Here is a 144,179-nt window from a genome sequence, read left to right as displayed (position 1 = left end):
GTGCCTGCTGCGGGCACCGGTGACTCATCAGCACCCACTTTCACCAGGCAACAGTCATTCATGCGCAGCTTTGTGTCAGAGCGCCGTACACCACTGCTGCGTGAAGACCAAATTGAAGCCGTTGTCGGATGGATGGCAGCTAATGCATCAACTTCAATTAGTGCCACATCCTCTCAGACACAGAGCACTGGAGAGCAGCCATCTGTCTCTTCACCACCTGCCAAATTGCCCAGGCAGACAGAGAGCCCAGGACAGGAGCCGTCTCTACTTCTGTTCTCTGAATCTCTTGGCTTGGAAACAGGGGGCCAGCCAAGCAGCATTGGAGAAATGGAAGAAGAGGCAGGGTGCAGTGATGCCCAACAGCTTTTTCTCTCTTCCTCTGAAGAGGCGGGTGGGCCAGTGGCTCCGGTCACCACATCGCAGGCCGCATCAGCTGATGATGACACTCAGGTGCCACTTACTGGTGCGTGCTCTGCTGCTGAGACTACCCAGGAGGAGCAGTTGGGGGCAGAGGGTAGTGTAGATGATGAGGTCCTTGACCCATCTTGGCGTGAGGGACAGGAAGGTGGTGGGAGCAGCTCTGAGGAAGAGATTCCCCGTACGGCCCAAAGAGGGAGAGGGAGGGGGAAGACTGCGGATCCTGCAGCCTCCGCTTTGGCACCCGTTAGGACCATGTCTCTTCCAAAAGCCAAAAAGGGCGCTCCCAAGACTTGCAGTGCCTGGTCCTTTTTTGACACAGTTGCAGATGACATTTGCTATGTCAGATGCAAGGTGTGTCATCAAAAAGTCAAAAGAGGTCGAAATGTCAGCAACCTCAATACCTCCAACATGTGGAAACATGTGCGCAACAGGCACCCGGCGGAGTTAGAAAAACACACTGAAGAGCTAGGCCAACCAACAGCGGCAGCTACCACCTCTTCAGCTCGTGTTGCCTCTTCCTCTAGCTCACACGCAGCTGGTTCGGCTTCCTCCCAGGATCGCCGTGGAAGAACCTCTGGCCCTGTTGTCCAGAGACCCGCTGTAATTCCACCCGCAGCACCACTTTCCCAGTCATCCACACACTCCCAGCCCAGTCTACAGCCATCGGTAGTACAGGCATGGGAGAAAAGGCGGCCTTTCTTGTCAAACCACCCACGAGCACAGGCTCTGACTGCAGGCATTGCCAAACTTCTGTCACTGGAAATGCTGTCATTCAGGCTGGTGGAGACTGACAGCTTCCGTGACTTGATGTCATTGGCAGTCCCACAGTACAATGTGCCCAGCCGCTTTTACTTCAGCAGGCAAGCCGTCCCTGCCCTGCACAAGCATGTGGAGGGACACATAAAACACGCGCTACTGAACGCCGTCAGTAGCAAGGTCCACCTCACCACCGATGCGTGGACCAGTCAACATGGACAGGGGCGATACCTTTCCCTCACTGCCCATTGGGTTAATGTCGTTGAGCCGGGTACAGACCGTGCGAGTGGCGCAGGACGTGTCCTGCCCACTCCAAGGATTGCAGGAATCCATTCTGTACGCATTGACTCCTCCTCTTACACCAGTTCCTCAGAATCATCGCTGCAGGAGCCGTCACAGTCCACCTCCACATGGACCCGTGATGAACGTGTACCTGTTACGACCGACATGAGCACAGCCGTGGCCAAACGTCAACAGGCCGTCTTGAAATTAATTTTTTGGGGGAATCGTAGCCACACAGCGCAGGAGCTCTGGAATGCCATCAAGCAGGAGAGCGATGTGTGGTTTGTGCCAGCGAATCTCCAGCCAGGCATGGTAGTGTGTGATAATGGCCGAAATCTGGTGGCAGCTCTGGGCCTCGGCAACCTCACTCACATCCCATGTCTGGCACATGTGCTCAATTTGGTCGTGCAGAGCTTTTTGAGGGACTATCCGGATCTTGATGCACTGCTGCACAAGGTCCGCCTAGAGTGTGCTCACTTGCGGCGTTCCAGCACGGCAAAAGCGCGCATTGCGGCTCTGCAGCGCCGACACCGCATGCCGGAACATCGCATCAGATGTGACCTACCTACCAGGTGGAATTCCACGTTACATATGTTGGAGCGGTTGTGTGAGCAGCAGCAAGCTGTAATGGAGTACCAGCTGCTTCAGGCGCAAAGAAGTCGCACTCAGCGCCGTACAGACTTCACAACCACAGAGTGGGCCACTATGAATGACGTCTGCCAGGTTTTGCGTCCCTTTGATTATTCCACGCGGATGGCGAGTGCAGATGATGCACTAGTCAGCATGACTGTCCCCCTTATCTGCCTGCTTGAAAAATCACTGCAAGCGCTAAGGGATGATGTTGTGGAAGAGGTGGAGGATGAGGATTCACCATTTCCATCATCTTCTGGACAGTCAGCGCCACGTGGTTCCTCACAAACGCGTAGGCAGGGGACAGTTTGTGAGGAGGATGAGGAGGAGTCAATGGAGGAGGAAGACATCCGTCCAGAGGAGGGAGTTACCGAATTGTCCAGTACTCAGTGTGTACAGCGAGGGTGGGGTGATGACGAGCGGGCAGAGATCACGCCTCCAGCAGGGGACAGCGTTTCTTGGGCAGTTGGCAGTCTGCAGCACATGGTGGATTACATGCTGCAGTGCCTGAGAAACGACCGCCGCATCGCCCACATTCTCAACATGTCTGATTATTGGGTGTTCACCCTCCTCGATCCTCGCTACCGGGACAACGTAGAAAGCCTCATCACACCGTTGAACCGGGAGCGAAAAATGCGGGAGTACCAAGACACACTGGTCAATTCCATCATCTTCTCCATTCCAACTGAGAGAAGTGCTGCTAGTGCATTCCAAAGCAGCTCAGTGCGTCCAGGCAGTGGTGGAGGCTCTGCACAAAGAGGGAGCAGAAGCAGTGCCTCTGCCCAAGGCAAGACCAGTATGGCCCAACTGTGGCACAGTTTTCTGTGCCCCCCACAAAAGTCTACACCATCACAGACGGCTCCAGTCAGCAGGAGGCAACGGTTCCGTCAGATGGTGACAGACTACATGTCTTGCCCTCTTGCTGTACTCCCAGACGGCTCTTCCCCTTTCAAGTTTTGGGTCTCAAAGCTGGATACATGGCCAGAGCTAAGCCAGTATGCATTGGAGGTGCTGTCTTGCCCTGCGGCCAGTGTATTATCGGAACGTGTCTTTAGTGCTGCAGGTGGTGTACTAACTGACCGTCGCATGCGACTATCCTCCGATAACGTTGACCGGCTTACTTTCCTGAAAATGAACAAGGCCTGGATCTCGCAGGAATTTGCCACTCCTCCTCCTGATTAAATAATTAGGTCACTGTATACGTTATCCAGGTCTCCTGTTGTGTTCATCTTTCTACCACCCGAACTTAAATTCCTGGGCTCCAACACCGCCAGTTGAGGCTCAGAAGTGCCGTCTGCACAGTCAAAACATACGACCCAGTGTTATTGGGTTTCAGTAACGTCAGCTGATCCCCAGCTGTGTAGCCGGCAATGTGTCATGCGACCGCCACGCTGACACAACAACTGAAATGTAAGGGAATCTGTCCCCCCCCCCAAGGCGTTTGTTACTGAAAGAGCCTCCTTGTGCAGCAGTAATGCTGCACAAGGAAAAGGTAGCTATTTTGGTTTAGCTCCTTGCACACGCAGAACTTAACAATTATAAAATGTGTCCACTGATACCGTAAAACCGTCCCGGAGGTGGGACTTTCCTTCGTAATATGACGCAGCACAGCCGTCATTCCTCCCCCCCCGGCGCCGCGCCCCGGCTCCTCAGCGTTGTTTGATTCCGTCCCGGAGCCTGCGCTGTTATGTTATCCCGTGGCCAGGCACACTTAGCGCTGCCCGTCTTCTGGCATCATTTGGTGTCAGGATGGCTGCGCCTGTGCGGCCGCGCTGGCCGAGGGCCCGCCTCGCAGTGTCTTCTGATTTAATCCCACTGGGGGCCTGGGATCCATGGACATGCGCAGTGCATATCTGAACCTCCACCTCTCACTCATCTCCCTACGGCTTCTTCAGACTGTTCGGTGTCAGCTGGTCCCTAATAGCATGCCACGGCCGTGACACCGCACAGTCTTAAGAAGCCGTAGGGAGGGGAGTGAGAGGCGAGGATATGCACTGCGCATGGCCATGGATCCCAGGCCCCCAGTGGGATAAAATCAGAAGACACTGCGAGGCAGGCTCTCGGCCAGCGCGGCCGCACAGGCGCAGCCAGCCTGACACCAAATGATGTCAGAAGATGGGCAGCGCTAAGTGTGCCTGGCCAAGGGATAACATAACAGCGCAGGCTCTGGGACGGAATCAAACAACGCTGAGGAGCCGGGGCGCGGCGCCCGGGGGGGAGGAATGACGGCTGTGCTGCGTCATATTACGAAGGAAAGTCCTACCTCCGGGACGGTTTCACGGTTTCAGGGGACACATTTTATAAGTGTTTAGTTCTGTGTTTGCAAGGAGCATGATGAAAAGAGCCACCTTTTCCTTTTGCATCTTTTGTGCTGCACAAGCTGGCTCTTTCAGCTACAAACGCCTTGGGGGGGGGGTTAAAGGTTCCCTTTCGACTTTCTCAGGCTTCGGCCTACATTGTGTTCCTCTGCTTTTCCACCTGTCCCTGGGCTCCAACACCGCTAGTTGCCGTCCAGAAGTGCTGTCCGCACAGTCCCAACAGTCACTCCTCTGTTATTGGGGTTCAGTAACGTCAGCTGTTCCCCTGCTGTGTGTGTGGCAATCCCTCCTACCTCCTCCACCTCCTCCACCTGTCCCTGGGCTCCAACACCGCTAGTTGCCGTCCAGAAGTGCTGTCCGCACAGTCCCGACAGTCCCTCCTCTGTTATTGGGGTTCAGTAACGTCAGCTGTTCCCCTGCTGTGTGTGTGGCAATCCCTCCTACCTCCTCCAACTCCTCCTCCTCCACCTGTCCCTGGGCTCCAACACCGCTAGTTGTTGCCTGGTAGTGCTGTACGCACAGTCCCGACAGTCCCTCCTCTGTTATTGGGGTTCAGTAACGTCAGCTGTTCCCCTGCTGTGTGTGTGGCAATCCCTCCTACCTCCTCCACCTCCTCCTCCTCCACCTGTCCCTGGGCTCCAACACCGCTAGTTGCCGTCCAGAAGTGCTGTCCGCACAGTCCCGACAGTCCCTCCTCTGTTATTGGGGTTCAGTAACGTCAGCTGTTCCCCTGCTGTGTGTGTGGCAATCCCTCCTAACTCCTCCACCTCCTCCTCCTCCACCTGTCCCTGGGCTCCAACACCGCTAGTTGCCGTCCAGAAGTGCTGTCCGCACAGTCCCGACAGTCGCTCCTCTGTTATTGGGGTTCAGTAACGTCAGCTGTTCCCCTGCTGTGTGTGTGGCAATCCCTCCTACCTCCTCCACCTCCTCCTCCTCCACCTGTCCCTGGGCTCCAACACCGCTAGTTGCCGTCCAGAAGTGCTGTCCGCACAGTCCCGACAGTCGCTCCTCTGTTATTGGGGTTCAGTAACGTCAGCTGTTCCCCTGCTGTGTGTGTGGCAATCCCTCCTACCTCCTCCACCTCCTCCTCCTCCACCTGTCCCTGGGCTCCAACACCGCTAGTTGCCGTCCAGAAGTGCTGTCCGCACAGTCCCGACAGTCGCTCCTCTGTTATTGGGGTTCAGTAACGTCATCTGTTCCCCTGCTGTGTGTGTGGCAATCCCTCCTACCTCCTCCACCTCCTCCTCCTCCACCTGTCCCTGGGCTCCAACACCGCTAGTTGTTGCCTGGTAGTGCTGTCCGCACAGTCCCGACAGTCCCTCCTCTGTTATTGGGGTTCAGTAACGTCAGCTGTTCCCCTGCTGTGTGTGTGGCAATCCCTCCTACCTCCTCCACCTCCTCCTCCTCCACCTGTCCCTGGGCTCCAACACCGCTAGTTGTTGCCTGGTAGTGCTGTCCGCACAGTCCCGACAGTCCCTCCTCTGTTATTGGGGTTCAGTAACGTCAGCTGTTCCCCTGCTGTGTGTGTGGCAATCCCTCCTACCTCCTCCACCTCCTCCTCCTCCACCTGTCCCTGGGCTCCAACACCGCTAGTTGCCGTCCAGAAGTGCTGTCCGCACAGTCCCGACAGTCCCTCCTCTGTTATTGGGGTTCAGTAACGTCAGCTGTTCCCCTGCTGTGTGTGTGGCAATCCCTCCTACCTCCTCCACCTCCTCCTCCTCCACCTGTCCCTGGGCTCCAACACCGCTAGTTGCCGTCCAGAAGTGCTGTCCGCACAGTCCCGACAGTCGCTCCTCTGTTATTGGGGTTCAGTAACGTCAGCTGTTCCCCTGCTGTGTGTGTGGCAATCCCTCCTACCTCCTCCACCTCCTCCTCCTCCACCTGTCCCTGGGCTCCAACACCGCTAGTTGTTGCCTGGTAGTGCTGTCCGCACAGTCCCGACAGTCCCTCCTCTGTTATTGGGGTTCAGTAATGTCAGCTGTTCCCCTGCTGTGTGTGTGGCAATCCCTCCTACCTCCTCCACCTCCTCCACCTCCTCCTCCTCCACCTGTCCCTGGGCTCCAACACCGCTAGTTGCCGTCCAGAAGTGCTGTCCGCACAGTCCCGACAGTCGCTCCTCTGTTATTGGGGTTCAGTAATGTCAGCTGTTCCCCTGCTGTGTGTGTGGCAATCCCTCCTACCTCCTCCACCTCCTCCTCCTCCACCTGTCCCTGGGCTCCAACACCGCTAGTTGCCGTCCAGAAGTGCTGTCCGCACAGTCCCGACAGTCCCTCCTCTGTTATTGGGGTTCAGTAACGTCAGCTGTTCCCCTGCTGTGTGTGTGGCAATCCCTCCTACCTCCTCCACCTCCTCCTCCTCCACCTGTCCCTGGGCTCCAACACCGCTAGTTGCCGTCCAGAAGTGCTGTCCGCACAGTCCCGACAGTCGCTCCTCTGTTATTGGGGTTCAGTAACGTCAGCTGTTCCCCTGCTGTGTGTGTGGCAATCCCTCCTACCTCCTCCACCTCCTCCTCCTCCACCTGTCCCTGGGCTCCAACACCGCTAGTTGCCGTCCAGAAGTGCTGTCCGCACAGTCCCGACAGTCCCTCCTCTGTTATTGGGGTTCAGTAACGTCAGCTGTTCCCCTGCTGTGTGTGTGGCAATCCCTCCTACCTCCTCCACCTCCTCCTCCTCCACCTGTCCCTGGGCTCCAACACCGCTAGTTGTTGCCTGGTAGTGCTGTCCGCACAGTCCCGACAGTCCCTCCTCTGTTATTGGGGTTCAGTAACGTCAGCTGTTCCCCTGCTGTGTGTGTGGCAATCCCTCCTACCTCCTCCACCTCCTCCTCCTCCACCTGTCCCTGGGCTCCAACACCGCTAGTTGTTGCCTGGTAGTGCTGTACGCACAGATCCAAACACCTCGCCAATGTGTTAGTGGGGTTCAGTAACGTCAGCTGTTCCCCTGCTGTGTATACGGCAACGTGTACTGCGACCGCCACGCAGGCACAACAAGTTAAATTTAAGGGAACCTGTCCCCCCCCCCCAGGCGTTTGTTACTGAAGGAGCCACCTTGTGCAGCAGTAATGATGCCAAGGGAAAAAATGCCTCTTTTCGTGGTGCTCCTTGCACATGCTGAACCTAACACTTATGAAAAGTGTCCCCTCCTACCGTGATACCGTCCGGTCGGTGGAACTTTCCTTTGTGATGTGACGCAGCACAGCCGTCATTCTTACCCCCTTGGCGCCGTGCGCCGCCTCCTCAGCGTTGTTTGAATCAGTCCCCCCTGAGGGGGGGTTAAAGGTTACCTTTGAAATCGGTTCAAGTAGGCTTCGGCCTACACTCTGCTCCCCCTGCAGAGCCCGGGCTCCAACACCGCCAGTTGGGGCCCGGTACTGCTAGCTGCACAGAGCCAAACACCAGCCAATGTGTCAGTGGGGTTCAGCACCGCCAGCTGTTCCCCTGCTGTGCAGCCGGCAACGTGTCCTGCGACCGCCACGCAGGCACAACAGACCCAAAGCTGCCGCCACTGCAGGCTTCGGCCTACACTCCCCTCCCCCTTGCTCCTCCTCCTGCTCCTCCTCCTGCTGACCCCGGGCTCTAACACTGCCAGTTGGGGCCCGGTACTGCTAGCTGCACAGAGAAAAACACCAGCCAATGTGTCAGTGGGGTCCAGCACCGCCAGCTGTTCCCCTGCTGTGTAGCCGGCAACGTGTCCTGCAAAAGCCACGCAGACACAAGAACTGAAATTGAAGGGAACCTGTCCCCCCTCCCCCAGGCGTTTGTACGTTTTACAGCCACCTCGTACAGCGGTAATGCTGCATGTGTGCAAGGTGGCTCATAAACGTATTCTCCTCGCACATGTGGAACTGAAAACACGTCTAAAATGTGTCCTCTGTGTGACCATTTAACCGTCCCGGTGGTGTGACTTTCCTTTGTAATGACACGCTGCAACCCCCTTGGTAGCGCTGCCCGTCTTCTGGCATCATTCTTTGGCTGCCTGCGCCTCTGCGGCCGCCCTGACCCACACAACGCCCCTCGGTGTCTTATTTATTGGGACTGCGAGGGTGTGATTGATGGGCATGAGCAGTGCATATCTTCGCCTGTTGTCACTCATCTCCTTCCGCCTTCTTCAGACTGTGCGGCTTCATGGCCGCGGCATGCGATAAGGGATCAGCTGACGCCGCACAGTCTGAAGCGGGTGTAAGGACCCGAGTGCGAGAGGCGAACATATGTGCTGCGCCAGGCCATGAATCCCAGCCCCGCAGTGTTTTAACAATGTTAAGACACTGCGGGGCTGGGATTCATGGTCATCGCGAACCGCACCGGCCGACATTAAATGAGGTCAGAAGATGGGCAGCGCTAACAGCGCTAGGCCGGGGGATAACACGACAGCGCAGACTCCTGTACAGCAAATAACAACGCTCAGGAGGCTGCACCCAGCACCAAGGTGGGATTCTTGACATCTGTGCTGCGTCTCATTACAAAGGGAACTCGCGCCTCCAACACAGTTTGACTGTATAAAGGGCTAAATGTTATACGTGTTTCATTCAGCGTGTGCAAGGAGCAAAATTAAAAGAGCAACCTTTGACTTGTGCAGCACTACTGCTGCATAAGCTGTGGCTCTTCTACTTTGTAACCCCTGAGGGGGGGTTAAAGGTTACCTTTGAAATCGGTTCAAGTAGGCTTCGGCCTACACTCTGCTCCCCCTGCAGAGCCCGGGCTCCAACACCGCCAGTTGGGGCCCGGTACTGCTAGCTGCACAGAGCCAAACACCAGCCAATGTGTCAGTGGGGTTCAGCACCGCCAGCTGTTCCCCTGCTGTGCAGCCGGCAACGTGTCCTGCGACCGCCACGCAGGCACAACAGACCCAAAGCTGCCGCCAGTGCAGGCTTCGGCCTACACTCCCCTCCCCCTTGCTCCTCCTCCTGCTCCTCCTCCTGCTGACCCCGGGCTCTAACACCGCCAGTTGGGGCCCGGTACTGCTAGCTGCACAGAGAAAAACACCAGCCAATGTGTCAGTGGGGTCCAGCACCGCCAGCTGTTCCCCTGCTGTGTAGCCGGCAACGTGTCCTGCAAAAGCCACGCAGACACAAGAACTGAAATTGAAGGGAACCTGTCCCCCCTCCCCCAGGCGTTTGTACGTTTTACAGCCACCTCGTACAGCGGTAATGCTGCATGTGTGCAAGGTGGCTCATAAACGTATTCTCCTCGCACATGTGGAACTGAAAACACGTCTAAAATGTGTCCTCTGTGTGACCATTTAACCGTCCCGGTGGTGTGACTTTCCTTTGTAATGACACGCTGCAACCCCCTTGGTAGCGCTGCCCGTCTTCTGGCATCATTCTTTGGCTGCCTGCTGTTGTGAAATTGGATTTTGGGCTCCCCCGGTGGCCACTGGTGGAATTGAACTGGTGTGCATCATCCTCTCTGTTCACCTGTTTCCATCAGGATGTGGGAGTCGCTATTTAGCCTTGCTCCTCTGTCACTTCCATGCCGGTCAACATTGTAATCAGAAGCCTTTCTGTGCATGTTCCTGCTGCTAGACAACTCCCAGCTAAGTTGGACTTAGTCCTTGTTTGTTTTTGCATTTTGTTCCAGTTCACAGCTGTAGTTTCGTTTCTGTGTCTGGAAAGCTCTTGTGATCTGAAATTGCCACTCTGATGTTATGAGTTAATACTAGAGTCTTAAAGTAATTTCAGGATGGTATTTTGATAGGGTTTTCAGCTGACCATGAAAGTGCCCTTTCTGTCTTCCTGCTATCTAGTAAGCCGACCTCAATTTTGCTAAACCTATTTTCATACTACGTTTGTCATTTCATCTAAAATCACCGCCAATATTTGTGGGGGCCTCTGTCTGCCTTTCGGGGAAATTTCTCTAGAGGTGAGCCAGGACTATATTTTCCTCTGCCAGGATTAGTTAGTCCTCCGGCCGGCGCTGGGCGTCTAGGGATAAAACGCAGGCTACGCTACCCGGCTACTGTTAGTTGTGCGGCAGGTTTAGTTCATGGTCAGTTTAGTTTCCATCCTTCCAAGAGCTAGTTCGTATGTTTTCTGGGCTATGTTCTCTTGCCATTGAGAACCATAACAGTTTGACCGGCCTAAAAGGGTTAAATTAATTGACAGAGAAAGGAGAGAAAAGAGTCTGCTGAAGATTTTTTTTTTTTTTTTTTTTCTCAGTTCTGAGTGTGCTTGTAATTGAATCTCTTGCAAGTCTGCCTATATTGCAGCCTTTCTCTCTCTCTCTCCTTCTAATCCTGGAATGGCTCTGTGTTCACCTGTTTAAAATGGATATTCAGAGTTTAGCTGCAGGTTTGAATAATCTCACCACGAAAGTTCAAAACTTACAAGATTTTGTTGTTCATGTTCCTATATCTGAACCTAGAATTCCTTTGCCTGAATTTTTTTCGGGGAATAGATCTTGCTTTCAAAATTTCAAAAATAATTGCAAGTTGTTTTTGTCCCTGAAATCTCGCTCTGCTGGAGATCCTGCTCAGCAGGTCAGGATTGTGATTTCTTTGCTCCGGGGCGACCCTCAGGATTGGGCTTTTGCGTTGGCTCCAGGGGATCCTGCGTTGCTCAATGTGGATGCGTTTTTTCTGGCCTTGGGGTTGCTTTATGAGGAACCTCAGTTAGAACTTCAGGCGGAAAAGGCCTTGATGTCCCTATCTCAGGGGCAAGACGAAGCTGAAATATACTGCCAGAAATTCCGTAAATGGGCTGTGCTTACTCAGTGGAATGAGTGCGCCCTGGCGGCGAATTTCAGAGAGGGTCTCTCTGATGCCATTAAGGATGTTATGGTGGGGTTCCCTGTGCCTGCGGGTCTGAATGAGTCCATGACAATGGCTATCCAGATCGATAGGCGTCTGCGGGAGCGCAAACCTGTGCACCATTTGGCGGTGTCTACTGAGAAGACGCCAGAGAATATGCAATGTGATAGAGTTCTGTCCAGAAGTGAACGGCAGAATTTTAGACGAAAAAATGGGTTGTGCTTCTATTGCGGTGATTCAACTCATGTTATATCAGCATGCTCTAAGCGTACTAAGAAGCTTGATAAGTCTGTTTCAATTGGCACTTTACAGTCTAAGTTTATTCTATCTGTGACCCTGATTTGTTCTTTATCATCTATTACCGCGGATGCCTATGTCGACTCTGGTGCCGCTTTGAGTCTTATGGATTGGTCCTTTGCCAAACGCTGTGGGTATGATTTGGAGCCTCTTGAAACTCCTATACCCCTGAAGGGGATTGACTCCACCCCATTGGCTAGCAATAAACCACAATACTGGACACAAGTAACTATGCGGATTAATCCGGATCACCAGGAGATTATTCGCTTTCTGGTGCTGTATAACCTACATGATGTGTTGGTGCTTGGATTGCCATGGCTGCAATCTCATAACCCAGTCCTTGACTGGAAAGCTATGTCTGTGTTAAGCTGGGGATGTAAGGGGACGCATGGGGACGTACCTGTGGTTTCTATTTTATCATCTATTCCCTCTGAGATTCCTGAATTCTTGACTGAATATCGTGACGTTTTTGAAGAACCTAAGCTTGGTTCATTACCTCCGCACCGGGAGTGCGATTGTGCCATAGATTTGATTCCGGGTAGTAAATACCCTAAGGGTCGTTTATTTAATCTGTCTGTGCCTGAACATGCTGCTATGCGAGAATATATAAAGGAGTCCTTGGAAAAGGGACATATTCGTCCTTCGTCATCTCCCTTAGGAGCCGGTTTTTTCTTTGTGGCTAAGAAAGATGGCTCTTTGAGGCCGTGCATTGATTATCGGCTTTTGAATAAAATCACGGTTAAATATCAATATCCGTTGCCACTGCTGACTGATTTGTTTGCTCGCATAAAGGGGGCCAAGTGGTTCTCTAAGATAGATCTTCGTGGGGCGTATAATTTGGTGCGAATTAAGCAGGGGGATGAGTGGAAAACCGCATTTAATACGCCCGAGGGCCACTTTGAGTATTTGGTGATGCCTTTTGGTCTTTCAAATGCCCCTTCAGTCTTTCAGTCCTTTATGCATGACATTTTCCGTGATTATTTGGATAAATTTATGATTGTGTATCTGGATGATATTTTGATTTTTTCGGATGACTGGGACTCTCATGTCCAGCAGGTCAGGAGGGTTTTTCAGGTTTTGCGGTCTAATTCCTTGTGTGTGAAGGGTTCTAAGTGCGTTTTTGGGGTTCAAAGGATTTCCTTTTTGGGATATATTTTTTCCCCCTCTTCCATCGAGATGGATCCTGTCAAGGTTCAGGCTATTTGTGATTGGACGCAACCCTCTTCTCTTAAGAGTCTTCAGAAATTTTTGGGCTTTGCTAACTTTTATCGTCGATTTATTGCTGGTTTTTCTGATGTTGTTAAACCATTGACTGATTTGACTAAGAAGGGTGCTGATGTTGTTGATTGGTCCCCTGCTGCTGTGGAGGCCTTTCGGGAGCTTAAGCGCCGCTTTTCTTCCGCCCCTGTGTTGCGTCAGCCTGATGTTGCTCTTCCTTTTCAGGTTGAGGTCGACGCTTCTGAAATCGGAGCTGGGGCGGTTTTGTCGCAGAGAAGTTCCGATTGCTCCGTGATGAGAACTTGTGCTTTTTTCTCGCGTAAATTTTCACCCGCCGAGCGGAATTATGATGTTGGGAATCGGGAGCTTTTGGCCATGAAGTGGGCTTTTGAGGAGTGGCGTCATTGGCTTGAGGGGGCTAGACATCAGGTGGTGGTATTGACTGACCACAAAAATCTAATTTATCTTGAGTCCGCCAGACGCCTGAATCCTAGACAGGCGCGCTGGTCGTTGTTTTTCTCTCGGTTTAATTTTGTGGTGTCCTACCTGCCGGGTTCTAAGAATGTTAAGGCGGATGCCCTTTCTAGGAGTTTTGAGCCTGACTCCCCTGGTAATTCTGAACCTACAGGTATCCTTAAGGATGGAGTGATATTGTCTGCCGTTTCTCCAGACCTGCGGCGGGCCTTGCAGGAGTTTCAGGCGGATAGACCTGATCGTTGCCCACCTGGTAGACTGTTTGTTCCTGATGATTGGACCAGTAAAGTCATTTCTGAGGTTCATTCTTCTGCGTTGGCAGGTCATCCTGGAATCTTTGGTACCAGGGATTTGGTGGCAAGGTCCTTCTGGTGGCCTTCCCTGTCTCGAGATGTGCGAGGCTTCGTGCAGTCTTGTGACGTTTGTGCTCGGGCCAAGCCTTGTTGTTCTCGGGCTAGTGGATTGTTGTTGCCCTTGCCTATCCCGAAGAGGCCCTGGACGCACATCTCGATGGATTTTATTTCGGATCTTCCTGTTTCTCAGAAGATGTCTGTCATTTGGGTGGTGTGTGATCGTTTCTCTAAGATGGTCCATTTTGTTCCCCTGCCTAAGTTGCCTTCTTCTTCCGAGTTGGTTCCTCTGTTTTTTCAAAATGTGGTCCGTTTGCATGGTATTCCGGAGAATATCGTTTCTGACAGAGGTACCCAATTCGTGTCTAGATTTTGGCGAGCATTCTGTGCTAGGATGGGCATAGATTTGTCTTTTTCATCTGCTTTCCATCCTCAGACTAATGGCCAGACCGAGCGGACGAATCAGACCTTGGAGACATATTTGAGGTGTTTTGTGTCTGCAGATCAGGATGATTGGGTTGCTTTTTTGCCTTTAGCAGAGTTTGCCCTCAATAATCGGGCCAGTTCTGCCACCTTGGTGTCTCCCTTTTTCTGTAATTCGGGGTTTCATCCTCGATTTTCTTCTGGTCAGGTGGAATCTTCGGATTGTCCTGGAGTGGATGCTGTGGTGGAGAGGTTGCATCAGATTTGGGGGCAGGTGGTGGACAATTTGAAGTTGTCCCAGGAGAAGACTCAGCTTTTTGCCAACCGCCGGCGTCGGGTTGGTCCTCGGCTTTGTGTTGGGGACTTGGTGTGGTTGTCTTCTCGTTTTGTCCCTATGAGGGTTTCTTCTCCCAAGTTTAAGCCTCGGTTCATCGGCCCGTACAAGATATTGGAGATTCTTAACCCTGTGTCCTTCCGTTTGGACCTCCCTGCATCTTTTTCTATTCATAATGTTTTTCATCGGTCATTATTGCGCAGGTATGAGGTACCGGTTGTGCCTTCCGTTGAGCCTCCTGCTCCGGTGTTGGTTGAGGGCGAGTTGGAGTACGTTGTGGAAAAAATCTTGGACTCCCGTGTTTCCAGACGGAAACTCCAGTATCTGGTCAAATGGAAGGGATACGGTCAGGAGGATAATTCTTGGGTGACTGCCTCTGATGTTCATGCCTCCGATTTGGTCCGTGCCTTTCATAGGGCTCATCCTGATCGCCCTGGTGGTTCTGGTGAGGGTTCGGTGCCCCCTCCTTGAGGGGGGGGTACTGTTGTGAAATTGGATTTTGGGCTCCCCCGGTGGCCACTGGTGGAATTGAACTGGTGTGCATCATCCTCTCTGTTCACCTGTTTCCATCAGGATGTGGGAGTCGCTATTTAGCCTTGCTCCTCTGTCACTTCCATGCCGGTCAACATTGTAATCAGAAGCCTTTCTGTGCATGTTCCTGCTGCTAGACAACTCCCAGCTAAGTTGGACTTAGTCCTTGTTTGTTTTTGCATTTTGTTCCAGTTCACAGCTGTAGTTTCGTTTCTGTGTCTGGAAAGCTCTTGTGATCTGAAATTGCCACTCTGATGTTATGAGTTAATACTAGAGTCTTAAAGTAATTTCAGGATGGTATTTTGATAGGGTTTTCAGCTGACCATGAAAGTGCCCTTTCTGTCTTCCTGCTATCTAGTAAGCCGACCTCAATTTTGCTAAACCTATTTTCATACTACGTTTGTCATTTCATCTAAAATCACCGCCAATATTTGTGGGGGCCTCTGTCTGCCTTTCGGGGAAATTTCTCTAGAGGTGAGCCAGGACTATATTTTCCTCTGCCAGGATTAGTTAGTCCTCCGGCCGGCGCTGGGCGTCTAGGGATAAAACGCAGGCTACGCTACCCGGCTACTGTTAGTTGTGCGGCAGGTTTAGTTCATGGTCAGTTTAGTTTCCATCCTTCCAAGAGCTAGTTCGTATGTTTGCTGGGCTATGTTCTCTTGCCATTGAGAACCATAACAGCCTGCGCCTCTGCGGCCGCCCTGACCCACACAACGCCCCTCGGTGTCTTATTTATTGGGACTGCGAGGGTGTGATTGATGGGCATGAGCAGTGCATATCTTCGCCTGTTGTCACTCATCTCCTTCCGCCTTCTTCAGACTGTGCGGCTTCATGGCCGCGGCATGCGATAAGGGATCAGCTGACGCCGCACAGTCTGAAGCGGGTGTAAGGACCCGAGTGCGAGAGGCGAACATATGTGCTGCGCCAGGCCATGAATCCCAGCCCCGCAGTGTTTTAACAATGTTAAGACACTGCGGGGCTGGGATTCATGGTCATCGCGAACCGCACCGGCCGACATTAAATGAGGTCAGAAGATGGGCAGCGCTAACAGCGCTAGGCCGGGGGATAACACGACAGCGCAGACTCCTGTACAGCAAATAACAACGCTCAGGAGGCTGCACCCAGCACCAAGGTGGGATTCTTGACATCTGTGCTGCGTCTCATTACAAAGGGAACTCGCGCCTCCAACACAGTTTGACTGTATAAAGGGCTAAATGTTATACGTGTTTCATTCAGCGTGTGCAAGGAGCAAAATTAAAAGAGCAACCTTTGACTTGTGCAGCACTACTGCTGCATAAGCTGTGGCTCTTCTACTTTGTAACCCCTGAGGGGGGGTTAAAGGTTACCTTTGAAATCGGTTCAAGTAGGCTTCGGCCTACACTCTGCTCCCCCTGCAGAGCCCGGGCTCCAACACCGCCAGTTGGGGCCCGGTACTGCTAGCTGCACAGAGCCAAACACCAGCCAATGTGTCAGTGGGGTTCAGCTCCGCCAGCTGTTCCCCTGCTGTGCAGCCGGCAACGTGTCCTGCAACCGCCACGCAGGCACAACAGACCCAAAGCTGCCGCCAGTGCAGGCTTCGGCCTACACTCCCCTCCCCCTTGCTCCTCCTCCTGCTCCTCCTCCTGCTGACCCCGGGCTCTAACACCGCCAGTTGGGGCCCGGTACTGCTAGCTGCACAGAGAAAAACACCAGCCAATGTGTCAGTGGGGTTCAGCACCGCCAGCTGTTCCCCTGCTGTGCAGCCGGCATCGTGTCCTGCAAAAGCCACGCAGACACTTGCTCTTGTACCTTCTGCTCCCCATCCTGGTTCCAGTACCGTCAGCTGGTTCTGGGCAGAGCCTTTGGCTTAGGTGCCTCCCTCTGGGTATCCGAGTTCCACCAACGTCAGGTGGTCCTTGGTAGTGCTTTCAGGCACGGGTACCTCCTGCTTAGTAACCGGGTTCCAGTAACGTCAGCTGGTCCTCGGTAGTTCCATTGGCTCTTGGACCTTCGGCTACCCATCCGGGTTCCAGCACCGTCAGCTGGTTCTCGGCAGTGTCTTTTGCTCTTGTACCTTCTGCTCCCCATCCTGGTTCCAGTACCGTCAGCTGGTTCCGGGCAGAGCCTTTGGCTTAGGTGCCTCCCTCTGGGTATCCGAGTTCCACCAATGTCAGGTGGTCCTTGGTAGTGCTTTCAGGCACGGGTACCTCCTGCTTAGTAACCGGGTTCCAGTAACGTCAGCTGGTCCTCGGTAGTTCCATTGGCTCTTGGACCTTCGGGTAGCCATCCGAGTTCCAGTTCCATCAGCTGGTTCTCGGCATTTTCTCAGCCTTCTTGTACCTTCTGCTACATTTCCAAGTTCAAGAGACTAAACACGATGACCCGGAAGACCACCCCTAAGATGACGACGACACCAGAGACGACAACCACCGTGATGACGACGACCCTGGAGACGATGACCCTGAAGACCACCCCGATGACGACGACCCAGGAGACGACGACCCTGGAGACGACGACGACCTGGAAGACCGAGAAGCAGAAGAACAAGAGGCTGCAGAACAAAGAGCAGAAGAACATTAAGCATAACACTAAATATCAGAGCAAAAAATATTATCTAAATTATAAGCAGAAGAAGACTAAGCAGTGTATGGGGGTGAGTCCGTTCCTCCTCGTGGTGCCCCTGGATAAAGCCTGATGCTGCAGGCCAAACTGAACGCGGACAAATGTAACTCTTTTGTGATAGGCAGAACGGAAGGTGTAATCTTCAAACTTTTATAGATAACAACTACGGGAATGCCTGTCACAAATAAGAATATGATGAAGAAGTAGAAAATGATGAAGATAATAGTAAAATAAAAAGAATATGAACAATGTAACCAAAAAAAATAATAGGTAGAAGATGAAGAAGAAGATGAATAAGGTGAAGATAGTTGATGTCAAAGAAGCTGATGATGAGGATAATGAAGAAGAAAGTGTGGGAGAAGTAAAAAAGAAGGTGAAGGGCGTGGAAGTAGTGAAACATCAATATCTGACAAAATAAAAAAAAAATTAACATAGTCAAAATCTTTCTACCGCCGAACGTCATAAAAAAAAACAAAATCCTGCTATTCTATTACATTGGGCTAAACCTCTGTGCCTTTAATGTCTCCGCCACGTCCCCCAATACATCCTACATTATTCTTAGTTGTTTTCCTTCATGTAGAATTAACCTACAAGGAAAGAAAGGGTTTATTTTAATTCCGATATTTTCGTCCCATTGACTTGCATTGGGATCGGGTATCGGTATCGGATTAGATCCGATATTTTGACGGTATCGGCCGATACTTTCCGATACCGATACTTTCCGATATCGGAAAGTATCGCTCAACACTACTCAGCACTAATTACTAAGGCTAGTTTCACATTTGCAGTAGAATCCGCAGCGTTTAATCTGCAACATGAAACGCACGATAAACCGCATGCAAACGCGGGCAAACGCAGTGTTTTTTAGACGCATAAGGTAACGCATGCGGTAAAAAAAATGCAACGTTTACACGTTTTTCCATGTGTGTGTAGCATGCATTTCCTTTTTCTGTGCGCATGGTGGAAAATTTAACAGGAGAAAAATCTAGATAAACAGACACTGCTAATGGGACTACAGTGGGCGTGTATTATGGGATATCTTTATATAGACCCTTGTACTGCTGAAATCTTCACAGTTTTCTACTGTATCCTGTGTCATGATGGATCTTTGCATGGAAAGCTTTTATTTCAACCTGGAGTTAAGTATCAAGCTGTTTCTTGCCTATGCATTTGCTTGGGAGCAACAAAGAAATTGAGAAAGACAGAGAAGGACATGGCTTCGGCATTTTTGGAGACACCCCATTATTGAACTCCGGGAGAGTCGCGGAGCCTATCACATGCTATATGGTGAGCTTAATGCCAACCTGGACAAATTCCTGGAATATACCAGGATGTCTCAAGAGAATTTTCAGGATTTGCTTGGTCTTGTCCAAGGAGCCATCCGGAGACAGGACACCCAGCTCCGTAGAGCGATTCCTGCAGAGGAACGTCTCCTGGTCACACTAAGGTACGTAATAATTCTAAACAAATGCCTGTCATAATTATTATTGGTCTGCCATGTATTATTTGTATTTTCCTTTATGTGTTTAGCTAAACACCACCATAAATAGAATTGTTCGTAATTGTTTCTTTTTTTCTTTCAGATTCCTGGCTACCGGAGAGAGCTTATCATCGCTCCACTTTCAGTACTGGCTTGGAATTTCAACCTTGTCTGGAATAGTTGCGGACACCTGCCAGGCTTTGTGGAATGTTCTCTAGGATGAATTTATCCCCCTACCCACCACGGACAAGTGGATGCAAATTGCCAACAAATTCTGGAGTGTGTGTAATTTCCCCAACTGTATGGGTGCGGTGGATGGAAAGCATATACGGATTACCAAACCTGCCAGATCTGGATCTGATTACTTTAACAACAAGAAATATTTTTCTGTACTGCTGATGTTAATAGCAGATGCGGACTGTTGCTTTATCGTCGTGGACATTGGAGCTTTTGCCCGTGGCAATGACTCCCAGACTTTCAAGAACTCGGATATGGACCGATGTTTGTATGGCAAAAATTTTAATTTTCCCCTGGCACGACCTCTCCCCAACACTCAAGGCCCATTGATGCCACTTTTTATGGTTGGGGATGAGGCCTTTCAGATGTGTGAAAACCTACGAAGCCATATTCCAGTCGGGACTTGAACCACACTAAAAGGATTTATAACTAGAGACTGACGAGGGTCCGAAGAACAGTTGAGTGTACCTTTGGGATTCTTGTCTCAAAATTGCGCATTCTTTGGACAGCCATTAATTTAAAAATGGAGACAGTCGATGAGGTTGTCAAAGCCTGTGTGGTTCTCCACAATTACATAATGGCTGAGGAGTGACCCAACATTGAACTGTATGAACCAGTTGCAAACCCATTGACGGATTACCAACATCACCCTCTGCGGTCAACTGTTGAAGTTGCCCACATGCGGAACCAATTTGCTGCCTATTTTGTTTCTGACATCGGATGTGTGCCATGGCAAGATAATATTGTGTAAAATGTTCTGTTGGGTGTGGGTCTGTACCAGTTATGTTTTAAATGCAACTAATATTTTTTGTTAATAAACAACGTGTTTTGATACCTGTACCGAGTCTCCTATGTCTTTCCTCTAAAAACCACTTATGTTGTTAGTGGTAAGGTAGTTGACATCATTACATCTTGAATCTCTTCTGCAGTATCTATTGCATGCAGACTGAAGAGACAATGGAGGTATGATACAAAGCAGATCTATACTCACCAGTTCATGTGTGAGAAATATTGACTTCATGATACACAACCCAGCCTCATGAGTTCACTATTTCTGACATTTGTCCAGGTGAGTATAGATATGCCTTGTATGACCTCCATCGTCTCATCAGTTTGTGTGAAATAGATTATGTAGACTGAAGAGAAAATGAAGGTTATAGGACGAAGGACATTGTCCCAGGAGAAGGCTCAACGTTTCGCTCACCGCCGTCGCTGTGTTGGTCCCTGACTTCGTGTTGGGGATTTGGTTTGGTTGTCGTCTCGTTATGTTCCTATGAAGGTTTCTTCTCCTAAGTTTAAGCCTCGTTTCATTGGTCCCTATAAGATTTCTGAAATTCTCAATCCTGTGTCATTTCGTTTGGCCCTTCCAGCTTCTTTTGCCATCCATAATGTGTTCCATAGGTCGTTGTTGCGGAGGTATGTGGAGCCTATGGTTCCCTCCGTTGACCCTCCTGCTCCGGTGTTGGTCGAGGGGGAGTTGGAGTATGTGGTGGAGAAGATTTTAGATTCTCGTATTTCGAGACGGAAACTTCAGTACCTGGTCAAATGGAAGGGCTATGGTCAGGAAGATAATTCCTGGGTTGTTGCCTCTGATGTCCATGCTGCTGATTTGGTTTGTGCCTTTCATTTGGCTTGTCCTGATCGGCCTGGGGGCTCTGGTGAGGGTTCGGTGACCCCTCCTCAAGGGTGGGTACTGTTGTGAATTCCGTTCTCAAACTCCCTCCTGTGGTCATGAATGGTACTTCGGCGAGTTCTGTCCATGGACTCCCTCTGGTGGCTGTAAGTGGAGCAGCTGGTTCTGAGATTCCTTCCTCAGCTGGCCTCGTTTATGGCTAGGCTGGCTCCCCTATTTAACTCCACTCAGATCGTTACTCCATGCCAGCTGTCAATGTCTTAGTACTGGTTCAGATCTCTCCTGGATCCTTCTGATGACCTGTCTACTCCAGCAGAAGCTAAGTTCCTGCTAGTTATTTTTCTGTTCATTGTTTTCTTGTCCAGCTTGCTATCATGATATTGTCTTGCTAGCTGGAAGCTCTGGGATGCAGAGTGGCACCTCCGCACCGTGAGTCGGTGCGGGGGTCTTTTTGCACACTCTGCGTGGTCTTTTGTAGTTTTGTTGTGCTGACCGCAAAGATACCTGTTCTATCCTCTATCTGTTTAGTGAAGTCTGGCCTCCTTTGCTAAAACCTGTTTCATTCCTGCGTTTGTGACTTCCATCTTAACTCACAGTTAATATTTGTGGGGGGCTGCCTTTTCCTTTGGGGAATTTCTCTGAGGCAAGGTAAGGCTTTATTTCCTATCTTTAGGGGTAGTTAGCTCTTAGGCTGTGAAGAGGCGTCTAGGCAGAGTTAGGTACGCTCCACGGCTATTTCTAGTGTGTTTGTGTTAGGATTAGGGTTTGCGGTCAGCAGAGCTCCCACTTCCCAGAGCTTGTCCTGTTCTACAGTTTAACCATCAGGTCATTCCGGGTGCTCCTAACCACCAGGTCCGTAACAAATTACTGCGCCACACGGCATTCAGAAAGCAGGAGGCCCTGGCTTGGAAACCCCTGGGAGCTCAATTCATCCCGCCTGTGGAGCAGCAGCTTACTACAGTAACGATACCCAGAGCCTGGCTGAGGTTCATTAGGAGGGAAGGAGATGCACAATCTAGGAGAGGATCCAGCGGCAGGCATGACCGCAGCCACCATAATGCCTTTATCCATGTCATATATCCCAGGAGCGGCCTGGCTACCTCAGTTCAGGGGAGTCACACACCCTGAGCGACTTTAAGGAGAGACTGCATAGTTTATTCAAAGTGTACCCCCTGTCAAAGAGCCAAAAAGTCAACATCCTTATTGGCCAGCTAACCGGTGCAGCCCAGAGGGAGGTGAAGTCCTGGCCGATCACCGACAAAAGAACTGTTAGGCAAATCCTGGCCTGACTGAAGGATACTTTTAATACCCACACAGCTGTGGAGATTAATATGAAATTCTACGGGTGTAAACAAAGGGTACAGGACAGTGTACGGGACTATGCCCTAAACCTGCAAGAGGCGCTGCAGGCTATTAAACAGGTAGACCCCGACAGTGTATGAGATGAGGACAGATTGCTAACCGAGCAGTTCACTGTGGGGCTCCTGTCTGCCGCTCACCGGACACAGCTGCGCATTATGGCCCTGCAAAACCCTGACCTGGACTTCGCATGATTAAAAGACCAGGCCATACTGGTGCTGCGAGAACCAACCCCAAGAGGCACTGCACCCCTCCAGCGTCCAGCCATCACATACCACCAGAAGGCGGCATCCTTTTCCCCAGCACCTGTGAATGCCGATGCGCAGACCATAGATAATGACTCCTCCGCAGACCTACATCTCCAGGTCCAGGAGCTGACCAAAAGTGTGGCTGCACTAACCAAAACCATTCAGTTCATGCAAGTGTACCCAAAGGAGAATATCCAGCTGGCCTCCAGTCCAGATGACGTCCCATGGTGATGGCATTGGAGAATCCCACCGACCAGAGGGAGAGACCAGGATGGATGACCCATCTGTTGCCGCTGCACAAGACAGGGCACATCGCAAGATCTGTAATTTAAGCAAACAACCCCCGGTGCAGAAGGCCAACCCCCAGGAGTAAGACGACCGGGCCCACAAAGCTGGCAAGACGAGTACGTGTGAGGACAGCCGGTGCTTCCCGTCATGCTTGATGGCATCACGATGAACGCTTTGGACACCGGTACTCAGGTGAAAACAACGCCATATATCCTTTTTAAATGGTATTGGGCTGATTCAGACATTACTCGCAGCCTATATGAAGACTTTAACGTCTTTACCCGCAATGGTTAGCCCTTGCCTCAGGTGGGGTATAAGGAGGTGACCATCAAGGATGGCTGAGTAGAATTGCAGTCACAAGGTTTGATTATAGTTGATATTGACTGACAAGAATGCCATCCTATGATTACTCTAGGCACCAATGTAATAGAGAATTGTCTTGGAGAAATTATTGTTTTGTTGCAACAATTAGCTGAGACCCCCAGTTCCAGTCAGCAGCGTGTGGTGCAAAAGGAAATCAGACCCCTGATGCAGAGACAACAGGTAGAGCTGTCTGGTGGAGAAGTGGACAGTGTCAGAGTGAGTGATCCCTTCCCCATTGCAATACCCCCTAGGAGTGAAATGATTTGGTGTCGGGCAGCAATAGGCCTTAGGGGTCAAGATTACCAAGCACTGGTAGCACCTGTGTACTCTGATAGTATACCCAGCATACTGACAGCAAGAGGGGTAGTCGATGTCCACAAGGGAAGGGTACTGACATGCATTCTGAATTGTGGGGAGAAAGAGGTCCATTTACCCCGGTATGCCACCCTTGCTAAGCTGTTCACGTTCAGTAATAATGCAATAAGGGCTGTGAAACCCTTGCTTCTATCCGACCAGGAGGAGAACAATGGCTCTGAGGGGCAGCTGGAGGATTGGTGTCAGAAGCTACACATAGGTACTGACTCCACCCCTTCGCACCAAAAGCATGGGGTTTACCGGGTGGTTCGAGAATATGAGTGGGTCTTTAGCAAATACCCTCTAGACTTTGGGCAGGTAAAAGGTTTCCAACATGATATCCCCATGAAAGAGGCTGGGGTAATCAGAGATAGTTGTAGCCTGTCGGCAACTCCGTTAGTTCTAGTTAGAAAGAAAGACGGTACAATGAGGATGTGTGTTGACTACAGGCAAATTAACTGCATTACACAAAAAGATGCTTACCCAGTACCACCATTTGAGGAATCATTAGTTGCACTGAGATTCGCTAACTATTTCTCCACTTTAGATCTCACCAGTAGGTATTGGCAGGTTCCCGTGGTAGAAATAGACAGAGAGAAGACAGCGTTTACAACACCAATGGGCTCTGCGAGTTAACTGCATACCATTTGGGCTCTGCAATGTACTGGTAACATTCCAGCAGTTAATGGAATGCTGCCTAGGACATAAAAACTTTGAAACCGTTTTGTTGTGTATGGACGATGTCATTGTCTACTCAAAGACATACAAAGACCACCTGATGCGCCTGGCCGAGATGTTTGAGGCCTTATCAGGTTTTGGCCTGAAAGTAAAGCCATCCAAGTGCCACCTGTTGAAGCTCAAAGTGCAATACCTAGGTCACGTGGTAAGCGCCGAAGGTGTGGCACCAGACCCTGAAAAAGTCACTGTGATCAAGGACTGGCCAAGAACCTCCACCATCAAGGAAGTGTGGCAGTTCCTCGGGCTGGTAGGTTACTACAGGAGATTCATAAAGGTCTTCACCAAGATAGCAGCACCCATGCAGGAACTCTTAACAGGCCAGTCCAAGAAGGCCAAGGACCCGAGTCCTCCATTCAAGTGGAGTAAAAGAGAAGAAGAATCCTTCACTCGGTTGAAGATGGCTCTTATGGGAGACAAAGTCCTGGCCTACCCTAACTATGGCCAACTGTTTATACTATATACGGATGCCAGCAATGTGGGATTGGTAGCAGTGCTGTCCCAGGTACAGCAAGGCAGAGAGAGTGATTGCCTACGCCAGCAGGAAGCTTTGTCTCACGGAAAGGAATGCTGACAACTATAGTTCCTTTAAAATGGAGTTTCTCACCATAGTCTGGGCAGTAATGGAGCGCTTCAAGCACTACCTGGTTTCAGCAAAGTTTATCATTTATATGGATAATAATTCACTGACTCACCTTGAAACAGCGAAGGTTAGGTGCATTGGAGCAGCGATGGATGGCTCGGCTGCCCAACTACGAGTTTACCATCAAATATCGGGCGGGGCATAAAAACACTAATGCTGATGCGCTGTCCAGGATGCCCAACTTGCCGAGTGTGGGAGAAGACCCGGAGTAACTCAATTCGAGTTACCAGCCTTCCACCACCCCGGTGTGGCCCAGTGCTACCACTGCATGAGGGACAAGCACTATGCCATGCAAGAGGCAACAATTAACCCATTGCCCCACCATGGATGGGCAGAAACACAGGACAGCGATCCGGCAGTCCGCCTAGTAAAGAAATTACTGACACAAGCTGATTTGCACCCTGGTCCAGATGCTCCACAAGAGACCCAAGAGTTGTGGAAGGAGAAGGGCAAGCTGTTCATCTATGAGGGGAAGCTGTGTTGGAGAAGCCTCAACTCCCGAAAATATGAACTGGTCTGGCAGGTGGAAGTCTCAAAGCAGGATGTGCCAATGGTTTTAGAAGTGTAACACGATGGAGCAGGACTTCAGGTGGAAGAAGTTGGAAGTCCTGCTGCTTGAGCGATTCTACTGGGTTGGCATGAAGAAAGCAATCGTGAAATGGCATCGAGAATGTGGTTTATGCAACCTGAGATGGAAAGACCATGATAGCCAGAGGGCTCCCCTATAGCCCATAGTCACCAAACATCTGCTTGAGCTGGTAGCCTTGGACCACATGAAGCTGGCCCCAAGCCTGTCAGGCTATGTCTACGCCCTCACCATAGAAGACCACTACTCCAGGTTCCTGGTAGTAGTGCCAGCAAAGGATCTGATGGCGATGACGGCAACCAAAGCATTTCAACAACACTTTAGTTGCCCGCACGATACCCTGAAAGAGTGCTTACCGACCAAGGCCCAGCCTTTGAAGCAGAAGTTTTCCAGGAGTTCTGTAACCTGTACAGCTGCAAGAAAATAAGAACCATGCCGTACCATCCCCAGACCAATGGGTTATACGAGAAAATGAACCAGGTAGTAATAGGCGTGTTGCAGACTCTGCCCCTGGAAGAGCGTAGCCTGTGGCCAGAGAAGTTACTGGATTTGGTAAACTTATATAACCACATCCCGGTGAACTCCACCAACTTTACACCCACCTACCTGATGAGGGCAAGACCTGGCAAGTTACCCATTGACTTGGACATGGAAGTTTTAACACTTGAGACGACATCACCAGATACAGACTGGGATACGGAGCGGCAGCAGCAATATCACAAGGTGCAAGAATGTGTAGAGAAAAGTTTGTCTCAGGCAAGACAGAGGCAGGAAAGAAATTATAATCAGCACACGTCTGCAGTTCCCTTGTCACCTGGAGAACAGGTACTCAAAAGGAAGATTCGAGTTCACAAACTAGATGACCAGTGGGAGGCTGAGCCATACACCGTTTAACCTTCAGATTTTGATAACACCAAAGATGTAGGAGAAACCTCAACGGCAGTGTCGAGAGATCATCTAAAAAATGCCCTGACCAACTAAAGGAAAGGATTGCAGACCAAGACGTTCCTCAGCCAGTGGAAGAGGTGGAAGAAAAGATCAGCACAGTACTCGGCGAGTTCCCTCCAAATTGGACAAGGGTGAACCAGGCCATAGTCGTGTCCGTTTTGACCTTTCCCCAGCTAGTAGTGCCAGAAAGAGATGCGACTCAAGACCTGCCTGAAGAGCAGCAGGCTCAAGCAGCAGATGCCACACCAGAAGCAGAGCAAGGAAATCCACCCCCATGCCAGCAGCAAACCTGTCATGCCCTCTGTGAGCATCAGTGGTTGTAGAACATCAGGTATACCCATGCCACGTATAGTCACCCATAGTGTAGCCAATAGAGAGCGCGCTACACCAGTTCCAGTGCTACGAAGGTCTACCCATAGTACCCTAGGTCATATCCCCATAAGATTCCGCATGTAAGTAGATTGTGTAAATAAGATATGTAAATATGTAATGTAAGTACGTAACCATTAAGGATATGAGCCTACAGAGACGCTATAACAACTCTTGAGCAATCCTATTTTACTTGATTTAATGGATGAGTGTGTCACTGGAATCGTTGTGACCAGGACAATACTTGTATATAGTTATCAACCTGGCTCAGGAACGAACAATGGACAATGACGCATGGTCTAATCATCACCAGGATTATTTTTGAGCTTTGGTTTTTGTGTATTTTTATTTTTGAAATCTTGTAAATAGTTATGATTGTTCACTGTTTAATTTGTTTTTTATTTGTTTCCTCAGTCTGAGAGTACTGAATTTCACTAGGGGGGAATGTGGCACCCCAGGAGTCCAGTTGCGACAGTGGCATTGCCTCCCTCACAGGGAGTAATGTCATGCCTGGAAGCATGGAGGGATCCCCTTACCAGGTGTCTGTAGGAGAGAAGTTGAGCAGAACCTGGGGAGTGGAGCTGTGATTAAATTCACCCCAGACACAAAGGAGCGACACCTGTGATAAGCTCGAGCTGGCTGCCATGCTGACATCGATTTGTTTTTAAAACAGAGAGACAGCAGCAGGAGGGTTAGCTGTTATGCAGCAAGAAAAAAGGGACTACAGGGCAGAAGGAAGGCCTCCGCACCTACCTGGCCAGGTGTATCCAAAAATTGCTTCCAGGCTGCCCGGCTCTCCATTATGATCTGTTACCAGTACCCCAGTTGGTACTATCAACCATCAAGTAAAGGAAAAGAAAACTACAGCCCTTGTGTCCTTCAGTGATCTCTTGCGCTCTCAGTCTTGCACCACAAGGTATGCGAAGCCTGACAAAAATGGAACTGGTAGCAGAACCATCCCAGCTGCATCACCATCAGCCCCAGTGGTCTCCTTTAGCAGCATCAGCCATCTGTTGCCAAACACCACAGGTGACATCATGTTAAATCCCATATACATATTCTCTATTTTACGGCACAGCCAGGGCCACCGAGTCAGTTCACGGCCCCGTCACTACCCCAAAGAACTGTCCGACTCGGAGTACCCCACGGCCCTGGTGGGCATGTCACATCCAGGCTGTGATAGTGGAGGAGAAATTGCTGTACAACCAGGTTGAGGACGTGAGCCATGCAAGGCACGTGTGTGAGGATGCCCCAATGTAGGGCCGCCACCAGGTTTGCACCATTATCGCACACGGTCTTCCCTGGCTCCAGGTTCAGTGGAGACAGCCATTGCTCAAACTTGGCCTGGATACTGTGTCCACAACTCTTGAGCTGTGTCACTGTGATCTCTATGGCATATTAATTTAAACACTGCCTGATTATGGTGAGCCCTGGCTGCGCTGTACGGAGGTGGGAAGAGATTCTCTCCGCACTGTTGAAATGCTTGTCTCATTAAGGGACTGGTTGAGGATGCAGGTGGAGGTGCTAGAGGAGGTGGAAGAGCCAGAATCAGTGGAGGAAGTGTTAGATACAGATGTTTGTCCCACAAGTCTTGGGGATTCCAAGGCTTATAGCGCAGCCCCTTGACTGCCTTTCCCCACAGCCACCAGAGTCATCCAGTGCTCAGTAAGCAAGATGTAGTGCTCCTGCCCATGTTTGCTCGTCTAAGGGGGCAGTTGGGCAGTTGTGAAATGCACCCTGTCAGAGATAGATTTTTTTCATTGAACGAATGATGTTGTCTGCATCATGCTGGTGTAGCTCAGGCACCACAACTTTCTTAGAGAAGTAATGGTGCTGACTGGGCAACTGCTACAAGGAGACTGCAACAGCCATCAACTTTTGGAAACCATCTGTAGTCACAAGGCAGAAATGCAGCATTTCCACGGCCAACAGATTAGAGATGGTTGAGTTCAAGCTCTCAGATTTGGCATGTGTAGGAGGAAACATTTTTTACGTGACCACAACTGCGAGACCGAGGGCTGGCTGCTGTGCTGAGACAGGGTGTAGTAGGGTGAATAGGATAAACTGCTGGACTGTGAGTGAGGTGCATGCGGAGATGTTATGGTGGATGGAGGAAGATGTGGTAAGCTAAGTGAAACAAAAACAGCAGGTATCTGCACTTCCATAATCACTGATGGGCTCTCACACATCCACACTGTAGGAGGTAAACAAGTATGAGGTCTACGGCCGGAGACCTGTGTGAGAACACTTGCCATGGTGACAGAGGAGGAAGAAGCAGCAGATATGGTTGATGGGACTGCCAGTGGTTGACAAGGCCCGCTAGTCTGCATTTTAGTGCAATGTGATTCCCAGATTAAAGCATGCTGATCGCACATGTACCTTTTCATGCATGTAGCAGTCAAATTATTGCAATTTTTGCCTCAACTGAGTCGTTTGCAAAGTTGGCAGATAACATGATTTGGGTCGTCCTTTGTGATGTCAAAAAGGCCCAGGCAAGGCAACCCTTGCCGCCTCTGCAAACTGCAGACTTGGGACCGGTGCTGGCTATAGCCACAGTTGTGGCCGAGGATGTATTGCTCTCGTGATTACGTCACTAGCCCAAACAATTTTGACTATCCTAGCTAAAGTCGTATCAAAAGTATGAGTGGAAACGCGATCATTTACCGAATTTAGCCGATTTTGATGAAAAATGCTAAGGAAATCCGAACACAAATCCGAATTAGCTATGTTCACGCTGAATTTGAGATTGGCAAATGTTTTCCAAACAATGTCGCTCAACTCTAGTCTAAATGCTAAAAATGGATACAATACTAAGGACCCCTTGCTCTCATATGTTCTAAAATTATTGCCTTTATAAGTCCTTTAACAAGGACCTTTAACCTAACTTAAAAGCTACTGATAATTTCAATTTAATTAATAGTGTGATTAAAAAAGAGAAGACACTGTAATTGGTGTAAATATTCTGAGACTAACTATAAAGATATTTTTCATGTTATTCATGAGTTAGCATCTTTTCTGAGATCTAAATTTGTCTCTTAAACACTTTTTTTTACAAATCTGATTAGATATTTTTCCACAATCAGCTCTGTAACCCACTAATATCCAAAGCTCCACCATGCTAAGTAAATCAGGCACACATTATATAGGCATTCAGAATAAGTTATGTTCCCACGCTGCATTTTTGCAGCAAAAACTGCATCATTTTAGTGTCCAAGCAAAGTGAATAAGATTTATGAAATGTCATGTGCATGCTGCTTTTTTTTTCCCTGGAAAAAAACACACGAAGAGAAAACGACCATTAATCCACTAAAATCATGTTTATTAATTGTAGTTATTTAAAAACCATGGTAAGGGGAAAATTCACAGTTATATCACAAATCGGACGCTGTTACCGTCATAACGCATACAAAACCTGCAAGAAACAAAATGAGCAAAAACTCTGCTGTAACTAAGTAAGTAAAAAGCAAAAGTGCATTTAAATAACACAAGGTTCGTAGTAATAGTATAGCCTTCCAACGCGTTTTCCCCTCCATTCATTGGGGGGGATTTTGTTAATGGGAATACAGCTTGGTCTCTTGCAGTGGCAAGTAGTACCAAAAAATAGTCCTGACTGTTATGATGCTAGAAGTTTTAAAATTGTAGCAGCAATTTTTCATTTTTTCAAGGAAATTTACAAAACTTTTTTAGGGACCTATTCAGTTTTGAAGTGACTTTGCAGGACCTGTATGTTGTAAAGTCCCCAAAAATGAGATCACTTTAAAAACAGCGCTCCCTCAATTAATTTAAAACTGCTGTCAGGTAGTTTATTTACCATTTGGGAGCTTTTCAGGAATTAATACAAAATTGCATGACAGGAAGGAAAAATTTTATTTTTACCACCTAAATGTTGCTAACTTCTGAACAGCAGACTCTAAAGCCGCTATTTGTCCATGAATTGCCATGGCAAACATCAGGACCACATTATCAAAATCTCAGGGTGCTGATGGGGTTAAAGAGGGAGCCCCCACACTCTGTTAACCATTTAGATTCCATAGTTACTGTTAGCAGCATTTAAAGCAGTGTTTCTTAACTCCAGTCCTTAAGACCCCACAACAGGTCATGTTTTCAGGATTTCCTTAGTATTGCATAGGCGATGGAATTAATGCTTGAGCAGGTGATAAATATTTAGAATTGAGAGTCCTCAGTGGTTGATACCTTTTAATGGCTAACTGAAAAGATGGTAACAAATTGCAAGCTTTCGAGACTACATACGTCTCTTCATCAGGCAAAGACTAAAACAAATTCTGAAGAATCACATATTTATGCACAACATAGTATAGAAAAAAAAAAAAAGAGGGGAAAAAAACCATGGATAAGCCAGGTGACATGGAGCAGAATTACCATGGGTGATAAACAGTTATGTCCATAAATATTGGGCCAATTCTTAGATAAGGATTGTTTTATTGTCCTGTGATTAGGGTCTCTGTTGTGATGACCCCACATGGTCTGATGGGCAAGTTCCTTAGTTGATGTAAAAAGACATAAATCTGTGTGACACATTCGTTCCTGCAAATCTTGTGCTAAAAATCTCATGTGTTTGTTCATAAAGTTCATAAGCCAGTATGCTATTTCCTATTTCACATATTTCACATTTTCCTTAGTTTTTAGCACAGACTAATGTAACCATTGATCTATTTTTGTATTTGAATTTTTTTGGTTACAAATTATTTATATACATATATACCGTATTTTACGCTTTGTAAGACGCACTTTATTTCCCCCAAATTTGGGGGGGAAATGTGGGTGCGTCTAACAAAGCGGATATACCGCTTACCATTGCAGGCTGGGATGAGGGGGTGTCCGCCGCCGCTGTCGCCCGCCGCCGCTGTCGCCCGCCGCCGCTGTCGCCCGCCGCTGCCCCGGGTGATGCTGGAGGCTCCGGTGCTGCGGGGGGCTCTGGCGACATTTTGTGAAAGAGCAGAGCCCCCCCGGCAGTTCGTCCATGCATTCAGTATGACTAACTCCGGGAAAATGGCCGCCGGAATCTCGGGAGATGAGATTTCATCACTGAGATCTCATCTCTCGAGATTCCGGCGGCCATTTTCCCGGAGTCAGTCATATAGGAACGCATGGACGAACTGCTGGGGGCTCTGGTCTTTCACAAAATGTCGCCAGAGCCCCCCGCAGCACCAGAGACAGCCCTGGAGACAGCCCTGCAGCGCCAGAGCCAGCCCTGCAGCGCCAGAGCCAGCCCTGCAGCGCCAGAGCCCCCTGCAGCGCCAGAGCCCCCTGCAGCACCAGAGCCCCCTGCAGCACCAGAGCCCCCTGCAGCACCAGAGCCAGCCCTGCAGCACCCCTCATCCCAGCCTGCAGCACAGCAGCCCCCATGCAGCACCGAAGCCCCCCTGCAGACCCCATCATCCCAGCCTGCAGCAATGCTCCACTCCTGCCTCCAGCAACGACCCTGGGACCCTGATCCACCGCAGCCACAACCCCTGGTAAGTAATAAGACGCATGGATTATAAGACGCCCCACCAATTTATTAAAAAAAGTTTTTTCCTATTTTTCTCCTCAAAATTTGGGGTGCGTCTTATAATCCGGAGCGTCTTACAAAGCGAAAAATACGGTATATATATATTGTTCAGTCAGTTGATCTATTTACTATATACTATTTTCTGACTTGAACGTCCCGCCCTTCTCCAGGTTTTAATTACATCTCAACACAGTTGGTTCTGAGCCTCCTATATAAGTAGGCTTTATCCTGTTACTAGCCATAGGTAAGTGTTCACATTAGGCAGTCAGCTCAGATACCACAAGTAAGTGTTCACACCAGTCAGTGTAGTTACCCATTCGATCTGAGATTACCTTGACGTTTTGGTGAATGGGCTCACAATATTTGCAAATCTTGTGCTAAAAATCTCATGTGTTTGTTCATAAAGTTCATAAGCCAGTATGCTATTTCCTATTTCACATATTTCACATTTTCCTTAGTTTTTAGCACAGACTAATGTAACCATTGATCTATTTTTGTATTTGAATTTTTTTGGTTACAAATTATTTATATACATATATATATATATATATTGTTCAGTCAGTTGATCTATTTACTATATACTATTTTCTGACTTGAACGTCCCGCCCTTCTCCAGGTTTTAATTACATCTCAACACAGTTGGTTCTGAGCCTCCTATATAAGTAGGCTTTATCCTGTTATTAGCCATAGGTAAGTGTTCACATTAGGCAGTCAGCTCAGATACCACAAGTAAGTGTTCACACCAGTCAGTGTAGTTACCCATTCGATCTGAGATTACCTTGACGTTTTGGTGAATGGGCTCACAATATTTGCAAATCTTGTGCTAAAAATCTCATGTGTTTGTTCATAAAGTTCATAAGCCAGTATGCTATTTCCTATTTCACATATTTCACATTTTCCTTAGTTTTTAGCACAGACTAATGTAACCATTGATCTATTTTTGCAGTTAGAGTGTCAAAGGTCGTCATCAGTTTATATTCCCAGACTCTCCTGTCTTTCTGCGATTTGAAGTTACCTTTTAGTACAAGTAATTTCATGTCCATAATGTTATGATTTGGGAGACAGAAATGTATTGCCACAGGTAGATCCATTCTTTTTTCTCTTATTGTATGGCGGTGAGAGTTCATCCTTGTTCTCAGTTTCTGCCCTGTCTCCCCCACATACAGACCCCCAGTTGGACATTTAGTACAAATAATTAAGTACACCACATTAGAAGTGACACAGCTGAAAGTACCTGGTATCTTGTAGTCCTGATGTGAGTTGGGAATCTTTATCTTGTCCGTGGTCATTATAAATGGACAGGTTTTACATTTTTTATGGTTGCAAGGAAAGGTACCTGCAGCTGTTGGAGAGGACAAGGAGCTTTTGACAATGATGCTTCTTAGATTTGGGGGCTGCCTAAAACACAGTAGTGGGGGGTCTGGAAAAATGGATTGTAAGCGGGCATCTTTTTGCAGTAAAGGTTGTAATTTCCGTGCAGCTCCCCTTAGTGCCTCCAGATTTGGATTGTAGGTAACTACTAGAGGTACCCGGTTATTTTCTTCTTTAGTTTTGTAATGTAGCACGTGATTCCTTGATATTCTGGTGGCTCTTGTGATCTGACTGTCAATTGTTCTTGGATGGTAGCCCTGATTCAAAAAGGTCTTTCTGAGGCGACCCAGGTGTTCATCCCTGTCCATTGGGTTGGAACATATACGATTGTATCTGATGGCTTGGCTGTAGACAATAGAGTTTTTTATGTGTTTTGGATGGAAACTGTCCCATTTAAGGTATGTTGGACGGTCGATTGGCTTCTGATACGGGGATGTCTCTATTTTATTGTTCTGCAGCTTAATGATGGTGTCCAAAAAGTTAATTTCAGTGCAGGAGTAGTTGAGTGTCAAGTTGATGGTAGGATGAAATTGATTAAACTGTTCATGGAACGTCTTTAGCTGTGGCTCAGACTCCATCCAGATGATTAAAATGTCATCAATGTAGCGGTAGTACGCTAGAGGCCTGATGGGACATGAGGACAAAAAGTCGCTTTCAAGCTTGGCCATGAAAAGGTTTGCATACTGTGGGGCCATTTTACTTCCCATTGCTGTGCCAGTCTCCTGTAGATAGATCTTCTTGTCAAACTCAAAGTAATTGCGGATGAGGATGAATTTTATAAGTTTCACCACAGCATTTGCATCAGTCCCTGTGTTCTCCAGGAAGAATTTGCAGGCATTTAATCCATCCTGGTGTGGGATATTGGAGTACAAAGATTCCACATCCATGGTGGCCAGGATGGTTCCTTCTGTTAGAGGACCTATTGCTGATAGTTTATTCAATAGGTCAGTTGTGTCCTGAATGAAGCTGGGTGTGTCCTTTACCAAGGGTTTAAGAACACCCTCTACCCATCCAGATACCTGCTCAGTAAGGGTGCCCACACATGAAATAATTGGTCTTCCTGGGTTTCCAGATTTGTGGATTTTGGGAAGCATGTAGAATGTCCCTGTTCTTGGACTTTCTGGTATCAGGTCATTGGCTCTTATGGATACGTCGGGCAGACAAGATACCAACTTGTTTAGTTCCTTGTAATAATCCTGTGTAGGTGTAGCGCCCCCACTGCCGCAGGGCCGAGGGGTACCCGGTACCGGGCCTCTAAGTCTCTGTTCTGGGGTCGTCACAGTGGCTAGACACGGTCCGTGACCCTGCTGAGGGGCGTACAATAAAGGTGGAGGGAATGGTGATGATGTTATGGTGGTGCGGTGCAAGTCGCAGTAAATAACGAGGACACCAAGTTGCAGTCTCTTTACCTCTTTACTGAAGACTTCAGGATCCTCAATCTGGAATACGGTTAACCAGGCTGCGCAAGCCTGGCCGGTCCGATGGCACCTCCAGAGTTCCCTTCACAGGTGGAAATCTGTGCCTACCTTCTAGCGCTTGTGTGTTGTGGTCCTCCCCTGCTGTGCTCACGGGATAGTCCCCACAACTGTTGTGTCTGTTTCTCGTGTTCCCTCACAACTCGATTCTGATGTTCTTCCACGTCCCCCAGATCTTATGGTTAGGACGCACCCGTATGATGGGGAGGCTCGGAGCTCTTCCGGGACTCTAGCGTCGCCCCACTCCTGTTGTTACCCCCCCTGTGTCTTCCTGGGTCAATTCTGTGAGACAGCCCGCCTATAACTGACTGTCCTGCCGTAGGTTTGAAGTTTGGCCTGGAGCTCTATACTTCCTCGGCGTTCCGGCCACCGGTTATGTGCCTCAATAGGATGTTGCCTCGTCTTACAGCACGACTCCTACTGGTATTCTCCTTGTTGCGTTGATCTCGTTTCTCACTCAGCACAATGAACCTCGCTTCTTGTCCTTTCTTGGGGTACCGCCGCTATATCGTGCAGGCGCGTTCCCGTAACGTTCTCTCTGTTCGCTAGGCCTCTGTCAGGATCCCACCCCTGACAGGGACCCCTCTGAATCTTCCCCTACAACACCCTCTGCCACAAGGTGTTGCCTGGTTCCAACCCAGTCAGCTTCTATCTAACTTTCTGCCTAACCCCCAGTTTTACCAGATTGTGAGGAGGTGCCTAATACATAGAACCCTTAGCCCCCCCTGGAGGCCAGACTGTGAAGTGTATTGGTGACTGTGATACCTGGTCAGAAGAACTCCTTCAGTGCCATCAGACGTACCATAGCCCCCCTTAGCGGCGGAGCATCAGTACTGCAACGACCAGGACTCTGGGGCACTGCATAGGATCCGACTCCAATTTTTTGTAGTAGCGTGTGTCCATAAGTTGTCTGTTTGCTTCCCTCTTATAGTCTGATGTGTTCATCATGACTATTGCATCACCCTTGTCAGCAGGTTTGATGATGATTTCTTTGTTGGTTTTCAGAGACTGTATGGCCTTTCTCTCCTGGGCACTGATGTTGGATGCTTGTGTCCTGTTAGTATCTATGATGGTGGATTTTATCAAATGTCTGAAGGAGTCTATACAGTTATCCAAATGAGGGTGTCGTCCAGGTGGAGGTGTCCAGTCTGACCTCTTCTTTGTTGATAGGATCCCTTTTCCTTCAGTCCAGGTGGGTTCTGAATCTTCTGTATCATTGAAATATTCCCTCAGACGCTGTCTCCTGAAAAAATGTTCCATGTCACTGCAGAGTTCAGTTTTATCCAGGGCCTTAGTAGGACAAAATGAGAGTCCTCTGGAAAGCACGGCCAGCTCCACTTTGTTGGGTTTATAGTCTGAGAGATTAATGACACAGTTATTTGTGCCTGGAATGGAGTGGTTGTCCAAGTTGTCAGGTTTAGGCTTTGTTTTGTATCTGTTTGCATAGAGTCCTGAATTGAGGCACAATCTGTGCAGTTTCTTTTCCTTGTTATGAATTAGATGGGTCCATAGTTTGTTGTAATATTGTTGTAATTTTTGCTCTGTGTCTTCTGTAAGTGTTTTCCTCAGGGTTCCAAACTGCCCTTGGACTTTCTCATGTCACCTGGCTTATCCATGGTTTTTTTCCCCTCTTTTTTTTTTTTTTCTATACTATGTTGTGCATAAATATGTGATTCTTCAGAATTTGTTTTAGTCTTTGCCTGATGAAGAGACGTATGTAGTCTCGAAAGCTTGCAATTTGTTACCATCTTTTCAGTTAGCCATTAAAAGGTATCAACCACTGAGGACTCTCAATTCTAAATATTTTTCCATCTACTGGCTAACACGGTACCAAGATATATTTCTTTCCTGAGCAGGTGATGAAATTATCACCTGTGCAATACTAAGGAAATCCTGAAAACATGACCTGTTGTGGGGTCTTGAGGACTGGAGTTGAGAAACACTGATCTAAAGGGTTAAAAAGTCATGGTTGGTGCCAAAACCAATCAAGACTGATGCAGCAAGGTGTCAGCTATAGTGTATAGTCAACAATGGCTGAATTTTCACCAGTCAGGGGATGCTATTGCCTAATATGTGAGGTCAGTAAAAAGATGTATTGGTGGTCATTTTAAATAATGTTTTTCTAGTTTGTATGGTACTTTTCTGCAATCCCATGTAATCACTTGGTTGTTAATAAAGATTTACGATATTTCACACTATTTGAGTTATCTGGGCTTTTTGGTCGAGCTTTCTCTCCTTTCTTTTTCTGCTATTCATTATCGACTGTCCAGTTCTTTTTACATATAGTCCTACTTATATGGATTTATTACACAAGACTACATAGTTGCTAGCTATATTTTCTAGTCATACATCATACAGATATCCATTTCTTTCCCTTGCCTTTTATTTTAAAGAACTTGCATTCCATGCACAGTCTGTACATGCCTAGGGGATCCTCTGTTTTGTTAGCGTGATTATGTGCTCAATTTTGTGTCCCACAGATCTGAATGCTGAGTGGATGCTGTTGCCACCTGCTCTGCCATTGCATTTGCTTCCGGCTCTCTGGAGCACAGAGTGGGCTTCATGGTCCATCCAAATTGTCACATCCAGCAGCTTCATTCAGAGCTTATACGATGGAACGCACAATGTGCTGCACATACGTCATATCTGGCAGCTGAGATTACTTTCTGGAATTAATTTTAATAAATGGTTACTTTATGCTGGATACCGATGCTATTTCTTTTCACAATTTGGTTGTTTTGAGCAGATGCGTCTTCATTTTGCTTATATTGTCTACTTTATCTTTTTTCTCACTTCCTTCCTGTCTCCATCTTTGCTGACATTGTGTGGCTTTTCCTATCTTCACCTCACTCTATAAACCCTGGCATTTTCATTTTTGACATCGCCCCATTGAAGAAACATTGGCGTTTATGAGTATCATGGATTTACTATGAGGCTTTGATAATGTTTTGCACTTTGTTTATTCCTGTTACCATCGCTTTAGAGAAATCTCTGTATTTTACTGATTTTCCACATTAATACTGTTTAAATGACTTATTTAAGTTAATTTTATATCTACTTACCTACATTTAAATTTATTATTCATGGTTGTATTTTTTTTTAATGCCTTACCTACCTTCAACCATTATAAATGTGGATACACAGTATACTGTGACATTTTTTCATTACTAAGTGCATTATTCATGTATTCTAAATTATACCATTAGCACATATTATCATTCTGTACCTTCTTTGGACTTTCTTTCATGATGTATTTTTCCTTTTTATATAACTGTGATTTTATCCTTTGAGTTAATAAACTTTAATCCAGTCATCCTTTGTAGGTATTATATTTAAATGCTGTTTTTTGCCTACATATTTTTTCCTAAATTTTCTTTTACACTGGCCCTGTGGCTAGCTGCCAGTTGTCTGTGGGTTCATATAGACGTTTCACTGTATTATTAGTATAATTTTTGGAATAAAATTGATGTTAGTTTTGCTTTTTTTTTACTCTGAAGCAGAGATACACTATGGTGGATCGAGTTGCTGAGCTCAGGCTGTAAATATGTTGAGTGTTGGTTTAGCAACATTCCCTCCATTGTTATATATCTTTGCCAATTAGGCACCACACAGAGGATTCAGCATTTCTAGCCTGTGGTAGTTCACAAGCCAGTTTTCATAATCCCAAACCCCTTGTTCTCAGTCCTATGAATGCAGCCTATTTACCATGGTATGTAAATAGGATTTAGGAAAGGTAGAATCGGGGGGGGGGGGGCACTGCAAAGTGAGCAATCCAGCTTTCATTCACATCATTAGGAAATTCTTCTGGGGATTGGCTTGTTTCAGACATAACTACTAAGAATCAAAAAGATCTTACATAACGACTTGTCTGATGCTTCATGACAAACAGACCCTTTAAAAGGAAGCCTTTCTAGTGTGCGCCTGTGCGAAGGGAAAGCAGCAGACAGTTCACCAGGGTGTTAGCACAATTTTGCAAACATGGTTACATCTTACCCGCTTCCTGAAGGTTTCTCTGAGATTGAAGTATTTGGCATTGGAACAATTCTCCTGGTCGAAGGTAAGATTTTCATATCATACTGGACTCAGTTTTTATTTACCATTCTGTCAGAAAAATTAAAATCAGCAAGATAAGGGTCATATTTCTGTGATCATCTCAGCACAGCAAGGCATCAAAAGTAAAAACTTGAATCCCTAGGACTCCTTATATCACATTACTAGTAGGAAAAATCAGATGTGCAATACACATCTCAAATAATGGGAAATATGTCTCTGGTTGTATAATCCTTACCATGCAGTAGGTGACGTAACGCTGCAAACGGACTTCATGCAGAGCAAAAACCATTTCATACGATATAAATAATTACATAAGGACAAACGCATTATATAGATAAAGCAAAAGACAAGTGAATTCACATATAAAATTGGCATAATCTGCAGGTGTTCCTCGCAAGTAACATGAACGTGTCAGCAGCTAAATGGTAAAGAAATTATAGACGTGATTCAGAGATGGCAGCATTCTGCATTTTCTTCTTTCTTGCAATGTACTGACACCGGTATGATCACTTGTGTCAATAGCCTACTTGCTTCTTTCTGATGATGCAGAGGTATCTATAAGATCTGTGCATGAAATACCAGTTGTTCCCAAATAATGGAAATTATCTTACTCTATCTACAGTATATGACTTTGGATATGTTGAGATAATGTTATAAATGCCCCCGCTGTGTACTGTGTAATGGCTGTGTCTGACCGTGCAGGAACATGGTCTGATCATACCACAGCTCCTGGGCAGGGGAGGAAGCAAGTGAGTATACAGACATTACAGCACAGGATCACAGCTGATTCTTTCTGTGAGATAAAACAAGTTTATAAACAGGCAGGGAAATGTTTTATCTCACAGAAAGCAGCAGCTGTGATCCCATTCTGTAATGTCTGTATACTCTTTTGCTTTCTCCCTCTGTGATATGATCAGACCATGTTCCTGCACAGTCAGACACAGCCATTACTCAGTACATCCAATTGTGGAACCCAAGATCTACTTATTAAAATGTACTTTGCTTTTGGGACAACCCCTTTAAATGCATATTGTAAGCAATTTTTTATGCCTTTAATTGAATGGGTAATAAAGATACAGCAAAAATTCTGTAATAATTGACATACTGCTGTTTAAAAAAGTGCACCACAGCTCAAAAATGCAAAAAAAAAACAAAAAACCACAGCATGTGAATGGGATTTTAGAACTCTCATTAATTTTGCTGCAACTGCAAATTGCTGATTTTTTATTTGCAAAAGAGCGCACTGAAAAAAAAAGCATGAAAAACACTCCTTGTGAACAAGCCCTTATCTGGAATTTATTGGAGGAGCTGGGATTAAAGGCTCATGCAGACGTCCATGCAAATTGGTCGCAGCTGTCACGATCTGACAGCTTCATATATATCTACAAGGCTGTTAGGCTCGTCCTGGGAGAGCCATGGCCAGTTTTTGCATTGCGGTCCATGCTCGGACTGATGTGTACGAATGTCCGCATGAATCCTTCGACTAGGTATATTTTCTCATCCAAGTGTGATCACAGTGTGATCTGATTTTCTCAGATGTGGAGAAGATGAAAGAAAAAAATTCTCCATTTTCTCCATTTTGTCTGTCTGTGAAAATCACACCCCACGCAGATGTCATCCCAGTGCAGTCCGATGTTTTCCACAGACTCATTGTATGGCCAAGTGCGATCCGAATATTGGATGCCAATTATGTATGCTGCAATTTTTTCCTCAGACAGACTTGAAGGAAAAGATCGGACATGTGCACAGACCCATAAAAGAACATTGGTCCGATTGCAGTCCGAGATTTTGTTGGATCACACTCAGAATGAAAATATGGTCTGCACGAGCCCTTATGCTGATCAGTTCCTTGTCAGACATGGTGGTGGGCGCAACAGGCAGCAATCAAACCCTTTGACAATGATAACAATAACTGCTGTCATGTATGTGACCGATTTGTGGCTTGATCATTATTTCAATGCAACCTTTGGTGATGAAGGTGGATTTTTTTCTTGCAGCTCTGCTTGGCTTCATTCTAAACGGTCTGACAATCCTTTCTTTCTACAAAATCAGAGAGCTCAAGACACCAAACAACCTGCTTATAATAAGCCTGGCAGTGGCTGACACTGGACTGTGTATTAATGCCTTTGTAGCTGCCTTTTCCAGTTTCTTAAGGTAACACATTCACCATTAATATAATGCAGGCATGGATTTTAGGTATACATTGTGTATTGGCTCTTGGGCAATTAAAAAAGCTACATAGCAGTATCCATATCTATGTTACATTGTGGCAAACCTCCTTCTGGATAGAGATTGCTGATAAAACGATTGCAATTAGTGAAAACATTTTACTCTAACAGCATTGTAAAGAAATCTGATGCACCCACTATAAAAACTATCCATAGCATAAACTGACCTGTACTGAGGATATCAAATGTTATTTCATCCTCAAGATGTATTTCACCTTTTCCAAAGGAGACATGTTCGGCCTACCTGCACCACTTTTACAATCATATCTGGGGCAGTATTTATTGCAGATTTTGCTGCAGCATTTTTTTTAGCTGAAATGCAACATGGGAACATAATGCTAAATTCTCAGCAAGTTCTTGCATTGCACAGAAAACATAACATTGTTTAAAATTGCTATCGAACCATTTCATTCTAAAGGTTTATGCTTACTGACCCTTCAACTTCAATCAGAGCTGATAATGTCTATTCATTTTTTGAAATTGCAGATCCAACAAATATTTACTTCCATATATTGAGTGCTAATAACATGATTCTAAAGGTACCAGCTCACACTATAAGGCCACGTTCACACGTTCAGTATTTTGCATCAATATTTTACATCAGTATTTGTGAGACAAAACCAGGAGTGGGTGACAAATACAGAAGTGGTGATGACTTTCTATCATATTTTTCCTTTGATTGTTCCTCTCCTTATTTTGGTTTACAAATAATTATGTAAAATACTGACCAAATACTGAACATTTTTTACATTACAATTGTTGTTTAAATATTTTTGCAATCCAACTTGTATGTGATGCATGTGCACTAAATAGTCTCAGTTGGTGAACTTAAGTGAGAAGAAGACAGGCAGAAAATTAATTTATGGGACAAAATAAAAAAAAGGCATGTGCATATGTATTCGCCCCTTTTGATATGAAGCCCCTAAAAATTCCCGGTGCAGGCAATTGTCTTCATATGAGCTCACATTCAACAGCTAAAATAAAATCAGTCTGATGTTTTTTCTGAAAAGTAGGATGAGTGTGATTTTTCTCACCTACTAACCATATCTGTATGCAATATGTTTTTAACGTCAAATTCTTTTCATACAGTAATTCTCTAGGTCATGACAAGCTAGTTTACTAACTAATAAAACGATAGATAGATAGATAGATAGATGTACTCTGCTCATAATTTATACATTAAAGAAAAAAATGGCATGGGGTCCACCTAATTTTTATTAACCAGCTGAGGGAAAGTCAACAGCTGTGGGCTGATGTTTATAGTCTGCGAAGAGGGTAATACACATGGAGTTTCCCATTTAATTAATATCAGCTCACAGTGGTCTACTTGTCTGTTTAGCCTTTCCTGGTCATTAACAAGGGGTGACCCTCCCAAAAAAATGGCATTGGGTCCCTCCTATAATTAATAACCAGCAAAAGCCAGGAAGACAGCTGTGGACTGATATTAAAAGCTAGGAAAGGGCAATGGATATTGGCCCCCTCCCAGACTAAGAAAATCATCCCTCAGCCGCTCCAGAAATGGGGCATCCTTTAAATGTGTGAATTCTGGCACTTAGCCTCTGCTCTTCCCACTTGCCCTGGTGCGGTGGCAAGAGGGGTAAAAGTATTTGGGTCGATATCAGCTTTGTATTGTCAGCTGACATCAAGCCCTGAAGTTAGTAATGGAGAGGTGTCTATAAGATACCCCCATTACTAACCCCATAGTAAAATGTAATAAAGACACACAGAGAATAAAATCCTTTATTTGAAAGAAACACACAAAGTCCTTTATTTTAAATAAATACTCCCACTCTTTTTCCCATTTATTACTGTATAAATAAAAAATAATAATCCACTATATTGCTTACCTGTCCACATATAATCCGTATGTGTACTGTCCCACGAAGAACTCCAACTCTGCTACATCTGAGTAGTTTGTTGAATGGTGGCATGATGCGACCACTCAGCAAGCCAGCCAGACAGGAGCATGATTACACACCCGCAGTTTCTAGCGCTGACATGAGAAAGGTCACCAGATTTCATTGCCGATGAATCCTGGTGACCTTAGTGATGTCAATGCTCGCTGCATGAGAACTTTCTCACGATGGCAGGTAATTATGTATGCTGTATACTGTGAGATCTTTAAGTATAAAGTTTACTTTTTATGCTATGTTTAATTTGTAGCTGTAATGCAATCATGTAAATGCGACCTAAAATTGACATAGAATGTCATAATTTAACTACAAGTGTTATGCTCACTTAAAGGAGTTATCTAGGGAAAACAATTATCAACTATCCAGAGGATAAATTATAACTTACTGATAAGTGGAGGTCTGACTACTGGGATCCGTGCAATAGACAGTTTTATCCCCAATGAGACACTTTTCTCCCTATTGCATAATGGACTAGTGCATAAGCCCAACCATGGCTCCATTCATTCCTTATGGGGCTGATGAAAAAGCCGAGAGCACCACAGGCAGCCCTATAGGGAATGAATGGGGTGGAGGTCGAGCTTGTAGCTATATTCTGTCAAGGATAAACTTTCCCATTGTACTAATCGGCTTAGGTCCCATTGATCAATAAGTTATCACCTAACAATCAACTTTGCATTTCGCCACTTATTAAAAATCCTCTATGCTGTCAAGAACAGAGGGATTTTTATTTCTATAGTGTACAACTTGTTTCTTAGGTTTCAGAGTCGCTGATTATATAGGTAAGGCTGGAGTCACATAAGTGTATAACATAGCTGAGTGCTATGAGATAAAACATTGCATAGCACTCTGTCCAGTTTTTCTTATGGGGCAGTTCAGATCTGCGATTATGTTGTAATGCCGATTCGGCATGAAAAAACGATTGCAGCATGCTGCAAGTGCATCCAAGAGTCAGATCACACTCACCTATACAATGACTTTCTCTGTCTCCTCCATACCTGTGCTGCGAGAGAATTGGAGCACAGGGCACTAACACTCGGTTCACAATCACAGCAGAGTTTGAGCTGAGTATCATTAGTATATCACATTTGATGCTCTCACATTAAATGCTATACGCTGGCGTGACCCCAACCTAAAGAGCGTGCACCACTAGAATAGAAGACTCTGTGATTTCCAGACTGCAAGTGCTGCTCTGAAGCTGGCCGAATCCCTTGATCTGGCCAGCTTCATTGTCCTTGCATTTCTCCTATGCAGGTGTAACAGGTGCTTGGATGCAGTGACACAGAAGCGCAAGAGCAGGGGTTAACTATTTAATTGTTCAACAGCAATGAACTCCTCGCAGGGAGATAGCAGGGGAAAAAGGATGCAAAATAAACTGTATAACGGTTGTTTAACTAGACAGTCTTTTGTTATCAGGTTAAACTTATCGTAGTTCCACTGTACTTCACTTTCTGGAGGTCTGACAGGTGATAAGATACCGACAGAAGCCGGTGCAGTGTCTTGAAGCGTCCCCGCTCAACACACAATATCGCTTCTGGCAGCAGTGAGCTGTCACCGGTTTTGCCCTCTGAGCCCCTAGTCCATTTAGCTGCGGAGCAGAAGAGTGAAGCACTTGGCGCGTATCTCTCTGAGAAGCCACCTTCACCTGAATGTCCGCACCACAATGCTGTGCTCAACACGCGTCTCTCTGTGTGCCAGCCGATGCCTAGACATCTGTACTGTAATTCTATGCCCAGTGCGCATCTCCCTGCACACCCGCTGATATTGGTGAGTCTGTACCACACCCACTCTGAATCTGCGCACTGCGGCCTATCTCTCTCCTCGCTCCAGCAGCGGTCCGCATCTGCTCAGCGCTCTGGTGGGAAGCCCCCTTCAGTTACCGAGCAACCCCTTTTAACCCACTCACCCTGGCTATGCCCCCTTCATTCAGGTTATGGACTCACTCCCTCTGTAATCTCATTCCCTCCAGCAACAGGAGGTTCGGCCCCAGCAGTTCCGGACCCGGTGCTTCAGCAGCACTTGCCGCCCGGTCCTCTCTTCTACACCCACGCCTTCCTTTAGCTTGCCATTCAACGGGAGAGCTCTTTCACCAGACGTTCACAATTCTCATTTTCTTGGATAATTTTTTGCCAAATAAACTGATCTTTCTCGTAGCAGACTGGAAGGGACTGCAGCTGTGGTTCGCTCTGATTCTGACTGAGTCATGGGTAGAGTTGAGCGACTTTCATTTTTTTAAGATCGAGTCGGGTTTTGTGAAACCCGATTTTGTCCAGAGTCGAGTCGAGTGCAGTCGGCCGATTATCGCTAAAAGTCGGGGATCGACCGAAACACGAAACCCAATGCAAGTCAATGGGGAAGCATAGTCGGCAGTGAGTGGAGGCCAGGAAAACACCTACAGTGCCCATTTTAATGCCAAAAACATCCATTCTTGTTTCTGAAGCTTGTCAATCTTAATTAACTTTATAATAATAGTTGGGCATAGGGAATTGGGGGTCATTTGGCAAAAGTTGTGGGGGGAGTAGGGCCGGCTCAAGTTTTTCGTGGGCCCAGGAAATGCGGACTACGTCACGGCGGTGTTGCAGGGAAAGGTAAGTATTTCAACGTTGCAAGTGCTGTGATCCTGAGCAAGCAGGGGGGGCCCACTCGTTCGCATTGGCACTGGCACAGGGCCCCTCAAAGTACAGCGATGTGTGTTTGCATGGCGGGGGCGCCTCCCACCAGCAGCGACACTTTTGCGTACTCTGAGGGGCCCTGTGCCAGTGACGTCGCCAACGAGTATGCCCCCCCACCTGATGAAGGAACCTGCACTTTCATCTGCACCTTCCTCTCTGTCCCTGTGTAAGGTGGTATAACATGCGGGAAGGGGAACCTTACTTTCAGCAGGGTCAGATTCTGGCTGTGTAGAGTATAAGGGGAATGTAGTGGTCTAGGTCAATGTACCAGCAGACTCATCTAGCAGTGGCAGGGCAATGGGCAGGATGAGGAGGAAACAGATATAGGGCCAAAGAATAAAGTAGGCTAAATGCAGTTCAAAATTGGTAACAGGACTAAACAGGCGGCATTGCTTTGTTCAGTGGAGTAGCAAACCCAAGAGCAGCAGACACTGTTTCAAGGGCCTAACCACACTAGTAGGCCAAATGCAGTTTAATATCTGATAGTATAGGGCGAAAGCCAGAATGTGGAAGCTCAGCTTTGTTCAGTTGAGGACAACACCAGGCAGGGGCAGACAGACACCTTTAGTAGGCCGGAACAGCCAATTTTTTAAAAAAACAGCAGTTAGTAAGAGGCAGAAGGTAGAAGCTCAGCTTTATTCAGTTGAGGACAACACCAGGCAGGGGCAGACAGACACCTTTAGTAGGCCGGAACAGCCAATTGCATTTTTAAAAATGGTAATTTGGAACTGAAGGTTGAAGCTCAGCTTTATTCAGTTGAGGACAACACCAGGCAGGGGCAGACAGACACCTTTAGTAGGCCGGAACAGCCAATGGCATTTTTAAAAATGGTAATTTGGAACAGAAGGTAGAAGCTCAGCTTTAGTCAGTTGAGGACAACACCAGGCAGGGGCAGACATTCACCTTTAGTAGGCCGGAACAGCCAATTGCATTTTTAAAAATGGTAATTTGGAACAGAAGGTAGAAGCTCAGCTTTATTCAGTTGAGGACAACACCAGGCAGGGGCAGACATTCACCTTTAGTAGGCCGGAACAGCCAATTGCATTTTTAAAAATGGTAATTTGGAACTGAAGGTTGAAGCTCAGCTTTATTCAGTTGAGGACAACACCAGGCAGGGGCAGACATTCACCTTTAGTAGGCCGGAACAGCCAATTTTTTAAAAAAACAGCAGTTAGTAAGAGGCAGAAGGTAGAAGCTCAGCTTTATTCAGTTGAGGACAACACCAGGCAGGGGCAGACAGACACCTTTAGTAGGCCGGAACAGCCAATTGCATTTTTAAAAATGGTAATTTGGAACTGAAGGTTGAAGCTCAGCTTTATTCAGTTGAGGACAACACCAGGCAGGGGCAGACAGACACCTTTAGTAGGCCGGAACAGCCAATTTTTTAAAAAAACAGCAGTTAGTAAGAGGCAGAAGGTAGAAGCTCAGCTTTATTCAGTTGAGGACAACACCAGGCAGGGGCAGACAGACACCTTTAGTAGGCCGGAACAGCCAATTGCATTTTTAAAAATGGTAATTTGGAACTGAAGGTTGAAGCTCAGCTTTATTCAGTTGAGGACAACACCAGGCAGGGGCAGACAGACACCTTTAGTAGGCCGGAACAGCCAATGGCATTTTTAAAAATGGTAATTTGGAACAGAAGGTAGAAGCTCAGCTTTATTCAGTTGAGGACAACACCAGGCAGGGGCAGACATTCACCTTTAGTAGGCCGGAACAGCCAATTGCATTTTTAAAAATGGTAATTTGGAACAGAAGGTAGAAGCTCAGCTTTATTCAGTTGAGGACAACACCAGGCAGGGGCAGACAGACACCTTTAGTAGGCCGGAACAGCAAATGGCATTTTTAAAAATGGTAATTTGGAACAGAAGGTAGAAGCTCAGCTTTATTCAGTTGAGGACAACACCAGGCAGGGGCAGACATTCACCTTTAGTAGGCCGGAACAGCCAATTGCATTTTTAAAAATGGTAATTTGGAACAGAAGGTAGAAGCTCAGCTTTATTCAGTTGAGGACAACACCAGGCAGGGGCAGACATTCACCTTTAGTAGGCCGGAACAGCCAATTGCATTTTTAAAAATGGTAATTTGGAACTGAAGGTTGAAGCTCAGCTTTATTCAGTTGAGGACAACACCAGGCAGGGGCAGACAGACACCTTTAGTAGGCCGGAACAGCCAAATTTTTTAAAAAAACAGCAGTTAGTAAGAGGCAGAAGGTAGAAGCTCAGCTTTATTCAGTTGAGGACAACACCAGGCAGGGGCAGACAGACACCTTTAGTAGGCTGGAACAGCCAATTTTTAAAAAAAACAGCAGTTAGTAAGAGGCAGAAGGTAGAAGCTCAGCTTTATTCAGTTGAGGACAACACCAGGCAGGGGCAGACATTCACCTTTAGTAGGCCGGAACAGCCAATTGCATTTTTAAAAATGGTAATTTGGAACTGAAGGTTGAAGCTCAGCTTTATTCAGTTGAGGACAACACCAGGCAGGGGCAGACATTCACCTTTAGTAGGCCGGAACAGCCAATTTTTTAAAAAAACAGCAGTTAGTAAGAGGCAGAAGGTAGAAGCTCAGCTTTATTCAGTTGCAGCTTCTTGGCAATAATATAAAGAAGACGCGACAGGACAACACTCGGTGGATGCCATATCTGTGTTTTCAATGGAAAAAAACCTTTCAGTTAACTACTTGCAGGAGCAAGTTTTTGTAGCTGGTGGACAATTTTTTTAAAAAAAAGCAGTTAATAAGAGGCAGAAGGTAGAAGCTCAGCTTTATTCAGTTGCAGCTTCTTGGCAATAATATAAAGAAGACGCGACAGGACAACACTCGGTGGATGCCATATCTGTGTTTTCAATGGAAAAAAACCTTTCAGTTAACTACTTGCAGGAGCAAGTTTTTGTAGCTGGTGGACAATTTTTTTTAAAAAAAGCAGTTAATAAGAGGCAGAAGGTAGAAGCTCAGCTTTATTCAGTTGCAGCTTCTTGGCAATAATATAAAGAAGACGCGACAGGACAACACTCGGTGGATGCCATATCTGTGTTTTCAATGGAAAAAAACCTTTCAGTTAACTACTTGCAGGAGCAAGTTTTTGTAGCTGGTGGACAATTTTTTTTAAAAAAAGCAGTTAATAAGAGGCAGAAGGTAGAAGCTCAGCTTTATTCAGTTGCAGCTTCTTGGCAATAATATAAAGAAGACGCGACAGGACAACACTCGGTGGATGCCATATCTGTGTTTTCAATGGAAAAAAACCTTTCAGTTAACTACTTGCAGGAGCAAGTTTTTGTAGCTGGTGGACAATTTTTGTACTGTACCAGTTTTTTGTTGTATGTGTTTTTGTTTTTAATGTTAAAATGTCTGCATTTGATATCTCTCCAGTATTTTCTTTTTTATAAGCAAAATACTGCAGTTTTACATCGGTTACATGGATACACAGGCAGCTTGGTGGTGAGTGGAGGAGTATTTAAAGTAGGGACCGCAGACAGGCTATCAAAGGCCTAAAATAACAAACAATAGGCTCATGGCAGTTTTACAGCGGTTACATGGATACACGGGCAGGCAGCTGGTGATGAGTGGAGGAGTATTTAAAGTAGGGACCGCAGACAGGCTATCAAAGGCCTAAAATAACAAACAATAGGCTCATGGCAGCTTTACAGCGGTTACATGGATACACAGGCAGCTTGGTGGTGAGTGGAGGAGTAGTGCAAGGAGTGTCTGTCCCAGTACTCCCAAAATATAAATAGATGTTAATGTCTCGCAAAACAACCAAAACAAAAAAAAAGGTGGCATACTTAGGTACAGGGGTGGGCTCATCTACTGAGTTTCTGACATAGTAATTTGGCAGTAACTATTTAATGGTGCCAATATAGGACACAGACACAGACTACTTTAAGTTGCATCATAGATGTCTACAAATTTGTATTGTCAGTGCCAGACATTGAATGATGTCAGCGAATAGACTAAAGATTGGTGGAGCTGTGCGACATAATTTTGCACGTGGTAGAGCACATTTTGAGCTGGGGTAGGGGGGAACTCTCTTGAGGCCGGCGGGACCGCCCCAGGGCCCCTCATGTTACAACGGTGTGTCTGACGTTGGGTGCGCACCGCCACCGCCAGAGACACTACATTGTACTATGAGGGACCCAGTAGCAATGCTGTCAACCAAAAGCGAGCACACCCACCTCTTCAGACAAACAGCAGTCTCACGGGTGCTTGCGCCAAGTCGCGATACCACGGCCCCGTGTGGGGAGTTTGGCCATTTAGGGAGGTGTAAACATGTCGTATGCTGTACAATCAGCTGCAGCAAATTAGACATTAGAAAAGTAATTCACAGGCAAGAGCTTTTCATAGGAAAGCTAGGTGTCGGCCGGGCAAGGTGGGGCAAAAGATTTCGAAATCCAGTTGTGGTTCATTTTAATGAATGTTAGATCGTCAACATTTTGGGTAGCCAGACGAGTCCTTTTTTCGGTTAATATTGAACCTGCAGCACTGAATACTCTTTCTGATAGGACACTTGCTGCCGGGCAAGCAAGCTCCTGCAATGCATATTCTGCCAATTCTGGCCAGGTGTCTAATTTGGAGGCCCAGTAATCAAATGGGAATGACGGTTGAGGGAGAACATCGATAAGGGATGAAAAATAGTTAGTAACCATACTGGACAAATGTTGTCTCCTGTCACTTTCAATTGATGCAGCAATACCTGTCCTGTCTGCGGTCATAGCAAAATCACTCCACAACCTGGTCAGAAAACCCCTCTGTCCAACGCCACTTCTGATGTGTGCACCCCTAACACTCCTAGTCTGCTGCCCCCTGGAGCTCGTGTGAGAACGATCACGTGCGCTGTGTGCTGGGAATGCCTGAAGCAAACGGTCAACAAGAGTTGATTGTTTGGTTGCTAATATTAGTTCCAAGTTCTCATGTGGCATAATATTTTGCAATTTGCCTTTATAGCGTGGATCAAGGAGGCAGGCCAACCAGTAATCGTCATCGTTCATCATTTTCGTAATGCGTGTGTCCCTTTTTAGGATACGTAAGGCATAATCCGCCATGTGGGCCAAAGTTCCAGTTGTCAAATCTCCGGTTGTGATTGGTTGAGGGGCAGTTGCAGGCAAATCTACGTCACTTGTGTCCCTCAAAAAACCAGAACCCGGCCATGACACGCAACCAATTTCCTGTGCCCCTGGGAAAGGTTCGGCATTAAAAATATACTCATCCCCATCATCCTCCTCGTCCTCCACCTCCTCTTCGCCCGCTACCTCGTCCTGTACACTGCCCTGACCAGACAATGGCTGACTGTCATCAAGGCTTTCCTCTTCCTCTGGTGCAGACGCCTGCTCCTTTATGTGCGTCAAACTTTGCATCAGCAGACGCATTAGGGGGATGCTCATGCTTATTACGGCGTTGTCTGCACTAACCAGCCGTGTGCATTCCTCAAAACACTGAAGGACTTGACACATGTCTTGTATCTTAGACCACTGCACACCTGACAACTCCATGTCTGCCATCCTACTGCCTGCCCGTGTATCCTCCCACAAATAAATAACAGCACGCCTCTGTTCGCACAGTCTCTGAAGCATGTGCAGTGTTGAGTTCCACCTTGTTGCAACGTCTATGATTAGGCGATGCTGGGGAAGGTTCAAAGACCGCTGATAGGTCTGCATACGGCTGGCGTGTACAGGCGAACGTCGGATATGTGAGCAAAGTGCACGCACTTTGAGGAGCAGGTCGGAGAACCCAGGATAAGTTTTCAATAAGCACTGCACCACCAGGTTTAAGGTGTGAGCCAGGCAAGGAATGTGTTTCAGTTGGGAAAGGGAGATGGCAGCCATGAAATTCCTTCCGTTATCACTAACTACCTTGCCTGCCTCAAGATCTACTGTGCCCAGCCACGACTGCGTTTCTTGTTGCAAGAACTCGGATAGAACTTCCGCGGTGTGTCTGTTGTCGCCCAAACACTTCATAGCCAATACAGCCTGCTGACGCTTGGCAGTAGCTGGCCCATAATGGGACAACTGGTGTGCAACAGTGTCATCTGCCGATGGAGTGGTTGGCAGACTGCGTTCTGTGGAAGAGCTGTAGCTTCTGCAGGAGGACGAGGAGGAGGAGGAGGAGGGGGTGCGAACGCCTACAGCCAACTGTTTCCTAGACCGTGGGCTAGGCACAACTGTCCCTAAATTGATGTCGCCTGTGGACCCTGCATCCACCACATTCACCCAGTGTGCCGTGATGGACACATAACGTCCCTGGCCATGCCTACTGGTCCATGCATCTGTAGTCAGGTGCACCTTTGTACTCACAGATTGCCTGAGTGCATGGACGATGCGCTGTTTAACATGCTGGTGCAGGGCTGGGATGGCTTTTCTGGAAAAAAAGTGTCGACTGGGTAGCTCGTATCGTGGTTCAGCGTACTCCATCAGGGCTTTGAAAGCTTCGCTTTCAACTAACCGGTAGGGCATCATCTCTAACGAGATTAGTCTAGCTATGTGGGCGTTAAAACCCTGTGTACGCGGATGCGAGGATAAGTACTTCCTTTTTCTAACCAGAGTCTCATGTAGGGTGAGCTGGACTGGAGAGCTGGAGATCGTGGAACTTTCGGGTGTGCCGGTGTACATGGCAGACTGAGAGACGGTTGGAGACGGTATTGTTTCCGCCGGTGCCCTAGATGCAATATTTCCTCCTACAAAACTGGTGGTTCCCTGACCCTGACTGCTTTTGGCTGGCAAAGAAACCTGCACAGATACTGCCGGTGGTGCGGAAAATGATGGCCTTACAGTGACGGAAGGGATGTTGCGTTGCTGACTAGCTTCATTGGCCGAGGGTGCTACAACCTTAAGGGACGTTTGGTAGTTAGTCCAGGCTTGAAAATGCATGGTGGTTAAGTGTCTATGCATGCAACTAGTATTTAGACTTTTCAGATTCTGACCTCTGCTTAAGCTAGTTGAACATTTTTGACAGATGACTTTGCGCTGATCAGTTGGATGTTGTTTAAAAAAATGCCAGACTGCACTCTTCCTAGACTCGGATCCCTTTTCAGGGATTGCAGACTGAGCTTTAACCGGATGGCCACGCTGTCCTCCAACAGGTTTTGGCTTTGACACGCGTTTTGGGCCAGATACGGGCCCGGCAGATGGAACCTGTTGCGATGTTGATGCCTGCTGCGGCCCCTCCTCCACCTCCGCTTCTGAACTACTGCCGCCTGCACCCTGTTCCCCCAATGGCTGCCAATCGGGGTCAATAACTGGGTCATCTATTACCTCCTCTTCGAGCTCGTGTGCAACTTCGTCTGTGTCACTGTGTCGGTCGGTGGTATAGCGTTCGTGGCGGGGCAACATAGTCTCATCAGGGTCTGATTGTGGATCTGTACCCTGAGAGGGCAATGTGGTGGTCTGAGTCAAAGGAGCAGCATAGTACTCTGGCTGTGGCTGTGCATCAGTGCACTCCATGTCAGAATCTACTTGTAATGGGCATGGCCTGTTAAATGTTTCACTTTCTAAGCCAGGGACGGTATGTGTAAAGAGCTCCATGGAGTGACCCGTTGTGTCGCCTGCTGCATCCTTCTCTCTTGTTGTAGTTTTTGCTGAGGAGGACAAGGAAGCGACTTGTCCCTGACCGTGAACATCCACAAGCGACGCGCTGCTTTTACATTTACCAGTTTCGGAAGAGGAGGCAAAAGAGCTAGAGGCTGAGTCTGCAATGTAAGCCAAAACTTGCTGTTGCTGCTCCGCCTTTAAAAGCGGTTTTCCTACTCCCAGAAGAGAGAGCGTTCGAGGCCTTGTGTAGCCTGACGACGAAACTGGCTCCACAGCTCCAGACTTAGGTGGAATATTTTTATCCCCACGACCACCTGATGCTCCACTACCACTACCATCATTACCAGCTGACAATGAACGCCCACGACGACCTCTTGCACCAGACTTCCTCATTGTTTTAAAATCTTAACCAAAGTAACTTTATTTGTTGCTGTCAAACAACTTACACGGTGAGCTATAACTTCAGTATGATTTCAATATCCCTTAACAGGTTGGTGAGACCACAAGGAAAATCAGGCACAATGTTACACACTCTGTTTTCTGTGGCACAAAATCACAGAGATGACACACACGCAGGACTGTCACTCAAGCACTAATGTCAATATTAATCTCCCACCTAATTTATTTTTTTTTTTTTCTCAGGGAGACTTTAGAAACCAAATAATATTAAAAAAACCAAAAAAATAAATAGGCTTTCTATGGCCCACTGAATGAGAGAGAGAGGTGGCACACCCAGGAGTCAAGACTGGCACACAAGCTGAAAGGGCAATATTACTCTCCCACTGTTTTTTTATGTATTTTTTGTTTTTTAAGGGAGACTTTAGAAACCAAATAATATTAAAAAAACCAAAAAAATAAATAGCCTTTCTATGGCCCACTGAATGAGAGAGAGAGGTGGCACACCCAGGAGTCAAGACTGGCACACAAGCTGAAAGGGCAATATTACTCTCCCACTGTTTTTTTATGTTTTTTTTTTTTTCAGGGAGACTTTAGAAACCAAATAATATTAAAAAAACCAAAAAAATAAATAGCCTTTCTATGGCCCACTGAATGAGAGAGGTGGCACACCCAGGAGTCAAGACTGGCACACAAGCTGAAAGGGCAATATTACTCTCCCACTGTTTTTTTATGTTTTTTTTTTTTTCAGGGAGACTTTAGAAACCAAATAATAAGAAAAAAAATAAATAAATAAATAGGCTTTCTATAGCCCACTGAATGAGAGATAGCACACACAGCAGTGGCACACAAGCCCTGACTGAGGCCAATATTTTTCTCCCACTGATTGATGTAGTGTTTTTGTGTTGAGGTAGATTTTAGAACACAAATCAAGGAAAAAAAAAAAAATGCTTTCTATGGCCCACTGAATGAGAGAGAGAGGTGGCACACCCAGGAGTCAAGACTGGCACACAAGCTGAAAGGGCAATATTACTCTCCCACTGTTTTTTTATGTTTTTTTTTGTTTTCAGGGAGACTTTAGAAACCAAATAATATTAAAAAAACCAAAAAAATAAATAGCCTTTCTATGGCCCACTGAATGAGAGAGAGAGGTGGCACACCCAGGAGTCAAGACTGGCACAAAAGCTGAAAGGGCAATATTACTCTCCCACTGTTTTTTTATGTTTTTTTTTTTTCAGGGAGACTTTAGAAACCAAATAATATTTTTAAAAAAAAATAAATAGGCTTTCTATGGCCCACTGAATGAGAGAGGTGGCACACCCAGGAGTCAAGACTGGCACACAAGCTGAAAGGGCAATATTACTCTCCCACTGTTTTTTTATGTTTTTTTTGTTTTTTAAGGGAGACTTTAGAAACCAAATAATATTAAAAAAACCAAAAAAATAAATAGCCTTTCTATGGCCCACTGAATGAGAGAGAGAGGTGGCACACCCAGGAGTCAAGACTGGCACACAAGCTGAAAGGGCAATATTACTCTCCCACTGTTTTTTTATGTTTTTTTTTTTTTCAGGGAGACTTTAGAAACCAAATAATATTAAAAAAACCAAAAAAATAAATAGCCTTTCTATGGCCCACTGAATGAGAGAGGTGGCACACCCAGGAGTCAAGACTGGCACACAAGCTGAAAGGGCAATATTACTCTCCCACTGTTTTTTTATGTTTTTTTTTTTTCAGGGAGACTTTAGAAACCAAATAATAAGAAAAAAAATAAATAAATAAATAGGCTTTCTATAGCCCACTGAATGAGAGATAGCACACACAGCAGTGGCACACAAGCCCTGACTGAGGCCAATATTTTTCTCCCACTGATTGATGTAGTGTTTTTGTGTTGAGGTAGATTTTAGAACACAAATCAAGGAAAAAAAAAAAAATGCTTTCTATGGCCCACTGAATGAGAGAGAGGTGGCACACCCAGGAGTCAAGACTGGCACACAAGCTGAAAGGGCAATATTACTCTCCCACTGTTTTTTTATGTATTTTTTGTTTTTTAAGGGAGACTTTAGAAACCCAATAATATTTAAAAAAAAAAATAAATAGGCTTTCTATGGCCCACTGAATGAGAGGGAGAGAGGTGGCACACCCAGGAGTCAAGACTGGCACACAAGCTGAAAGGGCAATATTACTCTCCCACTGTTTTTTTATGTTTTTTTTTTTTTCAGGGAGACTTTAGAAACCAAATAATATTAAAAAAACCAAAAAAATAAATAGGCTTTCTATGGCCCACTGAATGAGAGAGAGAGGTGGCACACCCAGGAGTCAAGACTGGCACACAAGCTGAAAGGGCAATATTTGTCATGATCTCTGCAGGCAGAGATCATAGCAAGCCTATAGAGGGACAAGCTCTCGGAAGATGGAACTATACTGACCATGAACTAAGCCTGCCGCGCAACTAGAAATAGCCAGGTAGCATTTCCTATTTATAGCTAGATGCCCAGCTCTGGCCTAAGACCTAAATAGCTAGCAGAGGGAAATATAAGACCTGGCTCACCTCTAGAGAAATATTCCAAAGAAGACAGTAGCCCCCCACATATAATGACGGTGAGTTCAGATGAAACAACAAACGCAGCAGGAAAATAGTCTTAGCAAATTTGAGGTCCGCTTACTAGATAGCAGAAGACAGATAGTATACTTTCATGGTCAGCAGAAAAATACTAACAAAACACCATCCAGAGATTACCTTAAACTCTGGCATTAACTCATAACGCCAGAGTAGTAATCCCTGATCGACGAGAGCTTTCCAGACACAGTAACAAAACTTCAGCTGCGAACTGGAACAAATAGGCAAAACAAAACATGGACAAAAGTCCAACTTATCAGTAGTTGTCTAGAAGCAGGAACAAGCACTGAGAGGCATCAGATAACATTGTTGACCGGCAAGAAACCACCAGAGAAATGAGCTTAAATAGCGACACCCACTACTGATGGAATCAGGTGAAACAGGAAAGAGGATGACAAGTCCAATTCCACAAGCGGCCACCGGGGTAGCCCAGAATCCAAATTCACAACAGTACCCCCCCCTCAAGGAGGGGGCACCGAACCCTCACCAGATCCACCAGGGCGACCAGGATGAGCCCTATGGAAGGCACGAACAAGATCAGAAGCATGAACATCAGATGCATTGACCCAAGAATTATCCTCCTGGCCGTAACCCTTCCAGTTGACCAGATACTGGAGTTTCCGTCTGGAAACACGAGAGTCCAAAATTTTCTCCACAACGTACTCCAACTCACCCTCAACCAACACCGGAGCAGGAGGCTCAAGAGAAGGTACAACAGGTACCTCATACCTGCGCAATAACGACCGATGAAAAACGTTATGAATGGAAAAGGACGCAGGGAGGTCCAAACGGAAAGAAACAGGATTAAGAATCTCCAATATTCTATAAGGGCCGATGAACCGAGGTTTAAACTTAGGAGAAGAGACCCTCATAGGGACAAAACGAGAAGACAACCACACTAAATCTCCAACACAAAGCCGAGAACCAACACGACGATGACGGTTGGCAAAACGCTGAGTCTTCTCCTGTGACAACTTCAAATTGTCCATAACCTGCCCCCAGATGTGATGCAATCTCTCCACCACCGCATCCACTCCAGGACAATCCGAGGATTCCACCTGACCGGAGGAAAATCGAGGGTGAAACCCCGAATTACAGAAAAACGGGGACACCAAGGTGGAAGAACTGGCCCGATTATTGAGGGCGAACTCTGCCAATGGCAAAAAAGCAACCCAATCATCCTGGTCAGCAGAGACAAAACACCTCAGATATGTCTCAAGGGTCTGATTAGTCCGCTCGGTCTGGCCATTAGTCTGAGGGTGAAAAGCAGATGAAAAAGACAAATCTATGCCCATCCTAGCACAGAATGCCCGCCAAAATCTAGACACAAATTGGGTACCTCTGTCAGAAACAATATTCTCAGGAATACCGTGCAATCGGACAACATTCTGAAAAAACAGAGGAACCAACTCAGAAGAAGAAGGCAACTTGGGCAGAGGAACCAAATGGACCATTTTAGAGAAACGGTCACAGACCACCCAGATGACAGACATCTTCTGGGAAACAGGCAGATCTGAAATAAAATCCATCGAGATGTGTGTCCAAGGCCTCTTAGGAATAGGCAAGGGCAACAGCAGTCCGCTAGCCCGAGAACTACAAGACTTGGCCCGAGCACAAACGTCACATGACTGCACAAAGACTCGCACATCTCGTGACAGAGAAGGCCACCAGAAGGATCTTGCCACCAAATCCCTGGTACCAAAAATTCCGGGATGACCTGCCAATGCAGAAGAATGTACCTCAGAGATGACTCTGCTGGTCCAATCATCCGGAACAAACAGTCTATCAGGCGGACAACGATCCGGTCTATCCGCCTGAAACTCTTGCAAGGACCGCCGCAGATCAGGAGAAACGGCCGACAAAATTACTCCCTCCCTAAGGATACCTGTGGGTTCAGAATTACCAGGAGAGTCCGGGTCAAAACTCCTAGAAAGGGCATCTGCCTTAACATTCTTAGAACCCGGTAGGTATGACACCACAAAATTAAAGCGAGAAAAAAATAAAGACCAGCGCGCCTGTCTAGGATTCAGGCGTCTGGCAGTCTCAAGATAAATCAAATTTTTGTGGTCAGTCAATACCACCACCTGATGCCTAGCCCCCTCGAGCCAATGGCGCCACTCCTCAAACGCCCACTTCATGGCCAAAAGCTCCCGATTCCCAACATCATAATTCCGCTCTGCGGGCGAAAATTTGCGAGAAAAGAAGGCACAAGGCCTAATGACGGAGCAGTCGGAACCTCTCTGCGACAACACTGCCCCAGCTCCGATCTCCGAAGCGTCAACCTCAACCTGAAAAGGCAGATTCACATCAGGCTGACGCAACACAGGGGCAGAGGCAAAACGGCGCTTAAGCTCCTGAAAGGCCTCTACAGCATGAGGGGACCAATTAGCAACATCAGCGCCTTGTCTGGTCAAATCAGTCAGTGGTTTAACGACATCCGAAAAACCAGCAATAAATCGGCGGTAAAAGTTGGCAAAGCCCAAAAATCTCTGAAGACCCTTAAGAGAGGAGGGCTGAGTCCAGTCACAAATAGCTTGCACCTTGACGGGATCCATCTCAATGGAAGAGGGAGAAAAAATATACCCCAAAAAGGAAATTTTCTGGACCCCAAAAACGCACTTAGACCCCTTCACACATAAAGAATTAGACCGCAGAACCTGAAAAACTCTCCTGACCTGCTGGACATGAGAGTCCCAGTCATCAGAAAAAATCAGAATATCATCCAGATATATTATCATAAATTTATCCAGAAAATCGCGGAAAATATCATGCATAAAAGACTGGAAAACTGAAGGGGCATTAGAAAGACCAAAAGGCATGACCAAATACTCAAAGTGGCCCTCGGGCGTATTAAATGCGGTCTTCCACTCATCCCCCTGCCTGATCCGCACCAAATTATACGCCCCACGAAGATCAATTTTAGAGAACCACTTAGCACCCTCTATACGAGCAAACAAATCAGTAAGCAATGGCAATGGGTATTGATACTTAACAGTGATCTTATTCAGAAGCCGATAATCAATACATGGTCTCAAAGAGCCGTCTTTTTTTGAGACAAAGAAAAACCCAGCTCCCAAGGGAGAAGAAGATGGACGAATATGTCCCTTTTCCAAAGACTCCTTTATATATTCCCGCATAGCAGCATGTTCCGGCACAGACAAATTAAACAAACGACCCTTTGGATATTTACAACCCGGTATCAAATCTATGGCACAATCGCACTCACGGTGCGGAGGTAACGACCCAAGCTTGGGTTCGTCAAAGACGTCTTGATAATCAGAGAGGAACTCAGGGACTTCAGAGGGAATGGACGACGAAATAGAAACCAAAGGTACGTCCCCATGAATACCCTTACATCCCCAGCTCAACACAGACATAGCTCTCCAGTCCAAGACTGGGTTGTGAGACTGCAACCATGGCAATCCCAGTACCAAATCGTCATGTAAATTATACAGCACCAGGAAACGAATAATCTCCTGGTGATCCGGATTGATACGCATGGTTACTTGTGTCCAGTATTGTGGTTTATTATTAGCCAATGGGGTGGAGTCAATCCCCTTCAGAGGAATAAGAGTCTCCAAAGGCTCTAAATCAAAACCACAACGATTGGCAAAGGACCAATCCATAAGACTCAGAGCGGCGCCAGAGTCAACATAGGCGTCCGTGGCAATGGATGACAAAGAGCAAATCAGGGTTACAGACAAAATAAACTTAGACTGAATGGTGCCAATGGAAACAGACTTATCAAGCTTCTTTGTACGCCTAGAGCATGCCGATATAACATGAGTAGAATCCCCACAATAGAAACACAATCCATTCTTCCGTCTAAAATTCTGTCGCTCACTCCTGGACAGAATTCTATCACACTGCATACTTTCTGGCGTCTTTTCCATAGACACCGCCAGATGGTGCATCGGTTTGCGCTCCCGCAGACGCCTATCAATCTGAATAGCCATTGTCATGGACTCATTCAGACCTGCAGGCAAAGGGAACCCCACCATAACATCCTTAACGGCATCAGAGAGACCTTCTCTGAAAGTTGCCGCCAAGGCGCACTCATTCCACTGAGTAAGCACAGACCATTTACGGAATTTTTGGCAGAAAACTTCAGCTTCGTCTTGCCCCTGAGATAGTGCCATCAAAGTTTTTTCTGCCTGAAGTTCCAAATGAGGTTCCTCATAAAGCAAGCCCAAGGCCAGAAAAAACGCATCCACATCGCGTAACGCAGGATCCCCTGCTGGCAATGAGAAGGCCCAATCTTGAGGGTCACCCCTGAGCAAGGAAATCACAATCCTAACCTGCTGAGCAGGGTCTCCAGCTGAACGAGACTTCAGGGACAAATAAAGCTTACAATTATTTCGGAAATTCTGGAAGCTAGCTCTATTCCCTGTGAAGAACTCCGGCAAAGGAATTCTCGGCTCAGATACCGGAGCATGTACTACAAAATCTTGTAAATTTTGTACTTTCGTGATGAGATTATTCAAACCCGCAGTTACACTCTGGAGATCCATTATTGTCAGGTGCACACAGAGCATACAGAGATTAGGAGGAGAGAGAGAAAAAAGACTGCAGCAAGGCAGACTGGAGGAAAAAAAAAAAAAAAAAAAAATTCCAGCAGACTTCTTATAACTCTCCTTTCTCAACCTGGGTCTTTAACACTTTAGTGGCCGGTCAAACTGTCATGATCTCTGCAGGCAGAGATCATAGCAAGCCTATAGAGGGACAAGCTCTCGGAAGATGGAACTATACTGACCATGAACTAAGCCTGCCGCGCAACTAGAAATAGCCAGGTAGCATTTCCTATTTATAGCTAGATGCCCAGCTCTGGCCTAAGACCTAAATAGCTAGCAGAGGGAAATATAAGACCTGGCTCACCTCTAGAGAAATATTCCAAAGAAGACAGTAGCCCCCCACATATAATGACGGTGAGTTCAGATGAAACAACAAACGCAGCAGGAAAATAGTCTTAGCAAATTTGAGGTCCGCTTACTAGATAGCAGAAGACAGATAGTATACTTTCATGGTCAGCAGAAAAATACTAACAAAACACCATCCAGAGATTACCTTAAACTCTGGCATTAACTCATAACGCCAGAGTAGTAATCCCTGATCGACGAGAGCTTTCCAGACACAGTAACAAAACTTCAGCTGCGAACTGGAACAAATAGGCAAAACAAAACATGGACAAAAGTCCAACTTATCAGTAGTTGTCTAGAAGCAGGAACAAGCACTGAGAGGCATCAGATAACATTGTTGACCGGCAAGAAACCACCAGAGAAATGAGCTTAAATAGCGACACCCACTACTGATGGAATCAGGTGAAACAGGAAAGAGGATGACAAGTCCAATTCCACAAGCGGCCACCGGGGGAGCCCAGAATCCAAATTCACAACAAATATTACTCTCCCACTGTTTTTTTATGTATTTTTTGTTTTTTAAGGGAGACTTTAGAAACCAAATAATATTTAAAAAAAAACAAAAAAAAAAAGGCTTTCTATGGCCCACAATTAGAGAGAGAGAGGTGGCACACCCAGGAGTCAAGACTGGCGCACAAGCTGAAAGGGCAATATTACTCTCCCACTGTTTTTTTATTTTATTTTTTTTTTCAGGGAGACTTTAGAAACCAAATAATAAGAAAAATAAATAAATAAATAAATAGGCTTTCTATAGCCCACTGAATGAGAGATAGCACACACAGCAGTGGCACACAAGCCCTGACTGAGGCCAATATTTTTCTCCCACTGATTGATGTAGTGTTTTTGTGTTGAGGTAGAATTTAGAACACAAATCACGGAAAAAATAAATAGGCTTTCTATGGCCCACTCAGTGAGAGATGGCACACACAGGGATGGCACTGTAGCAGAAATGCCAATCTTAATCTCCCACAAAAAAAAAAAAAAAAAAAAAAAAAACAGGGACTGTCCTACAATTACTATCTCCCTGCAGTAATCTAAGCCAGGTATGGCAGGCAGCAATAGGAGTGGACTGATGCACAAATTAAATAAAAAGTGTGGACAAACAAAAAAGATAGCTGTGCAGAAAGGAACAAGAGGATATGTGCTTTGAAAAAAGCAGTTGGTTTCCACAGTGGCGTACACACAGCAATACAGCTATCACGGAGCCTTCTAGGGCAGCCCAATGAGCTACAGCGCTGAGGAAAAAAAAAAAAAAATAGCTTCCACTGTTCCTGCACACCGAAGGTGGTGTTGGACAGTGGAAATCGCTACAGCACAAGCGGTTTGGTGGTTAGTGGACCCTGCCTAACGCTCTCCCTGCTTCTGACGAAGCGGCAGCAACCTGTCCCTAAGCTCAGATCAGCAGCAGTAAGATGGCGGTCGGCGGGAACGCCCCTTTATAGCCCCTGTGACGCCGCAGACAGCAAGCCAATCACTGCAATGCCCTTCTCTAAGATGGTGGGGACCAGGACCTATGTCATCACGCTGCCCACACTCTGCGTTCACCTTCATTGGCTGAGAAATGGCGCTTTTCGCGTCATTGAAACGCGACTTTGGCGCGAAAGTCGCGTACCGCATGGCCGACAAGCACAGGGGTCGGATCGGGTTTCATGAGACGCCGACTTAGCCAAAAGTCGGCGACTTTTGAAAATGATCGACCCGTTTCGCTCAACCCTAGTCATGGGCAGTAGAGGGCTACTCTGATCCAGTGGGCTCTGCACTTTAGCGACTTCCAGCATAGGTAGTTCAGTGTTCATCTCCCCGGGGTGGTAGGTTCCAAATCATTGGGGTCTGGGCGCAAAGCGGACACTCCCTCTTCTCCATCTAAGTTGGAACCCAGAGCTGGGGGTGCCTCACTAGTTTTTGGCAACTCTTCTCCAGTTTTGGGTTCTCTGGACAAGCAGGGCCGGAACATGCTACGATGGACTATTCTAGAGGGTGCTCCTCCTTCCTGTTCAGGCTGAGCTTCATACACCGGCCCATCGCGGTCAATCCATTGTGTCACTCGGTGTGGAGTTAACTTCCACAGGATTTCCAATTTTCCCCGGGGCCGCTTATTCTGGACCAAAACTTGATCCCCAGTGTCATGATCCAGACCGAGTTTTGGGTCTTGTCTCTCTTTTCCCGGTCTGGTGATACCAGTTGTTAACTTTCTCTGCCTCATTCCGGTGTCGGGCTGCTATTTCTCTGCACTGCATCCTGCAGGCAGTGCCGGTTATATTTCCTGCCTACGGCATGTGTAGCGGGCTCTGGTGAGACCCTGATTTGTCAAGTTGCATTTAGCTATCCTTGCCTCTGTCTGTTTATTTCTTTCCTCCCGCCCCAACTCTGTGTGTCCCTGTGTGTTTGGATTCCCTGGTACTCGACTCTGCTTTGGCTCTGACCTGATTCTGTCTCTTCCTTCTGGTACTTCTGCTACAGACCAGTACTGACGTTTTGGCGCTCCTCTGACTCTGTTTTTGGGATTCCCCTTGGTACTATGCTACTCTCTGGTATCGACCCAGCTTCTATGACTATTCTGCTGCCACCTGATGGTAGCCTTGCTGCAGTTCTGCTGGTCTGCTCTGAGCTGGATTTCAGCCCTCTCTCCACTCTGCTGCCATCTAGTGGAGTTTACATTTACCTGCAGTTCTGCAGCGTGACACCCAAGTTTCAGAGCTGCCTCATGGTGCTTGAGTTCCTAAAATTTCATCTGCACCAGTTGATGGAGAGTCTGCAATCGATGCCGGTGTTCCTTAACCCAAGAGGACACCCCCGTCTGTGGGTAGTCCTCCTCCGGGTCAAGCTACAGCTCCGTAATTTCTCATCCTCTTAGCCTGAACAACAAGGTATACGGCGTGAACCCTGTTGTGCTGTGCACTATGTCATTATACACCCACACCAGTTCTGCCACAAACTCAGTCCACCGTATCTTCCCGTCTCCTTCCAAAGTGAGTAACATCTCGATCAATGTTCGATTGAAGCGTTCACAGGCTCCATTCCCTTGAGGGTGATAAAGAGTAGTTATGGACTTCCCAATCTGGTACAAATGGTGTAATTCTTCCATAACTTGCCCCTGGAAGCAGGCGCCTTGATCGGAATGGATCCTTTTCTGGCAGTCATACATGCAGATAAAATCTCGACAAATGGCCTGTGCAGCTGACTCAGTGGTCTGATCTCTAGTCGGTGTTACCACAGCAAACTTGGTGAAATGGTCGGTCATCACCAGACAATGTTCATATCCAAGATGCACTGGTCCTACAGTCAGGTAGTCGATCATCAGGACTTCTAAAGGGGCGGAGGTCACAGTGGTCTGTGTTGGGGTTCGCTGTTCTGGGGGCTTAGCCAGCTCACAGCTACTGCATTGCTGACAAGCATCTTCCACAGCATTCCTCAGTTGTAGGTGAAACACCAATCTCTGAAGCCACCAGAACGTTTTCTCTGAACCGAAGTGAGCCCCTTGCTTGTGAACTTAATCTTGATTTACTTCTCTGGAAGTACTGCTTGCCAAGTGGCCCCCTCTTCCCTCAACAGCTGCACTTTCCGATATAACAATCCATCTCTCAAGCAAATTCTTTCCCATTATCCCAGAAACCGCAGGGCACCCGAGGACAGAGCTTTTCTCTCCCTCTGACTAGGAAGTTGCTTCAATGTTACCCAATGTCACAGCTGAGTAGTCTCCTCCTCCTGCTGGAATTGGATCCAGTCATCTCGGGACTGCCCTAACACCTGCTTTTCAGACTCCTCTTTGATCTGTCCCTGCATCGCTAAGAATGAGATAAGCCGGTTCCGAAATCCAGGGATCTCTTCTGCCTCAAGCTCTTCATCTCGGTCACGGCCAGGATGTTCGTGCATCACTCTGGAGAGGGCATCGGAATGAGTAAAATGGAAAACATTGGAGTTCAGCTCAACAGGACTGGGTTTTCCTTTTCTTTTTATTTTTCAACAGAATATATATTGCTTACAAAAGAAAAATTTACATGGTCGACATGACCCAGTCGATGCATTTCAACTGCACTAGGCAGTCTTACTCATGACTCACGACTTTTCTTTTGTCATGAGTAAGACTGCCTAGTGGAGTCGAAATGCCTTGACTGGGTCATGTCAACCATGTAAATTTTTATTTTGTATGTACTATATTTTCTTTTGAAAAATAAAAAGAAAAGGAAAATCCAGTCCTGTTGAGCCGGACTCCAATTTTTTTCTATTTTCCTTTATGTGAGACCAGGGAGAGGCCAGTGTCTGAGCCCCAGGTGGATGAGCATAGAGCAACTGGGTGAGCTGGAATCAAGTTTCTATAATCGTCGGCATGAGCATTCTCAGCCTTGGCCCAGTATACAATCTTTAACCGATACTTCACCATGTGGGCCATACACCGTTGTTCCCTTGTTTTGAATTCTCCAGGTGGACTAAGGGATTAACTTTCCTCACCAGAACCTCTGATCTGGACAAGTACTCTGCGAACTTCTCAGTCATGGCCCATACCAGGGCCAGCAGCTCCAACTTGAAAGAGCTATAGTTGTCTGGGTTTCGCCCTGAGTCATGTAGGGACAGGCTCACGTAGGCCATCACCCATTCTTTCTCTCCTTGAACCTGTGACAGGACTGCTCCCAGTCTGTGTAGACTTCCGTCGGTGCAAAGGATGAATGGCTGTGAAAAATCATCATAGGCAAATATGAGGGCCTCGTTCAGGGCCATTTTCAAACCTCCAAATTCTTCTTCTTTCCCCACTGGATGGCTCACTTCTTTAAGCCAGCTGGCACACCCTTTAACAGTTCCAGCAAGGGGTTTACTATACAGGTGAAATTTTTCACAAATCTTCAGTAGTACCCAGTAAGCTCCAGGAAAGCCCCATACATCTTTCAACGTTATAGGATTGGGCCATTCTTGTACCACCGCCACTTTCTCATGTGCCGGTCTTGCTCCTTAACTGGACACACTATGTCCCAAATATTCAATCTCCTTGCGGAAGAGATGGCATTTCTGTGACTTCACCTTTAGGCCATGGCACAGTAGCCGACTCAACACTTGCTCGAGCCACTGAAGGTGCTCCTCAAAGGTAGTCGCGTAGACGATGATGTCATCGAGATAAATCAAGGTAGCCTCAAAATTCAAGTCCCCAGACATCTCTCCATCGAGTGGTGAAACATCCCTGGGGCATTAGTCAGGCAAAGGGCATGTGGTTGAACTCGAACAGCCCCATGGGCAATACAAATGTTGATTTTGGCCAGTTGTGTTCAGCCATTGGCACCTGCCAGTACTCGCTGGCCAGATTAAGGGTGAAAAAGTACTTTGCATGTCCCAAGGCAGAGAGGGATTCCTCAATTCAGGGCAATGGATAATAGTCTTGAACTGTGCAGGCATTCAGCCACCTATAATCGATGCAGAAACGTAAGGTCCCATCTTTTTTTTGGACTAGCACAATGGGGGCTGCCCATGGACTGACTTTCTCGTATTACTCCACATTGCAACATATAAGCCAGCATTTCCTTCACTTCCTTATATATCTGGGAAGGTATTTGATGATATCTTTCTCAGATTGGAGCAGCAGTCCCTGTAGGAATTTCATGAGCGACAGTCTGGCTGCAACTGAAGTCATCTTCATGGCGGGCAAAAATCTCCTGATAGTGCTGTAGCACATCCTCCTCTTGCTGAACTTGTGGAGGTAGTAGTCCCATCAATTCTACCCACATCCGCTCTAAGATTCTATGACCCTCCTTCCTGCTGCCAAAGTCAGGGACTTTGGTGTTGCTGTAATTGCTAGAGTCCATGGATCCCCTTGCACAACAGCCAGTTGAACTACTTTGGATGGCATTATCTTCTCCGGCATTCCCAAAATCTGGGCCACTTCACTCTTGGGTAGACGGGTGAGAATTTCGGTCCATAGGTTGACACACCATACTGCAACATTGCTATCTGGAACTGTGGCTAATGTCCAAGCAGCGAGTAACCCAGGGGGTATTTGATCTATTGCTGTTGGCTCTACTTGTACTTCCACTCCCTCCAGGTGAGTGCAAGCTCTTACTGGCAATGTGAGCACTGTCTGGCCGGGCGGTAGGTTAATTTTTGCAGCCACCAGAACCGTCAATTTCCCCAAGACTTTTCCTTCTCCTGACATCTCCTAGGCTTGAGCTGTTCAGATCAATTTCTGAAACACCTTCCATTGAAGGATTAGTGTTCTCCATTGGTTCAAAAAAGGTTCCTGGGGCTCAATAATAAAAAGTTGTCCCATCTCCTTCAGCACATTCATTCCAAGAGTCATTATGGGTCCACGACCGGCATCTCCTGAGACCAACATGACCCCTTTGTAGTCTACATCTTTCCCGCGCACTCTAATCTACATCCAGACCACTCTTGCGACCGAAATGAGCAATTGATTGGCCGCTGTCAATCTTATTACTGGTCCCCATTCTGGCCGTGAGAATTCTGGGAAGTGTCATCTGAAGAAGGCTTCGGGCAGAGTAGTCACTCGAGATCCGGTGTGGATTAAGCAGTGAACAGCTCGCACATTCACCTCGGCCCAGACCGTAGGGCTTGCAAAAACTATGTTCTCGGGACTTCCTTCTCCCTTTTGTTGTCTTCCCTGCTCTAGACTATGTTCCTCAGCCACAGAGCCCTCTAGTTTAATGGCTGCCTTGGTGGGGGTCTTCTCTGGCTCGCATAGCTTCGAGCATAGTGTCCTGTCTTCCCACAGTTGAAGCACATTAGATCCCCTTTGGCACCAAGGCGTCTCATTTCCTGACCAGGTCCGGCAGAAAGGTGAGATCCTGCATCATTTCAGTCTCTGGTTGAGGGAGTTCCTCTCAGTGGAACTTGAGCTGGAACAGCGTCTCTCCTAAAACTGGACCATTCACTCCGCATCTCTTGTATCTCATTCCGGATCTCTCTGGCTCTGCTGCAGGCAGGGTAGGTACTTCACTTGTAATAAGGACCACCCCCTTTTCCTGCTTTCCTACATGCACCTCTGCCCCCACCTCTAAAAAGATCATACGTGAGCTAACACACAAACGTTCTCGCAATGCCTGTTTAAGCGGTGTGTCCCTAAGACCTGACACAAATTAATCCCTCAAAATTCTATCAGGAGGCCCTACTCCCATGGTTCCTACATCTTCCCTCTTTGTAATGTGTGCATGCACCTCCTGCAACACATTGATGTATTGCGTCACTGTCTCCCCTTCTCGCTGAATGTTACCAAATAAATGCATGCGCAACTCTCCAACGTCAGTGGGATCCCCATGCATCTCCTCCAAAACCTGTACCACCTTCCCCAATGTATCCTGCTCATGTGGAGGGCAGAACATTACTGGAATACCAGACCTCACCATCTAGGGTCATGAATGCTATCTCTGGCTGCAGCGCAGGGGCCATGGGGTGCATCCGCAGCATTCTCTTGACCCTTTCGGTCCAATCTCACAACATATTGTTTACCGTGAACTTTGGGAGATTACTAAGCATTGCCCCAATGGTAAACTGGATCTGGGAGTACTCATATTGGACTGGTCTGCAGTGTCTGTGTCTAAGGACTGCATCCTGCCGACTACACCAAGTATAACACACAGGTGCTTGGATGCAGTGACGCAGAAGAGCAGAGCAGGGGTTAACTATTATTTAATTGCTCAACAGCAATGATTGTTTAACTAAACAGTCTTTTGTTATTAGGTTAAACTTGTAGCTCTGCTGTCCGTCACTCTCTGGAGGTCTGCAAGGTGATGGGATACCGGCGGAGGCTGGTGAAGCGTCTTGAGGTGTCACCGCACAACACAGTCTTGCTTCTGGCAGGAGCGGGCGGTCGCCGGTTTTGCCCGCTGAGCCCCTAGTCCATTTAACTGTGGAGCAGAAGAGTGAAGCTCTCCACAAGATTTCACTCGGCTCGTGTCTCTCTGAGCAGCCACCGTCCCCTGAATGTCCGCACCACAATGTGCGTGTCTCTCTGTGTGCCAGTCGGTACCTCGACGTCTGTACTGTAATGCTCTGCCTGGAGCGCATATCCCTGCACACCCCCTGATATTGGTGAGTCTCTACCATGCCCACGTTGAATCTGCATGTTGCGGCCTATCGCTTTCCTCTCTCCAGCAGCGATCCGCACCTGCTCATCGTTTTGGTGAGAAGCCCCCTTCAGTTCCCGTGCAACCCCTTATAACCCACTCACCCAGGCTATGCCCCATTCACCCAGGTTTTGGGCTCGCTCCATCTGCAATCTCATTCCCTCCAGCAACAGGAGGTTCAACCCCAGCAATTCCGGACCTGGCGCTTCAGCAGCACTTGCAGCCCATTCCTCTCTTCTACACAGGTAGAGTGCTCAGTTTGGATCAACAGAGTAATCATATGCCCCCTGCCACCAGTTGTGTTGCATTCTTTTTTCTAACTTCTACCAAAGTAGAAAAGAAAAAGACATGCACTCTTGCTACGATGGTGCTGACTGAAGGTGGAGTTAATCTACAAATTGTAATCCCAAGGATAAACAGTCGCACTCAGAGTTCCTTTAAGTTGCAAACAATTTAGAATTTTATTTTCAAAACACCAAATTTAAATGATTCACCGCAGTTGAGACAATAAGGTATTCCAATGGTATAAGGTAACGTTTCAATCCACTGGGTCTTTATCAAACCTTACTCAGAGTAGAAAGGCAAGGAGACACCACCACAGTCTCCAGATGCAGCATACAAGTAGCCCCTAATGGCACTCCATCACCTCTCATGAAATATTTCCTCTCCTTGCCTTTCTACTATGAGTAAGGTTTGATAAATACCCAGTGGGTCGAAACGTTACCTTATACCATTGGAATACCTTATTGTCTCAACTGCGGTGATTCATTTAATTTTGGTGTTTTGAAAATAAAATTCTAAATTGTTTGCTACCAAAGAGTCACAACATTTTTACCAGGACAAACACAATGTGTGAACACAGCCTTATACTGTCTCCTTAATAATTTTATTAATACTTAATTATGCTGCCGTTGGCAAAAGAAATCAGTGTATGGATTACTACTTTCATTTAACTTTACAGGTATTGGCCCTATGGGTCAGAAGGTTGCCAAGTTCATGGATTCCAGGGTTTTGTTGCTGCTCTATCAAGTATCAGTTCCTGTGCTGCCATAGCATGGGACCGTTATCACCAGTACTGCACTCGTAAGTGTGAAAGCTAATAGGATCACATTCACATATATTATAACAAATCTTTTCCCATCCAGTACTATGTGATGATTATGTATGTCAACAAAATAGCCCTAGCAACTCAGTGTATAACTCAGTAAAAACCATTTCAGGTAGCAAATTACATTGGAGCACATCAATTTCGGTGGTGTTGTTTGCCTGGGGGTTTGCTGCTTTCTGGTCTGTGATGCCTCTGTTTGGATGGGGTGAATATGACTATGAACCTTTAAGAACATGCTGCACACTGGACTACTCCAAAGCTGACAGGTAAAATGTTTTAAACTTTTTTTACACTAAACTACATCTGGATCACTATTGAACTGATGTAACGGATCCTAGTCCTCACTAACACTAGACAACTCCTAACAAGATGACAGTTCCCCGCATAGTGGTCAACTGTAGAGCTAGCAGCTGTTGGCAGAAGAAACAACCAGGGATTCCTCTCCTTTCTGTATAGCATGTTAGCGCTCATGCAGATGATCTCGGACCACAATGCACAGACTGGCCACAGTTCTTCTGACCCAAGCGTGAGAGTTTTATTTATACACAGTATATGTAAATATTAGGGAGAGCTGCGGTCAGTCCATGCATTAATGGTCTGTGCTTGGACCGATTTGCACAACATCTGCATGAGCCCTTAGATATCATACGGTGCCAGCTATTTAATGCATGGAAGAAGCTACAAAGAAGATATGCTACTGGCTTCCCTGTAAAAGTCACAGATGTGTGTTACAAGTGGAGGACTCCCTTCTATAACATTACTCCATAACGCTAATGACTCACCTCACCTTGTGTCCAGACAGGCCTCAAATGAAATGTGGAAGAGATAGGAACATAGTAACATAGTTAGCAAGGCCGAAAAAGACATTTATCCATCCATTTCAGCCTATACTCCGTCAGAATAAATCCCCAGATCTACGTCCTTCTAAAGAACCTAATAACTGTAAGATACAATATTTTTATGCTCCAGGAAGACATCCAGGCCTCTCTTGAACCCCTCGACTGAATTCGCTATCACCACCTCCACAGACAAGGAAGCCAGGCTTAGCTCAGAATTAGACCTTTCTGGCAAAGATAGATTGAATCCGGGAGAGGGCAACACTTACCAACGCAAACTACAAATAAAATAATAATAATGAGCTATGGCGCCATTACGTTGACTGATAAGATCCATAGTAAGGCCATGATTTGCAGACATATTACATAAGGGGTATAGATATTACAGCAGGTTGACTTAAAGGGGTTGTACATTACTAAGACAACTCCTTCTCGATCTGAATATTTGCCCCTATGAAAATAAAAAACAGCCTCCTGTGCCAGCGCCATTCCATCGGTGTTGGCACTTATGTTCCCGGGGCTACCGTGCAGTTGTTATGACACATGAACCCTGTGCCCAATCAGCACTGGCATCACTGTCCCCACTTTTGGATGTATTAGTAATTAAGAGGAAGAGAACGGTTTGTATTAGTAATTAAGAGGAAGTGAACGAACTGCCTGCTGCAATTCTCACTTCCTCTTAGTTACGTATACGTCCATAGGCGGGGACAGTGACACCAGTGCTGATTGGGCTCAGGGATCACATTTACCCACTGCATGTGAGCCCTAGGAATGTGAGTGCCGACACCGCTGGAACGGCGTTGGCACAGGAGATGACTATAAGCTTTTTTCTTTTTTGTCCTAGTAGTGAACAACCCTTTTAACTGGTATAGATCACACAGTAATAAAGTAAGAATATAAGAAAAAATCTACCTAAATAAACCTAAAAAAATCAACTGTACTAACCGTTTTTTAAACATTCTGTTTTTCCCCTAGAAACTTCATGTCCTTCCTTTTCCCCCTGGCACTTTTTGAGTATTTGATTCCTCTTTTTATAATGACCACTGCCTACCAGTCCATATACCAGAAGCTAAAGAAAAGTGGCCAAGTGAAGGTAATGTGGTCTCTCACGCTCTGACACCCTACATTCTTAGGACTGATTTGTAATAAGCTTGTTGGAAAAATCAAAAGATAATCCCTGCTCTGTATTAAGTGAACACAAAGAGCTGTTTCAGTATTTAAGTTTTTAGTGGTTGAATTTAGGCTGATGTAACAGCAAGAACATTTACATAACTTGTTCTTTTGGATTACACTTTGAATGCAGCTTTTAACTGCTCATAATGAACTTTCTTTGAGGTCTGCACAAAACTTTGCTAACTGGCTTGCTGCTTGAGGAAAATAAGAATGTGGATAGCAGGATGTTTAGAAAAGCCACGCATTCACTGCAAATGGCCATGAATATAAAACAGTGTCAGAGGCGTAGCTAGGATTTCAGTTCAGGGGGGGCGAAACTTCTCAGTGGGCCCCTAACCAGGTAACCTTGATTACAACTCGGTGACGCATCCTAATAGTGGATGTAGGAGAACCTCATCAGGTGACAGCGATGTCACTGAAAATAATCACTATATAAAGACTAAGATGGATATTACCGCCATATGGTCAGTGGTAGATACCAGTCCTACAGAACATATAAGAGATCACAGCACAGATACAGATAATGATTTACCGCTGACGTTCTTTCTGATGGAATCGTTCACTTTTCCTGTCTTTTCCATCTGGTCCAGACAGACACGACAACTTTTTCAAGCCATGATTCGGCTGCAGAGAATACAACAAAGACACATTTCACTTCTCATATTCCAGCCCCATCACCATCTATTCCCAACCTGCACAAACTCCTCATCCTGCTGATACCCAAATACTGAGCCACTGCTGCCGTATGTGTCCCTATTACTGCACCTGATACCCCAATACTGAGCCGCTGCTGCCCTATGTGTCCCTATTACTGCACCTGCTGTGTGGTTCTCTGTGCCCTCTAAATTCTAAAACAACCCTCTATAATATAGTAAGTAAGTGCAAGTGCCCTAGAAAACAGTGCCCACATTTTGTCCCCTAGAAAGGAATTTTGACCTCTGTGTGCCCCTTTGACAGTCACAGTAACCTGAGTTCCCCTACAACAATAAGTGCCCACTTTACATTTAATAATGTCCCGAGTCTCCCCCCTGTATATTTCCCCTATACACAGTATGATGCTCTCTTAGACACAGTATAATGCCCCCCTCACTGTAAAGTAGTACCACCCACACAGTATACTGACCCTTTAGTAGCCCCCAAACTGTTTGATGGATCCAACACTGTATGATTGCCCTCTCACTGTAATGTCCACACTGTATGATGCCCCCCTAGATAGCCCCCATATAGTATACTGCACCAGATAGTCCTCAATATAGTAAAATGCACTCCCCATAGGCCTCCATATAGTATAATGCACTCCCCATAGTCCTACTCTATATTGTATAATGCACACCCATAGGCAGACTCTATAGCATAAGGCTGCCTCCATAGGCAGACTCTGCAGTATTAAGCAGCCCGCATAGGCAGACTCTGTATTATAAGGCAGCACCCCATAGGCAGACCCTGTAGTATAAGACATCACCCCATAGGCAGACTATATAGCATAAGGCAGCCCCCATAGGCAGACTATATAGCACAAGGCAGCACCCATGGGCAGACTCTCTATAGTAAAAGGCAGCCCCCATAGGCATACTCTGCAGTATAAGGAAGCACCCCATAGGCAGACTCTATAGCATAAGGCAGCCCCCCATAGGCAGACTCTGTAGTGTAAGGACTCACCCCATAGGCAGCCTCTGTAGTATAAGGCAGCCCTCATAGGCAGACTCCGTAGTATAAGGCAGCCACCATAGGCAGACTCTGTAGTATAAGGCAGCATCCCATAGGCAGCAGACCCTGTAGTATAAGACATCACCCCATAGGCAGACTATATAGCATAAGGCAGCCCCCATAGGCAGACTATATAGCATAAGACAGCCACCATATGCAGATTCTATAGCACAAGGCAGCACCCATAGGCAGACTTTCCATAGGCAGCCCCCATAGGCATACTCTGCAGTATAAGGCAGCCCCCATAGGAAGACTCTATAGAATAAGGCAACCCCCCATAGGCAGACTCTATAGCACAAGGCAGCCCCCATAGACAGACTCTGTAGTATATGGCAGCCCCCCATAGGCAGACTCTGTAGTTTAAGGAATCCCCCCATAGGCAGACTCTGTAGTATAAGGCAGCCACCATAGGCAGACTTTGTAATATAAGGAACCCCCCATAGGCAGACTCTGTATTATAAGGCAGCACCCTTAAGCAGACTCTGTAGTATAAGGAAGCCCCTTCAAAGGAAGACTCTGTAGTATAAGGCAGCCCCCATAAGCTGACTTTGTAGTATAAGGCAGCTCCCCATAGGCATACTCTGTAGTATAAGGCAGCCTCAATAAAAAATAAATAAATACTCACCTCTCTTCTTCCTGGTTCCTCCGCTGCTCAGAGCGCCTGCTCATATCCGGACTGCGGGCACCAGGTAGTGACGTCATCATGCTGACATCACCGATGCTGATGCTGACAGGGGGATGATGGGATAAGGAGCATAACACTCCCTCTCTCATCAATGCAGTCAGCTGTATCAGCATCTAGCCGATACAGCTGAACCTGTGTTGACAGGCAGGGGGCCCACTGCTGGCACCGGACCCCCCCTGCCTGCTCAGGGGCCCCATAGTGACCGGGCAGCAGAGCAGGAAGATTGATTCTCCCTGCTCTTCTGCGGAATATAACTGTATCGATGCACTGCGCACGCCAATACAGTTACAGTAGGGTTGCTCTGGGTGGGTCCCTCAGAGCGCCGGGCCTGGGGCGATGTCTCCCTCTGCCGTCCAGGTAGCTACGCTACTGACAGTGATACTTGTGCCTAAATCTCATCACTGTGAGTGAAAAGGTTCAAAAAAGAAGCACCAGAATTGTATTTACTGTGAAAAATCTAAGAATTTACTAAAATACACAGAAATGTCCTCTTAAAGACAATTAATTAATCATATTTTTACATGGCACAATTAGAAATTTTAAAAAACATCAAAAAATAAAAAAATGATTACTTATTTTTTCCAATACACATAAGATAGTTTCAGGCCATAATGCCTATTGGAAATTCAGCTTTGTGACAAAATACAGCAAATTATTGTTCAAAAAGGACACTGATTTAATAATTGTATATTATTTCTTTAGATGAATACCAGCATACCTGTAAAATCACTGATGATCTGCTGGGGGCCCTATTCACTGCTATGTCTTTATGCTATCGTTCAAGATGCAACCATCCTTTCTCCAAAACTACGCATGGTGAGTGAAGAACTGTACGTATGAAGCTTCACACATCCGCATTTCATAGACTGTGTGCGGATTCTCATTTACTGACCCACTATTGGCCTCATAGGCGTATATGAAATTTACAAAATTGCAGTCTGGAAATGGAGCATGAAATGCTGATGTGTAAACGCAGCAATATTCTTTGTCTATAAAAGTGGACCATAATAGCATAGTCAATGGAAGTAGTAAATGTACAGGGTGGGCCATTTATATGGATACGCCTAAATAAAATGGGAATGGTTGGTGATAACAACTTCCAGTTTGTGGCATATTATCATATGGGAGGGGGAAAACTTTTCAAGATCGGTGGTGACCATGGTCTGCATTTTGAAGTTGGCCATTTTAGATGCAACTTTATAAATGGCCGACCCAGGTGTATCTATATAAATGGCCCACCCTTTATTTTATACCATATGCTTTCAATAACATTAACCACCAGATATGAGGGCAGTGAACATCCAGAAGGCTTTATTAAAAGTGCCGGTAACTGATTTTTCTCCTAGGTATACAATTATTATTAACCATTTTTACCCTGTACCCCACAAAGAAAAGCTGATACCTCCATGTCCCTTATTGCTGCATCACTGAATAATTGTACATTTGTCTCTTGATGACACAAATACAAGACAATAATACCTTACATTATTCTACAGAAGATCTAAAATACCTTTCCAATACCTTTCCAATTATTGGTTATACGGTACTGGTCCTGAAAATATAGGGACTGTAGCTATGGTTTTGGTTTCACTGCAATGATCAAAAAATGATGGAATATCTTTGCAGTGTAAAGTATACAGCCACCACACTCAACAGTGATGAAGAACCAGAGGAATTCTTTATTACATCAAAGATAGCAGAGAGGTTAGCCTCAGCTGATGCTTCCTCAAGCATCACTAAATTAAACATCAAAGTAGATGAAGCCTGTATGCATGCCATAATTACAATCAATTACACAAATTATTGAATTTCAAATGTATAAAAAATATTAGAATCTAATAATCTCTCATAACAAAACATTTATCACAATTATGTATATATCAGAATCAGAAAACATTTATCAGACTGACCTTTCTCAAGATATTCTTAAAAAAAAAATGGAACACAAATATTAATATACAGCCAAAAACAGGACCAATCTGCCCAAAATTTGCCTCACAGATTAATCAGAGCTTATTTTCTAGATATTCACAGTAAAAAACAAAAGTAAATATTAATTTACAGACAAACAATTGGACTAATCTCACCCAAATTTGGAATATACAGTACAGTGATGGCCAAAAGTTCCTTTGTTTTGTGTGTATTGGAAGAACACAAAAAAACTGAACAAATAGGCAAATTTGACATAATTTCATTCAAAACCCGCAAAATGGGCCGGACAAAATTGTTGCCAATTTCAACTTATTATTTGTTTGCCCAACCTTTGGAATAAATAACTGCAATCAATTGCTTCCAAATAACCATCAACAAACCTCTTACACCTATCAACTGGAATTTTGGACCCCTCTTCTTTTGTAAACTGCTCCAGGTCTGTCATAATTGAAGGGTGCCTTCTCCCAACAACAATTTTAAGATCTCTCCACAGGTGTTCAATAGGATTTAGATCCGGACTCATTGCTGGCCACTTCAGAATTCTCTAGTGCTTTGTTTCCATCCATTTCTGGGTACTTCTTGAAGTATGTTTGGGGTCATTGTCCTGATGGAAGACTAATGACCTTGGATGCAAACACAGCTTTTTGACACTGGGTACTACATTGTGACCCAAAATCCTTTGGTAATCTTCTGATTTCATGATGTCCTGCACATTGTTAAGGCACCCAGTGATAAAGGCAGCAAAACAACCCCAAACCTCCACATATTTGACTGTAGGCACTGTGTTCTTTTCTTTGTAGGCCTCATTCCATTTTTGGTAAACAGTAGAATTATGTGCTTTATCAAAAAGCTCTATCTTGGTATCATTTGCCCAAAAGACACTTTCCCAAAAAGATTTTGGTTTACTCGCGTACATTTTGGCAAACTGCAGTCTAGCTTTTTTATGTCTCTGTGTCAGCAGTTGGGTCCTTCTGAGTCATCTATCACAGCATTTCATTCAGATGTCATTGGATAGTTTGCACTGACACTGATGCACTATGAGCCTGCAGGACAGCTTGAATCTCTTTGGAACTTGACTGGGACTGCTTATTCATCATCCTGACTAGACTGCATTGCAACCTTTCATCAATTTTTTTCTGGTGTCCATATCCAGGGAGATTAGCTTTAGTGCCATGGTTTGCACACATATTCATTACGCCGTGCACTGTGGACAAATTAACATCAAGATCTCTTGAGATGGACTTGTACCCTGTTTTTTGCAGGATAAGTTGTACTATTGAACGAAATCATTGGATTTACTACATGACTACATGATGTACTGGAAAAAGAGAAAACAAGTGAGGTAAAATTGCAAAAAAAGTGCAATTCCACAATTTTTTTTTTATCATGTTCATTAAATGCTAAAACAGGCCTGCCATTATGACTTTCCAGGTCATTACAAGTTCATATAATGGGTAAGGAAAGTATTCAGACCCCTTTACATTTTTCACTGTTTGTTTCATTGCAGCCATTTGGTAAATTAAAATAAGTAAAAAAAAAATTCTCATTAACGTACACTCTGCATCCCTTCTTGACTGAAAAAAAAAACAGAAATGTAGAAATTTTTGCAAATTTAAATGAGAAAAACTGAAATATCACATGGTCATAAGTATTCAGACCCTTTGCTCAGACACTCATATTTAAGTCACATAGTGTCCATTTCCTTGTGATCCTCCATGAGATGGTTCTACTCCTTCATTGGAGTCCAGCTGTGTTTAATTAAACTGATAGGACTTGATTTGGAAAGGCACACATCTGTCTATATAAGACCTCACAGCTCACAGTGCATGTCAGACAAAATGAAAATCATGAGGTCAAAGGAACTGGCTGAAGGTTCCCTGCCAACAAGACAATATGTGTGGAATAAAGGACTGTTAATTTGAAGGATATAGGTGAGTGCTGCATTTCTATTCCTACTTTTTGAATTTATGCTATACTTTGAGCTGTGCACCACCCAGATAAATCCTATAAGAAGTTGCATATGGACGGCCATCCATACCAATATTTGTAGATCAAAACGTTGGTGCCTCTTTACTCCACTGCGTATTCCATGATTTGGCTAGTAACATGTTAAAACTGGTGAAATCCATCTTTAAGACTAATTAGATGACATTAGAGATGCCCCCCGAAGCTCCTGGTTCAGTTTTTGTGTTCTGATGGTAATGCCTGATGTCATTTGGATGTCTGCAGTTATTTAGTCACCGAAGTATTGGCAACTTTTATGCACAATGAACCTAAAAACTTGGCAACCTTGCTCTGGACCTATATATTGTCTACTACTTTTTTGCCAAGTTTCAGCATTTCCTAAACACTTCCGCTTTTCAATAATACCACTCACAGTTGAGTTGTGTAATATTCACGAGTCAGGAAATTTGGCAAACTAACTCTGCTCCTGCCTGCAACGGCAACATTTTCTTGAAGCCCACCATCGGGACACCACCACTTCCTAGCCCAGGGCCCACTCCAGCCTGCGCCCCGCTTCCTGCAGCAGCAACCTTGCTTCCTGAGACCCATTACCTCCCCCCTACGGTAGGCTAAATTTGGACTATAAGAAGGGATCCCCATTTGACACATAATTTTTTTCTCCTCAAAACTTGGGTTGCGGGTTATGGTCTAGTGCATTTTATAGTCTTTAAAACATGGTAATTAGTTTTTCATTGGGCACATGTACATCTTCTGCCTGTATGAGTTGCCCACTCATAAGCGGGTATCATCCTAGAGAGATATGATCAAAAACTCCTTGTTGAAGCTAATAGTAACGTAGAACAAATCCCCAGGTTGGAACTTTTTTTAACGTCAAAGAGACGAATCAGATAAAGAAAGATACTATGGTTGTCCCAATCATTACCCAGTATAATTCAAACATATATATCCTAAAACAAATTGTCAAACACTGTGATATTTTAAAAGATGACAAGATCATTGGGGAAAAATTGTCAAATTACCTTAAATTTATATTTAAAAATTTGTGAAATTTTATTGTCCCGACAGTGTGTGATCCCCATATACACAAAAAAAACTTTGAATTTTTTAAGCAAGAGCTAAGTTGTTTTTTTTCCATCAGGAAGTTGGACACCTTGAGACCAAGAGGTCTAAATAATGGAATTTTAACTTTTTTGCCCTTTGATAACTAACAGCTGAGGACCATCAAGGGTATTTAAACTCACCATGGTGAACAAAGGACCATCCCTGAAGAAGCAGGATGGCACCATTGAAGCTCGAAAAAACTATAGGGAGAAAAATAATTTATTTAAAAAAGTAATTAAAGCTGCTAAAAACGAAATAGAGGAGCACATTTCTAAGGAGAGTAAAACTAATCCCAAACTGTTCTTCAACTATATCAACAGTAAAAGAATCAAAAGTGAAACTGTAGGCCCCTTAAAAAAATTGTGAAGAAAGAATGGTTGCAGATGACAAAGAAAAGGCTAATATATTAAACACCTTCTTCTCCACGGTATTCAGGGTGGAAAATAAAATGTTAGGTGAAATACTCTATATTAAGTGTCACCAATCTAACTCAATAAGACGTGTGAAACCAGCTAAATAAGATTAAAATAGAGAAATCTCCGGGTCCGGATGGCATACACCCATGAGTACTAAGAGACCTAAGTAATGTAATAGACAAACCATTATTTCTTATATTTAGGGACTCTATAGCGACGGGGTCTGTTCCACAAGACTAGCGAATAGCAAGTGTGGTACCAATATTCAAAAAGGGCTCTAAAAGTGAACCTGGAAATTATAGGCCAGTAAGTCTAACCTCTCTTGTTGGTAAAATATTTGAAGAGTTTCTGAGGGATGTTATTCTGGATTATCTCAATGAGAATAACTGTTTAACTGAATATCAGCATGGGTTTATCTGGAATCGCTCCTGTCAAACCAATCTAATCAGTTTTTATGAAGATGTAAGCTATAGAATGGACCAAGGTGAGTCATTGGATGTGGTATATCTTCATTTTTCCAAAGTGTTTGATACCGTGTCACACAAGAGGTTGGTACACAAATTGAGAATTCTGGGTCTGGGGGAAAATGTGTGTAAATGGGTAAGTAACTGGCTTAGTCTTATAAAGCAGAGGGTGGTTATAAATGGTATATTCCCTAACTGGGTCGCTGTGACCAGTGGGGTACCGCAGGGGTCGGTGTTGGGACCTATTCTCTTCAACATATTTATTAACAATCCGGTAGACGGTTTACACAGTAAAATATCAATATTTGCAGATGATACAAAACTATGTAAATCAGTAAATACAAGAGAAGATAGTATTCTGCTACAGATGGATCTGGATAAGTTGGAAACGTAGGCCGAAAGGTGGCAGATGCGGTTTAACAATGATAAATATAAGGTTATACACATGGGAAGAAGGAATCAGTACCATCATTACACACTAAACAGGAAACCACTGGGTAAATATGACATGGAGAAGGACTTGGGGATCCTAGTTAATGATAAAATTATCTGGAGCAGCCAGTGCCAGGCAACGGCTGTCAAGGCAAACAGGATCATGAGGTGCATTAAGGGTATGTGCACACGTTGCGGATTTCTTGCAGAAATTTCCTGAAGAAAACCGGAAATTTTCTGCAAGAAATCCGCATTTTTTTTTTTGCATTTTTTTTCCGTTTTTTTCGCGTTTTTTTAGCATTCTGCAAGCGTAATTAGCTTGAAGAATGCTAAAGTTTTCCAAGCGATCTGTAGCATCGCTTGGAAAACTGACTGACAAGTTGGTCACACTTGTCAAACATACTGTTTGACAAGTGTGACCAACTTTTTACTATAGATGCAGCTTATGCAGCATCTATAGTAAAAGATAGAATGTTTAAAAATAAAAAAAATAAAAAAATGCTTATACTCACTCAGACATCTCATCAGCGGCGTCCGTTCGTCTTCCTATAGCTGGTCTGTGCGCACAGGACCTTCCGTGACGTCACGGTCACATGACCGCTCACGACCAATCACAGGACAGTGACGTCATCGGCAAGGTCCTTCGCCACACATCAGCTACAGGAACCGAAGCGACAGCGTGCAGTGGAGGCGGGAAGACATCGAGGGTGAGTATATCGCTATTTTTTATTTTAATTCTTATTTTTTGACCACTTATATGGTGCCCAGTGCGTGGAGGAGAGTCTCCTCTCCTCCACCCTGGGTACCAACCGCACATAATCTGCTTACTTCCCGCATGGTGGGCACAGCCCCGTGCGGGAAGTAAGCAGATCAATGGACCCCTAGGTGTGCGGAATCCCCTGCAATTCCGCATTTTAATGAACATGTTGCTTTTTTTTCCGCGATGCGATTTTTTCGCGGAAAAAAAGGCTACATTTGCACAAAAAATGCGGAATACACTTAAAATAATGGGAGGCATATGTAAGCGTTTTTTTCGCGTTTTTATCACGTTTTTATAGCGAAAAAACGCGAAAAAAACGCGAAAAATACTTAACGTGTGCACATGGCCTAAAAGAGGTCTAGATGCACATGATGAGAGCATTATACTGCCTCTGTACAAATCCCTGGTTAGACCGCACATGGAGTACTGTGTACAGTTTTAGGCACAGGTGCTCAGGAAGGATATAATGGAACTAGAGTGAGTACAAAGGAGGGCAACAAAATGAATAAAGGGGATTATTTAGTCTAGAAAAAAGACAACTTAGGGCTGATCTAATAACCATGTATAAGTATGTAAGGGGACAATACAAATATCTATCCGAGGATATGTTTATACCAAGGAAGGTGATGGTCACAAAGGGTCATTCTCTGCGTCTGGAGGAGACATAGAACATAGAAGAGGATTCTTTACTGTTAGGGTAGTGAGAGTCTGGAATTCCTTGTCTGAGAAGGTGGTGATGGTGAACTCAGTCGAGGGGGTCAAGAGAGGCCTGGATGTCTTCCTGGAGTGTAACAATAATGTATCTTACAGTTATTAGGTCCTTTAGAAGGACGTAGATCTGGGGATTTATTCTGACGGAATATAGGCTGAACTGGATGGATAAATGTCTTTTTTCGGCCTTGCTAACTATGTTACTATGTAAGGAAACCGTTAGATTTCTCAAACGCATTGGATTTGTGGTCCTTTCTGTGCACCATACCTGATCACATGATAATTATGTGACTGCGGACGTCACACAGGTCCCGCAAGTACCGAAGCCTCACTCCAGGCACTGCTGGACTCTAGGCTTTGAGCACCTGTCACAGGCCAGAACAGCGCTCCACCTTTTTACTATCCCTGCACTACTTTGGCCTGCTATTTAATCCATGACATCAGCACCTACAAGACCACGAAAAACCTCATGAAGGCAGTGACATTCCAGCAATGAAACATGATAATCCAGTACTCAAAAAGTCATCATTGTGACTTGCTGTTTATTTTATTGGGTATTCTATGCAATATGGTGTTTGGGCTAGGTCTTATTTGCCTATTATAATAGAGCTTCACTGCAACCAGGAGTTTTAGAGATATAAGATACTCCTACTACGCTACCAGTCTCGATAGATCTGACTGACACATTGGTATCACCAGGTATATCTGATAATCTTGTCCTTTCCTTTTCTTTTTGGTTTTGCCACTATTATTTACTAAATCCTTAAAGTTTTCACTACCTACTGCATATTGAACCATGCCACGAATGATTCTAGAGATATCTAGGCACATATGGTTTGCCCCTGTCCATCTTTATACACTTTTACAGCTCTATTATTACCATTAATATTTGTTTTTTGGCATTGTGTTTTTCTAGTGATGCGCACTTCTCTGTAGTTTTTTTAATCTTGGAGGGATTTTTTCTGTTTTTAATGCATTTATAATAAAAGTATATTTTTAGGGGTTTATTGGTACTGGTAAGTTACAGTAATTTAACAACACATTACTTTGTGGAGTATTTGTCCAATATTTTATGCCTTTCTCTTTTATCTCTATTGCAAATCTATGAGTGCTTATGTCCGCTCAATATTCTAAATCATCGTAAAATCATTGCTGCATTCCCTGCCTAGGCTTTTATACATGCACTATATCATTTGATGTTATAGTTGCAAAGTATTATGAGGAAGGCTGCACGGTTGTGCCTAAGTCAAGTAAACCATCTGTGGCTGATGCAATCTTCTGCAAGTTTCAGAAAATTTGCCACTAGTTGAATTTGTATCAAATCTGTTCATTCATCTCAAATGAGGCGCTTTAAAGAGGGTTCCTCTTCTAACCATGGGGTTTTATTTAAATCCCCCATGCTCACCACACAAACACAAAATATTAGGGTGGAGGTATTTCCAACAGGTAAAGGGAATATATCAGCAGATTTTTGCTATGCAATCCAAGGGCAGCATGAGGTAGGGGGTTGAAACATACACTGCTCAAAAAATTAAAGGGAACACTTAAACAACAGAATATAACTCCAAGTAAATCAAACTTCTGTGAAATCAAACTGTCCACTTTCCACTTAGGAAGCAACACTGTTTGACAATCAATTCCACATGCTGTGTAGAAATGGTATAGACAACAGATGGAAATTATTGGCAATTATCAAGCCACACTCAATAAAGGAGTGGTTCTGCAGGTGGGGACCACAGACCACATCTCAGTATCAATGCTTTCTGGCTGATATTTTGTCATTTTTGAATGTTTGTGCTTTCACACTCATGGTAGCATGAGACGGACTCTACAACCCACATCAGTGGCTCAGGTAGTGCAGCTTATCCAGGATGGCACATCAATGCGAGCTGTGGCAAGAAAGTTTGCTGTGTCTGTCTGCGTAGTGTCCAGAGGCTGGAGGCACTACCAGGAGACAGACCAGTACACCAGGAGACGTGGAGGAGGCCATAGTAGGGCAACAACCCAGAAGTAGGACCCCTACCTCAGCCTTTGCGCAAGGTGGAACAGGAGGAGCACTGCCAGAGCCCTGCAAAATGACCTCCAGCAGTCCACAAAGTGCATGTGTGCACAAACGGTTAGAAACCGACTCCATGAGGATAGTCTGAGTGTGCGATGTCCACAGATGGGGTTATGCTCACAGTCCAACACCATGCAGGATGCTTGGCATTTGCTACAGAACACCAGGATTGGCAAATTCACCACTGGCGCCCTGTGCTCTTCACAGATGAAAGCAGGTTCACTCTGAGCACATGTGACAGACGTGACAGAGTCTGGAGATGCCATGGAGAGGGATCTGCTGCCTGCAACATCCTTCAGCATGACCGGTTTGGCAGTGGGTCAGTCAGTAATGGTGTGGGGTGGCATTTTGTTGGAGGGCCGCACAGCCCTTCATGTGCTCGCCATAGGTAGCCTGACTGCCATTATGTAACGATGTGAGATCTTCAGACCTTTTGTGAAACCATATGCTGGTGCGGTTGGCCCTGGGTTCCTCCTAATGCAGGACAATGCCAGACCTGGCCGGAGTGTGTCAGTAGTTCCTGCAAGATGAAGGCATTGAAGCTATAGACTGGCCCACCCGTTCCCCAGACCTGAATTCAATTGAACACATATGGGACATCATGTCTCGTACGATCCAACAATGTCACGTTGCACCACAGACTGTCCAGGAGTTGGTGCATGCTTTTGTCCAGGTTTGGGAGGAGCTCCCTCAGGAGACCATCATCTGGAGCATGCCCAGACATTGTAGGGAGATCATACAAGCACGTGAAGGCCACACACACTACTGAGCATCATTTCCTTGTCTTGAGGCATTTCCACTGAAGTTGGGTCAGCTTGTAACTTCATTTTACACTTTGATTTGGAGCATCATTCCAACTCAAAACCTCCGTGGGATATTAGTTGCGATTTACGTTGATCATTTTTAGGTTTTATTGTTCTCAACACATTCCACTATGTAATGAATAAAGATTTACAACAGGAATATTTCATTCAGTGATATCTAGGACATGGGATTTTAGTGTTCCTTTTCTTTTTTTGAGCAGTGTAGTTTTCAGTGATGTATGACTAATAAGGCTGTATGTGTTGTTGCTTCTATGTAATGAGTGTTTTATTAGCTGGAGATTATCACTGCAGACTAGATGCATCCTGGTTCAACTCTGCCCTCACCACTGATTAGTATCATACTGTCAATGTACAGTGTGCTCAGAAAGATGCTACGCAGAGGAGTTGCCAGGTTAGCTTTTTGAGTTCTGCTACATCTAAAAACTCTGTGTCACAACTTCTGCATCCAGTAAACTAAGTGATACAGGGTCTCTTTCTCTACATCATAGTATGAGAAGTGGAGCAGCTGGGTCAAGAGTTAAATAGAGGGTGGATCTGGGCTGCCAGGGAATTTGCAGTGACCTAGAATTGTAGTTCTATGGATATATTGATGACTCATGCAGGGAAAAAAGGATTCATGCGGTTAGCTGGCATTCATAGGGGACCATGATTTTTGATACACATAACAGTGCTGAATACAGTTCAAAGTGAAGAAAAGTTTTCAAAATTGTGAAAAAAGTAATAAAGCAAAAAGTTCAAATCATACTCCCCAAATCACATGCATCCCATTAAAATTTAGCAATAAAAAATACACACATATTTGGCCAGAATAAGCAAAAAAATGAGGCACTCACCATCTGTGTAAAAAAGTATTTTATTTCATATCCTTAAAACATTGCAAGGAGAGAATGGTTTGGACACTTCATGAGACATGATGGCCTCATGAAGCATCAAAACCATTCTCTTGATGCAATGTTTTAAGGATGTGAAATAAAAGAATTTTTTACACACATGGTGAGTGCCACATTTTTTTGCTTATTCTGGACATATGTTTAACCTTTTTCCTGGTGTGCACCCGAGTTCCTCTTTTGACCGGTGCTTTTGTGCTGTCTCAGGAGGTATAGTCAAGTGACAGCTCTTTTGGGATTTGGTGCTGGGTTTCTTTTTTACAATTTCTTATACACATTTTTGGTATCGCCGCATTCGTAAAAGTCCTATCTGTCTATAAAATTAATTAATCCGATAAGTAAATGGTGTAATGAGCAGATAAATCAAAACACCAGAATTACATTTGTTTGGCCACCGCAGCATTTCAATAAAATACAATATTAGGCCATCAATACATCTACCCCAAAATGGTATCACTAAAAAAAAGCTTAGGGTATAAAAAACAAGCCCTCACACGGCCCCAAATTGAGAAAGGTTACGGGTCTTGGAAAATTGTGACACAAGTAACAGTTTTTTTGCACAAATTTCCTCAAAATGTTTCACCATTAAAATAAAAAAAAAAATAGATTATACATGTTTGGTATCTGCATAATAGCACTGACCTGGAATATCATATTGCCCAGTCAGTTTTAAGGTACAGTGTACATGATAAAAAAAAAAACAATTGAGCAATTCTACTTTTTTGCAATTTCAACGTACTTGGAATTTTTTTCCTGATTTCCAGTGTATTACATAATAAAATGCATGGTGCCTTACAAAAGTACAACTTGTCCTGCAAAAGCAATAAGCCCTCATATGGTTATGTGGCTGGAAATATCAAAAAGTTATGGCTATTGGAAGAAGGGGAGGAAAACTACTTACCGTAAATGAAAAACTGGAATTTGGCCTTGGCATGAAAGGGTTGAATTCAGAAAGCTCAAAGTGCAGCTCAGAGCAGACACCATTGATGATGGTCGAGTGATGTGGCCATTGAAGGTTTTTATTAGAGCCACAAGAACCACACTACAGTAGCTAAACTACTACTTCCATTACCTGAGACAATTGATAGAATTGCTATAAATTACAACCCTTCTCAATATTCATTATATGGAGCCAACATGGACTTTTGCTTTCTGTTATAAGTTTACTAAGTCAATAATTTGCAGATAATAGTAGTTAACTAGTGGTGGAATTATGTGATTAATGTTAACACATGTAAAGATTAACTTCACTTGCTAATTCTGTTTAAATGTATACACCTGTCTCTTCACAGATGCCTGCTCTATTGGCGAAAATGTCTCCAGCAGTGAATGCCTATATTTATGGACTTGGAAATGAGAACTACAGAGGAGGAATTTGGCAGTTTCTTACGGGACAAAAAATTGAAAAAAATGAAACTGATAACAAATCAAATTAATTTACTGTGGAGAATTCACCTTGCTTTAATGGACAGTAAGAAATTATGCGGCCAATATTAAGTCAAACTGTAGTGTGCAGTGTCTCCAGACATCCTGTGGAAGTGACAAACACTTTTGTTTAATACAGTACAAACTTCCTGATTCAGTAAAATCTGCAGGTACAATAAAAAGGGGCAACTGTGTACAGTCTTGATTTTGCATTGTACTATGCCACAGCTATATAAACTTAAAAGACTATTTAACAGACCGTTTTAAGAATAATTTTATATATTTAGACCATAAATTAACTGGCTACTCCCTGAGTGATAATTTTTTTTGTGCTGTCCTTGCCCTCATAAACTATAAAGATGTGATGCCCAATGCACTTTTATTATCTTTAACCCCTTAGTGACAGAGCCAATTTGGTACTTAATGAACGAGCCAATTTTTACAATTCTGACCACTGTCACTTTATGAGGTTATAACTCTGGAACGCTTTAACGGATCCCGCTGATTCTGAGACTGTTTTTTCGTGACATATTATACTTCATGATAGTGGTAACTAGGGTTGAGCGAAACGGGTCGATCATTTTCAAAAGTCGCCGACTTTTGGCTAAGTCGGCGTCTCATGAAACCCGATCCGACCCCTGTGCTTGTCGGCCATGCGGTACGCGACTTTCGCGCCAAAGTCGCGTTTCAATGACGCGAAAAGCGCCATTTCTCAGCCAATGAAGGTGAACGCAGAGTGTGGGCAGCGTAATGACATAGATCCTGGTCCCCACCATCTTAGAGAAGGGCATTGCAGTGATTGGCTTGCTGTCTGCGGCGTCACAGGGGCTATAAAGGGGCGTTCCCGCCGACCGCCATCTTACTGCTGCTGATCTGAGCTTAGGGACAGGTTGCTGCCGCTTCGTCAGAAGCAGGGAGAGCGTTAGGCAGGGTCCACTAACCACCAAACCGCTTGTGCTGCAGCGATTTGCACTGTCCAACACCACCTTCGGTGTGCAGGGACTGTGGAAGCTATTTTTTTTTTTTCCCCTCAGCGCTGTAGCTCATTGGGCTGCCCTAGAAGGCTCCGTGATAGCTGTATTGCTGTGTGTACACCACTGTGCAAACCAACTGCTTTTTTCAAAGCACATATCCTCTTGTTCCTTCCTTTCTGCACAGCTATCTTTTTTGTTTGTCCACACTTTTTATTTAATTTGTGCATCAGTCCACTCCTATTGCTGCCTGCCATACCTGGCTTACATTACTGCAGGGAGATAGTAATTGTAGGACAGTCCCTGTTTTTTTTTTGTTTTTTTTGTGGGAGATTAAGATTGGCATTTCTGCTACAGTGCCATCCCTGTGTGTGCCATCTCTCACTGAGTGGGCCATAGAAAGCCTATTTATTTTTTCCGTGATTTGTGTTCTAAATTCTACCTCAACACAAAAACACTACATCAATCAGTGGGAGAAAAATATTGGCCTCAGTCAGGGCTTGTGTGTCACTGCTGTGTGTGCTATCTCTCATTCAGTGGGCTATAGCAAGCCTATTTATTTTTTTATTTTTTTTAATATTATTTGGTTTCTAAAGTCTCCCTGAAAAAAAAAAAAATACCTAAAAAAACAGTGGGAGAGTAATATTGCCCTTTCAGCTTGTGTGCCAGTCTTGACTCCTGGGTGTGCCACCTCTCTCTCTCATTCAGTGGGCCATAGAAAGGCTATTTTTTTTTTTGTTTTTTTAATATTATTTGGTTTCTAAAGTCTCCCTGAAAAAAAAAAAAAAAAAACATAAAAAAACAGTGGGAGAGTAATATTGCCCTTTCAGCTTGTGTGCCAGTCTTGACTCCTGGGTGTGCCACCTCTCTCCCTCTCATTCAGTGGGCCATAGAAAGCCTTTTTTTTTTTTTTTTTTTTTAATATTATTGGGTTTCTAAAGTCTCCCTTAAAAAACAAAAAATACATAATAAAACAGTGGGAGAGTAATATTGCCCTTTCAGCTTGTGTGCCAGTCTTGACTCCTGGGTGTGCCACCTCTCTCCCTCTCATTCAGTGGGCCATAGAAAGCCTATTTATTTATTTTTTAACCCCTTCACCCCCGGAGCTTTTTCCGTTTTTCCGTTTTCGTTTTTCGCTCCCCTCCTTCCCAGAGCCATAACTTTTTTATTTTTCCGTCAATTTGGCCATGTGAGGGCTTATTTTTTGCGGGACGAGTTGTACTTTTGAACGACATCATTGGTTTTAGCATGTCGTGTACTAGAAAACGGGAAAAAAATTCCAAGTGCAGTGAAATTGCAAAAAAAGTGCAATCCCACACTTGTTTTTTGCTTGCCTATTTTGCTAGGTTCACTAAATGCTAAAACTGACCTGCCATTATGATTCTCCAGGTCACTACGAGTTCATAGACACCTAACATGACTAGGTTATTTTTCACCTAAGTGGTGAAAAAAAATTCCAAACTTTGCAAAAAACAAAACAAAACAAAATTGCGCCATTTTCCGATACTCGTAGCGTCTCCATTTTTCGTGATCTGGGGTCAGGTGAGGGCTTATTTTTTGCGTGCCGAGCTGGCATTTTTAATGATAGCATTTTGGTGTAGATACGTTCTTTTGATCGCCCGTTATTGCATTTTAATGCAATGTCGTGGCGACCAAAAAAACGTAAATCTGGCGTTTCGAATTTTTTTCTCATTACGCCATTTAGCGATCAGGTTAATGCTTTTTTTTAATTGATAGATCGGGCGATTCTGAACGCGGCGATACCAAATATGTGTAGGTTTTTGTTTTTTTTTATTGATTTATTTTGATTGGGGCGAAAGGGGGGTGATTTAAACTTTTATGTTTTTTTTATTTTTTTCACATTTTTAAAAACTTTTTTTTTTTACTTTTGCCATGCTTCTATAGCCTCCATGGGAGGCTAGAAGCAGGCACAGCCCGATCGGCTCTGCTACATAACAGCGATCATCAGATCGCTGTTATGTAGCTAAAATGCAGGTGTGCTGTGAGCGCCGACCACAGGGGGGCGCTCACAGCCACCGGCAATCAGTAACCATAGAGGTCTCAAGGACCTCTATGGTTACAATGGAGGAGCATCGCCGACCCCCGATCATGTGACAGGGGTCGGCGATGCGCTCATATCCGGCCGCACGGCCGGATGCGGTAGTTAAATGCCGCTGTCTGCGCTTGACAGCGGCATTTAACTAGTTAATAGCGGCGGGTGATCGCGATTTCACCCGCCGCTATTGCGCGCACATGTCAGCTGTAAAAAACAGCTGACATGTCGCGACTTTGATGTGCGCTCACCGCCGGAGCGCACATCAAAGCGGGGGTCCCGACATGTGACGTACTATACCGTCACATGTCGGGAAGGGGTTAAAATATTATTGGGTTTCTAAAGTCTCCCTTAAAAAAAAAAAAATACATAAAAAAACAGTGGGAGAGTAATATTGCCCTTTCAGCTTGTGTGCCAGTCTTGACTCCTGGGTGTGCCACCTCTCTCCCTCTCATTCAGTGGGCCATAGAAAGCCTATTTATTTATTTTTTTAAATATTATTGGGTTTCTAAAGTCTCCCTTAAAAAACAAAAAATACATAAAAAAACAGTGGGAGAGTAATATTGCCCTTTCAGCTTGTGTGCCAGTCTTGACTCCTGGGTGTGCCACCTCTCTCCCTCTCATTCAGTGGGCCATAGAAAGCCTATTTATTTATTTTTTTAAATATTATTGGGTTTCTAAAGTCTCCCTTAAAAAACAAAAAATACATAAAAAAACAGTGGGAGAGTAATATTGCCCTTTCAGCTTGTGTGCCAGTCTTGACTCCTGGGTGTGCCACCTCTCTCTCATTCAGTGGGCCATAGAAAGCATTTTATTTTTTTTTTCCTTGATTTGTGTTCTAAAATCTACCTCAACACAAAAACACTACATCAATCAGTGGGAGAAAAATATTGGCCTCAGTCAGGGCTTGTGTGCCACTGCTGTGTGTGCTATCTCTCATTCAGTGGGCTATAGAAAGCCTATTTATTTATTTATTTTTTTTCTTATTATTTGGTTTCTAAAGTCTCCCTGAAAAAAAAAAAAATACATAAAAAAACAGTGGGAGAGTAATATTGCCCTTTCAGCTTGTGTGCCAGTCTTGACTCCTGGGTGTGCCACCTCTCTCCCTCTCATTCAGTGGGCCATAGAAAGCCTTTTTTTTTTTTTTTTTTTAAATATTATTGGGTTTCTAAAGTCTCCCTTAAAAAACAAAAAATACATAAAAAAACAGTGGGAGAGTAATATTGCCCTTTCAGCTTGTGTGCCAGTCTTGACTCCTGGGTGTGCCACCTCTCTCCCTCTCATTCAGTGGGCCATAGAAAGCCTATTTATTTTTTTTTTTAAAATATTATTGGGTTTCTAAAGTCTCCCTTAAAAAACAAAAAATACATAAAAAAACAGTGGGAGAGTAATATTGCCCTTTCAGCTTGTGTGCCAGTCTTGACTCCTGGGTGTGCCACCTCTCTCTCTCATTCAGTGGGCCATAGAAAGGCTATTTTTTTTTTTGGTTTTTTTAATATTATTTGGTTTCTAAAGTCTCCCTGAAAAAAAAAAAAAAAACATAAAAAAACAGTGGGAGAGTAATATTGCCCTTTCAGCTTGTGTGCCAGTCTTGACTCCTGGGTGTGCCACCTCTCTCTCTCATTCAGTGGGCCATAGAAAGGCTATTTTTTTTTTTGGTTTTTTTAATATTATTTGGTTTCTAAAGTCTCCCTGAAAAAAACAAAAAAAACATAAAAAAACAGTGGGAGAGTAATATTGCCCTTTCAGCTTGTGCACCAGTCTTGACTCCTGGGTGTGCCACCTCTCTCTCTCTAATTGTGGGCCATAGAAAGCCTTTTTTTTTTTTTTTTTTTAATATTATTTGGTTTCTAAAGTCTCCCTGAGAAAAAAAAATAAATAAATTAGGTGGGAGATTAATATTGACATTAGTGCTTGAGTGACAGTCCTGCGTGTGTGTCATCTCTGTGATTTTGTGCCACAGAAAACAGAGTGTGTAACATTGTGCCTGATTTTCCTTGTGGTCTCACCAACCTGTTAAGGGATATTGAAATCATACTGAAGTTATAGCTCACCGTGTAAGTTGTTTGACAGCAACAAATAAAGTTACTTTGGTTAAGATTTTAAAACAATGAGGAAGTCTGGTGCAAGAGGTCGTCGTGGGCGTTCATTGTCAGCTGGTAATGATGGTAGTGGTAGTGGAGCATCAGGTGGTCGTGGGGATAAAAATATTCCACCTAAGTCTGGAGCTGTGGAGCCAGTTTCGTCGTCAGGCTACACAAGGCCTCGAACGCTCTCTTTTCTGGGAGTAGGAAAACCGCTTTTAAAGGCGGAGCAGCAACAGCAAGTTTTGGCTTACATTGCAGACTCAGCCTCTAGCTCTTTTGCCTCCTCTTCCGAAACTGGTAAATGTAAAAGCAGCGCGTCGCTTGTGGATGTTCACGGTCAGGGACAAGTCGCTTCCTTGTCCTCCTCAGCAAAAACTACAACAAGAGAGAAGGATGCAGCAGGCGACACAACGGGTCACTCCATGGAGCTCTTTACACATACCGTCCCTGGCTTAGAAAGTGAAACATTTAACAGGCCATGCCCATTACAAGTGTATTCTGACATGGAGTGCACTGATGCACAGCCACAGCCAGAGTACTATGCTGCTCCTTTGACTCAGACCACCACATTGCCCTCTCAGGGTACAGATCCACAATCAGACCCTGATGAGACTATGTTGCCCCGCCACGAACGCTATACCACCGACCGACACAGTGACACAGACGAAGTTGCACACGAGCTCGAAGAGGAGGTAATAGATGACCCAGTTATTGACCCCGATTGGCAGCCATTGGGGGAACAGGGTGCAGGCGGCAGTAGTTCAGAAGCGGAGGTGGAGGAGGGGCCGCAGCAGGCATCAACATCGCAACAGGTTCCATCTGCCGGGCCCGTATCTGGCCCAAAACGCGTGTCAAAGCCAAAACCTGTTGGAGCACAGCGTTGCCATCCGGTTAAAGCTCAGTCTGCAATCCCTGAAAAGGGATCCGAGTCTAGGAAGAGTGCAGTCTGGCATTTTTTTAAACAACATCCAACTGATCAGCGCAAAGTCATCTGTCAAAAATGTTCAACTAGCTTAAGCAGAGGTCAGAATCTGAAAAGTCTAAATACTAGTTGCATGCATAGACACTTAACCACCATGCATTTTCAAGCCTGGACTAACTACCAAACGTCCCTCAAGGTTGTAGCACCCTCGGCCAATGAAGCTAGTCAGCAACGCAACATCCCTTCCGTCACTGTAAGGCCACCATTTTCTGCACCACCGGCAGTATCTGTGCAGGTTTCTTTGCCAGCCAAAAGCAGTCAGGGTCAGGGAACCACCAGTTTTGTAGGAGGAAATATTGCATCTAGGGCACCGGCGGAAACAATACCGTCTCCAACCGTCTCTCAGTCTGCCATGTACACCGGCACACCCGAAAGTTCCACGATCTCCAGCTCTCCAGTCCAGCTCACCCTACATGAGACTCTGGTTAGAAAAAGGAAGTACTTATCCTCGCATCCGCGTACACAGGGTTTTAACGCCCACATAGCTAGACTAATCTCGTTAGAGATGATGCCCTACCGGTTAGTTGAAAGCGAAGCTTTCAAAGCCCTGATGGAGTACGCTGAACCACGATACGAGCTACCCAGTCGACACTTTTTTTCCAGAAAAGCCATCCCAGCCCTGCACCAGCATGTTAAACAGCACATCGTCCATGCACTCAGGCAATCTGTGAGTACAAAGGTGCACCTGACTACAGATGCATGGACCAGTAGGCATGGCCAGGGACGTTATGTGTCCATCACGGCACACTGGGTGAATGTGGTGGATGCAGGGTCCACAGGCGACATCAATTTAGGGACAGTTGTGCCTAGCCCACGGTCTAGGAAACAGTTGGCTGTAGGCGTTCGCACCCCCTCCTCCTCCTCCTCCTCGTCCTCCTGCAGAAGCTACAGCTCTTCCACAGAACGCAGTCTGCCAACCACTCCATCGGCAGATGACACTGTTGCACACCAGTTGTCCCATTATGGGCCAGCTACTGCCAAGCGTCAGCAGGCTGTATTGGCTATGAAGTGCTTGGGCGACAACAGACACACCGCGGAAGTTCTGTCCGAGTTCTTGCAACAAGAAACGCAGTCGTGGCTGGGCACAGTAGATCTTGAGGCAGGCAAGGTAGTGAGTGATAACGGAAGGAATTTCATGGCTGCCATCTCCCTTTCCCAACTGAAACACATTCCTTGCCTGGCTCACACCTTAAACCTGGTGGTGCAGTGCTTATTGAAAACTTACCCTGGGTTCTCCGACCTGCTCCTCAAAGTGCGTGCACTTTGCTCACATATCCGACGTTCGCCTGTACACGCCAGCCGTATGCAGACCTATCAGCGGTCTTTGAACCTTCCCCAGCATCGCCTAATCATAGACGTTGCAACAAGGTGGAACTCAACACTGCACATGCTTCAGAGACTGTGCGAACAGAGGCGTGCTGTTATTTATTTGTGGGAGGATACACGGGCAGGCAGTAGGATGGCAGACATGGAGTTGTCAGGTGTGCAGTGGTCTAAGATACAAGACATGTGTCAAGTCCTTCAGTGTTTTGAGGAATGCACACGGCTGGTTAGTGCAGACAACGCCGTAATAAGCATGAGCATCCCCCTAATGCGTCTGCTGATGCAAAGTTTGACGCACATAAAGGAGCAGGCGTCTGCACCAGAGGAAGAGGAAAGCCTTGATGACAGTCAGCCATTGTCTGGTCAGGGCAGTGTACAGGACGAGGTAGCGGGCGAAGAGGAGGTGGAGGACGAGGAGGATGATGGGGATGAGTATATTTTTAATGCCGAACCTTTCCCGGGGGCACAGGAAATTGGTTGCGTGTCACGGCCGGGTTCTGGTTTTTTGAGGGACACAAGTGACGTAGATTTGCCTGCAACTGCCCCTCAACCAATCACAACCGGAGATTTGACAACTGGAACTTTGGCCCACATGGCGGATTATGCCTTACGTATCCTAAAAAGGGACACACGCATTACGAAAATGATGAACGATGACGATTACTGGTTGGCCTGCCTCCTTGATCCACGCTATAAAGGCAAATTGCAAAATATTATGCCACATGAGAACTTGGAACTAATATTAGCAACCAAACAATCAACTCTTGTTGACCGTTTGCTTTAGGCATTCCCAGCACACAGCGCACGTGATCGTTCTCACACGAGCTCCAGGGGGCAGCAGACTAGGAGTGTTAGGGGTGCACACATCAGAAGTGGCGTTGGACAGAGGGGTTTTCTGACCAGGTTGTGGAGTGATTTTGCTATGACCGCAGACAGGACAGGTACTGCTGCATCAATTGAAAGTGACAGGAGACAACATTTGTCCAGTATGGTTACTAACTATTTTTCATCCCTTATCGATGTTCTCCCTCAACCGTCATTCCCATTTGATTACTGGGCCTCCAAATTAGACACCTGGCCAGAATTGGCAGAATATGCATTGCAGGAGCTTGCTTGCCCGGCAGCAAGTGTCCTATCAGAAAGAGTATTCAGTGCTGCAGGTTCAATATTAACCGAAAAAAGGACTCGTCTGGCTACCCAAAATGTTGACGATCTAACATTCATTAAAATGAACCACAACTGGATTTCGAAATCTTTTGCCCCACCTTGCCCGGCCGACACCTAGCTTTCCTATGAAAGGCTCTTGCCTGTGAATTACTTTTCTAATGTCTAATTTGCTGCAGCTGATTGTACAGCATACGACATGTTTACACCTCCCTAAATGGCCAAACTCCCCACACGGGGCCGTGGTATCGCGACTTGGCGCAAGCACCCGTGAGACTGCTGTTTGTCTGAAGAGGTGGGTGTGCTCGCTTTTGGTTGACGGCATTGCTACTGGGTCCCTCATAGTACAATGTAGTGTCTCTGGCGGTGGTGGTGCGCACCCAACGTCAGACACACCGTTGTAACATGAGGGGCCCTGGGGCGGTCCCGCCGGCCTCTAGAGAGTTCCCCCCTACCCCAGCTCAAAATGTGCTCTACCACATGCAAAATTATGTCGCACAGCTCCACCAATCTTTAGTCTATTCGCTGACATCATTCAATGTCTGGCACTGACAATACACATTTGTAGACATCTATGATGCAACTTAAAGTAGTCTGTGTCTGTGTCCTATATTGGCACCATTAAATAGTTACTGCCAAATTACTATGTCAGAAACTCAGCAGATGAGCCCACCCCTGTACCAAAGTATGCCACCTTTTTTTTTGTTTTGGTTGTTTTGCGAGACATTAACATCTATTTATATTTTGGGAGTACTGGGACAGACACTCCTTGCACTACTCCTCCACTCACCACCAAGCTGCCCGTGTATCCATGTAACCGCTGTAAAACTGCCATGAGCCTATTGTTTGTTATTTTAGGCCTTTGAAGCCTGTCTGCGGTCCCTCCTTCCACTAGTCCTCCACTGACCAGACCACTGCTGCCCGTGTACCCCTGGAACCAATTATAAAGTGCCTACAGCCAGCCCATTTTTTTATGTTAGGCCTTTGAAGCCTGTCTGCGGTCCCTCCTTCCACTAGTCCTCCACTGGCCAGACCACTGCTGCCCGTGTACCCCTGGAACCAATTATAAAGTGCCTACAGCCAGCCCATTTTTTTATGTTAGGCCTTTGAAGCCTGTCTGCGGTCCCTCCTTCCACTAGTCCTCCACTGGCCAGACCACTGCTGCCCGTGTACCCCTGGAACCAATTATAAAGTGCCTACAGCCAGCCCATTTTTTTATGTTAGGCCTTTGAAGCCTGTCTGCGGTCCCTCCTTCCACTAGTCCTCCACTGGCCAGACCACTGCTGCCCGTGTACCCCTGGAACCAATTATAAAGTGCCTACAGCCAGCCCATTTTTTTATGTTAGGCCTTTGAAGCCTGTCTGCGGTCCCTCCTTCCACTAGTCCTCCACTGGCCAGACCACTGCTGCCCGTGTACCCCTGGAACCAATTATAAAGTGCCTACAGCCAGCCCATTTTTTTATGTTAGGCCTTTGAAGCCTGTCTGCGGTCCCTCCTTCCACTAGTCCTCCACTGACCAGACCACTGCTGCCCGTGTACCCCTGGAACCAATTATAAAGTGCCTACAGCCAGCCCATTTTTTTATGTTAGGCCTTTGAAGCCTGTCTGCGGTCCCTCCTTCCACTAGTCCTCCACTGACCAGACCACTGCTGCCCGTGTACCCCTGGAACCAATTATAAAGTGCCTACAGCCAGCCCATTTTTTTATGTTAGGCCTTTGAAGCCTGTCTGCGGTCCCTCCTTCCACTAGTCCTCCACTGGCCAGACCACTGCTGCCCGTGTACCCCTGGAACCAATTATAAAGTGCCTACAGCCAGCCCATTTTTTTATGTTAGGCCTTTGAAGCCTGTCTGCGGTCCCTCCTTCCACTAGTCCTCCACTGGCCAGACCACCTCTGCCCGTGTACCCCTGGAACCAATTATAAAGTGCCTACAGCCAGCCCATTTTTTTATGTTAGGCCTTTGAAGCCTGTCTGCGGTCCCTCCTTCCACTAGTCCTCCACTGACCAGACCACTGCTGCCCGTGTACCCCTGGAACCAATTATAAAGTGCCTACAGCCAGCCCATTTTTTTATGTTAGGCCTTTGAAGCCTGTCTGCGGTCCCTCCTTCCACTAGTCCTCCACTGACCAGACCACTGCTGCCCGTGTACCCCTGGAACCAATTATAAAGTGCCTACAGCCAGCCCATTTTTTTATGTTAGGCCTTTGAAGCCTGTCTGCGGTCCCTCCTTCCACTAGTCCTCCACTGGCCAGACCACTGCTGCCCGTGTACCCCTGGAACCAATTATAAAGTGCCTACAGCCAGCCCATTTTTTTATGTTAGGCCTTTGAAGCCTGTCTGCGGTCCCTCCTTCCACTAGTCCTCCACTGACCAGACCACTGCTGCCCGTGTACCCCTGGAACCAATTATAAAGTGCCTACAGCCAGCCCATTTTTTTATGTTAGGCCTTTGAAGCCTGTCTGCGGTCCCTCCTTCCACTAGTCCTCCACTGACCAGACCACTGCTGCCCGTGTACCCCTGGAACCAATTATAAAGTGCCTACAGCCAGCCCATTTTTTTATGTTAGGCCTTTGAAGCCTGTCTGCGGTCCCTCCTTCCACTAGTCCTCCACTGACCAGACCACTGCTGCCCGTGTACCCCTGGAACCAATTATAAAGTGCCTACAGCCAGCCCATTTTTTTATGTTAGGCCTTTGAAGCCTGTCTGCGGTCCCTCCTTCCACTAGTCCTCCACTGACCAGACCACTGCTGCCCGTGTACCCCTGGAACCAATTATAAAGTGCCTACAGCCAGCCCATTTTTTTATGTTAGGCCTTTGAAGCCTGTCTGCGGTCCCTCCTTCCACTAGTCCTCCACTGGCCAGACCACTGCTGCCCGTGTACCCCTGGAACCAATTATAAAGTGCCTACAGCCAGCCCATTTTTTTATGTTAGGCCTTTGAAGCCTGTCTGCGGTCCCTCCTTCCACTAGTCCTCCACTGGCCAGACCACTGCTGCCCGTGTACCCCTGGAACCAATTATAAAGTGCCTACAGCCAGCCCATTTTTTTATGTTAGGCCTTTGAAGCCTGTCTGCGGTCCCTCCTTCCACTAGTCCTCCACTGACCAGACCACTGCTGCCCGTGTACCCCTGGAACCAATTATAAAGTGCCTACAGCCAGCCCATTTTTTTATGTTAGGCCTTTGAAGCCTGTCTGCGGTCCCTCCTTCCACTAGTCCTCCACTGACCAGACCACTGCTGCCCGTGTACCCCTGGAACCAATTATAAAGTGCCTACAGCCAGCCCATTTTTTTATGTTAGGCCTTTGAAGCCTGTCTGCGGTCCCTCCTTCCACTAGTCCTCCACTGGCCAGACCACTGCTGCCCGTGTACCCCTGGAACCAATTATAAAGTGCCTACAGCCAGCCCATTTTTTTATGTTAGGCCTTTGAAGCCTGTCTGCGGTCCCTCCTTCCACTAGTCCTCCACTGACCAGACCACTGCTGCCCGTGTACCCCTGGAACCAATTATAAAGTGCCTACAGCCAGCCCATTTTTTTATGTTAGGCCTTTGAAGCCTGTCTGCGGTCCCTCCTTCCACTAGTCCTCCACTGACCAGACCACTGCTGCCCGTGTACCCCTGGAACCAATTATAAAGTGCCTACAGCCAGCCCATTTTTTTATGTTAGGCCTTTGAAGCCTGTCTGCGGTCCCTCCTTCCACTAGTCCTCCACTGACCAGACCACTGCTGCCCATGTACCCCTGGAACCAATTATAAAGTGCCTACAGCCAGCCCATTTTTTTATGTTAGGCCTTTGAAGCCTGTCTGCGGTCCCTCCTTCCACTAGTCCTCCACTGGCCAGACCACTGCTGCCCGTGTACCCCTGGAACCAATTATAAAGTGCCTACAGCCAGCCCATTTTTTTATGTTAGGCCTTTGAAGCCTGTCTGCGGTCCCTCCTTCCACTAGTCCTCCACTGGCCAGACCACTGCTGCCCGTGTACCCCTGGAACCAATTATAAAGTGCCTACAGCCAGCCCATTTTTTTATGTTAGGCCTTTGAAGCCTGTCTGCGGTCCCTCCTTCCACTAGTCCTCCACTGACCAGACCACTGCTGCCCGTGTACCCCTGGAACCAATTATAAAGTGCCTACAGCCAGCCCATTTTTTTATGTTAGGCCTTTGAAGCCTGTCTGCGGTCCCTCCTTCCACTAGTCCTCCACTGGCCAGACCACTGCTGCCCGTGTACCCCTGGAACCAATTATAAAGTGCCTACAGCCAGCCCATTTTCTTATGTTAGGCCTTTGAAGCCTGTCTGCGGTCCCTACTTTAAATACTCCTCCACTCACCACCAAGCTGCCTGCCCGTCTATCCATGTAACCGCTGTAAAACTGCAATGAGCCTATTGTTTGTTATTTTAGGCCTTGATAGCCTGTCTGCGGCCCCTACTTGCAATACTCCTCCACTGACCACAATGCTGCCTGGAGTGCCTGCCTGTGTATCCATGTAACCGATGTAAAACTGCCATGACTGCCTACTGTTTGTTATTTTAGGCCTTTGATAGCCTGTCTGCGGCCCCTACTTGCAATACTCCTCCACTGACCACAATGCTGCCTGGATTGCCTGCCTGTGTATCCATGTAACCGATGTAAAACTGCCATGACTGCCTACTGTTTGTTATTTTAGGCCTTTGATAGCCTGTCTGCGGCCCCTACTTGCAATACTCCTCCACTGACCACAATGCTGCCTGGATTGCCTGCCTGTGTATCCATGTAACCGATGTAAAACTGCCATGACTGCCTACTGTTTGTTATTTTAGGCCTTTGATAGCCTGTCTGCGGCCCCTACTTGCAATACTCCTCCACTGACCACAATGCTGCCTGGATTGCCTGCCTGTGTATCCATGTAACCGATGTAAAACTGCCATGACTGCCTACTGTTTGTTATTTTAGGCCTTTGATAGCCTGTCTGCGGCCCCTACTTGCAATACTCCTCCACTGACCACAATGCTGCCTGGATTGCCTGCCTGTGTATCCATGTAACCGATGTAAAACTGCCATGACTGCCTACTGTTTGTTATTTTAGGCCTTTGATAGCCTGTCTGCGGCCCCTACTTGCAATACTCCTCCACTGACCACAATGCTGCCTGGAGTGCCTGCCTGTGTATCCATGTAACCGATGTAAAACTGCCATGAGTGCCTACTGTTTGGTATTTTAGGCCTTTGATAGCCTGTCTGCAGCCCCTACTTGCAATACTCCTCCACTGACCACACCAATGCTGCCCGTGTACCCCTGGAACCTATTTAAAAGTTCATAGAGCCTAGTTATATATTTTATTTACTATTAATAAGGCCATGATGGACTACGCTGTACCACGCTACAAGCTAACCAGTCGACACTTCTTTTGCGAGAAAAGCCATCCCAACCCTCCACCAGCATGTAGAAGACCGCATTGTCCATGCACTCTGGCAATCTGTGAGTACAAAGGTGCACCTGACAACAGACGCATGGACCTGTAGGCATGGCCACGGAAGATTACGTGTCCATTACGGCGCAATGGGTTAATGTGTTGGATGCATGGTCCACAGGGGACAGCCTACTAAGTCTGTCTGCAGTCCCTAATTCAAATTGTCCTCCACTGTCTAAATCGGAGCTTCCACCTTCTGGCTTTCGGCCTATAGTATCAGAAATTAAACTGCATTTGGCCTTCAACTTTGGTTAGGGCCTACTAACGGCTTCTGCCCCTCCCTGGTGTTGCCCTCAACTAAATAAAGCTGAGCTTCAACCTTCTGCTCCAAATTACCATTTTAAAAAATGCAATAGGCTTTTCCGGCCTACTAAAGGTGTCTGTCTGTGTGCCCCTGCCTGGTGTTGTCCTCAACTAAATAAAGCTGAGCTTCAACCTTCTGCTCCAAATTACCATTTTAAAAAATGCAATAGGCTTTTCCGGCCTACTAAAGGTGTCTGTCTGTGTGCCCCTGCCTGGTGTTGCCCTCAACTAAATAAAGCTGAGCTTCAACCTTCTGCTCCAAATTACCATTTTAAAAAATGCAATAGGCTTTTCCGGCCTACTAAAGGTGTCTGTCTGTGTGCCCCTGCCTGGTGTTGTCCTCAACTAAATAAAGCTGAGCTTCAACCTTCTGCTCCAAATTACCATTTTAAAAAATGCAATAGGCTTTTCCGGCCTACTAAAGGTGTCTGTCTGTGTGCCCCTGCCTGGTGTTGTCCTCAACTGAATAAAGCTGAGCTTCAACCTTCCGGCTCTCATTAAGTGGTTTTTAAAAAACAAAATGGTGGTTAGGGCCTACTAACGGCTTCTGCCCCTCCCTGGTGTTGCCCTCAACTAAATAAAGCTGAGCTTCAACCTTCTGCTCCAAATTACCATTTTAAAAAATGCAATAGGCTTTTCCGGCCTACTAAAGGTGTCTGTCTGTGTGCCCCTGCCTGGTGTTGTCCTCAACTGAATAAAGCTGAGCTTCAACCTTCCGGCTCTCATTAAGTGGTTTTTAAAAAACAAAATGGTGGTTAGGGCCTACTAACGGCTTCTGCCCCTCCCTGGTGTTGCCCTCAACTAAATAAAGCTGAGCTTCAACCTTCTGCTCCAAATTACCATTTTAAAAAATGCAATAGGCTTTTCCGGCCTACTAAAGGTGTCTGTCTGTGTGCCCCTGCCTGGTGTTGTCCTCAACTGAATAAAGCTGAGCTTCAACCTTCCGGCTCTCATTAAGTGGTTTTTAAAAAACAAAATGGTGGTTAGGGCCTACTAACGGCTTCTGCCCCTCCCTGGTGTTGCCCTCAACTAAATAAAGCTGAGCTTCAACCTTCTGCTCCAAATTACCATTTTAAAAAATGCAATAGGCTTTTCCGGCCTACTAAAGGTGTCTGTCTGTGTGCCCCTGCCTGGTGTTGTCCTCAACTGAATAAAGCTGAGCTTCAACCTTCTGCTCCAAAGTACCATTTTAAAAAATGCAATAGGATTTTCCGGCCTACTAAAGGTGTCTGTCTGTGTGCCCCTGCCTGGTGTTGTCCTCAACTAAATAAAGCTGAGCTTCAACCTTCTGCTCCAAATTACCATTTTAAAAAATGCAATAGGCTTTTCCGGCCTACTAAAGGTGTCTGTCTGTGTGCCCCTGCCTGGTGTTGTCCTCAACTGAATAAAGCTGAGCTTCAACCTTCCGGCTCTCATTAAGTGGTTTTTAAAAAACAAAATGGTGGTTAGGGCCTACTAACGGCTTCTGCCCCTCCCTGGTGTTGCCCTCAACTAAATAAAGCTGAGCTTCAACCTTCTGCTCCAAATTACCATTTTAAAAAATGCAATAGGCTTTTCCGGCCTACTAAAGGTGTCTGTCTGTGTGCCCCTGCCTGGTGTTGTCCTCAACTGAATAAAGCTGAGCTTCAACCTTCTGCTCCAAATTACCATTTTAAAAAATGCAATAGGCTTTTCCGGCCTACTAAAGGTGTCTGTCTGTGTGCCCCTGCCTGGTGTTGTCCTCAACTGAATAAAGCTGAGCTTCAACCTTCCGGCTCTCATTAAGTGGTTTTTAAAAAACAAAATGGTGGTTAGGGCCTACTAATGGCTTCTGCCCCTCCCTGGTGTTGCCCTCAACTAAATAAAGCTGAGCTGCAACCTTCTGCTCCAAATTACCATTTTAAAAAATGCAATAGGCTTTTCCGGCCTACTAAAGGTGTCTGTCTGTGTGCCCCTGCCTGGTGTTGTCCTCAACTAAATAAAGCTGAGCTTCAACCTTCTGCTCCAAATTACCATTTTAAAAAATGCAATAGGCTTTTCCGGCCTACTAAAGGTGTCTGTCTGTGTGCCCCTGCCTGGTGTTGTCCTCAACTAAATAAAGCTGAGCTTCAACCTTCTGCTCCAAAGTACCATTTTAAAAAATGCAATAGGCTTTTCCGGCCTACTAAAGGTGTCTGTCTGTGTGCCCCTGCCTGGTGTTGTCCTCAACTAAATAAAGCTGAGCTTCAACCTTCTGCTCCAAATTACCATTTTAAAAAATGCAATAGGCTTTTCCGGCCTACTAAAGGTGTCTGTCTGTGTGCCCCTGCCTGGTGTTGTCCTCAACTAAATAAAGCTGAGCTTCAACCTTCTGCTCCAAAGTACCATTTTAAAAAATGCAATAGGCTTTTCCGGCCTACTAAAGGTGTCTGTCTGTGTGCCCCTGCCTGGTGTTGTCCTAAACTAAATAAAGCTGAGCTTCAACCTTCTGCTCCAAATTACCATTTTAAAAAATGCAATAGGCTTTTCCGGCCTACTAAAGGTGTCTGTCTGTGTGCCCCTGCCTGGTGTTGTCCTCAACTAAATAAAGCTGAGCTTCAACCTTCTGCTCCAAATTACCATTTTAAAAAATGCAATAGGCTTTTCCGGCCTACTAAAGGTGTCTGTCTGTGTGCCCCTGCCTGGTGTTGTCCTCAACTAAATAAAGCTGAGCTTCAACCTTCTGCTCCAAATTACCATTTTAAAAAATGCAATAGGCTTTTCCGGCCTACTAAAGGTGTCTGTCTGTGTGCCCCTGCCTGGTGTTGTCCTCAACTGAATAAAGCTGAGCTTCAACCTTCCGGCTCTCATTAAGTGGTTTTTAAAAAACAAAATGGTGGTTAGGGCCTACTAACGGCTTCTGCCCCTCCCTGGTGTTGCCCTCAACTAAATAAAGCTGAGCTGCAACCTTCTGCTCCAAATTACCATTTTAAAAAATGCAATAGGCTTTTCCGGCCTACTAAAGGTGTCTGTCTGTGTGCCCCTGCCTGGTGTTGTCCTCAACTAAATAAAGCTGAGCTTCAACCTTCTGCTCCAAATTACCATTTTAAAAAATGCAATAGGCTTTTCCGGCCTACTAAAGGTGTCTGTCTGTGTGCCCCTGCCTGGTGTTGTCCTCAACTGAATAAAGCTGAGCTTCAACCTTCCGGCTCTCATTAAGTGGTTTTTAAAAAACAAAATGGTGGTTAGGGCCTACTAACGGCTTCTGCCCCTCCCTGGTGTTGCCCTCAACTAAATAAAGCTGAGCTGCAACCTTCTGCTCCAAATTACCATTTTAAAAAATGCAATAGGCTTTTCCGGCCTACTAAAGGTGTCTGTCTGTGTGCCCCTGCCTGGTGTTGTCCTCAACTAAATAAAGCTGAGCTTCAACCTTCTGCTCCAAATTACCATTTTAAAAAATGCAATAGGCTTTTCCGGCCTACTAAAGGTGTCTGTCTGTGTGCCCCTCCCTGGTGTTGTCCTCAACTGAACAAAGCTGAGCTTCCACATTCTGGCTTTCGCCCTATACTATCAGATATTAAACTGCATTTGGCCTACTAGTGTGGTTAGGCCCTTGAAACAGTGTCTGCTGCTCTTGGGTTTGCTACACCACTGAACAAAGCAATGCCGCCTGTTTAGTCCTGTTACCAATTTTGAACTGCATTTAGCCTACTTTATTCTTTGGCCCTATATCTGTTTCCTCCTCATCCTGCCCATTGCCCAGCCACTGCTAAATGAGTCTGCTGGTACATTGACCTAGACCACTACATTCCCCTTGTACTCTACACAGCCAGAATCTGACCCTGCTGAAAGTAAGGTTCCCCTTCCCGCATGTTATACCACCTTACACAGGGACAAAGAGGAAGGTGCAGATGAAAGTGCAGGTTCCTTCATCAGGTGGGGGGGCATACTCGTTGGCGACGTCACTGGCACAGGGCCCCTCAGAGTACGCAAAAGTGTCGCTGCTGGTGGGAGGCGCCCCCGCCATGCAGACACACCGCCGTACTTTGAGGGGCCCTGTGCCAGTGCCAATGCGAACGAGTGGGCCCCCCCCTGCTTGCTCAGGATCACAGCACTTGCAACGTTTAAATACTTACCTTTCCCTGCAACACCGCCGTGACGTAGTCCGCATTTCCTGGGCCCACGAAAAACTTGAGCCAGCCCTACTCCCCCCACAACTTTCCCCCAATTCCCTATGCCCAACTATTATTATACAGTTAATTAAGATTGGCAAGCTTCAGAAACAAGAATGGATGTTTTTGGCATTAAAATGGGCACTGTAGGTGTTTTCCTGGCCTCCACTCACTGCCGACTATGCTTCCCCATTGACTTGCATTGGGTTTCGTGTTTCGGTCGATCCCCGACTTTTAGCGATAATCGGCCGACTGCACTCGACTCGACTCTGGACAAAATCGGGTTTCCCAAAACCCTACTCGATCTTAAAAAAATGAAAGTCGCTCAACCCTAGTGGTAACATTTCTTCGATATTACTTGCAATTATTTATGAAAAAAATGGAAATATGGCAAAAATTTTAAAAATGTTGCAATTTTCAAACTTTGTATTTTTATGCCCTTAAATCAGAGAGATATGTCACACAAAATTGTTAATAAATAACATTTCCAACATGTCTTCTTTACATCAGCACAATTTTGGAAACAAATTTTTTTTTGTTAGGGAGTTATAAGGGTTAAAAGTTGACCAGCAATTTCTCATTTTTACAACTCCATTTTCTTTATTGACCACATCACATTTGAAGTCATTTTGAGGGGTCTATATGATAGAAAATAACCAAGTGTGACACCATTCTAAAAACTGCACCCCTCAAGGTGCTCAAAACCATATTCAAGAAGTTTATTAACCCTTTACGTGCTTCACAGGAACTGAAAAAATGTGGAAGGAAAAAATGAACATTTAACTTTTTTTTGCAAACATTTTAATTCAGAACTATTTTTTTTTAATTTTCACAAGTGTAAAAACAGAAATTTAACCATACATTTTGTTGTGCAATTTCTCCTGAATACGCCGATACCCCATATGTGGGAGTAAACCACTGTTTGGGCACACGCACCGCAGAGCTTGGAAGAGAAGGAGCGCCGTTTGACTTTTTCAATGCAGAATTGGCAGGAATTGAGATCGGACACCATGTCGCGTTTGGAGAGCCCCTGATGTGCCTAAACAGTAGAAACCCCCCACAAGTGACCCCATTTTGGAAACTAGACTCATTAAGGAACTTATCTAGATGTGTGGTGAGCACTTTAAACCCCCAAGTGCTTCACAGAAATTTATAACGTAGAGCCGTGAAAATAAAAAATCCTTTTTTTTCCTCAAAAATGATTTTTTAGCCTGTAATTTTTTATTTTCTCAAGGGTAACAGGAGACATTGGACCCCAAAATCTGTTGACCAGTTTGTCCTGAGTACGCTGATATCCCATATGTGGGGGGGGGGCACTGTTTGGGCACCCATCAGGGCTCGGAAGGGAAGTAGCGCCGCTTGGAATACAGACTTTGATGGGATGGTCTGCGGGCATCATGTTGCATTTGCAGAGCTCCTGATGTACCTAAACAGTAGAAACCCCCCACAAGTGACCCCATTTTGGAAACTAGACCCCCCAAAGAGCTTATCTAGATGTGTGGTGAGCACTATGAACCCCCAACTGCTTCACAGAAGTTTATAATGTAGAGCCATGAAAATAAAAAAAATCATATTTTTTCCACAAAAATGATTTTTCACCCCTAAATTTTTACTTTCACAAAGGTAACAGGAGAAATTGGACCCCAAAATTTATTGTGCAATTTATGCTGAGTAGGCTGATACCCCATATGTGGGGATATGTTTGGGTGCATGGCAGAGCTTGGAAGGGAAGGAGCGCCGTTTTGGAATGCAGACTTTGATAGAATGGTCTGCGGGCGTTATGTTGCGTTTGCAGAGCCCCTGATGTACCTAAACAGTAGAAACCCCCCACAAGTGACCCCATTTTGGAAACTAGTCCCCCCAAGGAACTTATCTAGATGTGTGGTGAGAACTTTTAATGCCCAAGTGCTTCACAGAAGTTTATTTGTTTTTTCCACAAAAAAGATTTTTTAGCCCCCAAGATTTTATTTTTACAAGGGTAACAGGAGAAATTGGACCCCAAAAGTTGTTGTACAATTTATCTCAAGTACTGATGCCCCATATGTGGGGATAAACCACTGTTTGGGCGCACGGCAGAGCTCAGAAGGGAGGGAGCACCATTTGACTTTTTGAGCGCAAAATTGGCTGTAGTTTTTGGAGACCCCCTGATGTACCTAAACAGTGGAAACCCCCCAATTCTAACTCCAACCCTAACCCCAACACACCCCTAACCCTAATCCCATACCGATCCATAATCCTAATCACAACCCTAACCCCCAAAACACCCCTAACCTTAATCCCAAAGCTAACCATAACCCTAATCAAAACCCTAAACCCAACACACCCCTAATCCTAATCTCAACCCTAACCTCAAAACCTAACCCTAATCCCAATACACCCCTATCCCTAATCCCAACCCTAACTTTAACCCTAATCCCAAACCTAACCCTAATCCCAAATGTAAGCCTAATGCCAACCTTAATCCAAACCCTAATCTCAACTCTGACCCTAACTTTAGCCCCAACCCTAGCCCTAACCCTAACTTTAGCCCAAACCCTAACTTTAGCCCTAAACCTAGCCCCAACCCTAACCCTAACTTTAGCCCCAACCCTAACCCTAGCTCTAACCCTAATCCTAGCTCTAACCCTAACCCTAGCCCTAACCCTAACCCAAGCCCTAACCCTAGCCCTAACCCTAAGGCTATGTGCACACGTTGCAGATTTTGCTGCCGATCCGCAGCGTTTCCGCAGCTGCGGGTCCGCAGCAGTTTCCCTTGAGTTTACAGTACAATGTAAACCTATGGGAAACATAAAACGCTGTGCCCATGCTGCGGAAAAAAACACCAGAAATGCAGCGGTTTACATTCCGCAGCATGTCAATTCTTTCTGCGGATTCCGCAGCGGTTTTACACCTGCTCCATAATAGAAAACCGCAGGGGATCGCAAAACAGGGGTCGGTAAAAAACAACCCCGATCATGTTCTGTGGCGTCTTGGCTACCACCGGCAGCCGAGACTCCAAAGATCTTCCGGGTGCCGGGCGGCGGGCGCACTGCGCATGCGCCCGTAATTTTTTTTCCCGGAAAAAGATGGCGGCGCCCAACGGGAGCCACGAGGAGCACCGGAGGAGATAGGTAAGAATCGGGGGGCGATCGGGGACCCCATTTCTCTGTCCTCCGATGTGCGATCGCATCGGAGGACAGAGAAATTAAATGGCAAATCGCTTTTTTTTTGTTGCGACTGCCGGTAAATGGTTAATTACCGGCGATCGCAACTCGGGGGTCGGTAAAACCCCCCGAATCAGCAACCGAGACCCCAGAGAAAATCCGACTCTGGGGGGCGCTATTCACTTTTTCTACGGCGCTTTTAAGCGCTTTTAATTAACGACGCTGTGGTTTAAGTACCCTTAAGGGGTTAAAACACTTGTAATTCCATGTGACAGGAGATGCTCCTATCTGCTCCCCTCTCCCATCAGGGACATTGTGTCACACACAAGTGTGCAGCTCCCCCTGTGAGTTACAGCCATTCTGTGAAGAGGGGGCATGGCCATCAACTTGTTTTCAGTAGACTGGCTGATAGTAATAGCAGGGAGATCAAAGCTTCTGTAATGTCCAACAATTGAGCAAGTTCTCTTACTTAAAAAGATGAGAGAGGCCTGTAATTGACATCATAGGTAGACCACAACTATGAAAATCAAAATGAGAAAGCAAATCCAGAAAATCCCCTTGTCTGATTTGGCAAGATTTATTTTGCAAATTATGGTGGAAAATAAGTATTTGGTCACCTAAAAACATGCAAGATTTCTGGCTCTCACAGACCTGTAACTTCTTCTTTAAGAGGCTCCTCTGTCCTCCACTCATTACATGTATTAATGGCACCTGTTTGAACTTATTATCAGTATAAGAGACACCTGTCCACAACCACAAACAGTCACACTCCAAACTCCACTATGGAGAAGACCAAAGAGCTGTCGAAGGACACCAAAAACAATATTGTAGCCCTGCACCAGGCTGGGAAGACTGAATCTGCAATCGACAAACAGCTTGGTGTGATGCAATCAACTGTGGGAGCAAAAATAAGAAAATGGAAGACCTACAAGACCACTGATAATCTCCTTCGATCTTGTGCTCCATGCAAGATCTCACCCAGTGGGGTCAAAATGATCACAAGAATGGTGAATAAAAATCCCAGAAGCACACAGGGGGACCTAGTGAATGACCTACATAGAGCTGGGACCACTGTAACAAAGGCTACCATCAGTAACACACTATGCCACCAGGAACTCTGATCCTGCAATGCCAGACGTGTTCCCCAGCTTAAGCCAGTATATGTCCGTCTGAAGTTTGCTATACAGCATTTGGATTATCCAGAAGAGTATTGAGAGAATATCATATGGTCTCATGAAACCAAAGTAGAACTGTTTGTTAGAAACAAAAATTGTCATGTTTGGATGAAACAGAATGCTGAGTTGCAACCAAAGAACACCATACCTACTGTGAAGCATGGGGGTGGCAACATCATGCTTTGGCACTGTTTCTCTGCAAAGTTACCAAGATGACTGATCGTGTACATGAAAGAATGAACGGGGCCATGTATCATGTGAGATTTTGAGTGCAAACCTCCTTCCATCAGCAAGGGCTTTGAAGTTGAAACATGGATGGGTCTTTCAGCATGATAATAATCCCAAGAACACTGCCAGGGCAATGAAGGAGTGGCTTTGTAAGAAGCATATGAAGGTCCTGGAGTGTCCTAGCCAGTCTTTGGAGGGAGTTGTAAGTCCGTGTTGCCTAGCGACAGGCCCAAACGTCACTGTTCTAGAGGAGATCTGCATGGAGGAATGGGCAAACATACCACCAACAGTGTGTGCCAACCTTGTGAAGACTTACATAAAACGTTTGACCTCTGTCATTGCCAAAAAAGGATTTATAACAAATTATTGAGATAAACTTTTGTTAATCCCTTTCTGCCATCTGACGTACTACCCAATCGAGGTGACCTGGGACTTAATTCCCAGGGACAGGACAGAACATCATAGGCGATCAGCCGCGCTCACGGGGGGAGCGCGGCTGATTGCGGCAGTGTCAGCTGATTATCACAGCTGACATCTGGCACTAAGTGTCAGGAGTGGTCACGGACCGCTCTCGGCGCTTTCACCCCTGGAACACTGCGATCAAACATGATTGCAGCTTTTCAGTGGCATAGGGAAGCATCGCGCAGGGAGGGGGGCCCCTGCATGCTTCCCTGAGACCCTCGGAACAATGCGATGTGATCGTGTTGTTCCTTAGTGTCTCCTCCCTTCTCCTCCCTGCAGGCCCTGGATCCAAGATGGCTGCGGGGGTCCTGCAGGGAGGTGGCTTGCAAGCGCCTGCTAGGAGCAGGCGTCAGCAAACCTCCTGCACTGACTGTCAGATCGCTGATCTGACACAGTAGTTTGCAAAGTGTCAGATCAGCGATCTTACACTTTACAATGATGTCCCACCCTGGGACAAAGTAAAAAAGTAAAAAGAAAATATTAACATGTGTAAAAAAAAAAATCCTAAATAAAGAAAAAATATATATAGTCCCAATAAATACATTTCTTTATGTAAATAAAAAAAACAATAAAAGTACACATATTTAGTATCGCCGCGTCCGTAACGATCCAACCTATAAAACTGTCCCACTAGTTAACCCATTCAGTGAACACCGTAAAGAAAAAAGACGAGGCAAAAAACAATGCTTTATCATCATACCGCCGAACAAAAAGTGGAATAACACGCGATCAAAAAGGCGGATATAAATTAACATGGTACCGCTGAAAATGTCATCTTGTCCCGTAAAAAATGAGCTGCCATATAGCGTCATCAGCGATAAAATAAAAAAGTTATAGCCCTCAGAATAAAGCAATGCAAAAATAATTGTTTGTTCTCTAAAATAGTTTTTATTGTATAAAAGCGCCAAAACATTAAAAAATATAAATGAGGTAACACTTTAATCGTACTGACCTGAAGAATAAAACTGCTTAATCAATTTTACCAAACGCGGAACGGTATAAACGCACCCCCAAAAGAAATTCATGAATTGCTGGCTTTTGTTCATTCTGCCTAACAAAAATCGGAATATGAAGCGATCAAAAAATGTCATGTGCCCAAAAATGGTACCAATAAAACATCAACCCGTCCTGCAAAAAACAATACCTAACATGAGTCTGTGGACCAAAATATGGAAAAATTATAGCTCTCAAAATGTGGTAACGCAAAAAATTTTTTTTGCAATAAAAAGCTTCTTTTATTGGGTGATAGCTGTCAAACATTAAAACCCGCTATAAAACTCCTCTTTAAATAGTAAATCAACCCCCCCTTTACCACTGCCTTACTTAAGGAAAAATAATGAAACAAAAAGTGTATTTTTTTCTATTTTCCCGTTAGGGTTAGGGCTACAGTTAGGGTTTTGGCTACAGTTAGGGTTAGGGATAAAGATAGGGTTACGGCTGGTGATAAAGTTAGGGTTAGAGTTTGGATTACATTTACGGTTGGAATTAGGGTTAGGGGTGTGTCAGGTTTAGGGGTGTGTGGTTAGGGTTATGGTTGGGATTAGGGTTAGGGGTGTGTTGGAGTTAGGGGTGTGGTTAGGGTTAGGGATGTGTTGGGGTTAGGGGTGTGTTGGGGTTAGGGGTGTGGGTAGGGTTGGGATTAGGGTTAGGGGCGTGTTTGGGTTAAGGTTGGAGCTAGAATTGGGGGTTTCCACTGTTTAGGCACATCAGGGGCTCTCCAAATGCGACATGGCATCCGATCTCAATTCCAGCCAATTCTGTATTGAAAAAGTAAAACAGTGCTCCTCCCCTTCCGAGCTCTCCCGTACGCCCAAACAGGGATTTACCCCAACATATGGGGTATCAGCGTACTCAGGACAAATTGAGCAACAACTATTGGGGTCCAATTTCTTCTGGTACCCTTGGGAAAATAAAAAAATTGGGGGCAAAAAGATCATTTTTGTGAAAAAATATGATTTTTTATTTTTACGGGTCTACATTATAAACTTCTGTGAAGCACTTGGTGGGTCAAAGTGCTCACCATACATCTAGATAAGTTCCTTAGGGGAAATACTTTCCAAAATGGTGTCACTTGTGGGTGATTTCAATGTTTAGGCACATCAGGGGCTCTCCAAATGCTACATGGTGTCCTATCTCAATTCCAGTCAATTTTGCATTGAAAAGTCAAACGTGCTCCTTCCCTTCCGAGCTCTGCCATGCGCCCAAATGGTAGTCCCCCCCCCCCCCCACACATAGGGTATCATTGTACTCAGGACAAATTGGAGAACAACTTCTCCTATTACCCTTGGGAAAATACAAAACTGGGTGCTAAAAAATTATTTTTGTGGAAAAAAAGATTTTTTTTTCATGGCTCTGCATTTTAAACTGTAGTGAAACACTTGGGGGTTCAAAGTTCTCACAACATATCTAGATAAGTTCATTGGGGAGGTGTAGTTTCCAATATGGGGTCACTTGTGGGGGGTTTCTACTGTTTTGGTACAACAGGGGCTCTGCAAACGCAAAGTGATGCCCGCAGACCATTCCATCTAAGTCTGCATTCCAAACAGCGATCCTTCCCTTCAGAGCTCTGCCATGCGCCCAAACGGTGGTTCCCTCCACATATGGGGCATCAGCATACTCAGGACAAATTGGACAACAACTTTTAGGGTCAAAGATATATATAAAAATTAAAAGAATTCAATCACACCGGCGCTTACGACTGGGTAGGTTAAATTGCCCCAGAAGAGGGGCTGGTGCAAGAAGAGGATACCCCCCAGCTGCAGGAATCTAGAACAGAATGTGCCAATCCTGTTTCGAAAAAAAAGATTTTTTACTACAATATAAGATGCCGCGCTAGGGGGTGAGTCAGCTAAGTAGCCAGATAAAAAGTAGTTCAATACATCTAGTGGGTCGACCTCAGTGATACCGTTGGACTGTCCTGTTAAGGATATGTGCACTGATGTCCCGTGCGTGAGAGAAACCACAAAACAATGATATATGCGACCCCTTACTATAAACTGCCCAGCTGTGTGCAAAAATGTAGCGCTTACCCTATGTGCAGTGAAGATCCATCTGTGTCGCAAGATCCTTGTTGCTGCATCCGATTTTGCGGTAATAGAGGTGTGGGGGGTTAAGCTTGAGTTGCCTCTAGTATGCAAGAACACTTCAGCTGTGCAGTTCCGAGGGAGCCCTGGCCGAAGGCGTCCCTGGATACAGCTGAGAAAAATGTCTGCCGGTACCTGCTCACGTGTGCTCGAGTGTGATGTCACAAAGCTACGGAGCGGCAGCACTAATATCTCCACCCCTAATTAGTTATACCCTGCCCTAACCTTCAATCCATATAATTTTGTATATTTTCGTGCAGCTGCTACCAGCTCCGGATATATCAGGCTGAATGGACACGTGATTCTCGCTTTAGCAGCAAGTGCTTGCAGTTAGTAGTTAGATTTAAAAATAAACATATGCACACTCTGTGCATCAGAGAGTGATGTATGAATTAAAAAACAAGATTTATTAAATATTTCATAATTAAAAAACTAAATATGTGTACTTATATTTTAAACAAGACAAACGTGTTCACATTAAAATAGTCCCTGTGTAAAATTTCAGAAAGACCTCTACCTGACAGGACTCCCTGAGGGAACTATTCCAAGACCTTACTTTGTAAGGGGCCTTACGTTAAAAACTTTGGGTCATATGTCTAATGGCATCCAAGGGAAGGGGATGGGATAAAATGGATGTGGGAAACAATTATATAAAAATTAATAACACAAATTCCTTCCATATAATTTTTAAAACAATTTTTTCAAAAATTACTTTTTCACTAGAAACTGTAGTCTTATGCTGCAGATATACCCGTAGTGGATACAAGTTATTAAGAAGGCATACAACTCCAGTTCATGATTAAAACCTTTTGGAGTCAGGCAGTCCAAAAGGAAAATCCACTGTGATTTGATTTTTGACATTAGTTTTAAGAAATCCCCCCCCCCCTAGGGTTTGGAGGGACCTTCTGAATGCCACAAAAAATTATATCTTTAATTGATCTATTGTGCCTCTCCTTAAAATGACGCAACAGAGGGTGTCCCATATACCCTTTTTGAATGTTGGTAAAATGCTCTTTGATCCGTACCATGAGTCTCCACTTAGTTCGGCCCATGTATAATTTCTTACATGGGCATTGAATAAGGTAAATAACTCCTGTAGAAAAACAGGAGATGTTGTCCCTAATCGTCAATTCTTTCGTATCTCTGGAATCTTTGAACCCTAGTTGGCATGTTTTCTTGAATAATGTGGTTGTGCAACAGAAGCAACTCCCACATGGGATGAATCCAATACTTGCACCAAAAGATGCTCTAAGGGTGGATCTTGGTTTATTTAGGGCAAATTTGGTTGTTGGAGCTAAGAGGTTACCCAGTGCTTGGGCCTTTCTGAACACAAATTTGGGGCAAGATGGTAAATTTTCCCCTACCACTTTGTCCCTTTGTAGGATAGCCCAGTGTATAATACCCTGGAATTGTTTATACCCTGCATGAAATTGTGTTATGATCGGTAATTGATTAATTTGTTCTGGGATGTTTGGGGTTTTGCCGACATTTGCTTTTGTTCTATGTACTAGGGTACTCCTTGGTATCTCCCTTACTTCACTTTTAGCTTGCTCTAGCGTAGATTGTGCATATCCTTTTTCGAGAAATTGCTGCATTAAGTACTCAGATTCATTCTCAAAATCATTTAAATTAGAGCAATTGCATCGGATTCTTGTAAATTGGCCCTTCAGAATGTTAGTAAGCCACATGGGTACATCACAGCTTGTTATATGAATATAGCTGTTGGAATCTACTTCTTTATGGTAGCATTTTGTGTGCAGCTGGCCCCTTTCCACATAAATGTTGAGATCTAGAAAATTGATGTTATCAGCACTAATGGTGGGTGTAAATTCTAGGCCAAATTCATTTATGTTTAGGCCAGAAATAAATACATTTGATTCAGTTCATGAGTAGTGTTGAGCGATACCGTCCGATACTTGAAAGTATCGGTATCGGAAAGTATCGGCCGATACCGGCAAAGTATCGGATCCAATCCGATACCGATACCCGATACCAATACAAGTCAATGGGACTCAAGTATCGGACGGTATCCCTGATGGTTCCCAGGGTCTGAAGGAGAGGAAACTCTCCTTCAGGCCCTGGGATCCATATTAATGTGTAAAAGAAAGAATTAAAATAAAAAATATTGCTATACTCACCTCTCCGACGCAGCCTGCACCTTACCGAGGGAACCGGCAGCGTTGTTTGCTTAAAATTCGCGCGTTTCCTTCCTTACGTGAAGTCCCGGCTTGTGATTGGTCGCGTGCCGCCCATGTGGCCGCGACGCGACCAATCACAGCAAGCCGTGACGTAATTTCAGGTCCTTCAGGATTTTAAAATTACGTTCCGGCGTTGTGATTGGTCGCGTCGCGGTCACATGGGCGACGCGACCAATCACAAGCCGTGACGTCATGGGAGGCTGGACACGCGCGCAATTTTAAAATGCGCGCTTGTCCTGCCTCCCGTGACGTCACGGCTTGTGATTGGTCGCGTCGCCCATGTGGCCGCGACGCGACCAATCACAGCAAGCCGTGACGTAATTTTAGGTCCTTCAGGATTTTAAAATTATGTTCCGGCTTGTGATTGGTCGCGTCGCGGTCACATGGGCGACGCGACCAATCACAAGCCGTGACGTCACGGGAGGCAGGACAAGCGCGCATTTTAAAATGCGCTCGTGTCCAGCCTCCCGTGACGTCACGGCTTGTGATTGGTCGCGTCGCCCATGTAACCGCGACGCGACCAATCACAACGCCGGAACGTAATTTTAAAATCCTGAAGGACCTGAAATTACGTCACGGCTTGCTGTGATTGGTCGCGTCGCGGCCACATGGGCGGCACGCGACCAATCACAAGCCGGGACTTCACGTAAGGAAGGAAACGCGCGAATTTTAAGCAAACAACGCTGCCGGTTCCCTCGGTAAGGTGCAGGCTGCATCGGAGAGGTGAGTATAGCAATATTTTTTATTTTAATTCTTTATTTTACACATTAATGTTGTTTCGATACCGATACCCGATACCACAAAAATATCGGATCTCGGTATCGGAATTCCGATACAGGAAATATCGGCCGATACCCGATACTTGCGGTATCGGAATGCTCAACACTATTCGTGAGCCTTCCCAGATGAACACTATGTCATCAATAAACCTTCTCCATAAAACTAAGCCTGTACATAAATGCCCGTTTTTGTAAATATATGACTTCTCCCGCTTGGCCACATATAAGTTAGCAAAACTGGGAGCAAACCACGTCCCCATTGCAGTTCCCCATGTCTGCAGAAATAAATTATCCTCATACATAAAATAGTTATGCTGTGTGATGAATGCAATACATTCCTGGATAAACTGAACTTGATTATCAGCATACCCTCCCAACTTCCGGAGGAAGTATCCGGCCTCTTGAAACCCTTTTTCTTGATTGATGACAGTATATAGGGACTTAATGTCCAAGGTGGCCAGAACCTAGCCGGAATTCCAGTTAATTATTTCCAGGACTTGTAAAACATGTCCTGTATCCTTAAGGTATGCTTTTAGGGTCCAATTTCTCCTGTTACCCTGGAGAAAATACAAAACTAGGGGCTAAAAATTCATTTTTCTGGAGAAAAAAAAGATTTTTTATTTTCATGGCTCTGCGTTATAAACTGTAGTGAAACACTTGGGGGTTCAAAGTTCTCACAACACATCTAGATAAGTTCCTTAGGGGGTCTAGTTTCCAATTTGGGGTCACTTGTGGGGGGTTTCTACTGTTTAGTTACATCAGCGGCTCTGCAAATGCAACGTGACACCTGCAGACCAATCCATCTAAGTCTGCATTCAAAATGACGCTCCTTCCCTTCCGAGCTCTGCCATGCACCCAAACGGTGGTTCCCCCCACATATTGGGTATCAGTGTACTCAGAACAAATTGGACAACAAGTTTTGGGGTTCAATTTCAACTGATACCCTTGGAAAAATACAAAACTGGGGGCTAAAAAATCATTTTTGTGGAAAAAAAAGATTTTTCATTTTCATGGCTCTGCGTTATAAACTGTAGTGAAACACTTGGGGGTTCAAAGTTCTCACAGCACATCTAGATAAGTTTCTTCCGGGGTCTATTTTCCAAAATGGTGTCCCTTGTGGGGGGTTTCCACTATTTAGGCACATCAGGGGCTCCCCAAACACGACAAGGCGTCCTATCTCAATTCCAGCCAATTTTGCAATGAAAAGTCAAATCCCTTCCGACCTCTCCCATGCGCCCAAATAGTGGTTTACCCCCACATATGGGGTATCAGCGTACTTAGGACAAATGGCACAACTTTTGGGGTCCAATTTCTTCTGTTACCCTTGGGAAAGTTAAAAATTGTGGGCAAAAATATTATTTTTGTGAAAAAATATGATTTTTTATTTTTATGACTCTACATTATAAACTTCTGTGAAGCACTTGGTGGGTCAAAGTGCTCACCACACATCTAGATAAGTTACTTAGGGGGTCTACTTTCCAAAATGGTATCACTTGTGGAGGGTTTCTACTGTTTAGGCACTCAAACATCTCTCAATTCCAGCCAATTTTGCATTGGAAAGTCAAACGGCACTCCCCTTCTGAGCTCTACCATGCGCCCAAACAGTAGTTCCCCCCACATATGGGGTATCCGCATACTCAGGACAAATTGTACCACAACTTTTGTCGTCCAATTTCTCCTGTTACCCTTGGATCTGAAGTAAATTTTTTGTAAAAAAAAGTTAAATGTTCATTTTTTTTAAGCATTCCAAAAATTCCTGTGAAACACCTGAAGGGTTAATAAACTTCTTGAATGTGATTTTGAGCACAATGAGGGGTGCAGTTTTTAGAATGGTATCACACTTGGGTATTTTGTATCATATAAACTTCTCAAAGTGACTTCAAATGTGATGTGGTCCCCAAAAAATACGGTGTTGTAAAAATGAGAAATTGCTGGTCAACTTTTAACCATTATAACTACCTAACAAAAAAAAAAATTGGTTCCAAAATTGTGCTGATGTAAAGTAGACATGTGGGACATACCTCTGTGATTTAAGGGCATGAAAATTCAAAGTTGGAAAATTGCCAAATTTTCAAAATTTTGGCCAAATTTCCATTTTTTTCACAAATAAACACAAGTAATGTCAAATAAATTTTACCACCATAATGAATTACAATATGTCACGAGAAAACAATGTCAGATTCACCAGGATCCATGCAAGCATTCCAGAGTTATAACCTCATAAAGGGACAGGGGTCAGAATTGTAAAAATTGTCCCGCTCATTAACATGCAAACCACCCTTGGGGGTTAAGGGGTTAAAGACCAAATACTTATTTTCCACCATAATTTGTAAAAAAAAATCTTGCCAAATCAGACAAGGTGATTTTTTTAATTTGTTTTCTCATTTTGACTCTCATAGTTGTGGCCTACCTTTGATGTCAATTACAAGCCTCTCTCATTTTTTTAAGTGGGAGAACTTGCACAATTGGTGGCTGACTAAATAGTTTTTTCCCCACTGTAAATGATTGGCCACCATGATAATCTAAGCTCCTGTGCTTGGTTTCAATTGTCATTCAGTGCTGACAGAGAGCCTTTAAAGAGGTGTCCAATACACCTGAAGGATTTCACTCTGACTCCTAAAATTATACATAATGCACCCAGCTTTATATAGAAGTATATATCCGTATAATCTCGACAGGATCCTCCTCCTGGGCAGGTCCACTCTGGGATAAAAGCAGCAGTGATCTTACAGTGGACTCACTAGTGTGAAACTACCCTAAAGGTGTATCCAGGGATTCTGTTACAGGGAATCTGTCACTGATTTTATGGTATCCTAACTAAGGGCTCATACTCACCTGCGAGAAACTCAGATGAGTCTCTTCGATGTCAATATCCGGTGCTGCTGCTGGCACTCAGGAGCAGAGCGTGCGGCTGCATGTATTCCTATGCGGCTGAACGCTCCGATCTGAGTGCTGGGTGCAGTGCCGGGTATTGATATGCGAGACTCATACGAGTTTCCCGCAGGTGAGTATGAGCCCTAAGGGTAACAAACTAGTGACAGATCCCCATAGCAAAATGCTGGGTCACTCAGTTATACCAAAGTCTTGTATTGGAAGCTGCAATCCAACCCTGCCTTTACTAAACATAAATCAGGGCCTCATACACATTCCTTTCAAATTGCCATGTAGCGGTATTTCTAGACTCATAAAGGCTATGCAATAAGTTCAATTCCTGTCAAAATTTACAAGCAGAGTCATCTATACACCAGTAAAGGCACCATCTGTAGTGCCTTATTCAAATATAGTGAACAAAGTGTAGTTGTGCTACTCCTATACTCATAAAAGCTCTGTCCACGGTGCAAAGTCTGACAATAATTACAAGCAGTGTACTCCATATCCATTGAATGGCATCAACTGGAGTGCCTCATAAAAAAAAATTAGGAAGTGTACATGTGTTACTTCTATACTCATAAAGGCTTTGCATAAAATGGAAATCCAGGAAAACGTATAAGGAGGGTCATCCAACGACCCTGGAAGCAGCAAAGCAGGCTCCATTCAAATATTAAAAATTAAAAGCACTCTTTGTGCTGCTGTCATTTGGTGGTGGGGAAAAGTCAGGCCAATCCAGTCTTTGTTCATTTATATCAGAGTAAGCATGTCAGTACATTCTGTTAACGGGTCGAAAATACCTGTCTGTTATGACCCCCCCCCCCAGCCAGTGGCACTAGAAAAACAGACAAGACGCTAGAGGCAGGGTAGCACAACAGCTCCAAGGCATAGAAGGATAAATGATGCCAGGTGTCCAGCTTTGAGTCCAAGTAGCTGAAGGTCACAGAAGAATTAGGGAGTATGCTGGTTTTGTCAGCCAAGTATTGCTTGATCATCTTTAAAAACTTTCCCTCTTTGCTACAAATACCCAGTCGTCAGGCCCTGGATGCTGGGTTGGTGTCATTAAATTGGCCCAAGCTTTTCTTAGTGTAACCTGCCTCTGCGTTTGTCTCCCTTGCCTCTCCTCCTTGGTTGCTCCAGGAAGCTTGCTCCCACGTTGAATGTCCATGCATCAGTCGTTAAGAGGACAATCCCAGTCAATGCATTGGCAAGGGCACAGGTGATGTTAATGGACATGTGCTGGTACAAGGCGGGGATGCCACAATGGGAGAAATAGTGGTGGCTGGTGACCGAGTACATAGGGGCCAGATTTGTAAACCTATAGTGGACATTTTTTGTTTTTATATTTCAAACCAACAAAATTTCACACAAGCCAAGTTCCACAGTATATTTGACAATAGCCAATTTTTGAACAACCAAATTTCTACACCTCTAGCAGGCCAATTTTGTTTGTTGTTTATTTAAAACTGTCAAAGATCGCAGCCTGGGAGGTCGCCCTTATTTATATTGGTTATTCAGCGCCACCAGACTAGGCTGAGATTCCTGGCTAGAGGTAGCCAGAAGTGCTGCTAAAGCCCCAAACTCACAGTGACCCTATGGGGCCTGTGCTGGATCAGTCACGTTTCTCTGGTTATCTCGCTGGATGATGTGGATCCAGAAGGTAGTGTGTTACCTGCGGCTGTCCCCCCTAGGGGATTACAACACTTTCCCATTTGTCTGACAGGCTACAAACTCAACTCTCCCACCACCTTGACCGACTGTGAATACTATGTGTTAGGGCTAGCGGAACGCACTGATTAAATATAGATGTTTTTATTGGTGCGTTCGCAGCCCGGGGTCCACCGTGCAAGAGGAACCTGCTTCTAGCAAATGACGGCACTATATGGCAGTTTAAGTGAACTCTGTTACTTCACAGAGTCGCATGGAAACAAGACGCTGTGCCCTGTTAACCCCACAGGAGTTCACAGCTAACTGCCGAGCTGAAGGCAGTCTGTGGTCACGCAAACATACAATCTCCTCTCCGGAGGAGCCGGTATTCTAGGGGCTTATTTCAGCCGGGGCCCTAAATCCATGCACACAATCTCCTCACCGGAGGTGCTGGCATTCTAGGGGCTTATTTCAGCCGAGTCCCTGAACACACATAAATGTGACCACACTGGCGCATGCACATAACAGATTTGATACTAGCGCATGGCCGTGCAGCCATGCGAGCCTTATATAGCTGCAGCAAGTAAAAGACCTTCCTAGAAGGACCAATGAGAGACTGCCATACCTGAGCATGTGACCCTAGATCTCCACTGAGAGATCTTGCCCTGGGCATGCTCAGTGTGTGCAGAGCAGGACTTAGCTGCAGTATCTGACCATGTGACCCTCGATCCCCACTGAGAGATCTTACTCAGGGCATGCTCAGAACGAGAAAAGCAGGACTTAGTCCCAGAAGCGTCTGCTCGCTGCTGCCCAGCACTGACTTCAATGGCAGAAGCAGGAAAAGCAGCAGTAACTCTTTGTACAGAGTGGGACTGAGCAAGACGCTGGGACCGACGTCTCCGCTGAGCAGGCTCCACTGCGGCAGGAGAAGAATGGGAGACCGCAGCGGAGATGGCCCGAGATTCCCCCTGTGCAGAGGCGGGAACTCGACCCCTAACTCTATGATTCTGCCACTTAGACAAGCTGTGGGACACACATGCCCACCACTCTGACCAACTAGGGGACCTTCTTTCCGATCACTGTGGCAGGTTGTGGAACACTCCTTCCTACCACCCTTATGGACTCGGGGTACAATTTTCCCATCCCCCCCTGACCGGCCATGGGTACCTCTTTCCCATTGTCCTGTCAGAGGGTGGGGGACACTATTCCCTCACCCTGACTGGTTTTAGGACATACTTTCCCATCCCCTGGAAAGGTTGGGAATAAAACCTTCCCTTCATTATACATTGACAGTATTGACAGTTGCATTACATAACATATCAGATCTGGGAGGGTTGCTAGGGATGTACCGGGCGACCAATCATCCCAGATCGGTTGCTAATAACACATTTGTAGGGAGATTGTTCGACACCCCCACTTCCCTTAACCCCTTCAATGCACCCCAATCCAGGAAAACCCAAGACATCGGTAAGGGATGGCACACACCCTTAAACTTGGTGACAGTCAGGGTCTTTCAAGGGATGAATTCTTCTGATGACACAAACTCGAGTGGATAAGGGTTCGTTCTGTGTTGTTGTACTTGAGCACAGCAGTAATAGTGTTTGCCACAGTAAGCTGTTGAAAATTCTCAAGGGCCCTCCCAACCATCCCACCCACAAAAGGAATAGCTGCACCAGGCCCTGGGCCTCAGGTGTGGGTTCATCTTCTGTCTCTCCAGGCAGGTGAGGATGATGTGACTAGTTTGGTTGCATGTATAGCAAAGCCAGGAGTCAGATACAGGCCGGGTGCTGAAAGATGGGGCAGGACCACCTGAGGGCTGGCTGGCCCCCTTGATGACCTTATGTGGGTCAGTTTCTGGGATGTTCTCAGCTTTTCAGGATTTTATGAAATACCCAACTTATGTGATATTTTCACTTCTGATGATTGCAGAAGTTCAAGATCACAGCTTTATTTTTTAGCAGGATTTTACCATTACCAAGAAACCAAATATGACATGGCTGTTGTCAGCACTCTGCCCACTACTGATTTATGGCTTATAGGCAGGGTTTACAGTTATGAAAAAAATGCATCTTCTTCCCCGATTTGTCCTCAAGCGGAAAATATATGTCCCATCACTACTGGATCTGTACACACTCCAGGGTGCAGGAGCTGGTGTAGGAGTGGAGTTAACCCTGATGAAACTAGGGCCCGCAATTCTTGGCGTTAGAAGCACGTGTGCCATCCCAGGGTCCAACCTGGTTCACCTAGTGTGCTTTCAAAGAAATTTAGCATCTTTGGCTACAAGCACTTGTCTGTCGTTAAGTGGACCTTCCCAGTAACTGCATTGGTCAGGGCACAGGTGATGTTATGGGACATGTGCTGGTGTAAGGCGAGGATGACACAGCAGGAAAAATAGGGCGGTTGGGGACCAAGTACTAAGATATGGCTGCCATCATTGGGTTACAGAAAGCCTCAGTGTCCACAAGCCTAAACTGCAGCATTCCAGGGCAAACAGTCTGGAAATGTGCCCATTTAGTATTTGGGCCTGTGAGTGAGTTGAAGGGTATTTACACTTGCTTTCCAAAGCCTTGGGAAGGGACAGCTAAATGCTGCACTGGGAAAAGGATTTGGACGTGGATGCTGATGGTGTTTGCAAATGTGCAATGACAGGTGCATGGTGAGGGGCATCTGCAACTGTGTTCTGGATAGGGGATTGGCAATTATGTAGAACAGGGGAAGAGGTAGTTGTGTCACCCACAGACACAGATTGTGGACCCAGGAGTTCAGCTCACCTAGTTGGGAGCTTTGATGACATGTGCCTGAGCATGCTGGTGGTGGTCAGGCTGGCAATGCTCAACACCCTGCTGAACTTAGTACGGCACAGGTTGCAAATGACCATTCTTTCACCATCAGCCCTTTCTTTAAAAAAGCGCCAGACTGGGGAACACCTATCCCTTGACCTGGGAACTTGCCACATGTGGATGATCTGGGGAACAGTTGCCCACCTTCTCCCACTGGCAACACTGCCTATTTCTGCCTTTTGAGATGCTGTAGATCCCTCCCCTTCTGGACTGATAGTCTCATTCTGCAGGGCACCTTCCCAGGTTTGGTCAGTGACTTCATTGTCCACCTCCTCGTCCTCCACTTCCATACTCTGGTTCTCCTGATTTATTCACTTAACAATATCACTTTGTAGCAACTGTGTTTTATCATTATCTACCTCTTGAGACAGTAATTGCCATTCCCCACCATCATCTTCTTCTGACATCTGACATCACTACACCCGAGCTCCTAAAGTCCTTCTTGAAACATTTAGGGTGAGAGACCTAAATGTATAAATGGAAATGTAAGGACTGGAGCTCCGAGTGTGGGAATACTTGTCTCCTGGGACTCGCCATTGTGGGAGGAAGGAGGATGAGGGTGAGGATTACGTGGTCCAAACTCCTGGATAGGGAGAATGGACCATGTGGAAGACAGGGTGGTACTTGGAATCAAAGTGGAAGCATTATCTGCCGATCAACCACCTGTTCACACTATTCTGGCTTCAAGAGTGGTTTCCCATGTCCCCCTGCAAAGTGGGGTAGGAAACTAGGTCTAATGGATGAGCATGTTTGTTGGGCTTCTGCAGAAGGCACAGTTTCACCTGGCCCACAGCCTTGACTTCTGCATGCACCATCAGCAGCACAGCCACTTTTCTGTCTCTTACCACATGCCTTGCATATTTTAAATTAACTAGGTTTAGTCCTGAGAAGGGCTGTTGTTTTAACTGTGTAGCAGCAGCAATAGACAAGTACTTCAATAGTGATATTAAACCCTGCCTAGCTGCCTTTAATTCTAAACTTTCCCTCCAGTGACTGCAGGTAAAAGGGGTTTTACTACAGAAAGGAAAATATTTAGCCCTGTAAAGGACTGTTGCTTTAACCACCACAATACACCTTTTAGCGGCTACAGTAAAAGGGCATTATTCCTCATCTTGCGCTTTTAACAGCACTTAGAAATAAGTGAATAGCACCCCCCCAGAGTCATACAATGGGTTTCAGCTGCTGGGGGGGGGTAGCTGAGAACCTGGAGAACATAAGCCGGTTTTTATGGTCCCTGATCAAGTGATCGCTGTTATTCAGAAAATAACGGCGATCACACTATAAAAAAATCACATTGAAAAATCACTGATCTCTCTTCTGACATGATTTAATATGTTAGAGGAGAGAGAAGTTATGCCCCTCAAGTCGATGTGCTGTGCACCGGCAGAATCTGCCGGCCAGTACATGGCAACATCTGGAACCACTATTATTTTTTTCTGAGCCCTGACATTTGATCACTGTTATAAATCCTAGCACAGTCATCAAAATCTCCAAATATTTATAGAGCAGGACAGCACTTGGGCTGTGGCTCTCTATTCTTTCCTCCTGGGAGAAAAGAAAGATACAATATGCTCAAGTTCTGTCCAATCAATGAAGAAAAAAATAACATTTCTATATCAATTCCAATAATTCCCGTCCCAATCTTTTAATCACTCCATTGATCATCCTCCCAATCAGATTATTATTATTTTTTTTTTTATTTATTTCACTTTTTGACATTAGGGTTAGGACTGGTGTTAGGGTTTATATTAGGGTTAAGGTTACTACTGGGTTAGGGTTTGGCATAGACGTAGGGTTAGGGTCAGGCTTAGGATTAAGGTTTTATCAAAAGTTACAAAAAATAAATAAATAAAATTTAAAATATATATACTAGGGTTAAATTTGGTTTAGGTCTAACAGTGTTAGACTGTTTATTTTTTTAGTTAGCATAAAAAAAAATAATGGCATGCAGAATTTTTATTGTGTAGTAAGCGTACACCATGCTTTGCTCCACTGTTCCTGGAGTAAAACGGAATCTGCCTCTGAAGCAGAAAAGTTTTCAACCAGTGATGACACTTCTTACTCCATGGGATTCCACAGATGGATGCTAGCAGAATCAGTCGTCACTGCTGAAATTTTAGAGGAAGGGCCAAGTTCCCCAGTCCCCCCTTCACTGTGTTTTCCTAACACTTCCTTTTCCTTGCAAATTCCCCATTTTTTAGCAGCCCAGGGAAAATTTGTCACCACGGAAGTCTTACAATTAATTGCCCACCAAACAAACTTATTGCCCAGTAATACATTTTCCAAAAACCCATCGTCTTTCATTCCTGTTCATAGATCCCTACAAATGTCCACCTTTTTTTAGTTATTACCTTGAATATGGGGTTGGTAAAAAAACACTCTCCACTCTTACTGGGCAACAGAATCTGTCCACAGTACCCCTGTATTATTTGCAGCTGTAATTACCTGAGTCCATTATCAAGCTTTGATGAGAATCCTTTGTTTTAGTGATAAATCCCAAGCCGCACCAAGAAATGACCCCAACTATGTTCACCTGAACAAATTGAGACACATAATTTCCCTTCTGAAAGATTAATTTTTAAACTCCTTTGCCCCGGAACAAAGTGTTGCAGTTGTCCTTGATGAGTTTCAAGGGCCATCTGTTATTCCACCAATTCACTCACTCCAAGCAAGCCATATATGGTGTCAAATTATACAAAATGTGTGAACACACAACAAGGTGCACCTTTCTAATATGTTGTATGAAGGTAGGGATCACCAAATAAACCCAACAAACTGACCCCAGACAATTGGCACCCCAGGTAAAATTGTGTGGGATTTTTACATCAAGGGTAGCATGAGTACAGCAATAATTATTACACCAGTATCCCCCTATATAAATATCCCCATGCTGCAAATAGAAAGGCCTGTAATGAAAATGTGTGGGAGATATTTTGCATATTTCTGGTAAATTCTGGGAAGAGTGAAGAATCGCCGTGAGTCTGAGGATCTTTTGGTGTTGCTGGATCGAGCTGCTTGGAGGAAATCGTCAAACCAGAAATTGAAGCTCGTGTGAGATAATTTGCATATTTCTGGTGCATTCTGGGAAGAGTCAAGAGTCACCGTGATTCTGAGGAATTTTGTGTGTAGGTGGATCGAGCTGCTTGGAGGAAAATGACAAACCGGGAGATAATATGCATATTCCGAGTGCAATCTTTATGGTGATTCTACAGAAATTTGTTTTGTTCAGTATGGAAAAGGAGATTACACATATGTTATTCTGCTACATGTTTGCAAACTTGCCAGAGGAAAAGACTAGAGATGAGCGAAAATTTCAAGGCTTGGTTCGACTTGCCAAAAGGTTTAGATGTTCGCCGAATGGTTCGAGGACCAGAACACCATGCCTATGGTGTTAACCACGCCAGAACACCACGCCTTAAAATGCACGCGTGTCCAGCCTCCCGTGACGTCACGGCTTGTGATTGGTCGCGTCGCCCATGTGACCGCGACGCGACCAATCACAAGCCAGAACGTAATTTTAAAATACTGAAGGACCTGAAATTACGTCACGGCTTGCTGTGATTGGTTGCGTCGCGGCCACATGGGCGACGCGACCAATCACAAGCCGGGACGTCACGGGAGGCAGGACACGCGCGCATTTTAAAATGCGCGCGTGTCCAGCCTCCCGTGACGTCACGGCTTGTGATTGGTCGCGTCGCCCATGTGACCGCGACGCGACCAATCACAAGCCAGAACGTAATTTTAAAATCCTGAAGGACCTGAAATTACGTCACGGCTTGCTGTGATTGGTCGCGTCGGGGCCACATGGGCGGCACGCGACCAATCACAAGCCTGGACTTCACGCAAGGAAGTAAACGCGCGAATTTTAAGCAAAGAACGCTGCCGGTTCCCTCGGTGAGGTGAGTATAGCAATATTTTTTATTTTAATTCTTTCTTTTACACATTAATATGGATCCCAGGGCCTGAAGGAGAGTTTCCTCTCCTTCAGACCCTGGGAACCATCAGGGATACCGTCCGATACTTGAGTCCCATTGACTTGTATTGGTATCGGGTATCGGTATCGGATTGGATCCGATACTTTGCCGGTATCGGCCGATACTTTCCGATACCGATACTTTCAAGTATCAGACGGTATCGCTCAACACTACACACCACTATAGTGGCATCAATTTCCACAGAGTAAAAATATTATAATAAGCCTCTGACACACCTTCCATCATTGGCAACCCACCAGATGGAGATCTATGACTTGCTTATTTTGATGCAAGTTAGGCAGTCTACACTTTCAGGGAACAGTCGGATGGACTTATCCATCAGGACACTACCAGCAGTGCTGAAGACATGTTCTGAGAGAACACTGGCGGCCAGGCATGACAAAACCTCTGGCCACTCTTACATTTCTAAAGCCAAAAAAACAAAAGGGTCCAAACCCCACTTGATGGCATTGATATTAAGCTACAGATGCTCCTGCATTATCCTCTCCAGTCAATCACAGTGTGCCAGACCTGTACTCTGTTCTGCTGGTGCACGGGCTGGTCTAAAAAAATGTGTTAAAAGACTCACAGAAATTGCTTATGCCACTTACACTACTGCTGCTGTTAATGTTTTTGCAATAAAGCCTTGATGTTCCCGGGGTTCGATGTCTAGAACTGGGGTGCATATTGTGTGCCTCACTGATGTCTTGGGGAAAGCCACTCTTAAGATTGTCTTCAAGCATGTTTCAATACTCTAGAATACGCATCCCTTTCCAGTAGGGGGAAACATCTGGTTAAATTTACTCTTGCAACGTGGATCTAACAGTGTGGCAACCAAGTGGTCAGAACTGTTTCTAATCCTAAGAATATGGGCATCTTGTTGAAGATAGAGCAGCAAGAAAGCGCTCATGTGTTGGCTGCTTCCATGAGGCACAAGTCCTTGGTGTGTTGATGGTGGGGTAAAACTCAAGGTTGCTTCCTCCATCCACTAGCCCCAACCACAGACAACAGAGAGGGGACCATTATCCTCTTCATCTCCTGACTATTGCACTTCCATCACCTCGTCCTCCTACATTTGTTCCTTGGCTACTGCACCTTCACTAATAGTTTGTCTGGTACCATGAGCCCCCCTCAATCGCTGTAAGCCACCCTTCCATGGCACCCACCTATGAAAGAACAGTGCGGAAATTTTAGATATTGTTATCCCTTCCACAGCCTTCTCTGTTTCCACCTCTTCCTCTGAGACCACCGCCTCCCCACGAAGACTATTCAAAGTGTTCTCCAACATATACAGTAGAAGGCCAGAATTGTGATGCTGATGACAGCATCTTCAGCGCTAACCATCTTAGTAACCATTTCAAAACTGTGCAGAAGGGTGCATAGGTCCTTCATTTGTGCCCACTCCACAAGCGTGAATTCCACCACGTCCGTATTGCATTGGCCCAAGTTATGCAAAAGGACATACTGCTCCAGGGGTCATCGCTGCTGCCACAGTTGCTGCAATATGTGCAAAGTGGAATTCCACCATTTTTTCGGATTATCATAAATCAAACAGTTAACCGGTAGGCTGAAAGACCTCTGAAGCAATGGAAGTCGATTCCCTGTGGGGTGTGATCGGTGGAAGTGAGCACACAGCAACCATGCTTTTTGCAGCAACGCATCCAGGCCAGGCAAGTGGCTGAGAAATTGCTGTACCACCAGGTTGAGGACATGAGCCTTGCATGGCTCATGTCCTCAACCTGATGGTACAGCAATTTCTCAGCAAGGCATGTGTATGAGGATGCCCTGGTGTAGGGCTGCCACCAGGTTTTCACTGTTATTGCACATGGCCTTCCCTGGCTCTAGGTTCAGTAGAGACAGCCATTTCTTTAACTCAACATGGACACCGGTCCACAACTCTTGAGCTGTGAGACTGCAATGTCAAATTCATATTATTTTGAACATTGCCTGATTGCTGTGATCCACGGCTGTGCAGAAAGGAGGTGGGGAGGATTCTATTTGCACTGTTGGAACGCATGTCTCATTAAGGGACAGGTTGAGGGCACAGGTGGAGGCCCTAGAGGAGGTGGAGGAGCCAAAAGTAGTAATTGAGTGCGGCTGTTTGTATCTTGTATATCTGACTTTGAATGTTCAGCCGGCACCTCCCTTTCTGAACTTTACAGTGTGCACATCATATTCCTCTGGACAGAGGCTCTATAGGAGGCGGAAGAGCCAAAAGTAGTGGAGAAACTGTTTGATGCAGAGGTTTGTCCTGCAAGCCTTGTGGATTCAAACACATGTGGAGCAACTCCTTGACCATCTGCCCCAACAGCCACCAGTCACCCAGTGCCTAGTCAATGAGATGTAAAGTCTCTGCCCAGGTTTGCGCGTCCAGGTGTCAGTGGTAAAATGCACCCTGGCAGACATAGATTTTTCCAGGGAACAGCAACGTTGTCTAAGATATGCTGGTGTAGCGCAGGCACAGCTTTCTTAGGGAAGTAATGGCAACTGGGCAACTGGTACTGAGGGACTGCAACAGCCACCAACTTTCTGAAACCGTCTGTATCCAGCAGACGGAAAGGCAGCATTTCCGCGGCCAGCAGATTGGAGAAAGTGGAGTTCAAGCTGTTAGATTTGACATGTGTAGGAGGAAAAATTATTTTATTTGTTCACAACTGTGGGCCTTAGGGCTGGCTGCAGTGCTGCGAGAGGGTGGAGTACAGAGAACAAAACAAACTACTGGATTGTGAGTGAGGTGCAGGCGGAGATGTAATGGTGGACTGAGAAATTGTAATAATTATAGGGGATAACTCAGGAGTAGTGTTGAGCGATACCATCCGATACTTGAAAGTATCGGTATTGGAAAGTATCGGCCGATACCGGCAAAGTATCGGATCTAATCCGATACCGATACCCGATACCAATACAAGTCAATGGGACACCAAGTATCGGACGGTATCCTGTATGGTTCCCAGGGTCTGAAGGAGAGGAAACTCTCCTTCAGGCCCTGGGATCCATATCAATGTGTAAAAGAAAGAATTAAAATAAAAAATAGGGATATACACACCTCTCCGACGCAGCCTGGACTTTACCGCCGTAACCGGGAGCCGTTGTACCTAAGAATGCGCGCTTGAAGGGCCTTAGATGACGTCACGGCGCTCTGATTGGTCCGTAGCGGTCGCGTGACCGCTACGCGACCAATCACAAAGCAGTGACGTCACCTAAGGTCTTTCAAGCGCTTGAAAGACCTTAGGTGATGTCACTGCTTTGTGATTGGTCGCGTAGCGGTCACGCGACCGCTACGGACCAATCAGAGCGCCGTGACGTCATCTAAGGCCCTTCAAGCGCGCATTTTTAGGTACAACGGCTCCCGGTTACGGCGGTAAAGTCCAGGCTGCGTCGGAGAGGTGAGTATATCCCTATTTTTTATTTTAATTCTTTCTTTTACACATTGATATTAATCCCGATACCGATTCCCGATACCACAAAGGTATCGGATCTCGGTATCGAAATTCCGATACCCGCAAGTATCGGCCGATACCCGATACTTGCGGTATCGGAATGCTCAACACTACTCAGGAGACTCTTTGCGTGGAACAAGACAACTACAGGACACAGTTTTATAAGTGGTAAAGTCTATATTATCACACGGTGATTCAAACAGGTGCAGAGAGAAACTCAAGTCCACAACTCTTGGTGCAAATAATAAACGCAGCTTAGCAGTCCATAGGAAACTTCAGAGGAAAATGCAATCAAGCAGAAAGTCTATGAAGCACAGTTATTCTTGAGGATACTTGACACAAATAAATCCTTGTCTTAGTCCAGGCACAGATAGATATGCTTATTAGGCAGTTCAAATCATATCTTAGCTAGTGTTGAGCGATACTTTCCGATATCGGAAAGTATCGGTATCGGAAAGTATCGGCCGATACCGTCACAGTATCGGAATCCAATCCGATACCGATACCCGATACCAATACAAGTCAATGGGACTCAAGTATCGGACGGTATTCCTGATGGTTCCCAGGGTCTGAAGGAGAGGAAACTCTCCTTCAGGCCCTGGGAACCATATAAATGTGTAAAAGAAAGAATTAAAATAAAAAATATCGCTATACTCACCTGTCCGACGCAGCCGGGACTTCAGCGAGGGAACCGGCAGCGTTGTTTGTTTAAAATTCGCGCTATTACTTGGTTACGTGAATTCCCGGCTTGTGATTGGTCAGGTCGGCCATGTTGCCGGGACGCGGACCAATCACAGCAAGCCGTGACGAAATTACGTCACGGCTTGCTGTGATTGGTCCGCGTCCCGGCAATATGGCCGCCCTGACCAATCACAAGCCGTGACGTCACGGGAGGCTGGACACGCGCTCATTTTAAAATGGGCGCGTATCCAGCCTCCCGTGACGTCACGGCTTGTGATTGGTTGCGCCGCGATCAACCAATCACAAGCCGGGAGGCTGGACGCGCTCATTTTGAAATGGGCGCGTGTCCAGCCTCCCGGCTTGTGATTGGTTGACCGCGACGCAACCAATCACAAGCCGTGACGTCACGGGAGGCTGGACACGCGCCCTTTTTAAAATGAGCGCGTTTCCAGCCTCCCGTGACGTCACGGCTTGTGATTGGTTAATGGCGGCCATGTTGCCGGGACGCGGACCAATCACAGCAAGCCGTGACGTATTTTCGTCACGGCTTGCTGTGATTGGTCCGCGGCCCGGCAACATGGCCGCCCTGACCAATCACAAGCCGGGACTTCGCGTAACCATGTAAAAGCGGGAATTTTAAACAAACAACGCTGCCGGTTCCTGCGCTGAGGTCCCGGCTGCGTCGGACAGGTGAGTATAGCGATATTTTTTATTTTAATTCTCTATTTTACACATTTTAACATTAATGTTGTTCCGATACCCGATACCCGATACCACAAGAGTATCGGAATCCCGGTATCGGAATTCCGATACAGCAAGTATCGGCCGATACCCGATACTTGCAGCATCGGAATGCTCAACACTAATCTTAGCTCAACCAGGGAGGCCTGGTAAATAGTCTCAGGTTATTGCAAAGCAGAAACAGCTTACATGTCCAGCAAATGCAGATGGAAGAAAACACGAACAGCAGATGAGGGAGGATTACTGGAAACTTGTGTATGCAGCAGGAACTCAGAGCTGAGTAGCAGGATCACCACACAGGTTCACAGGAGCAGGTGTATAGCCAGGGAGTAATCAGAGGTCAGGAGCTGGATGCAAGGCAGAATACTCTAGCACAGACTGAAGGCTGGGGTGGAGTTTTATAGCAGGAAGACACAGTGCACATGAGACCAAAGACGCCATCTTGAAAAAGTGCGGTAATACACAAAAGGTAAAAAATGTTCAGAGTCCTGACATTACTCCCTCCTTAGAAGCGGCCTCAGGACGATCCTGGACCTGGTTTCTCAGGGAATCTCTGATGAAAACGAGAAGTCTTCTGTTGGGCATTGATGTTTTCCACAGGTTCCCAAGAGTCTTCCTAAGGGGGATATCCCTGCCATCTTATCAGATATTGGAGCCGATTCCTGCGAATCCTGGAATCAATAATTTCCTCCACCACAAATTGTTCTTGCTCATCAATCACCACAGGCTGCGGAGGTGGCACAACACGTCCCTGGAAGGAATTAGGAGATACAGGCTTTAGTAAAGATACATGAAAAACTGGGTGCACCTTCATTGTTCTAGGCAGCTTCAGCCAGCAGGCCACAGAGCTCACAATACCGTTGATCTTGAAAGGGCCAATGAATTTCTGTCCAAGTTTTTGTGAAGGAACTTTTAACTTCAGATTCTTAGTTGCTAACCACACGGAATCTCCTACCTTGAACATGGGTGCAGGTTTACGGAATCTATCAGCCGATCTCTTATAATGTTCTTGAGCTGTGGTCAGGGATTCTTTCAGAACCTCCAGATTCTGTCTCATCGCAGTCAGCCTTTCCTCCACTGCCGGAACCGGAGAATTAATTGGAGACCTAGGTAAAATACACGGATGATAACCCAGATTGGCAAAGAAAGGTGTAAATTTAGTGGAGGCGCTCTGAGAATTATTATATGAAAATTCGGCTAACGGCAACAACTTCAACCAATCATCCTGGAGATGGCTGACATAACATCTTAGATATTGTTCCAGCGTCTGGTTGGTACGCTCAGTCTGACCATTTGCCTGGGGATGGTAAGCGGAAGAGAGACAGACATTAATATTGAGTGCAGAGCAAAACCCCTTCCAGAATCTTGAAGTGAACTGTACTCCACGGTCAGAGATGATCTCATCCGGAACCCCGTGCATCCTAAAGACATTCTGTATAACCAAGTTTACTGTATCTTTAGCTGAGGGGAGGCTGGTGCACGGAACAAAATGAGCAGCTTTAGTCAGGCGATCAACTACCACCATGATTGTATTCATGCCCCCCGATGTAGGCAGCTCCACAATAAAGTCCATTGATATAGACCCCCAAGGGCGGGACGGAACAGGTAATGGTTGTAGAAGACCTGTAGGTGCCACATGAGGAGTCTTGTAATGGGCACATACCTCGCAAAAGAGAACATAGTCCTTGGTATCCTTCAGGCAAGTTGGCCACCAGAAGAATTGGCTCAGGAACTCTTGTGTCTTCTGTACCCCCTGTGACCAGCCAACTTGGAGTCATGTACCAACTTGAGGATCTGCAGACGGACGACCTACGGGACGTAGATACGTCGATCTCTGAACCACATGCCACCCTTTAATAAAATATTATTATCCACAGGTGGGTTGGCCAAAAATACATCACCTTCATAGGACTCCCTGCACTCCTTTCACAAGTCCTGATCGTGGATAACTCCGATGAAATTGGCATCAGATAGTATGGTCTTGGACGGGGCTCCAGGTACGGAATCCACAGCATGGATTCGGGATAAAGCATCAGCCTTCCCATTACGAGAACCTGAACAGTACGAGATAACAAAGTTAAATTGATTTAAAAATAAGTTCCAACGAGCCTGACGAGGAGAAAGACATCTAGCGGATCTAAGGAACTCTAGATTGCGATGGTCAGTTAGCACTATGATCTGTTGTGCAGCTCCTTGCAGATGATGCCTCCATTCTTTGAAAGCCACAATAATAGCCAGCAATTCCTTGTCTCCCACGTTGTAATTCTTCTCTGCTGAGGTTAGTCTACAGGAAAAGAAAGCACAAGGATGTAGCAGACCCTTCTCTGCAGTTCTTTGGGAGAGAATAGCCCCCAAAGCATTATCAGAAGCGTCCACCTCCACAATGAAGGGAAGTGTTGGATCTGGGTGTATCAACAGCGGTGCTGATGTGAAACAGATCTTAAGCCGATCAAAAGCTTCTTGAGCCTGCGATGACCACTTAAAGGGCTTTTCCTTCTTTGTCAAGGAAGTAATGGGACGGACAAAATCAGAAAAATTTCGAATGAAGCGTCTGTAGAAATTTGGAAAACCAATAAAACGTTGTACCTCCTTAACGTTCTTGGGTACCGGCCAGTCAAGGATAGCCTGTATCTTACCAGATTCCATGTTCAGCCCCTGGGGAGAGATGATATAACCTGTTATGACCCCAATGGCAGAGGGTCTCAAAAGTACATACCAAGTCTGCAAACATAAAAAACCAGCTCATAGGGCAGTGGTAACTGGGCTAACCGTATATCTAATCCTAGCACCACAAATAGCAGCAGCCGGGGAACGTGCCTACGTTGGTTCTAGACGTCTCGCGCCAGCCGGAGAACTAACTAACCCTAGAAGGGAAAAGATAGACCTTTCTTGCCTCCAGAGAAAAGACCCCAAAAGTTGGATACAAGCCCCCCACAAATAATAACGGTGAGGTAAGGAGAAAAGACAAACGTAAGAATGAACTAGATATTTAGCAAAGAGAGGCCCACTGACTAATAGCAGAATATAGTAAGATGACTTATACGGTCAGCAAAAACCCTATCAAAATTTCCACGCTGGATATTCAAGAACCCCCGAACCGTCTAACGGCCCGGGGGGAGAATACCAGCCCCCTAGAGCTTCCAGCAAGAACAGGAATCACATTTAGTACAAGCTGGACAGAAAATAAGAGCAATACAGATAACCAAAAAACAAGGAAGCAGGACTTAGCTTAATTATGCAATAACCCGGACCAGCAGACAGGAGCAAACAGAAAGGATCTGATTACAACGATGCAAGGCACTGGACTGAGGATCCAGGAAGTTTATATAGCAACACCCCTGGACTAACGACCCAGGTGGGTGCCAAACTGAGGAAAGACAATCCCAGAGTCATATCACTAGTGACCACAAGAGGGAGCCAAAAAAGTCTAATTCACAACAATAACCTAAGAACTGTATCTCAGAATGATGGAACTCGCATTTCTCCGACTTAATATACAAATGGTTCTCTTTCAGATGTCTTAAAACAGTTTTGACATGCTCTTCATGTTCCTGTAGAGAGTCAGAAAAGATTAGTATATAGATCACCACAAACTGGTCCAACAAATCTCTGAAAATGTCATTAGCAAGGTGTTGAAATGTTGCAGGGGCGTTACAAAGCCCGAAGGGCATCACAAGAGATTCAAAGTGTCCATACCAGCATCTGAATGCTGTCTTCCACTCATCCCCTGGACGAATACGCACCAAATTATAAGCCCCATGAAGATCCAGTTTAGAGAACACCTTAGCATGGCAGACTCTTTCCAGTAATTCGGGAATCAGAGGCAAAGGCTAACGGTTTCGTTACTTATTGAGTTCTTGATAGTCAACACAGGGTCTCAGGGTCCCATCCTTCTTTACAAAAAAGATAGGTGCCCCTGCTGGTGAGGAAGGACGTATGAATCCTTTGGCCAGATTTTCATCAATATACTCTTTTAAGGCTTGAAGCTCAGGTGCCGCCAAAGGGTATACGTTACCAAAAGGAATGGCTGCCCCGGGAAGCAGCTCAATGGGACAGTCATAATGCCTGTGTGGAGGAAGCTGATCTGCATTCTTCTTGTCACAGATGTCAGAGAACTCTTTATAAGCTGGAGGTAAAGAAAATACCTGTACATGTGGTTCCGTAGCCGTCGACTCAGGGACAGCTTCTGTTAACGCTGAGTTTCTCCTTGTTGGGAAGATAATCTCCTTGGTCTCCCAGTTGATAATTGGGTTCTGAGAACGCAACCAAGGAATGCCTAAAATCACATGAAAATGAGGAGAAGAAATTAGCAAGAAAGAAAGTTGCTCCTGATGATTAGGCTCCAACAAAATTTCAAGGGGTACGGTCTCCTGATCCACAGGCCCAGAGATTAAAGGTGACCCATCCACTGTTTCAATGGTAATTGGAGAGGCTCTTTGCTGAATTTTAATACCATGTTCCTTGGCAAATGCGATATCCATGAAATTGCCACCTGCACCAGAGTCAATCATAGCTGAACTGGAGATCCACTGTCCTGAACACAGGATCTTAATAGGGAGAGAACAGTGAGAGTTCTTTTCCTTCTGCTCCTTGGGGGGTGAAGTCATAGAAAGTGAATGGAATACAGCGTTTAAAGGCAGGCTACATTCAGAGATGTCAGATTCATCATCACAGTTGTCATACTCCCCTATTGCTGCTAGCACCTTGTTGGCGCTCATTGATCTCACGCCTCTGAATGGAATCAATTTGCATGGGCACCTCCTCCACCTCCCAAGAGGTTTTACCTGCAGGCTCTTTGGAAGGAAGGGAAAAGTTAGAAACACGGTTATATGCAGCAAATTTCTCCTGCCTACGCTCAGTAAGGCGAATGTCTATGCGTACACAATGCTGTGTCTCTAACTCTTGTGGTGACTCAGAGCGGGCTAGTTCATCTTTTACAATACTAGACAGACCCCTTTTAAAAATAGGCAATTGTGCATAACTGTCCCAATTGGTATCTACCGCCAATCTCCTGAATTCAGTGGCATACTCAATAACAGAACGCTTAGCCTGGCGTAAAGACAACAAAGCAGATTCAACGGTTGCACGGCGATTAGGGTCATCAAACATTAATGCCATAGCGGCCAAGAAATCATCCAAGTCATTTAACCGTGGGTCACGAGACTCAATCATCGGATTCGCCCAGGCGAGCGCTCGTGAGGTCAGTAGCATTATTACACACAATACTTTGGATCTATCAGTAGGAAAACGGTCAGCATGCACATAAAAATATAGCATACATTGATTCACAAAGCCACGAAATTTGTCACGATCACCATTGAATCTGAATGGGGGCAACTTAGGTGGGCCAGCTGGTGGCAGTTGCCCAGAGGGTAAAGTCACTTGTGCAGCTATTTGCGTGCTTATGTCCTGAAAAGCCCGTCCATACTGGGACTCTATGCCAGCAAGTTTGTTTTCCTGGGCTGCCATGCAGTTGCTCAAGTCCTGCAAAGTTTGTCCAAACACTTGTTGATTGTGTTCAAAGCTTCCAAACTTCTTTTGCAGACCTTCCACATCTTTCTGCAGTGATCTAATTATGGAAAACACCTGCTTTAATTTGCTTTCTGCAGTCATTGTTCCAGCAGCCTCCTTTTTTTTTTGGCTAGAGTATCCTTTAATAATTATAGGGAGTGGAGTACAGAGAACAAAACAAACTACTGGATTGTGAGTGAGGTGCAGGCGGAGATGTAATGGTGGACTGAGAAATTGTAATAATTATAGGGGATAACTCAGGAGACTCTTTGCGTGGAACAAGACAACTACAGGACAGTTTTATAAGTGGTAAAGTCTAGGGTTGAGCGAAACGGGTCGATCATTTTCAAAAGTCGCCGACTTTTGGCTAAGTCGGCGTCTCATGAAACCCGATCCGACCCCTGTGCTTGTCGGCCATGCGGTACGCGACTTTCGCGCCAAAGTCGCGTTTCAATGACGCGAAAAGCGCCATTTCTCAGCCAATGAAGGTGAACGCAGAGTGTGGGCAGCGTGATGACATAGATCCTGGTCCCCACCATCTTAGAGAAGGGCATTGCAGTGATTGGCTTGCTGTCTGCGGCGTCACAGGGGCTATAAAGGGGCGTTCCCGCCGACCGCCATCTTACTGCTGCTGATCTGAGCTTAGGGACAGGTTGCTGCCGCTTCGTCAGAAGCAGGGAGAGCGTTAGGCAGGGTCCACTAACCACCAAACCGCTTGTGCTGCAGCGATTTCCACTGTCCAACACCACCTTCGGTGTGCAGGGACTGTGGAAGCTATTTTTTTTTTTTTTTTCCCCTCAGCGCTGTAGCTCATTGGGCTGCCCTAGAAGGCTCCGTGATAGCTGTATTGCTGTGTGTACGCCACTGTGGAAACCAACTGCTTTTTTCAAAGCACATATCCTCTTGTTCCTTCCTTTCTGCACAGCTATCTTTTTTGTTTGTCCACACTTTTTATTTAATTTGTGCATCAGTCCACTCCTATTGCTGCCTGCCATACCTGGCTTACATTACTGCAGGGAGATAGTAATTGTAGGACAGTTTTTTTTTTTTGTTTGTTTTTTTTTGTGGGAGATTAAGATTGGCATTTCTGCTACAGTGCCATCCCTGTGTGTGCCATCTCTCACTGAGTGGGCCATAGAAAGCCTATTTATTTTTTCCGTGATTTGTGTTCTAAATTCTACCTCAACACAAAAACACTACATCAATCAGTGGGAGAAAAATATTGGCCTCAGTCAGGGCTTGTGTGCCACTGCTGTGTGTGCTATCTCTCATTCAGTGGGCTATAGCAAGCCTATTTTTTTTTTTTTTTTTTTTTAATATTATTTGGTTTCTAAAGTCTCCCTGAAAAAAAAAAAAAAACCTAAAAAAACAGTGGGAGAGTAATATTGCCCTTTCAGCTTGTGTGCCAGTCTTGACTCCTGGGTGTGCCACCTCTCTCCCTCTCATTCAGTGGGCCATAGAAAGCCTATTTATTTTTTTTTTTAAATATTATTGGGTTTCTAAAGTCTCCCTTAAAAAACAAAAAATACATAAAAAAACAGTGGGAGAGTAATATTGCCCTTTCAGCTTGTGTGCCAGGCTTGACTCCTGGGTGTGCCACCTCTCTCCCTCTCATTCAGTGGGCCATAGAAAGCCTATTTATTTTTTTTTTTTAAATATTATTGGGTTTCTAAAGTCTCCCTTAAAAAACAAAAAATACATAAAAAAACAGTGGGAGAGTAATATTGCCCTTTCAGCTTGTGTGCCAGTCTTGACTCCTGGGTGTGCCACCTCTCTCTCTCATTCAGTGGGCCATAGAAAGCATTTTTTTTTTTTCCTTGATTTGTGTTCTAAAATCTACCTCAACACAAAAACACTACATCAATCAGTGGGAGAAAAATATTGGCCTCAGTCAGGGCTTGTGTGCCACTGCTGTGTGTGCTATCTCTCATTCAGTGGGCTATAGAAAGCCTATTTTTTTTTTTTTTTTTTTTTTAATATTATTTGGTTTCTAAAGTCTCCCTGAAAAAAAAAAAATACCTAAAAAAACAGTGGGAGAGTAATATTGCCCTTTCAGCTTGTGTGCCAGTCTTGACTCCTGGGTGTGCCACCTCTCTCCCTTTCATTCAGTGGGCCATAGAAAGCCTATTTATTTTTTTTTTTAAATATTATTGGGTTTCTAAAGTCTCCCTTAAAAAACAAACAATACATAAAAAAACAGTGGGAGAGTAATATTGCCCTTTCAGCTTGTGTGCCAGTCTTGACTCCTGGGTGTGCCACCTCTCTCTCTCATTCAGTGGGCCATAGAAAGGCTATTTTTTTTTTGGTTTTTTTAATATTATTTGGTTTCTAAAGTCTCCCTGAAAAAAAAAAAAAAAACATACAAAAAACAGTGGGAGAGTAATATTGCCCTTTCAGCTTGTGTGCCAGTCTTGACTCCTGGGTGTGCCACCTCTCTCCCTTTCATTCAGTGGGCCATAGAAAGCCTATTTATTTATTTTTTTAAATATTATTGGGTTTCTAAAGTCTCCCTTAAAAAACAAAAAATACATAAAAAAACAGTGGGAGAGTAATATTGCCCTTTCAGCTTGTGTGCCAGTCTTGACTCCTGGGTGTGCCACCTCTCTCTCTCATTCAGTGGGTCATAGAAAGCATTTTTTTTTTTTTCCTTGATTTGTGTTCTAAAATCTACCTCAACACAAAAACACTACATCAATCAGTGGGAGAAAAATATTGGCCTCAGTCAGGGCTTGTGTGCCACTGCTGTGTGTGCTATCTCTCATTCAGTGGGCTATAGAAAGCCTATTTTTTATTTATTTTTTTTTATATTATTTGGTTTCTAAAGTCTCCCTGAAAAAAAAAAAAAAACCTAAAAAAACAGTGGGAGAGTAATATTGCCCTTTCAGCTTGTGTGCCAGTCTTGACTCCTGGGTGTGCCACCTCTCTGCCTCTCATTCAGTGGGCCATAGAAAGCCTATTTATTTATTTTTTTTAATATTATTGGGTTTCTAAAGTCTCCCTTAAAAAAACAAAAAATACATAAAAAAACAGTGGGAGAGTAATATTGCCCTTTCAGCTTGTGTGCCAGTCTTGACTCCTGGGTGTGCCACCTCTCTCTCTCATTCAGTGGGCCATAGAAAGGCTATTTTTTTTTTGGTTTTTTTAATATTATTTGGTTTCTAAAGTCTCCCTGAAAAAAAAAAAAAAACATACAAAAAACAGTGGGAGAGTAATATTGCCCTTTCAGCTTGTGTGCCAGTCTTGACTCCTGGGTGTGCCACCTCTCTCCCTTTCATTCAGTGGGCCATAGAAAGCCTATTTATTTTTTTTTTTAAATATTATTGGGTTTCTAAAGTCTCCCTTAAAAAAAAAAAAAAACATAAAAAAACAGTGGGAGAGTAATATTGCCCTTTCAGCTTGTGTGCCAGGCTTGACTCCTGGGTGTGCCACCTCTCTCTCTCATTCAGTGGGCTATAGAAAGCCTATTTTTTTTTTTTTTATATTATTTGGTTTCTAAAGTCTCCCTGAAATAAAAAAAAAACTTAAAAAAACAGTGGGAGAGTAATATTGCCCTTTCAGCTTGTGCGCCAGTCTTGACTCCTGGGTGTGCCACCTCTCTCTCTCTAATTGTGGGCCATAGAAAGCCTTTTTTTTTTTTTTTTTTTAATATTATTTGGTTTCTAAAGTCTCCCTGAGAAAAAAAAAAAATAAATTAGGTGGGAGATTAATATTGACATTAGTGCTTGAGTGACAGTCCTGCGTGTGTGTCATCTCTGTGATTTTGTGCCACAGAAAACAGAGTGTGTAACATTGTGCCTGATTTTCCTTGTGGTCTCACCAACCTGTTAAGGGATATTGAAATCATACTGAAGTTATAGCTCACCGTGTAAGTTGTTTGACAGCAACAAATAAAGTTACTTTGGTTAAGATTTTAAAACAATGAGGAAGTCTGGTGCAAGAGGTCGTCGTGGGCGTTCATTGTCAGCTGGTAATGATGGTAGTGGTAGTGGAGCATCAGGTGGTCGTGGGGATAAAAATATTCCACCTAAGTCTGGAGCTGTGGAGCCAGTTTCGTCGTCAGGCTACACAAGGCCTCGAACGCTCTCTTTTCTGGGAGTAGGAAAACCGCTTTTAAAGGCGGAGCAGCAACAGCAAGTTTTGGCTTACATTGCAGACTCAGCCTCTAGCTCTTTTGCCTCCTCTTCCGAAACTGGTAAATGTAAAAGCAGCGCGTCGCTTGTGGATGTTCACGGTCAGGGACAAGTCGCTTCCTTGTCCTCCTCAGCAAAAACTACAACAAGAGAGAAGGATGCAGCAGGCGACACAACGGGTCACTCCATGGAGCTCTTTACACATACCGTCCCTGGCTTAGAAAGTGAAACATTTAACAGGCCATGCCCATTACAAGTATATTCTGACATGGAGTGCACTGATGCACAGCCACAGCCAGAGTACTATGCTGCTCCTTTGACTCAGACCACCACATTGCCCTCTCAGGGTACAGATCCACAATCAGACCCTGATGAGACTATGTTGCCCCGCCACGAACGCTATACCACCGACCGACACAGTGACACAGACGAAGTTGCACACGAGCTCGAAGAGGAGGTAATAGATGACCCAGTTATTGACCCCGATTGGCAGCCATTGGGGGAACAGGGTGCAGGCGGCAGTAGTTCAGAAGCGGAGGTGGAGGAGGGGCCGCAGCAGGCATCAACATCGCAACAGGTTCCATCTGCCGGGCCCGTATCTGGCCCAAAACGCGTGTCAAAGCCAAAACCTGTTGGAGCACAGCGTTGCCATCCGGTTAAAGCTCAGTCTGCAATCCCTGAAAAGGGATCCGAGTCTAGGAAGAGTGCAGTCTGGCATTTTTTTAAACAACATCCAACTGATCAGCGCAAAGTCATCTGTCAAAAATGTTCAACTAGCTTAAGCAGAGGTCAGAATCTGAAAAGTCTAAATACTAGTTGCATGCATAGACACTTAACCACCATGCATTTTCAAGCCTGGACTAACTACCAAACGTCCCTCAAGGTTGTAGCACCCTCGGCCAATGAAGCTAGTCAGCAACGCAACATCCCTTCCGTCACTGTAAGGCCACCATTTTCCGCACCACCGGCAGTATCTGTGCAGGTTTCTTTGCCAGCCAAAAGCAGTCAGGGTCA

General features: G+C 45.5%; 1 protein-coding gene across 1 annotated transcript; it reads left to right on the top strand.

Moving 5' to 3' along the window:
• Positions 1–38,741: 38,741 nt before the first annotated feature.
• On the top strand, positions 38,742–88,026 carry RGR (retinal G protein coupled receptor). Its single transcript, XM_077257198.1, has 7 exons — positions 38,742–39,035; positions 41,029–41,185; positions 70,309–70,430; positions 70,568–70,721; positions 72,267–72,384; positions 75,559–75,672; positions 87,700–88,026. Exons 1-7 carry the CDS (start codon positions 38,957–38,959, stop codon positions 87,841–87,843), a joined length of 888 nt encoding a protein of 295 aa, XP_077113313.1. The 5' UTR covers positions 38,742–38,956; the 3' UTR covers positions 87,844–88,026.
• Positions 88,027–144,179: the final 56,153 nt, after the last annotated feature.

This window comes from Ranitomeya variabilis, chromosome 4, assembly GCF_051348905.1.
Source record: "Ranitomeya variabilis isolate aRanVar5 chromosome 4, aRanVar5.hap1, whole genome shotgun sequence".
Taxonomy (NCBI): Eukaryota; Metazoa; Chordata; class Amphibia; order Anura; family Dendrobatidae; genus Ranitomeya; species Ranitomeya variabilis.
Note: the sequence above shows the minus strand (reverse complement) of the source record. Positions and strands in the feature narration are given on the sequence as shown.

Bases quoted from the DNA above. Each gene is read 5' to 3' on its own strand.
- RGR (XM_077257198.1), top strand. From the start codon at position 38,957: ATGGTTACATCTTACCCGCTTCCTGAAGGTTTCTCTGAGATTGAAGTA. The intron at 41,186-70,308 runs GTAACACATTCA...TTAACTTTACAG, and splicing joins GCCTTTTCCAGTTTCTTAAG to GTATTGGCCCTATGGGTCAG. The intron at 70,722-72,266 runs GTAAAATGTTTT...TTTTTCCCCTAG, and splicing joins GACTACTCCAAAGCTGACAG to AAACTTCATGTCCTTCCTTT.